Raw genomic sequence first — 144179 nt, forward strand, 5'->3', positions numbered from 1 at the left:
TAAAGAGTTCCAGAAAAGAACTGCCTCTGGAAGAAACATCAGCAAAAAAATTGTATATTAGGAGCTTCACAAAATGGGTTGTGAAACATCAGCAAAAGAACTGCATGTTAGGAGCTTCACAAAATGGGTTTCCATGGCTAAGCAGTTACACACAAGCCTAAGATCGATGCCAACCTCGATGACTCCCTTGCTTGACTTAATTATTAATACATTTGGTTCCCTCTCAGGCTAGAAAATAAACTGGGACAAAAGCGAATTGATGCCCCTTGGTAAAAAGATGGATATGGAGTTCTTTTCTAATGTTCCATTCAAACTTGCACCTGAAAATTTCACATATTTGGGCATTGAGGTAACATAAACAGCAGAAAACCTGATTAAGGTGAATTGGCAGAACAAAATTAAACAGCTGAAGGAGAACATAGAGGCTTGGAAAACTCCCTTTATCAATGGTAGGCAGAATCAATGCCATTATAATGGTCACCCTTCCTCGATTTCTTTATTTGTTTCAATTCGCAGGTGCATTCATCCCCACATAGTTACTTCAAACAATTGAACAGTGTCATTAATTAATTTATATGGAATTATAAAACCGCCAGAATCTCATAGAAGCATTTATGTAAACCAAAATCAGCAGGTGGTTTCGGTCTACCTGATTTTAGACTTTATCATTAGGCAGTCACTTTAAACATCCTCTCTTTTAGGCGAAAACATCCATTAGACAAAGAACGTGAAATTCCCTCTTGGCTGTCCATTGAACATTCTATGTGTCAAAATACCTCTCTATTAACTTTACTTACAGTCCGATTCAAATGCAGAAATCTTTATACAGCATCAATTTCATGATCCATAACACCCTGAAAATTTGGAGACAAATTAAAACACACTTAAAAGCGCCCAATATGTACATAGATAATCTATATGTATGTCAATATGTAACAACCATGTCTTTCCAGCAGCGCTGAAGGGTGCTGTCTTCTTGCAATGGAAAAACAGAGGTCTAAATACTATTGGAGATCTTTACATTGACAACTGTTTTGCTTCTTTCCAACAACTGCAAACTACATACAAATTTCCCTCTTCACATATTTTTTGCGTATTTACAAATTCGGCATTTCACAAGAACACATTTAGCTGAATTTGAAATCAAACTGCATCATTCACCTTTGGAGAAGATTCTTTCTACCTGTCCTAATACAAAAGGAACAGTTTCTGCTTTTTATAACATCTTATGTGATCACATTATCATCCAGTCCAATTCTTTCAAACAAGCATGGATGAAAGAACTTGGTATAGAGATTACCCATGAACAATGGGAAGATGCTCTAAGGAATATCAACAAATGTTCAATAAATACAAGACACACATTGATACAGTTTAAAATAGTTCATAGAGTTCACTATTCAACGGTCAAATTACATAAGATTCTTCCTGAGATTTCCCCCATATGTGGCAAATGTAATACTGAAGAAGGAACATTGCTTCATCAATTTTGGACATGCTCTAGACTTCACAAGTTTTGGAAGTCTGTTTTTGACTTCTTTTCTGTAGCATTCGTTAGAAGCTGTGTGCCAGATCCCTTAGTTGCAATATTGAATAAGAGACTCAAATTTATGTCTGAATAAATTTCAGAAACAAGTAATTTCTCTTGGTGTGCTTTTGGCAAATAGATTAATATTACAACAGTGGAAATCGGAAGCTGCACCATCATTTGAAGCATGGATCAGAGATTTTGCTAATGTGCTCCACTTGGAGCAGCTACAATACAGTCTAACCGATAGGCCAGAGGTATTTGCTAGAATATGGCAACCAATATTGGACCATATAGAGGAAAGATAACTGTGATGTCCCCACCCACCATGCAGCTTTTCTTTCTGTTTTGTGTAACTCTACCCAAACAATGCGATTTTAAGTGTTATATTTACTGCCATCGTATGTAAAGAATGTTGCTGTGCAGGAGTCAGTTTTTAGTTGAAGGCTTTTACTATGTCCACATAACCGGCTGTTACAGTATCTTATTAATGTACTTAATTTGTTGCCTGTTCCTTTTTTTCTCTTTGTCTCTTTTCTTTATTATTTATTCATTTATTTTCTTTTATTTCTATTTTTTTAATTTTCCCACCTTTGATATTTGTCTGTTTTTCTTTTTATATGCATCATAACCTGAGCTTACATACAACATATAAAACCAAATAAAATATTTCAGAAAAAAAAGCGCAATGCCAAGCATTATGTGGGGGAGTGGTCTAAAGCGCACTGCTGTGTTTAAAATATTCATTCAGCAAATTTCATCCATTCTATCAATTTAAGTTTTTGGTTATAACCGCAGCTCATTTAAAATGTTCAGATGTCAGAGCGGGATTAATTCTGTAGCCTCCTGCTACTGCTTGGATCCACAAGAGGCATGGCCATGCAGAGTGGCGAGCATGGAGTACCATGGGTTCCGCTGTGGCAAGACAGATTTTAATTTATACATAGTTGTTATAGTGCACTTCAAAGATGTATGTATGTGTTATATGCGTGCTACTGTGCTGGCCTATGAGACCGTTGGAGCCAGTGTTGGTCCCTACCATCAGGGTGAAATTCATGGCTGTTGATTACTTACTTGCTATCTCTAACGTTTCTGTGTTGTTGAGCATCAGGTCTTGTATGTTTTCTGTTGGTTTAGTAGTATTTTTTTTCTGCATGTGTTTTCTGTCTGCCAATGCTGTGTTAGAGTCAATAGCTCTACCCGTGAAAATATGCTACAGTGTGCAGGGTATACATATAGTATACATATGTATACATGTACAACCTCAATTCTAATGAAGGTGGGACGTTGTATAAAACATAAATAGAAACAGAATATGATGATTTGCAAATCCTTTTCAACCTATATTCAATTGAATACACTACAAAGACAAGATATTTAATGTTCAAACGGATATACTTTATTGTTTTTTGCATTTTGAATTTTATGCCTGCAACATGTTTCAAAGAAGTTGGGACAGGGGCATGTTTAACACTGTGTTACATCACCTTTCCTTTTAACAACACTCAATAAGCATTTGGGAACTGAGGACACTAATTGTTGAAGCTTTCTAAGTGGAATTCTTTCCCATTCTTGCTTGACTTGCTTGACAAACTTCAGTTGCTCAACAGTCCGGGGTCTCCATTGTCGTATTTTGCGCTTCATGATGTGCCACACATTTTCAATGGGAGACAGGTCTGGACGGCAGGCCAGTCTAGTACCCGCACTCTTTACTCCGAAGCCATGCTGTTGTAAAACGTGCAGAATGTGGCTTGGCATTATCTTGCTGAAATAAGCAGAGACATCCCTGAAAAAGATGTTGCTTGGATGGCAGCATATGTTGCTCCAAAACCTGTATGTACCTTTCAGCATTAATGGTGCCTTCACAGATGTGCAAGTTACCCATACCATGGGCACTAACACACCCCCATACCATCAGAGATGCTGGCTTTTAAACTTTGCGCTGATGACAATCTGGACAGTCCTTTTCCTCTTTGGCCCAGAGGACACGACATCCATGATTTCCAAAAACAATTTGAAATGTGGACTCGTCAAACTACAGGACACTTTTCCACTTTGCATCAGTCCATCTCAGATGAGCTCAGGCCCAGAGAAGCCGGCAGCATTTCTGGGTGTTGTTGCACTTAGATGGAGTGACGAACTGTGTTCACTGACAATGGTTTTCTGTAGTGTTCCTGAACCCATGTGGTAATATCCATTAGAGAATGATGTCGGTTTTTAATGCAGTGTCGCCTGAGGGATCGAAGGTCACGGGCATTCAACATTGGTTTTCTGCCTTGCCGCTTACTTGCAGAGATTTCTCCAGATTCTCTGAATATTTTGATGATATTATGGACTGGAGATGATGAAATTCCTAAATTCCTTGCAATTGCACATTGAGAAACGTTGTCCTTAAACTGTTGGACTATTTGCTCACACAGTTGTTCACAAAGTCGTGAACCTTGCACCGTCCTTGCTTGTGAACGACTGAGCCTTTCAGGGAGGCTCCCTTTATACCCAATCATGACACTCACCTGTTTCCAATTAACCTGTTCACCTGTAGAATGTTCCAAACCAGTGTTTTTTGAGCATTCCTCAACTTTCCCAGTCTTTTGTTGCCCCTGTCCCAACTTCTTTGGAATGTGTTGCAGGCATCAAATTCAAAATGAGTGAATATTTGCAAAAAACAATAAATCTGAACATAAAATATCTTGTCGTTGTAGTGTATTCAATTGAATATAGGTTGAAAAGGATTTGCAAATCATCATATTCTATTTTTATTTATGTTTTACACAATGTCCCAACTTGGGGTTGTAGTATACAGATAGAATATATGAACCTTTCTTCTAGGTTGAAAAGATTAAGATTTATAATTGATGCATTGCTAAATACTAAAGTGTATACACTGCAAATGCTTTTAAAGATAGCTGTATCACATTTTAGCCTGACTTAGGAGCTTGCTAACTAAGCATGTACCTTGCTAAGCTGATTCTATGCTAACCTGTAGAGTTGTTTTGGAAAGTAAGCAGAAGCAAAAAATAAAAATGTACAAAATGCCCATAGGAAGTTTTATGTTAATTACTTTTTCAATAAACCTAAAAGTGACTATTCCCGATGGCTAGACTCCCAAATCATAGCTTTCATATTGATATGATCTGCTTACATTGACATTGTTTGCACGAGCTTGTATTTGTAAAACAAATGTTTATAGTTTCCCCTTTCTTGCACCAGAGGTGTTTGTAAAATATAAATGTAGAGCTTTATAGTTCCCTTTGAAATGTGTATTGCCTAAAAACATTATATTAAACTTAACTGAAGACCGTTTCATCATACATGGTGTATCATAGCTTTTGCATGCTGGTGGGGCCCCTGCCCTTCAAACACCCCAAGTCTGCCACTACAGTAATTGAAGAGCAAAAAAACATTAAATGACAGATGACACAAAAATTAACATTTTGTCTTGCTGCTGTGATGAATTGTGCATGGTCATGACATCAATTTTTATTTTTTTTTAAAAGGTCCATTTTGATCTAATTTTGGCATGATTGTCCTCTCACCCTTTTCTGGCAGGCCTTGCTGTGTGTTTGTGTGTGTGTGTGTGTGTGTTTGCATGTGTTATCAGATTCAGGGATTCTGATAACTGTCCCCTTTGGATAAAGAATCCAGCATTGGGTGAAGTGGAAGAACTGCAACTATAAAGAACCCTGATAATTCACCCATCATTTTACCTCTATCCTCATTTCTCCTCAACACCTTTTGCTCTTTTTCTTTTTTTCACAGTGATCTTTCTTATCCTGATCTTTTTTATCCATCCCTTGTCCACCTATCATTCTGTCTTTCTTTCTTCCTCCCACACCTCCTCTTCATGCTACAGCTTTGCTGGCGTGGAGTTAAAGGAGCCAGCGTTGAGTCATCACAGTCATCAATTACCCTGCGTTTGTGTTCATCATTCAGTTTCCCCCTGCTCAGTCGGCCATGCGGTCAGCCCTCTCAGCCAAACATAGCCTCCCACCAGAGAAGCACCCCAGTCTTTAAACGGTTATCAAAGGAAGAGGGTAAATGTGAGGTCTCCTCTTTGAGTTATATTTAATGATTGCCCTAAATTTTGGTGACTATTTGATTAAAAAAAAAAAGTGGATTGTGTGGATGTTGAAAAGATGGATAAGTACCATGTCATTCCTGTATGTCCACACACTGGGCATATAATGGGCAAAGAGTTTCTTTATATGCCTTTTATAGGTATAGAATGGCAGGATCAGTGTAGCAATAAAGGTCCTTGAATGATGTTTTAACCTATTGACTCACTTGAGTGTGTTTAAATCCAGCTTTCATTAAAGCAGCTACAGAGTCTTTTGTGCATGATAAAGTACTATTCATAAGAAGCTGCTGAATGTGGGCTTTTTGTCAGTAGATCAAACCAATAACTTTTATGTTCTCCACTTGAACTAAGATTACCTCACAGTTTCAGTCCAGATCAATCTACAACAAAAACTATGCACATTTATTTGTGTTTTTGCAGGCATTTTCTATGTTGAAAACAGCAAAAAAAATTTAATGCAACATGCTGCAACTTGTTCATGTGAGCTTTACTTCTTAGATCAATATACATTTATATTATATACATATATATAATATATAGATTTATATACACAGTCTATAAGTCATACATACAGAATGTAATTGGTAGTGCATGTGTTTGTCAATACTCTTCAGTGTAACCTGGTGGAAAATTAATGTAACAATTCATGCTGAGGGTTATAATTCCCAAATTCTTTGGCATCAGTAACTCTGACACTTGTTCTTATGTGAGGTTCTTAGCTGTAATGTGTCTCTGAATTGATTTTTCCTTTTTCGGGGGGGGGGGGGTAGAATCCTCTGAGAGTCCACATAGAGTAGAGAGTTGATAGAACTACACATGGATGTCCATACGGAGCCGTTTTACAAGCATTTGGCAGTCTGCCTTTGTGTGCTGCAGCGTGGGTGGGTGAGGGTGTGTGGGCGCGTGTGTGTGTGAGGCATGAAGGGATTAAGCAGCCACAGTGGGAGGATGGAGAGCTCAGCTGTGCAGCGCTGTGTTGTAGTAATAGACAAAGCAAAATTACGCTCTCACATGGAATCCCCAGTGTTCAGTCCCAAGCAAAGACAAAACAATGTTGGGGATTTAAGACTTAACACAATATTTTTGCATATTTTGTGTAATCACACATTTGTACAGGTTGCTCCTTTTCCTCTGGGACATATTCATTCTCCTTTTTCCAATAGGAAGATAGCTGCAAAGACCCTCAAAAGCACAGGAACATGCTCGGGGAGATATGGCTTTGGAATGGTTAATTTCCACCCTCCCTTCCTCTCACTCTGGGATTTGACGTCACACTGCTACTGCAGCCAATCATCTTGTCTGTCCTGCCCCCTCACTGGTCTTCTTCTCCACCTCCTGCCATTAGCACATTATATACCCACACACAGACCAGTTGGATAGAGTTCAGTGTGCTGCTGCTGATGATTCACAATGCAGAGCACCGTATCACAGGACAGCAGAAATAGACGGGGGCTGTGAGTGGATTTCTCTCTTTTGTGATCTTGCACTTCTCGCTTTTCCCTCTCAGTCTATTTAGGTCTGGGCTTTGTCTATTTGTTGTCAAACCAGCGCTGGCTTCCAAGAGCAGCAGAGGCAGTCCCACTGCAGAGGGGTTTTAGCCCCACGGCTTTCCAACTTTTAAGATGGGCTGCACCACGGGGCATCTGGTTTGCCAGCCGCAGCCCCCTGGCACTCTCAGCCAGGAAGGCCAATCTCAGGAGGGTGCAGCCAAAGTCCCAGAGGTTCTGTCTTCTCTAGAAAGACTCTCGCAGGCTACAGGGGGCATGGAGAAATCCTGGTACCGCTGCATCTTCCCTTTCGGCATTATCTCGCTGGTGATTGGGGTGGCTGGCACCAGTGTAACCTACACCTACAACGACCTTCCTCAGACTAAAGTGGTGTCTGTGGTTCTGCTGATTGTTGGACTGGTTCTGGTGCTGATGGCCACTGCCTGCTGGACAGCCCACAAGAAGAAACGCAGGAAAAAGAAGGAAGGAGGTCCCTTTACTGGCGAGCAGTGTCCCCTTTGAGCAGAGATCTAAACGAGGAAGACACTCTGGATTCGGAGTACAGGGGAGGCTCTTAGCCCTGAAAAAGCCATCTCATCCTCTTTAAACATTTTTTTGGTCCACTTTTCCACTCAGGTAGCAAGAATGCTTAAAGAGTGCAGATGGACGCTGTGTTCAGAACATCACTCCAGGGAGCAGTGGAGCCCACCGGACAGGATTGAGGGTTTGCTGGAGTCACACGCACAATTTACTGCTACTCAGCAGGTGTCTAGTATCAAAACAACTCAGAAGAGGACACAAACAATTGTGCGCACACACATACAGGACACTTAACACTCGTGGTCTGAAACACCAAGCCATTGCTGGAGCCACTGCTGCCGTCAACACCGCCGTCAGTCCCTGGCATTCCTGCCGTCAGGCCATGTGGCTGCTCCTCACTAGTACCAAAGAAGTGGGCCAGAGAGGGCAACTGGACACCGTGTCGAAAGAGGAGTGCAACCCCGTCACCATTGCACGTCATTCTCCCATCCTGTGACACCGTAGCAATGTGTGAGCTTTTTTACACAACAGGAGAGTGGAACCTGAGCTGAGGGTCCACTAGTCCTTACTGGCAGCTGTGGATGAGGAGGGAGAGAGGGCATAAGCTGGAGAGGTCGGAAATGTGTGTGAGTGTATCTTTGTGTCAGAAGTAGACAAGTGTGAGGCCAGGAAGATGGAAGAGAGCGAGCATGACACCTGCTGTCTGTGCTCATCCTCTGTCAGAGTTTGCAGATGTCAGACTGGTGGATTTTCAGCAGACTCTTGTTTTGTCTACCAAAACTCATTCTGTTTGCATTCACTTTTCTTTGGTTGTTAACTCTCAGGATCTGCAAGAACAGCAGACAGAGCTGCTTTGTTGGGAAAACTACCAAGGAGGACTATTATGAGGACATAGCTCTAGTGACAAACCCATGGGCCAAAGCTCTGTTGTTTAGTGTTTGAAAAAGTAAGTTTTGTCTCCAGAGACAAGACTTCATTTCCTCCCTCACAGAGAAATGCGATTACTGGAGGAAATATGAGAAAAAAAACACCCAAAGGGGGACGCCAGATGTCAGAACTTTCATCAGAGTTTCCTCCCATTCAGTGCCTTGAGCAAATGGGACTCAAGTATGTACAGTATTTTCTCACCCCGATTTCTCTGTCTTCTCTCTCTACAGACCCGTTGGCCAGTGTCAGCTTTTCCATTCAAGCTAAGCCCCATAACTTTGTCATTACAGACCTGAGGGGGGAAGTGTTCCATGCTGCCCCCCTCCTATACCCCTATCTTCCACTCTCCCAACTCATAAACCCCTTCAGCACTACGATTGCCCCAGCCTGGCCCCCACAACGGCTGCATTTCACATCCATTTTCGTGACGGAAATACCTATCATTATACAGTCTCTGGATTCTCTCCATTTGAAGAGAGAATTACCTCAGACCACTCAGTTGTTGATTGATAAAAGGATCAGAGTAATGGAGCAGACAGGTTTGTCACAGCATTGGCTTTTCCTAGCCATCAATACAGTATTTTCTGTAGTCTCTGCCTTTGAATCAGAGAATTGGTTTGTGAACTCTTGTGAATCTTGTTCATGTGTTTTGGACATTGGAAAAGTATGTGTCAAAGCCTCTTACTTTACAGATGAAAATATCTGGCAGGGAGGTGGTTTGTTTGCCCATATGGTTGGTCGGAAAAGAGTTCCCTTGAGACCAGTAGTAATGTGAGACCAGTAGTAAGAAGAATCTTGTCTGCTATTTGTAGAATGATGGTCCAGATAGAGGTTAATGCTTTAATTCTGGAGTGAAACATTATTGATCAGGCTGAAATTGATTCCATGAAACAGTGCATCTGGTGCTTAAAACCTTCTTGTGCAGCAAAAGAAACAACATTAAGTAGACAAAAAGGATGATAAGAATAGCATTGGTATGAGAAACATAACCTTGATAGGTGATACTTGAAAAGACAGTGTATTTTTGTTGAGCTGTTTTTGGTTATTGTTATGTTTTTATTTTTTTAGGAGTGTTTCATGCTGACAAGTGCCTCACTCGACTCTGTAGAATGTGTCTAAAGTCCTTATAGAGAAGTATGTTGGTGGCCATCTTGGCAATGTCACTGGATAGTTATTTCCAGTCATGCAACACCAGACCCCATGTCTCTGATAAACATCTTATTAAAAAAAAAAAAAAAGACAAAAAAAACGCTGTTCGTAGCTTTGGGCTCTAATAATTCAATTGGGTTGTTCTAGCTACTGCACTTGTACAGATCCCAATAATGAGGGGGGCCTTCCCCGCTAACAGTTTTACCAGCAAGTCTTTTTTTGATGGGCAGGATTTTACCTGTAAACAGATGCCATGGTGAGTGTTATGAGCTTTCCCATTCACATTTTAAACAGCATCCTGTCTCCTCCTTCATAATGTCTCTGATATGTCATATGTTTAAGCCATTATAAAGTAGATTTGTAGACTCCCACTACAACTGATTGTATCTTTAGTCACATGTCACTATTTTGGTCTCAAATGTAGCGCCTTTGTTGGACGTAAATTCTGTCATGCATTTAACGCTGCCTTCACATTGTATTATATCTGAATGTCTGTCTTCACCAAAACAACTCTTCTTTTTATTCAGGAGTGTTGTATATGCACAGAATGTCTCTTATGCTACAAATATTAATAGGAAGCAAATTATCATATCTTTGTCTCTATATCATAATTTGTCTCTATATCAGTGCATTTCTTTATTGCCAAAGAGGAGATTCCCAATAATTATTTGAATTTGCGTAATGCATGCTGGGTATTGCAATGTGAGAACATTTATGGATGAAAGATAACAAAACAGATACAAAATAGTGAAATCTGTCAAAGTGATGAGGCTGAGGGCTGTAATGCTACACTACAAAATACTACTTAACTTCACAGATAACATATTAAACGCTACTTTTAGGCCAGAATACTGCTTCAAATTAAGTGCAGAGAGGAATTGTTTTGATAGAAAAGACTACAGAGACCAGGAGTGGTAGACAATAGGGGTAACTCAAACTGGGAGCTCATTCAAGGAAATTATGTTGGCCAGCCAGGCGAGGGGTTGAAATTAGATATTAAGGAATGAGTCATCATCAGTTATATTTATTAAGCTTGAAGAATTATCCAAGAGCAAGGCATGATAGCCTAATCGTCAGTGAGGGATGGTATGTTTTTATAAATTGTTGATATTCACTAAAGGATCTTTTATCTGTGATACAGGAGACAACAAAGAGTACGCTCACTGACACAGGTGATGCTTTTTTTCAGTATGTTCAGATAGAGCTGATTCTGAGAGACCTCTATTGTTTCCATAGGGTTGTATATTCAGCAATGGCAGGGTGCGGTAAAAGGCCGTTATTCCACAGGTTCTCCAAGGTCTTCATCACTTGGCCTGGAGGCCAGGCATGGAGAGATATAAAAAGGTAGAGTGTAAAGGATAGCTGAAGGGAGCTGGCAATTTCATTGAGGAAAAAACAGAGTGGAAGGAACCTGCTGCTTGCTTGGAGTACAGAATCATTTGCAATCAGGAACCTATCTTTCTCTCTCTCTCTCTCTCTCTCTCTCTCTCTCTCTCTCTCTCTCTCATCAACTACAAACACCAAATTTATAGGTTCATTCATTCAGCTACAGCCTTGCAAATGTATTTTGTTCTGTAGTCTATGAAACTGGATTGTCCATGACATATTTGTTTTGAATTCTTGTTTTAGTTCAATATTGACAGTGACTTTTATAACTGTTGTGTAAGATATGTTTATTCTGCTGGTCTAAAAAGGTAAAAGGGAAAATCTACCTCTTTCTCTGGGGGTATACTTTAATCTGATTCACTGCAGAATATTGCCACTAGCTGGAGGCAGTTATATGCCTGTCTGTGATTTGTATTGTGTTCAGCATGTAAATACCAATTACATATATTTATATATTTATACTCATATTTAAGCACATTTTGAAATTGTATTAAAGAAATGTCAAGTGAGATGGTTTGTGTCATTTTTATAGGATGTAATAAAAACAACACATGATGGTTGATCACTTGATATTAAATCCTATAAAAACCGTGTAGCTCCACTGTTTCACATGAAAAAGTCAGTGCTCTGCTGGTTTTCAAAGATCTATACAGATAAAGGCCAGGTATTCAAAAGGGATGACTTGGTTTCTTTGAAGATCACTTTGGTTTGCTATAACAAAAACAATCACTTGGATTCATTATCCAATTTTCTAAAATGCCATCATTTTTTGTGCTCTGGTGTAGAAACTTATTTAAAAAAGAATACAAAAAAGAAAATTCACTTCCTAATTGTAACACTGTAACATGGCCCTATATCTTGGTCCCATCTTGGGACACCCCTATAGTTGAGTTCTTTTTATGTATTACTTTCCAGTCTGAAGTTATTTTTTCATTCCTATCGATTTAGAAAAGTTATAACAACACTACAAGTTTACTAACTGAGACTCAGAATAATCCCAGAAATTATTTAAATCCCAGAAATTAATTAAATTAACCAAGTAAAAGTACTTAAATATGTCTCTTTCCATTGTATGTGTTAGCATTTAATATTTTCTTTAGTATTTCTTTAGTATTGAGTTTCATGTCCCAGATGACAGCAAAGTCTTCTAAACTTGGGGCTAACAATAATTTGTAAAACTGCACACTTGCTGAATTTTTCTTTAGAAGTGTGGCAGGTTTTGTACACATTCTGCATCTTTTCACCACTTCAGCACTTTTTTCACAACTGATTTTGTAGCTTTCAATGTATTCGTGATATTTCTCACAGATGTTGTTTTACTGAGAGACATTATTTTTAAGAGATTCATTTAATTCAGTATTGAAGATTGCTAAAGCAATGTCTTTTGGGATGTTAAAGAAATTTGAAATCAGCTGTATTGGATAGTGGTCTTCCAACAGCTGTGTTGGAGATCACTGGTTTGAACTTGATATGTGTATTTGGACTACTGTCCATTCATGATTCGTTTTAAGCAAAATGAGGAGTTTGGTGAAAGTTCTCTCGTTCATTAGTATTGATTTGGACCTGAAGTACTGACTGATAGTTGTACTATAACTTTATATATACAACCCCAATTCCAATGAAGTTGGGACGTTGTGTAAAACATGAATAAAAACAGAATACAGTGATTTGCAAATCTTTTTCAACCTATATTCAATTGAATACACTACAAAGACAAGATATTTAATGTTCAAATGGATAAACTTTATTGTTTTTTGCAAATATTCACTCATTTTAAATTTGATGCCTGCAACATGTTCCAAAGAAGTTGGGACAGGGGCATGTTTACCACTGTGTTACATCACCTTTCCTTTTAACAGCACTCAATAAGTTTTTGGGAACTGAGGACACTAATTGTTGAAGCTTTGTAGGTGGAATTCTTTCCCATTATTGCTTGATGTACAACTTCAGTTGCTCAACAGTCCAGGGTCTCCATTGTCGTATTTTGCGCTTCATAATGCGCCACACATTTTCAGTGGGAGACAAGTCTGGACTGCAGGCAGGCCAGTCTAGTACCCGCGCTCTTACTACATAGCCATGCTGTTGTAACGTGCGGAATGTGGCTTGGCATTGTCTTGCTGAAATAAGCAGGGACGTCCCTGAAAAATACGTTGCTTGGATGGCAGCATATGTTGCTCCAAAACCTGTATGTACCTTTCAGCAGTAATGGTGCCTTCACAGATGTGCAAGTTACCCATGCCATGGGCACTAACACAACCCCATACCATCAGAGATGCTGGCTTTTGAACTTTGCGCTTATAACAATCTGGACAGTCCTTTTCCTCTTTGGCCCGGAGGACACGACGTCCATGATTTACAAAAAGAATTTGAAATGTGGACTCGTCAGACCACAGGACACTTTTCCATTTTGCATCAGTCCATCTCAGATGAGCTCGGGCCCAGAGAAGCCGATGGCATTTGTGGGTGTTGTTCATATATGGCTTTCGCTTTGCATGGCAGAGTTTTAACTTGCACTTGTAGATGGAGCGACAAACTGTGTTCACTGACAATGGTTTTCTGAAGTGTTCCTGAGCCCATGTGGTAATATCCGTTACAGAAAGATGTCGGTTTTTAATGCAGTGCCGCCTGAGGGATCGAAGGTCATGGGCATTCAATGTTGGTTTTCTGCCTTGCCGCTTGCTTGCAGAGATTTCTCCAGATTCTCTGAATCTTTTGATGATATCATGGACTGTAGATGATGAAATCCCTAGATTCCTTGTAATTGCACATTGAGAAATGTTGTTCTTAAACTGTTGGACTATTTGCTCACGCATTGTTCACAAAGTGGTGAACCTCACCCCATCCTTGCTTGTGAACGACTGAGCCTTCTTTGGAATGTGTTGAAGGCATCAAATTCAAAATGAGTGAACATTTGCAAAAAACAATAAAGTTTATCCGTTTGAACATTAAATATCTTGTCTTTGTAGTGTATTCAATTGAATATAGGTTGAAAAGTATTTGCAAATCATCGTATTCTGTTTTTATTTATGTTTTACACAACATCCCAACTTCATTGGAAATGGGATTGTAGCATAGTTGTACTATGTGCTTATGTATATGGTAATGCGCAGTTTCCATAATACATTAACAAATTATTTCAAATCATGATGATGATGATCATGACAATGATGGTCCAAAATGGTGAGGTCCAAAATTACTTTTGAGTATATACACAATTAGCAATTCATAGACAGTATTAAACTCTATTTTCCAGGAATTTTTTGGAGTCAGCATTATGGCAAAAAGATCATTCTGACTGGTCACTGGTACCTTTGTTCAATGTTAAATATATCCTGCAATAAAAATTGACCTTGTTAGCTCATGTCACCTGATCATATTAAACGCGATTCAGTGTAAATATAAATTAAGTGCAATAACATTTGCCTGCCGCTGAACAGTCTTTAATTACTCCTCATGTACTGGCATGTGGGGAAAATCATATTTTACCTCCCCCTTCCATATCTCCCATCTGTCATTGAGCAAAATGCTCAGCTATCTCAGAGACCCTCCCTGACATTGTGCTTCATTCATGAACATGTGACAGTAAGAAAAGTTTTGATTAATGATTCACATTTACTTTAAAGAAGAATTCCATTAACTTTTCAAAATTTCTGCTGGGTAAGAGATAAATAAAGTCATTGTGAGTGGTATGATCTGAAAGGCTTCACTGTAGAAAAACATTAGAATTGTTCACAGTGGTGGAGATAGGAACTAGACATCCAAAGCTTTTAATGTCTCTAAAAACTTCAACTAAAAGCTACAACACAGAAAAGTATTAGAAAGAAGCAATAGTATTATTCAGATTTATGACTATTTTATCTAGTGTTGTGGCAAAGACCAAGATGTTTGAATTTTGCAAACAATGAACATCAATGAGGAAATAATACCCAGGTAAGCCATCATGGAAAGGATCAATTAGATCCTCAACAGGCAGCCAGCAGATTGTATTCAAACATGTAAAGAAAGGACTATTTTATTCTGATTAAAAGCTTTATTGATTTTCAATAATGATAGAAAATGTTTTGTATCTGATTACCTCAGATGGATGTACGACACCTAACTGGTCTCGAGTCTACATTACCTCAAAACTGAGACAAGACTAGAACACTTATTTTATCATTATCAATATTACATATAAAACTTTTAAGACACATGTGGGTTCACTGATTGTTTCAGGAGAAAAAAGAACCTTTGTATCCCTTTTTTAGATTGTGAGTCATTTAGTTACTATTGCCACATTTTGTTGTTTTTCACCATGTTATCCAAACATCTTCATAGTAATCATTACATCTGAGGCACAGTTTTAAGACCCCTGGCTCCTATCATCACCATTGAAAAGAATGATAAGTTTGCCTTATTTTCCACGCATGTGCTAAGCCTTGCCCAGTTAGCCTGTCAATGGAGATTGCACATTGAATACACTGTGATCTACGGTAAGGCATAATGAGCCCATTGTGTTTCTTATAACCTGTCTGTCCTTTCGCCTTCCCCATTTCGATGTCTCATAATGATGTCAGGACCTGGCAACTGCTCATCTATAAACTCCACAGAGGTATGGAGAGAGAACAAGCTGAGAACTGGCAGAGCGTCTAACACCACTCCCACTCAGGATCTATTGGCTTTATTACTAGCTAGCGAGTGTGCTTATCTGGAAGCAGTTTATTAACTTTTCACAATGGATGCATCTTAGTATCAAAATTAAACTGAAAATGTAATATGCAAAATGGCAATATAATTCTAAATTGGAATTTCCACTCACTTGTTTGGGCTTAAAATGAAAGGTCGAATTAATTCTATTTATCTTTACTATTCTATTTATTTTCAACCATCCAGAGCAATGGACAGTGTAGAAAAGAGGTGAAGAAGAGGGTGCAGGCAGGATGGAGTGGGTGGAGACGGGTGTCAGGGCTGATGTGTGACAGAAGGAGAGCAGCAAGAGTGAAAGGGAAGGTTTACAAGACAGTAGTGCGTCCTGCTATGATGTATGGTTTGGAGACTGTGGCTCTGTCGAAAAGACAGGAGGCTGAGCTGGAGGTGGCGGAGATGAAGATGCTGAGATTTTCGTTGGGAGTGACAAGGATGAACAAGATTGGAAATGAACAAATTAAAGGGACAGGGAAGGTTGAAGGAGCAGTTTGGAGATAAAGCCAGAGAGGCCAGGTTGAGATGGTTTGGACATGTGTTGAGGAGGAATAGTGGATATATTGGTCAAAGAATGTTGGAGATGGAGCTGCCGGGTAGAAGGAGAAGAGGTAGACCTCAGAGGTTTATGGATGTAGTGAAGGTGGACATGGAGATGGTTGGTGTAAAAGTAGAGGAGGCAGTGGATAGGGCAAGATGGAGGCAGATGACCCGCTGTGGTGACCCCTAAAGGGAGCAGCCGAAAGAAGAAGAAGAATTCTATTTATTTTTACTATTATTGACCTTTCATTTACACAAAGATTTCAAAAACAGAGAATGCAAATACAAATAAGTTAAATTACAAAATGTTCATTCAAACTTAGGATTTGATTGCCATTTTGCTTTTTTTTTCAGTTTAATTTTGATACTAAATTGCTTCCATACTTCACCCTCATTCTGCTCTTGTAATGGATTGGAACAGTGCCTCCATTAGACAGCAACAGGTGACTGCATAGAAGAAGCACTGTGCCAAAGCATCAAGGAGACAGAACTTTCCCTGCACTCGTGTTTCCTTACAAAAGAAAGTGAAATGACAAATGAACCCCAGTTGCTGCGTAGCGTGTGAGCATTTGAACAGGAAGCACGCTGATTCAGGAAAAAGGGGAAAGGCCGAGCATGGGGCAGAGGAGGAGGCGACGGCTTTGTGATGGTCAGCACAGATTACAGGAATTCTGGCCCACCGACCTTTTCCTCCCTCTCCACCCAGTCTTGGCTCTGCTAGCACGACATCTCTTTCCTGCCTTCACACTCACATGTTCACTGGGGCAGTGAGTTCTCCCTTCACCATAGCTGATGATTACATTGTAAAGGGAGAACTACATTGCATGGCAATATAACCAAATAGAAATTGCATACCGTGTCAACATCTTACTCAAAATATGTAGCTGTATGGAGGCAAAGACACACACAAACACACACACACAGACACAGACACACACACATTTTCTAAGCCGCTTCTCCCTCAGCGTCACGGGGGGAGGCAAAGATATACAAGTCGAAATCAAAATTATAAAACAAATATTTTAATAATATTTGTTTAATAATATTAAAAAATATTTTTTGCATTTTCATTTTACAATGATGTAAAATCTTACAATCTAAAATGATTACAATGATAATGACAGATGGATTTTATATTTGTAGTGATTACAGGACCTAAATGAGGCCACACTTTATACAGATAGTCTCCTATATATACTGTGCTTCACAGTTTTAGGATTAGGCTAAAGATGGAGTGAATGCTAGGTTTAGTGTTAGGTAAAATGAGTAGGGATGCACTGTGATATCAGAAGCATATCGGTATCAGCAGATTGCTTGAAAATAAATTGACACTCAATAAAAAAAAATTGGAACTCCAAAAGAGCAGAACCTTTAGGCGATGCTGGACTACTGTACTTAAATCACCTCAGTGCATCTGTAATCTACAAAGATAAATGTTATATTTGTGTGTAATGACAATTCAGGTGGATTTAATCCAGCTTTCTTAATTTTATGAATGTTTATGTATCTGTATCAGCATCGGCAGATGTACATAATATAATATTGGATATTGACTTCAGCACACAAATCCCATATTAGTTTATCTCTAAGGTGAATTTAATTGAAATTTAGATGTGTGCAAGATGAAGGTATGGTTCGCATCTGCAGACAATCCACACTATGCATATGTATATATCTTTTGTAAATGTGAGTAAAAGTACAATCAATTTCAGTAATACTCAAGCAAAGTACAGATGTTCCAAAATAATACTTAGGTATAGTAACAAAGCTGTTGGTTTAGTAATGTAGCCTACATTTAAAGTAAATGGGGTACAATGAACTTTACTGATCAAACAGTCAAAACTGTACTGCAAATATATACCTTATTATCAGAAATAGTACTGAATATCAGCAAAATGGCCCAAATCGTACTTTTCCCTTCTATTGTTACAGTTATGATGTTTGTATGTTTTTTATGTACCAAAATCAGACATGCTTCATTTATAAATGACCATTTTCCAACCTTACTTTGTCCCAAAGAATTCATTTTTTTTGTTACTGTATCTTTAAGAAATATGTTCTCTGCTCTGATTGGATCACTGAAAAAGCATATATAATGCCAGCATGAACAGGCAGAGCTAGATTGATGTAGGCTGAATAGGTGGATGTTTATAAATGCAATGGTTTTTCATGATATTACAAAAGCAATGAATGCAAAACAGGCTCTTTTTGCAGCTTAGCCTTCATATTTGGATTGTATGAACCAGGGAGTGAATGGTACATCATGAAACTTTAGCAGTGCTTACAACACTTTCATTCCAAAAAACAATGAGGAAAAAATAACACCTGTTTTTCATTGATATGGGCTTTTAAATTAATTCTGCCAGATTAATAAAAAAATGTTGATAATTAATGATGTATTGAAATTAATAATTAAAGATTAAGCAGCACACACTCAGGGCTGACAACATCTAAGACTGTCTTCTGGTCTATGTGTATCCATCACACAAATTCTTCACTCACCTCTCCCTAAACTAGCATTTGACGGCCAACCTGCTGCTTGATCTAATCTTTTGAAATAAATAAAATTATGAAGTCATAGAAGTGTGCATGTGTAGAGCCTGCATGTGTGTTATTACCTTTTCTCAACACCGCCTGTTTTGGGGTAAAATGAGAGAGAGATAATGAGCCTCTCTGAGAGCAATCAGAGTGTAAATGGGCAAACAAGAAACAGCAATGGTAAATTGTCTGTTAAGAGTGCAGAGTGAACCCTGCCAGATGTTCTCAGGCACTTATCCGGTAATTGAGCGGTGCAAGTTTCCTGGAAAACTGCATGCTTTGATTTCCCCCCATCATCAAAATCAGGTCACACAGGGAAATGTTAAAGAACAAATTGTTAAAGCCTCACTCCACCATGAGGCAAATGCTTTTACTGCCAATACTTTGAAACAGTCAACGTGCAAACAAATGGGCTTATTACTTATTTTTTTGAGCCACTGGTTATTGGTTCATGTCCCATCCTGTATTGATGCATTTGAAGGTCGCCATGAAGGCCATGCTTCTTTTGTTGTCCTTAGCTTTTTAGCCAACTTAAGACTGCATTTAATGGTCCCACACTGTAGATTTTGGAAATGAGGTGGCCCAGAGCTACTGTTTAAAGGGAACATACAATGGACATTCAAAATGTCCTTGCTTTTTTGAAACGAAATGGTTTGATGCAGTCTATAAACAAAAGTTTCAAAATGTACCATTCATTTTATACCATTCAAAGTCTATTAAGTCAATGTTTTTGTGATGTCACAAAATCCAAAACATACATATATCTGCCTACTCAGCCTAGAGCAGATTAGCCCACTAATTCAGGCTGTAAGTAATAAAGTATGCTTCACAGGTCATAGGCCAGCCAATCAGAAGTGCTGCATAAATGCACACAAACTTGTGGACATTAGTGGAAAAAAATGTACTAATTTGGAAAAAAAATACAATAATTAAAAAATAAAACAAGATGGCATCAGCTCTAAGAAGGGCTAGTCTTGGTGCTAATTTTTTTAACATGAACAAATTCCCTCATCTGTAAGAATCAGCTTACAGACTATTTAGAATTTAGAATTCTAAATAGTCTGGAAGCTGAAAACAAATCAAGTATTCAGATTTTAGATATTTACAAGGATTATGTTATGATCTATTTCTGAAGTTTTAATTGAGATAGTAATATGTTCCCATACACATATTTCACAATTAAAACTTAAAAAAAAACATACATTTTAAAAGGATGAAATATTTCGATTTATTAAGAGTTTTAAAAAGAGTTAAATAAAAAAAAGTGCATTACAACAATGCTGTTCCATGTTTTCATCTCCTTAATAGAAAGAGTTTTAGTCCATGTGGAAGAGCTTTATTTTAGCCTTAACCCTGCATTTTAGAGTAAGAAGTGAGAATAAGTAAACTTTTTGGTGTTTTAATGAAAAGATGATTGTTTTTACGTGTGTGAAGCTACTTAAAGCTGTGTTTGCTAGTCATGTACTGTCTAGCATTTTTGACTTGTGCATTTGAGCTACGCATCCCTTCATTTTTCCATGTTGTTACATGGTTGACATCGTAACAACAGAAGAACTTTTCTGGATTCTGTATAGAACCATGTACAACACATTCTTCATCAATCTTCATTCTTCATCAAGAACCAATTAACAATGCAAAGAATACTTTCACCATGCAGAAGGTTTTTTTGGTGTTCCTAAATTTTCATTTGTGCTTTTATCCATTTTTTAATATATAGTGTCAGAAATCATGAAAGCAAGTCTATTTGAGATTACTACACATTTTGATGTAGTTTGAAGGAAGTATGTGAGGATTTAGTGACTGCACAGTGCTAATTGGTGGCTATAAGCTTCCATTAATTGTTAGCAACATTAGCCTTGTGGCTCCAGTGCAAAATTAGAAAGATAACTTCATGCACAACAGTCTTGGGTGGCTGATAACAATCGGGGAAAGAGGATTGCTTTTACTGTAATTAGCACATATGAATTACTCTGAGAGAAATAAATCAATGTGAATACATTTGCATGCCAGCAAGCCATGGGCACTTGGGGTCTTGCAGTTCAAAAATGGCAACAAAACTGTTGGAATTTCTCCATGATGATGGCCTCTAACACTGCCTCCTGAATCCTAATTTGAGCATGATCCACACACAAGCACACATTTCAAGTAAATATGGATCGTTTGGCCTGGACACGTCAATACCTGCATTGTGCATCATTTGACTAAAAGGGAGCACTTCCAATTAAGTGTTTGGTTCTACTGGGCAATAATTCACAGAATCAGTCTCACAATCACTCTCACAAGCCCAGGTCTAAAAGAAAATGGCTTAAAACCACAAAACCGTCAGTCAGATTCCAATGTTCAAAATTTGTTGTCAGAATTCAATTATTGTAAGAACGTTTCTATGTAGCATGATGTCACCTTTGTGAACCAAGTTTTGACAGTTTTAATACTGTAGGCTGTAACATTTTCCAGTAAATCAGCTATGTATTACTGATCATTTTAGTTCCCCCTCTTATTTGAAAAATAAATGTCACTTTCCATGAATATAGTTCATTTTAGTCCTCAAAACTCTTTTGTGTATAAATTAATGTAATCAAGGTAATGAAATGTTATTTTCATACCTCAGGCTCTTAAATCACATATTATATGAGCTTTTTTTTTAGATTTTTTTTTCTGTACAGCATTTTGTGCAAGTCTGTTATCAGTTTTTAGCAGGATGTATAAATGGCATTTAAAAGCCTGTGTAGAATAGAATTTATCGTTTTGTACCAAGAAATGCATATATTTATGAAATGCCTGTTGAACTTTTCCAATGAATAGCACGCATCAGATGAGTTACAATACAAGGTGGGCCAACAAGGTGGGTGTGTAAAGTCAAGGGTTGGCAAACTGTAACACATATGAAAACCAAACACCCTATTGCTCTATATGCCTTCCAGAGACTTAACAATGTGACTCATAAGTGCAGTCTGTAGTTGTTCAACAAAATCAGTGTCCATTATATTTTGTTTGCAGTGTGTTTGTGGGTTAAGTCCCATCAAACATTTGCTACAAAACATTTCTTTTTTTTAATATATGTATAAAATTAGCTAATTAGCTACGTACTGATGAAGACTGTAGTTTTCAGCCACAGTTGTAAAATGCTTAAAACTGTCAGCAGTGTTTGATTCACTTCCTAAAATGTCAAGCGCTGTGACTAAGACCAAGACTTCCTGTGGTATGCTTTAATGCTGAGTGGAAGGATTGCAGTTAACACAGATAAAGGGTATAAATGTGTACACTGGTGATGACCATGTCAGGTTCTGCACACATTTTAGGTTACAGGCTACTTATTTTTGAAGACTGAAAAGGTTGGTCCACTAGTTATCATTACATACGTTTTGTAATGAGCAACCATGCATTTATTAATACTGAAATAAACAGAAAAACATGAATTTCAAGGAATCAATACACTTAAATAATATTTAGCTGCCCGCAATTAATAAATGAAGGGTTTTGTTCCTAAATGCATTATACACCACTTTATAAATATTATTCTTTTCCTTTAATGATATAAGTCAGTGGGAGTGGGCTTTCTTTATACATTTTTCTTAGAGAAATTAAAATGTTTTCCATTATATGCCATATTGTATTTAAAAATGCGTTATATATACAAAACTGTTACAAACAGAAGGACAGAGCTTCAGGATGAAACTCTTCAAATACACTTTTCATAACAAATAATGCCACCAAATGTATTGACCAATGGCGTCAAGCATGGAAACGCGCAATTCGAAATAGCATCATTCCTTCCAATCAGAAGCGTTAGTTTAATTATTCAGAAAATAAACCAATCGTGTGGACGGGCAAATGAACAAAAACTTGTGTCAATGGGCGTGTCCATTTTCCAGCCAATGAGCTGTTGAAGTTGATGTTTAAACTGATGCGCGCGGGCGGTCCTAAGCGTTTAGGGGAGGAGCTACAACTCGAAATGCTTCAAGTTAATCAACAGTCCTACACTACCAGATCACCCGTGCTACTGAACGTCGACATTATTGTAGTATAATCTTAAAGTTTTGACCAGATTTTTGCAGCATATATTAGTTTTGCCGACTAGTACCGGGCTGAAATGAAAGCGGGCGGTAAGTAGTTAACGTTATTTTTTTTACCTGGCTTCAGTCGGCTAGCTGGCGTTAGCTAACTTAGCTAGCTAGCTAACTAGGTAGTTAAGTTTAGGGTATCATTATCAGTAAATTAGAACTTTCACTATTCGCAGCAGAAATGCTAATGTCCGCAGAAGTTTCCCGTTTATGTATGTCAGAGTATCATTACAGAATTATTAAAGCCATTTAACCTAGTAGCACAGAAAATCGCCCCTAGCAAGGTGACTGTTAGCCAGTTTAAGGCTATGAATGTAACTATAGCTAGTTGTGTTGCTGCCTATATTTATTATTTGTACATACTGTTTGTACGTAGTTTTAGTTGTGTATGAATGTTTTCACACAACGTAACGTTTACAGTGAAAAATCTGACTAGTGTTAATTAAACCATCGCCTTTAGTGAGGTAGTTAAGCTAACTGGGTTACGCTAGCGAATGTTGGTTAACCTACATTTGAGCCAGTCGCCTATGTATGCAGTTAGCCAGCAGCGAGGAGGGAAAATAAGGCGCTGACTTTAGTAATGATAAATTACTAGCTAAGACTATAGGTGTATTAAAGGAAGTTAATCAGATATTGTTTCTCTCTGGAAACGATATATACTGACCGTTACAAATGTATATTTAATTCCAGAATCATACATAAATGCCCTTCTCGCTGTTGGAAAAATTAATAACGTTAACTTAGTTGTACATTAGTTAGAAGTCATTAATTCTGGTCCCGGAGGGCTGGAGCCCAACAAAGTTTGCTGATTTCACTGCTTTAACAGACAATTAAACTGGGTTGTTACCTGAGGGAATCAGTTTGTTTGAACATGAAAATTACTAGCAAATCGTGTGGGCTCTCGGCTCGACCTGAAAATGACCCCTCTTTTAAATATTTATAACTGCAGATTCTTGAGTAATGCAACTTGGGGTGGGAACAGTTGGGTTATATTAAGTTGGTGTACTTTATTGCAAAAGAGATACCCGTTACATACAGTAGTTTGTCTTTTTACACGATTTTTAATTTATATGAAGTAGTGTCTAGTAATGTACAAACTTTTGCTTCTTTTGTCTCTCTGTTTGTAGTGCTACATTGTCGGTGCCCTAAATGTTTTTCTTTACCTGCGCGGAAACGGGTCCGAAAGCAGGTTCCCTCACTGACGCTCCTGTCTCTTCCTGAGGAAGTGCTCCTGTGTGTTCTGCAGTGCCTCTCTGCTGAAGATCTGCTGACTGTTCGAGCTGTGAGTGGAGTCGCAATGTTCGCTAATACTTGGCACATTTAGTGGGCCTTTGTGTTAAAGACCATTCTGACAAAAATTTAATATCATGGAGTAGACTTATTTGCTTGTGTGTTGGGCATGTTTGTAACAGCAGCAGTGGTGGACAGTAAACGTTAACGTAATTCGTTACTGCACTTAAGTAGTTTTTGTGTGTGTGTATCTTTACTGAAGTATTTCCATTTTGGGTTACTTTTTACTTTTGCTCCACTACAAGTCAAATAACCTACTTTTTACTCCACTTCATTATGTGTAATCTGTTGTTCCTTTTGGCTTATGTGTGCATAAAACAAAAGAAACGCAGAGCAAGCACATCAATCAGGGTACAGCGCGCACTTTGTTTTGACCTGTTGGAGTTGGCTACCCAGTGCAAGCATGCAATTCAACATTTGTGCAACAGTAACATTTTGGGAGCACCTATTCCTACATAAATGATGGAAGAAACTCCTGACTCTAACCTAACTTTGTCTAAACAGACCACAGTATAGAAATATGTATGCTCATGCAGTTATGACTGGCATGTTTCTTTTTTTTTTTTGGATTTATGCACCCTTTCATTTTATAATAAATTCATTTTGGCTAGTTTGTTTGTGAGACCTACAGATGCGATATAGTAAAGGGAAACTCATTTGTGCACCTGTGTTTGAGGTATGTTTTTGTAAATTTTAAACTTGTAACTAAGTTGCAAATAAATCTTAAACCAAAACTTTGCTTGTTCACAAAAGGTTATTTCAGAACCACTTGGTTCTACCTAATGGAATGGTTTGCCGATAGTGTTTTGTGCTTTTGATGATTTTAATAGACATCAGCATCAGACTTATTAATAACATTCTAGTAAAATATTGGTGTTACAAGAGTATTGGCGGAGAAGCGGCTTAGAAGATGGATGGATGGAAGAGTATTTTCACTTAAAATTAGTTTATAAAGCAAGAATCTTGTTACAAAAACGAAAATGGGACATTTGATTTAAAAAAAAAAAAACTTTTACTCAAGTGGAGGTCAAGAGGGATGACTTATACTTTTACTGGAGTAATATTTTACCTTGGGTGTATGTACTTTAACTCAAGTACATGGTTTGTGTACTTTTGTCCACCACTGAACAGCAGTTTTCAGTACAGTAGACATATTTACTTTTACATTTGCTTTGGGTTACTTTGTTGTTCCAGGTGCACTCTCAACTCCGTGATCTCATCGACAGCAACTCGTGCGTCTGGGCACGGGTAAGCTTCAAGGACCGCTGGCCAGCTCCGGATACTGTCTGGCTTTTTGAAAGGTCTGCTGTTCACTACATACTGCAACAGCCTATTAGTTAATCTGGAACTATAACTTGAAATTTCTGCACTCGCTTTTAGCTTTTAATGAATCTTTTTTTTTTTTTTTATCACCAGAGCTGCAGAAAAAGGAAATTTTGAGGCAGCGGTGAAGCTAGGAATTGCATATTTGTACAACGAAGGACGTAAGTATGTTATTCATCAATATGTTTTATAAATGACACTGTTTTGATCAGTAATTAGTTGCCCATGTCATTGTCATTGTGTTTACATGCAAGGATTTTTGCCAATCCGAATGAGTGCATTCCAATTACAGATTCAGACGGAAATGTACACTCTATTCAACAATCTGATGGAAAATCTTTGTTTACATGCGGACTACAAGTAATCTGATGCAAAATGACGCATATGCGTGGAGAACCACAGAGAGTAAACGTTACCATGACAGCAAACATTACATGAGGTCCAGTCTGAGTGAGATGAGTTTCCAGTTGGCGCGCATTAGTTTTTAATTACGTTAAAATGATGTCAGACTCAGAAAAATGTACTTCACGTGTACTTATTAAGGAAACGGCAAGAGGATGACCTCATGTTCTGAGATACATAAGCATTACCCACCTTATCCACTCGGATAGAAATTGTATTCCGAATGGCCTCAAGCGAACTAGACTATTCCGATTTAAGTTTTTATATGGACGTATTCTATTCCAGTTGACGTATCCTGTTAGTCATATTATTAATGGATTACCAGGCTGCATGCAAAACCAGCCATTAGGGGTGTACTTCTGGTGCCGGTGCCAAGACCGGATAAATGGTGAGGGTTGCGTCAGGAAGGGCATCCGGCGTAAAGTTTGTGCCAAAACTATCATGCGGATCACAAATATGATTGCCATACCATATCGGTCAAGGCCTGGGTTAACAACGACGGCCTCCGGTGCTGTTGACCAGCAGGGTGCCGGTGGAAATTGGACTACTGTAGGTCGAAGACCATCAAAGAGGAGAGGAGGAAGGTGGGTTAGAAGGCAGCGAGAGAAAAGGAAAGACAGGAGTGTGGAGGTTAGAGTAGGGACTCTGAACATGGGGACAATGACAGGTAAAGGCAGAGAGCTTGCAGACATGATGGAGAGAAGGAAGGTAGATATTCTGTGTGTCCAGGAGACCAGATGGAAAGGAAGCAAGGCCAGGAACATTGGCGGTGGATTCAAACTGTTCTATCATGGTGTAGAGAGGAAGAGAAAGGGAGTAGGGATAATCCTAAAGGAACAGCTTGGGAAAAGTGTCCTGGATGTAAAGAGAGTGTGAGACAGGATCATAGGCCTGAAGTTGGAGGTTGATGGTGTCATTTTGAATGTGGTCTGTTCATATGCACCACAGGTTGGTTCCCAGAAAGGGGAATTTTGGAGTAAGATGGATGAAGTGGTAGATTGTGTCCCTAGAGAGGAGAGATTAGAGATTAGGTGCAGACTTCAATGTACATGTTGGTGAAGGGAACAGAGGGGATGAAGAGGTGCTGGGTATGTATGGTGTGAAACACAGAAATGAGGAAGTTCAGATGGTTGTAGATTTTGCAAAGAGAATGGAAATGGCTGTGGTGAACACGTATTTTCAGAAGAGGGAAGAACACAGGGTGACATACAAGAGTGGAGGGAGGTGCACACAGGTGGATTATATCCTTAGCAGGAGATGCCACCTAAAGGACATTGGAGATTGTAAAGTGGTGCCAGGGGAAAGTGTAGCAAGGCAGCATAGGGTGGTTGTCTGTAGAATGAGATTAGAAACAAAGAAGAGGAAGAGAGTGAAGACAGAACCAGAGATTAGATGGCGGAAGCTGAAGGAGGAGGATGGTTGCAGGCAGTTCAGGGCAAAATTGCAACAGTGAGCAGCAGCTTGGTTTCATGCCCAGAAAGAGTACCACAGATGCAATTTTTGCGTTGAGAGTGTTGGTAGAGAAGTACAGAGAAGGTCAGAAGGAGCTACATTGTGTCTTCGTGGATCTAGAGAAGGCATATGATAGGGTGCCAAGACAGGAATTGTGGTGCTGTATGAGGAAGTCAGGTGTCGCTGAAAAGTATGTTAGGGTGGTACAGGACATGTATGAGGATAGTGAGACAGTGGTGAGGTGTGCAGTTGGAGTGACAAATGGTTTCAAGGTGAAGGTAGGGTTACATCAGGGATCAGCTTTGAGCCCCTTCTTGTTTGCAATGGTGATGGACAGGTTGACAGATGAGGTCAGGCAGGAGGCTCCATGGACCATGATGTTTGCAGATGACATTGTAATCTGTGGTGAGAGTAGAGAGCAGGTGGCAGAGAATCTGGAGAGGTGGAGGTTTGCACTGGAGAGGAGAGGAATGAAGGTCAGTAGAGACAAGATGGAATACACGTGTGTGTGAATGAGAGGGAGGCATGTGGAAAGGTGAAGATGTAAGGAGTAGAGGTCATAAAGGTGGATGACTTCCATCCATAGCAATGGACAGTGCAAAAAAGAGGTGAGAAAGAGGGGGCAATGAAGGTGGAGCAGTTTGGAGATAAAGCCAGAGAGGCCAGGTTGAGATGGTTTGGACATGTGTTAAGGAGGAATAGTGGAGAAAAAAGAAAGAAAGAAAGAAAAAAAAAAAAAATTATAGATAGATAGATAGATAGATAGATAGATAGATAGATAGATAGATAGATAGATAGATAGATAGATAGATAGAGAGAGAGAGAGAGAGAGAGAGAGAGAGAGAGAGAGAGAGAGAGACTCAGTCAGTCAGTCAGTCAGTCAGTCAGTCAGTCAGTCAGTCAGTCAGTCAGTCAGTCAGTCAGTCAGTCAGTCAGTCAGCGGTGACCCCTAAAGGGAGCAGCCAAAAGAAGAAGGCTGCCTGTAAACGAGGCTATTGACTATTTCACTTGCTCACTCTGTAATGAATAAAAGTGGTTGTGGCCAGTTATCATGTAAATAAAGTTATGAAAGCATAATTTCATTCATTGTTGGCCAACAGTTAAAGCTATTGGGTGAGATGTTCTTTTGAAGTTGATCACGCAGTGTTTGTCATTGTTTCACTCCAGCATCTCTTAGTGATGAAGGTCGGGCTGACTTGTGTGGCAGGATGGCCGCTCGATTCTTCAGCCTGGCAGAGAGCCTGCGCTCCCCCATGGCTGACCCCTTCATCTGGGTCTTTATCAGGCCCCCTTGGTCTCTTTCTGGAAGCTGCTGCAAGGCAGTTGTATATGACCATCTCAAAGCAGAGAGTGACACCAACTTGGTAAGGAACACAGTACCAAAAAAAACATTGACACTCTCCTAACCTATGTATTTGTTTTCTAAGCTTGTTTTTTCAGATTTAGTCATTTTGGGTAGTAATACAAATTAAAGGCCCTGCACAGTTATTTTTTTTATCACAGTTATTTCAAATGCCTCCATGTCAATTGTAACCCCCTGGAGGGTGGGCACAGGCTGAATGTAACTCCATTTAAGGTGGAACAGGGATATTGGAACAATAGGCTGGCACGTTTGTAGCTGATTTAAGCTTTGTGTTAATATTATGGTTGAAATCCATAGATAGGCAAAATAGATTTCTGTTTATTAGTCAGCCGGTTGAAGATTTTGCATTTTTAGGGGTCATTTTGTGCACACTGCAGTGCCCAATAAGTGTTGGACAGAAGTAGAAGAATGAATGATGACATACTTCCATATGGCAACCATATTTCCATAATCTAATCTTTCAGAAAGGAGGGCAAATACTGTGCTGGGCCTTTAAGAGTAGGCAGAAACTAGTGCATCCAGGTCAATTTTCCTGGAATTTCTGTTAAAGTTTAATCTTTAGATCCTGTACAAATAACACAGCAACTGTTTCTTCACCTCTGAATTTTGTTCTGAGATTTTGACTGCTTTTTTGTCTGTGTTTTATTTTTATAGGAGAGAAAAGGAACGTTACTGCATTGCTTGTTTAGAGTTCTTCAGTTGTTTGATGTGAGTAGTGTGATTACTAAAGTGTAGTAGCATCCAGCCAAGTGGGAAGCTGTTATTTGAGACTGTTGAACAGCAAGTTTGCATGGTGTCTCAAATAGCCAGTGTTGAAAAAGCAGTGGCAAAGAAGACCATGTCACAGAAAAAGTGTAGTGTGAAGGCACTTTTTTTCCAAAAAAGAATTGGCTTAAAATCAAATGGGCAGTTTGAGGATCAGCTGGTGGAAGAGACACAACACTACAAACATTTAAGTATCCAATCTTTAAAATGGAACAAAAACTTAAGTGAGTATTCATAGATGGGCAGAGGAGACAATTTTTTGTTTATTTTCTGTACATTTTTATGTATGGTTATGTGCAAGTATGATGGCAGGCACCCTGTATTTTTGCAGATATACATACACAGAAATATAAATGTCCTTATTTGTTCAGTATCATATGAGCCATGAAAACACCAATGTATTTATTTAGAGGCTGTGCCATTCATTTGATGTTGCGGATTTGTGTGTGTCTTTATGTATCAGGATGAGGAGAAGCACATGGAGGCACTTGCTGTATTGGAGGAGTCGTCAAATTGTGGCAGTGTGCAGAGCTCATACCTGCTGTGGGAGCAGAATCGCAGTGCTGCGGTAAGAGGCTCCTGTGAGCTTGCAGTAGTAACTTTGTTACTCTCCCCAGTTCAGTAAAGCTGTTGAAAGGTCCCCACTGACTTGCTGGTGTGCACCTCTTGCAGATGTGTGACCCCGGGAGGTATCTTCAGTGTGTGCGAACTCTTAGGGACTATGCAGCCAAGGGCTGTTGGGAAGCGCAGGTGTGTGTTCTGTTCTGTGTTTTGGGGTGTTTTTTTTTTTTTTTTTGTTTTGTTTTGTTTTTTTTTGTTTGTTTGTTTTTTTTTTTTTTTTGGGGTGGGTGGGTGTTGGGTTTTTGTAGTATGAGTCAATCCTTTATATTTCTCTTGAGCTCAAGGTCAGTTTTGCTTCCATTAATGACTATTTCAGGGCTGCTGCTCTTGGTGTCCTGGTTTCAGCTTGTTTCAAAACCTTTATACAGTGGTGATATTTAAAGACACCCAGTAACATTTTAAATGTCAGAATTCTTAAGTTCTCCACAATGTGTGAAATGACTAGGTAAATATCACCAACCTCTGGTCTTTATTTTTTACTTTATTTTCATGAAATATTGTCATTCTTAAGTGTCATCCATCTTTTTTTTTTTTTCTTTTTTTTTTTTTTTTCTTTTTTTTTTTTTTCTTTCATCTGTTGCTTTCCAAAATATTGTGCTCCTTTAATTGGGAGGGAAATTAATATATTTTTTTGTGCTCAGTTTCAATACATTTCAGGAAGATTCGCATATTTATGTCTAGCACTTCACTTAAGACGTGCAATAATGTGAGGGTTTGACTTTTTGATTGGTCTTTCAGCTGTCTTTAGCAAAGTCCTGTGCCAGTGGCAATCCCCTGGGTTTGGAGCCCCAAGCCTGCGTTGACTTGGTTGCACAGCTCTTTCTCTCTTGTCCATCCCCAGCTCGACAAGCTGAAGATCTACGCAGACAGGGCATCAATGACACGATGAGGTATTCTCAAAAACTTTATAATTCAGGTTACTCCTTTCAGGTTTACATGCACTAAATAGGAGATATGACTCAGTTTAGAGTGTGTTCATTTATTCATTCATGTATTTCCCCCCCCCCCCCCCCCCCCCCCCCCCCCCCCCCTTCTGATAAGGTATATACTGGTCGACTGGTTGGTGGAAGTGACTACCATGAAGGATTTCTCCAGCCTGGCACTGCATGTGACAGTGGGTTGCGTGGACCGTTATCTGTCCCGTCGTTCTGTGGCAAAGGCTAGGCTGCAGCTTTTGGGTATTGCCTGTATGGTTATCTGCACAAGGTGAGGCTGTTGGCTCACAACCTGGCTTGATTTTTAACAGAAAAGTAGGTGGTAGTGGTAGTGGTGGTGGTAGTAGTAGTGGTATTTTTTTATTTATATATTTATTGAGGAGTAAACTTGGTTACAACCTGATCAGAGGGGATTTATCTTGGTCTTGAAGAATTTCCTGTCTGCCTATTCAGTCACAGCCTTTCAGGCATTGTAGGGCTTTCATTCATGATTGGTTGAACATGAAGTTGTCTCAATATTCTCACTCTCAGCCCCAGCTGTAGTCACTACACCATTGGTAATTAAAGAACTGTACAAGTGTGCCCACTGTCCTCCGTAATGGAAGTGAGCTCATGGTTGATCTGGGGTAATTTAAGATTTACAGAGAGCAAAACATTTAGTTTCTAATTTCTTTTTTGGCTTTCTTCTCATTAGGCTCTTCATATGTTTGTTTAATTATAATCCTATTCATATCCTTTTATTCCTCTCAGGTATATCAGTAAAGATATTCTGACTATCCGAGAGGCTGTTTGGCTCACTGATAACACATATCAGTATGAGGACTTGGTCAGGATGATGGGGGAGGTCATCTCTGTGTTGGAAGGGAAAATCAGAGTGAGTAGTGTAAAAATGTATTAGAGGTGTGTATTAATTCACTGAACTGCTGTTATTACTTAGCTCCATGTCTGTCTAACAGAAGCACAAGTGAACAAACCTTTCCTGTCAGATTTCTTTTGAGGCAACCTTTCAAACAGATGGACTTCTCATATTGACAGCAGGTCTTAGTTGGCTACCTCACACAACAGATCTAGAATGCAACAACTGTGCATGCTGACATGCTTCTCTATTAATTGCCAACTAGTGTATATCCTGTATTAAATAAATAAATAACTGAACACAAAAGAAAGTATTTCTGTGTTGTTAAGATGGATTAGACTTGGATTATGCATGTAGTCATGGCAGCTTAGCTAGTGTAGTGAAGCAAGATAGAGCTGCTATATATATATATATATATATATATATATATATATATATATATATATATATATATATATATATATATATATATATATATATATATATATATATATATATATAGCAGTATATATAAGTATGAACTTTAGCAGAAATAAAATGAGTAAATAATGATGCCAGATGATTGGGTGATTCCAAAAATGCACCAATTTATTGGCAAGTCAGTAGATAAGCATGTATGTTGTTTACCCCTCAGATTCCCACTCTGCTAGACTATGGTGAAGTGCTACAGTCCTTGCTGCCCATGGAGCGACGAAGTACCCATCTCTTCAGCTACATCTGTGAGCTCTCTCTGCTTTGCTCTCCCCTTGCTGTGCCTAGTCCTGCTCGCCTTGCCTGCGCCACCCTGCTGCTCACCCGAGCGTTACACAATTATGGTAAGATCCACTCCCCCCAGAAAATAATTCTTGATTTATTATTTCATGTTCCTGAATTATGGCATCTAATTAGTGCTGTTGGGCCTCATTCTGATAGGTTCCCATTAGGTTTTGTTCACTGTCTCATTGTAGCGTTTGCAGTGTTAATATTTTTGAGCTAGCTTTTCTTTGATGTTTTCATTGTCTTCCTGTAGCTCCTGTTTGGCCAAACCAGCTGGTTGAGAACACTGGCTTTTCTAAGGAGGAGCTAGTGCCCTGTGCTTTGCTGCTCTATATCAAGTGGTGGGTACCGTGTGATACATTTATTAAATAAATTGTGTGCACTTTTGCAGGATAGAGAAAATAGGTTACTTTACAATTAATTTTTTCTTTTGCTTTTTATTTATTTATTTGTTTGTTTGTTTCTTAGAACAACAGCATTGCCAGTTTGGCACAAGTTTACCAGTTGTGTCAAGTGCACGGAGTAAAAAAAAAAATTGACACACAATTTCTTAAAGTTTTTTCCAAACAATGAAAATATTTACAGATCAGATAATAGCATAGCTCACTTTGGGACATCTTACCAGATATACTGTATATCTAACATTTAGTTGACATCAACATGAAATTGATTAATTCTTATGTCTTTTTTTTTGGTACAGTGTGCTAAGGCAGATTGCTGGTTTAAACAGGACAGTATAACTTAATTGTGGTTTAGTGGTTTAATTGTTGTTCTCTAAATGGCTAGCTCATTGATGGGACTGTCAAGTTTGAAAATTCTGAAGTATCATGTAGGGTGATTGAACTGATAGGGTGATTGAATTGATTTTGTAGCAGTATTTCTGTTCAATGTGTCTTTTTTTTTTTTTTTTTTTGTCCAATATTAATTTCTCAAATATATAAGCTTTTTCAACTTGATATTCAGCAAATATCAGCATAAAAGCATGCAAAATAGAGTACGATCACAACATAAGACATGAATGAACATACATGTAAATAAACGTGTATGTGTGTATCGTCTTCGTCGTCTTCTTCTTCGTTTTCTTCTACGTCGTCGTCTTCTCCTCCTTCTCCAGGGGTCGCCACAGCGGATCATCTGCCTCCATCTTGCCCTATCCATTGCCTCCTCTACTTTCACACCAACCATCTCCATGTCCACCTTCACTACATCCATAAACCTTCTCTGAGGTCTACCTCTTCTCCTTCTACCCGGCAGCTCCATCTCTAACATTCTTTGACCAATATATCCACTATTCCTCCTCAACACATGTCCAAACCAGGACGCACTACTGTCTTGTAAACCTTCCCTTTCACTCTTGCTGCTATCCTTCTGTTACACATCAGCCCTGACACCGTCTCCACCCACTCCATCCTGCCTGCACCCTCTTCCTCACCTCTTTTTTTTTTTTTTTTTTAATTTTAAATACAATAAAATGTGTGTGTATATGTATAAATACAAGATCTAAACCAAAACGTGGAGCCAGATTACTTTTTACCAGTGACGGTGGGCTTTTTAGTTTAAAGAATAATTATTATAAATAATTATAAAAATATAATTGGAAATGTATAGTCACTAATGTGTTGATTAGTCAGTTGCTGCAAAAATTTCATGCGCTGTCCTAACCAGACCAAAGTTTTGTAATTTAGTGGATTGATATGAAGTCAAAATCAAGCCACTGACTACCGGTCTTGCCACAGACCTTTAAGTGTCTCAAATTTGCTTTTGTGATTGAGTTTTTGCCTTTTTTCTCTTTTAAATTCTTTACCAGCTTTAGTCAAGATGCACCCAAAGACTACAGACATGTCTCCTTAATTGGTGTTAAGCAAAGGTTCGAAAGTGATTCATACCAACAGATTAGCAAAGAGCTGGTGAGTATTGCTTTTTCCACATTTTAGTGCCTGATTTTGTATATTACATTGCATATTGTTGCTGTGCAAAAAAAAGTTAAATGTAACGTGGCTTTTTTTTTTTTTTCTTTTTCTTTTTCTATTATGATTGTTACTTGAATAATTACGTTTTACGGTTTGTCTAATGTAGTATGCAGCTATGACAGTGCAAGCCTAAAGTGGATAAATAACCTGAGCATCTATCTTGCTTCTAAGCGTTTTACTGAAACATGTCTACAGTTACATAGAATCATATGCAGAGTCAAAGCTGCCCCCCCCCCCCCCACCTTTCTTGAGCATGAAAATACAGGCAAACAATCATTCTGTGAACAAATGTGCGTTGCTCATGCAGCCCTCTAAACATGTTAGAGAGGGGGTTGGATCTCTGCGTGCCAGGTGACTTTGCAGCCTTTCTTATTAGCGGTCACCATTGAACAGCCACGTTGCACTTTTATTAGTAGACACCATTGAGCAGCCACATCGTGGCCATTTTTATTAGTGGTTGCCACAAACCACTGTAGTCATGTCATCAGAACAGTTCTCTGTTCTTCATCTGATGCTCACTGAAACACGATAGATCTCTCCTTTTAAGCTTGATTTGAAGTGTTCTACAAATGTACCTACACTCAGGCTAGTCCAGTACAAACTCCGCTTAATATTACTGCTGACCCCCTGATAAACTGATTTAGGCTCTCAGAATATCCTAATTATTCTGTTAATGGGAGTAACATTTTACTGAGGGCATTTTCTCAGGACATTCAGAAGCGTCATTTTCAAAAGGCTGAGACTGAGAATGATGTGAGGTTTAAGGCATGGAAAAAATAGAATACCTGTAAAATATCAAAAAGAAATGTTGACCTTGTAGTACTTGCATTATAGTACTTGGTTTAAATATTAAATGAAATGATAAATGTTAAATACATACAAATGTGTTGAGTAATTGGCAAGTGAATACATCCAAAGATATAACAAGGGGGGAAAAGTCATAACATAAACATGATATAATTCAGGTGTCCTTTATTTCACACTAACAAACATAATTTAATACAGTTGTTAAATACTTTGTAAACATTACTTATGTCTTAATGTTCATGTTTATTACTGGTAATGTAGTAAATCATTTTCACCAAAGCATTGCTAAAACAATTACAGCAAAAGAAGAAAGTAGGGAAGAAAGAGAGCACAAGCACGAAGAAGATAATGTTCATTACACAAACATTTAATCTTGTAATTTCTACAATAAAACTGAACTGCTTTCCCTGTTATTTCCATACATGTTTTAAGTTGGTCCTTTTGTTTATTATTTAAATAAAAAATACCTATTGTTTTGCAAGACAGAATGCAGAATGTGACAATGTGTTTTGCATTGTACTTTGCATTACTAAGACACTCACACAATGTATGCCAAATAAACAAGATACCAAATTGCCAAACTATATTCTCAGTGTATCAATATCTACAACACTTGCTTTCGTCCAGTTAAAGGTCCATTTAAGCAATTTAAGATGCTGGAGCACAAATTAATTTCAAAAGGCGGCAGCTAATGAAAGTGGCTGCAATGTAGCTGCTCAATGGTGGCCGCGAATAAAAGTGGCCATGATATGGCTGCTCAGTGGCAGCTGCTAATAAAATTGGCTGCGAGGTAGCTGCTCAATGGCGACTGCGAATAAAAGTGGCTGCTCAGTGGAGGCTGCTAATAAGTGGCTGCAATGTGGCCTTGATGTGGCTGCTCAATGGCGGTCGATGATTGATTTAAAAAAAAAAAAAAATCCCATTTCTTCTTTTTACCTCTTGTTTTTGAGGGTCACACTAACCCTAAACTGAGTTTCATGGAGTAGTGATTGAAATCTTGACCTACGAAATGGGACAACCCTCAAATTAAAAAAATAAAAATCATAATAATAAATTGCCTCATTAACGGGCTACTAGCAGTGCTCTGTGGATGACCCAGCGCATTGTCAGTGATTGCAAAGAAGGGAAAAGTTCAGCAACCTCGCTGCTGGGCTTTAGTTACATTTATGGCATCATGCTTTTAAAGAGGGGATATAGGACAATTCTTTATTATCGCCCACCGCAAATTCTTTGGTGATACGAAGTTGCAGTCAGCTATTTACCAGCTTTTTATTCAAATTTTCCTGTTCCACCTTAAATGGTGCAGCAGCTACATTCTGGCACTTCAGGCGTCAACAGTGCTGAACTATTTAAGGTGGGACGGGAAAGCTACCAAAATGAGCTTGGGGTGAAACTGTATCGGGCCAAAAGCAGCCACTTCCACATGTCACCGGCCACGCAGAGATCCAACTCCTACTGTCTTGAGCTGTAACATCTGTTTTGAAATGCACATTCTCTTGAATTGTTAGAGTTGGAATACAGAAGCAATAACCATTATTCAGTGACCCTGTTTATTTTCCAAATAACATTTAGAATTTTAAAGACTGCATCGTCGTCTTAACGTCAAGGTCACCATTCCGCACACTCGACGAACATAGGAGAGCAGTCTCTGTTTTCTGCAAACATTGGCCACCACTCGCTAACAGTTTCAGGAGGTAGTTCTACACAAAGAAATATGTAGGGCAACTGGACAAAAGTTTACTGTTGAAATTACATTTCAAAATCAAATTTAGGCAAGTTCTCCTGTCGTTCACCAAACCCAGACTCGTCCATCAGACTGCCAGATAGAGAAGCATGATTCATCACTCCACAGTATGTTCCCACTGCTCCAGAGTCCAGTGGCGGCATGCTTTACACTGCTCCATCCGATGCTTGGCATTGTGCATTTTGATCTTAGTCATGGCCTTAGAAAACCCATTTCATAAAGCTTCTAACGTGCAGTTATTTTGATGTTGCTTCCAGAGGCCCCTGAGTTCGTGTGGCTAAGCTGTTACTGATATTTGGTGGTTTCATTACACAAGAATAGCTCACAGTTGACTGGGGCAGATCTAGCAGGGTAGAAATTTCACAAACTGACTTGTAGCAGAGGTAGCATTCCTTGTTTAGTCACTTAGCTCTTCATTATGACCTATTCTACTGCCCATGTTTGTCAAGGTTGCAAGGCTGTGAAACACCTGAACTCAATTAGGCATGGTGTAATGTCAAATAATATGTCATATAATATGCTGCCGTCAGAACAGAATCTTGTGTCTCTAAAATGAACTTTATAGGAGAAGAACAAAATGCACTCTACTTTAAATGTAATTGTATGGAACCAATACATTTCAGGCAATTTCTTATGTTCCGTTCATCAGGCAGCAGGAATGTTTTTGGTTGCTGGACTTTTCTCAGTCCAGCAGTATCACAGGTGTTTAAAAACTCCAGCAGCAGTGTTGTCGTCTGCTCCACTCATACCAGTGCAACACGAACGCATGTCCACTACTGATGTGGTGATTCACAGTCTGTAATTGTAGAACTACAAAGTGCACCAAAGTATATAGTAAGTAGCATTGATAAATTGGACAATGAGCCTAGAAACAAGGAGGTGCTCATAATATTATGCCTGATTTGGTGTATTTATTATTAGGGTTGAAGCACACAGTGCGTAGAACCCTATTGTTTTTGCTCAGATTCTTCTTCGTCTTCTTCTTCGTCTTCTTAAACCGAGATGTGCACAGACAAAATTCTTTTTGTGGCTCATTCCTTGGGTCAAGACAAACAACTTTGCTGCTGACACCATTTAGCTCCGCCCACTTCAAATTTTAGCTAATTTGCATAATATTCAAAACCTACTTTTGAGAACTAGTCCTACAATTTTCACTCAATCCTCAATTTTCTCGTATCAGAAAACTCGGAAGAGTCTGTTTATCAGGATTTATCAAAAAAAAAATTACAAGCTTACCATTGACCAATCGTCATGAAACATTTAGACACCAATCGTGTCTAAATGTATCCACTTCCTAACAAACAGTCTAGTTTGAAAGGATTTGACCACAGGGGGGCGCTATACATAAAAATAAACATATTATTACATGTCATTACTACAGTATTACAATTCTGATGAAATTTCCATATGAATCCATTGTAGTACATCATACCAAACAATTTTGCCAATATATGTTCATTAAAAAAACTTCACCGTTTTTTAGTAATAGTTAACTGTTCGAAAACCATACTTTTCAAACTAGTCTCTGGATTTTCACCCAAACTTATCAAATTGGCCTAGCATAACTCTCAGGCAACTCTAGGTAAATAACTATCAAAAAAAATTTGACTTTTCGACTCAGGGTTATGTGGATCAGTCAACTAATTACTGCGGTCATGGCATTTCTAACTTGATTTTCTGTAACTCAAAGACCATTGGCCAGATCACCTCCAAACTTTAAGCATCATTGCAAAATGAGACTTTAAGGGTGTATGCAACGTTTTGTCCAGATTGGCCCTTAGGGGGCACTTCAGCACTCAAAAACACTTCAAAATCAATTAAATTGCTATTACAATGTTATTACAAGGTTGATCAACAAACAATTGGTGCCATATGACTCAGTTCACTCACCTGAACAACTTTCTAATTGCATGGCATGTCAAAAATTTTACTGCTTGTCTGGTATTTTGCCTTATTTGTTCAAAGATTTCACTATACAAAGGCCTATTATACAAAGGTCAAAAGGTCATTCTGACCAAAACTTGGTGAACGTCTATGGTTTTAGTCCTTGATCAATACTGATATCATATTGAGGCCTTTTGACTGATTCTGACCCAGTTTCACTGAGCTGCTCTACACCTAAAGGGACCGTTATGACTGCATTAGGCCTCTCTATGGCCTACATCAAGTCAATGGCTTAAATACTGAACCAGTCCACTGTGCAAGTGGTACCATGTGAGAAATGCTGCCAATGGTCATGTAGTTCTGACATCTATGTTCTACAAACCAGTGTAGCTCAGTACATATGAATGGAAACTTATAATGTGGGTAAAGACCTCTGCTTGTTGTTTATGCAAACTGAAGGCCTTTTGATGAATTGACATCACTTCGGTTCTATTCGCTCAGCCTCTGAACAAGATTCAAACAGCTTGAGGCCTTTTTAGGCCTGATGGGCTAAACTGCTGAAGGGCTGGTACTGCTTCTACATTCTTGAACCCGCTCATCGCCGCTTGCGGCTATTATTATTATTATTATTATTATTATTATTATTATTATTATTATTATTATTATTATTATTATTATTATTATTATTATTATTATTATTATCAGTTCTTTCCAGATTGTCCAGGGTCCTTGGTCCTCTTGTACGTGCTTCTGTTGAGCTCACCCCAAAGGTGTTCTGTGAGGTTTAGATCAGTGGACTGAGATAGCTATGGCAGAAGCTTGATTTTTATTTTTGTATTTAATTTTGTTCAGTAAACCATTTTTTGTGTTGGGCTTTGTGGTCATCATGATCTGGACATTTTTCATCAAAATGTCCAGATCATGACTACCATGATGCTCTGTATCCTAACAGGGTTCACAGGGCTTTCCATCCTTCTTTTTACATCAAATCCACCGTTGACCACAGAACATGGTTCCAGTCAAAGAACCACTGGCTTTGTAGAGACTTGGTGACCCCAAAATGCCACTTTATTCCTCTTCCTTTCCAGCAGTGATCCTTGGAATTTGTTTTTTTTTTTGCCCATCATACCATCTTCCTCACTTTGTGGGGGGTCAAAATAACCTTGTTCAGGCAAGTTGGTTACTGTTTATTGCCCTAACTGTAGTTCATTTTCAGTCGAGAAATGCAGAAGTAAGAATGACTGACTGACTGACTGACTGACCTGACCTGACCTGACCTGACCTGACCTGACCTGACTGACTGACTGTTTAAAATGCCATACTGTGTACTGTACACTGCATTCATCAGTAGTACTCTGCAAATTCAGTTGTCAGTTCTTGGCCTTAAAGCCCAAGCACAGTTGGGTTATGCAGCAGGACAACTGTGAATGACTAAAAAGAAACAAAATTAATGTTTTGGAGTGGCAGAGACAAAGTCCTGATTTGAATCCCGTTGAGTTGCTGTGGCAGGACCTTAAATGGGCAGTTCATGCTTGAAAGTGTAGCTGAATTAAAAACCATTCTCCAGTGTAGCTGAATTAAAACAGTTCTCCAAAAAGAAAAGACCAGAATTCCTTCATAACTTGGAAGTCTTTTCCATCTATCACAAAGGTTTGATTGCCGTTGTTACTGCCAAGGGTGGCACAACCAGGTATTAAGTTTAGGGGGCTTCTACTTTTTCACATGGATAGTACAGGTTTTGAATGTTTATCTTCAAAAATGAAATGATCATTTAAAAGCTGCATTTTGTGTGTGCCAGTAACTATGGCACATGTGGTTTTACTTTTTTTTTTTTTTTTTTTTTTTTTTTTTTTTTGTTTTTGTTTTTTTTTTTTTATCACAGAGTTATGGTTGGCTTTTTATCATTTCAGTGCAAGATTTAGCTAATTCACCAAAGTTTCTTGAATATTTTAACCTGCCTTGTGGTAATTTTGGAAACATTCAAGGCAAGTCTAACATGTTTAAGACCTATATAGGATAAATCCTATCTTTTTATCAAGAGTATGAATCAGGGATGGGTCATGGATGATTAATTGCATGGCAAAAGTGTCGAGTATCTTGCTAGAAGGGTAAGAAAAAAAACTACAGGATCTGCATTATACTTGGATTTTGCATTTGATCAATTCCAAGTCTTTGCAAGAAACAGGGAAAAAAAACAGAACATGAACACCAGCATTTGGTTTTATGTTGAGCTGAATTTCATATTTTGTCAAATAGCAATTGGATTTTAGTTTAACTGGACATAGTTGACCACCATGCATCTTTTCAATAAACAATCCAGTTATAAGTTGCATGAAATTTGGTATAGATCTGGTCATAAAATGCTGTCAAGATTTTACTGTGAACGTGCTGTGTAAAAGTGTGTTTTTGTTGTTTATACCCATTGGTGGTGTTTGTATTTCTCAGGTAATGGGGTTTAAAGAACTGTGCCAAGTCCTGGAGGTTCCAGATGTGGAACCCAAATTTGACCCTCCTAGTGCCAGTGGCCATTCAGCGGACATGCATACCTTCCTGTCTTCTCCATCTAGCAACAGTAAGAGGTGCGACTGTAAAGACTGGTGTCTTTTTTTTTTTTACATTTTCAAATTCCATCTACTTGTTTGATTGTACATGAAAGAGACTAACATACTAAAATATCTATCCCTGCCCTGTAGGAGGCGAGAGGATAGCATGCAGACCCACCGAGGCAGCTTTGTGGCCACACCCACAGCTGAACTGTTCACTCAGGAGGAGACTCTTCTGGGCGATATCCTTGACTGGAGCCTAGACGCTTCTTGCTCAGGCTATGAGGGTGATGAAGAAAGTGAAGGAGAGAGAGCCACTGAAAGTAAGTGAATTAAAGGGTTCCCAAACAAGCATTATATTGATTCTTTGATTAAAGTAACATTTTTAAATAAATGTTAGTCTTCTGTCAAACTCATGAGGCTTTTCAGTTAATCCTTAACTTCTTCAGTTCCATTTCTCTGATTGTGTTCATTGGAATGCTCTTGGAGCTGTTTTGAGAAGGACAGTGATGAGTAATGAAGGAATGTGTTTGTCTATTTTTATAGCCTCAGCCCTCACCTTCCAGCTGCAGCTCTCCATGGAGTCTTCTGACCGACTGGTGCACTGTCGTGCTCTCTCCAGCGATGAGGATGGCATGAGTGAAACTGAAGCCACTACGAAGGAGACCTTTGGAGGCAGCAGCCACAGCAGACCATGGTTTTGCCAGCCTTCTTCAACTTCTTCCTCAAAAGGCCCACTCTGCATTGACCTTCACAGTTCGGGCTACTCTTCCGTCCAAAGCAGCAGCCCTTCAACCGCCACTGCTCCCACACTGGTGACCTGTTCTCTTTCCCCCCTGAGCCCGGTCTCAGCCTCAGCATCCGCCTCTCCCGGCTTCCGCCTCCTTGTGCCCATGCAGAGGCCCTGTGATTCAGCCCATAGACAAGTGAAAAGGAAGAACACAGCTGCTCATAGTGGTGGAGAAATAGACATGGAAATTGAAAAGGAGGAAGAAAAGATTACTGTCGCCAATGCATCGTTCATCAGTTAATGGCTTTAGTAACCATGATTATGTGGATTGTTAAGGGTGCCTTTTAACAGTTTGCTTGTCAGGTGTAAGGTCTGTGATAAACAGTCAAAAAGGTTTACATCAGTGTTTCAGTTCCTGTTCATATTATCCACTGTGAGCTTTCAAGGACCATATATTCCCATAATAGACATTGCTAATAATGAATAAAAGCAAAGAAAGACCTTTAGCATTATGCAAATGTGCTAACTGGCCCTAGCTTTTATTCCTTTTTAGCATGAAGTGTTCCTTCAAGAAAAGGAAAGAAGAGGAAGAAAAAAGCTAACTGCAATACTTGAATCCATCCCTTCCTGTGTGTAACCTTCTAGTCTTGTTGAACTGCTTGTATTCTGTGGCTTTGAGCATGGCTGCACCACAAAGTTGTTGGACAAGCAATTCCTTTATCAAACCACTGGAACTCTACCGAAAATGTCTTCTCCAGTACCTCTCTGTCTGTATGAGACCTTTTGCAAGTCTGCATACAATTACAACTACCTGTCTCGCATCCCACCCACCATAGGAACTCGAACCGTCTCAGAAGGTTTTTTTAATGTATACATTCATATGTATTTTTACTAGACTGAAATCTTTTTAAAATAAGCAATATCTAGGCATTTAGAAAGCTTCTTTAAATTGCATGAAATTGTTCCATGCTGGGTATACACTGCCAAAACTTAACTGGTCCACTTAACTCTTTTTCAGGGCACTGATGTATTTGCTTCTTTGGACAGCTAGATGTAGGCGACATGTATTGAAGAGTAAATTATACCCAATGTTTTTGTATGTCTGTTTTATATACCATTTGTTTTGTATGCTCCCTAGTGCTTTCTGAGTCTCTGATGCCAAAGGTACTTTTTCTTTTTCTTTTTTTTTTTTTTTTATAAACATTTCTGGCATGCTCTTACTATTCTCAAGTGCAGTTGACTGAAATTTTTACTGTTGAGTAACTTGGCAATATTTGTACTGTACCATTTCAGACAATACCAAACTGATTGTGATACCATTGTTTGATGTGTGACAAGCAATATTTCACCTGTGAATTTTTTTTTTGAACATGGAATAACATGGAAACCAACTATGTTGCAACAAGATCAGTTTAATGTGATGCTGAAGGTGCCGTTTCTTCATAGCTTCAAATGGAAAAGCACTTTCACCTAGCATTGGGTGAGTGTTCCTAATGTGGTGCTAATGTCTTTCATGACATTTGCTTGAACAATCAAAAGTATGTTTGAGTGTTTGTTCAGTGCTCTGCAGGTAGAAACGTACCTGAGGTCAACACAAAGCATTAAATTATTACTTGATGGATTTTGTCAGTACTGTAACTTCATAAAGGGGTGTAAATACTTGTTTTTATGTACTTGCGTAAAAGGATGGGGGGGGGGGGGGGGGATGTGAAAAGTTACTACTTGAAACAAATAGTTTGCTGAATTTTTAAAAGGAAAAATAAAATACTGCATTAGTAAGTATGATGAAGGTTGTGATTGGTTGTTTTGTAGAACATTTGAAAACTTGAATTATACTTGTTTTTCCTAGGGTTTTTCTTTTAATTGTGAAACTGCTTTTTCGGGGGTGTGTATGATGTGTGTGTATATATTATGATTATATATGTAAAAAGTTAACATTTTCACTTTTTTTCTATGAGCATAGTGGAAACTTTTTTTTTTTTTTTTTTTTTTTTTTTTTAATTAAAATTGTATCGGATTGTATTGAATACATTTTTGAGTAATTTGCCCCCCTCCCCCGATTCTGGTAGGCAGCTTTTACACGATTCTCGTTATTACCACTACACATTTACAAGTGCCATTTTCTCCGGGCTGTTCCGCCGTGGCGAGCTGAATAAACAAGCTGCCGTACTTTTTTTGATGATCTTAGGCCGGTAAGTTTAAAACGTTCGTGGTCATGTGACAGTATGACTGGCCGTCACGTGATTGGGTTTGTTGACGAGTGTGCTAGCACAATGGCTGGATTGCATGGCCGTTTGGTGCAATGTCATCCGTCCCTTACATGATGTTTTCTGATACAGCTTAACGTTAGCATCCCTCTTCATGCGCGCTCACAATCGCGAATGCCCCTCTGGCTGATTAAGCTGAGGTAGTTAACGTTTATTCAATGTATTGACCTAAAGGGAAGGATTTTTACTTCGCCGACTGAGAGGACAGCTCATGAAGTTCATCCGCCGGACTTTCCCTGTTTTCAGGTAACAGTTTACGTTGTGCTGCTTAAGTTTCTTGCCCTTCGGTTAAGAACAAATACGATGCAGTTCAGACGTGTCACTGCCACGCAGCGACATTTTTCTCTCCTGTCCGTTTTAAGAAACAGACAGACAGACAGGCGGTTCATCCAATCGTGGACCGTGGATTCCTCCTATTAAATTAGTCATCGAATACGGGGGATCTAAGTACCTAAAAACCTAAACGAAGGTGATTTTTAATGAAAATTTTAAGTATAAATAGAATACAGTCGTTTTCAGTTCGCTCAGTGTCTCTTTTTGACGCGTCTCATGACACTTAAACAAAAGCCTTTATCATCGCATCTGCTTTTCCGGCTGTTCCGGTTGAGCTGTTGTTTCTTTGGGATTTCTAAAAGGAGATGAAATAACAATCGACACATTTCCAAGCGCAGTGTTTCTGAAGGGCTCTTAGATGGCTTTTGTTACAGAGTGCACACAAAGCTTTGCTGTCGGGGATGGATCTCAAGCTTTATTCGCCCGTTGTATTCACCATACCATTTTACCACGGTCCTGCTTCCTGGCTGAACATGGGACATACATTTATGATGTAATGCCAGCCCATCGGGTTTCTATTGAGCTTTCGACTGACGTGTGAATGTATGCTTTAGAAATCCAGAACGATTGTATTTATCTCAGATCGACCAAAAAGTGTTTTTCGACCTCATCTAAGCACTGTCTAGCATGTATTTTCACATTGATAAGTAAATTGGATTTGCATGACCTTTAGCCTGAGTGTTTTTTAGCCCAAGTGTTTGACTTATTTTTTTGTGTGAGCACACAGTGTTTATCACCAAACAAACTGGGTTTTAGGAGTTTAGGTTACTTAAATGACAGTGCTTTCATCTGTCCTGAACTTTTAATAATAATGTTTGTCTGAATACACTGACCACATTCAGACGTTCCTCTTTTTCCAAGGGTGCTGAAGACAAGTGTTAACACAGCCTGAAAAAGTTGATGTTCCTGTGATTGCTGAAATGTGGTAATAATGATACTAGACCTGAAAACAGGCACTTGTTTAATCACGCAGATTTAGATGATGTATATTTCCCAGTATAAAATAAAAAAACTCTAAAGATTTTAAAGAGCATCTTAATCTGTGCCATTTTTAGACAATGCCCTGTAGATCTGTGGTGTTGTTGTGATCTCTGTCATTTGAAATAAAATTAGCCCACCCAAGTACTGATTGTTTCCAAAACACATTATCCTCCAGTCTTTCCAAAACATCCTGTATTTGGTTAGTGTTTGAAACTTGCACGGTTATAGCTACACTGACTGCACAGAATTGAGAATGCAAAAAATAGCTACAGTCATACTTTGACTATAGCCTACTGTCAGGCTAGGTGTCAAACTTAAATGCTGTCTTACCCTGCTGTTTCTTTGACTTTTCTTAAGGTTCCTCTCAAAGTTTTTTCATGTTGCTCATAGGGAATGTTTTCTTGCCACTGTCACCCTTGGCTTGCTCACTTGCTCACTGGCTTTGACCCAGATAAAGCTGTGTGACGATGCCTGTTGTGAAAAGTGCTATCTCTCTCTCTCTCTCTCTCTCTCTCTCTCTGTATATATATATATATATATATATATATATATATATATATATATATATATATATATATAAAAACACACACCTATATCAACTTCAACTGAAAAAAGTGCATTTCTCTTTTTCTTTTTAGGTTGTGAAGCTCTGGTACCTAACATGGCTGTACTGAGACAGTTTGGATTGCTTCTCTGGAAGAACTACCTTCAGCAAGTAAGTGTTTCAATTCTCAAAGTTATATATGATTTTGGTTTGTTTACTGAGTGACAAGCTGTTAAAGTTGCACATTTCATTCATGTGTATAAACTGTGGTGTTGGGGTAGTTTCTCAAAAAAAGTAATACATTATAAATGATGAATTACCAATAAGTACTTATCTCAACCAGTAATGGGATTACTACTTGCTCCTACTTAATTGTAATTGTAATTTGATTCACCAAGTCAAAAGACAACTTGGAAAAAAGTGTAATAATGCTGAAAATTGTATCTTATTTTCTGGGAGGATGAGAGAAGGAGGATACACCTTTTTCTTCATTCAAATAGAAATGGCTACCCGCTGTGTTGATAACATGTTGATGTTAGACACACATTCCTCTACAAACCAATCTGTGTCAAGTACAGGGAGACACAGTGCACGTAGGTGATGATGTCAGGACGTATGTTTGTCATGCAAAGTTCTTTAGTGCACTCACTAATTTATTAATTAACTCAATAATATGAAACTAAAACTAACTGGATCAAATGTATAAAATGTAAGAAGAACATCAACCTTGGTCTGAACTTGCAGGTGAGAAAGTATCCTAAAATTCATATGCTTCTGTACCAACTATACAATGGAAGACTCTAAAAAAAAAAAATCTAGTCATATTCAGTCATTTCTTTAAAAAAGAAATCACCAATCACAGTAAACATCAGTTAAAGGACATGTCACTATCTCTGACTTTGAACAAGTTGCAGCCAGTTATGCTTGACAAAATTATAAACAGCTAGTGCTTAAACTGTGAAACTACTCAGTAGAAACCGTTCAGAAACAGCTGCCTCAAAATAAAATCTTTAAGAATAAAACCTAAAACCTACATAGCTGTTCCTGAATGAAAATCAGGTCTGGGGTTAAAGGGGGAATCACTAGCCACATTTATATGCAGCCTAATAATCCAATAATAATCAGACTAATAGCTTAATTGGAATACACTACATGTATGTACTGTGTACACCTTAGTCAGAATAGACTAGTCTGACTGAGGCCATTTGGAATGCAATTTCTATCCAATTGTTTGAGATGGGTAATATTGTAAAGCTGTTAAATAGAATAATAATAGCCATAAACGCCTGTATCCAATTACATTCCCAGTCAGAACGTATAAGAACGTTCTGCGCATGTGAAATTAAAAACACAAGCACATCCACAGAATACTCTTCTCACTGTGACTATAATCACGTGATGCTTCTTGTCATGGTAACATTTACAGTAAGTGGTACACGCATGTGTGTCATTTTGGACCTCATTACTTGTAGTTTACTTGTAGTTTGATGTGAAATTGTAGAAACATTTACACAGTCAGATTTCTTTACAGTGGTAGTGATATAAACTTGGGGTTACAGTACCTATATATAAACATTTTATTTCCTGTCCAAAATGACCAGTGAACATTTTTACATATCTCCTGAGTTTCTATATGTGAAGTTTTCTTTAGGAACTAATTTTCCTAACAACACCCTACTTATTCCTCTCATATTTATAACTATTGTATTTAATAACATTCTGTGATGTAATGTGTAGAAGCACTAAACAATTGAAATGTCAGATTCCTATCATCAACACCTCTGTGAACCAATCTGACTGTAATTTTGTCTTGAATGGAGCACTTCACATCAAACAATCTAATGACTTTCATCACCTCTTAACAATTCAGTTATGCTGATGTTTTCAAAAATTGGAGAACCCCTTCAACATTGGTCACTTTAGCTCTTTATTTAGGTAGACTGAGTGATACATTTATGTCTGTTTTGAAAACGCTTGAGTGGATACCAGAGGAATACAAAAAAGAATGATCCAGTCCTATCACAAATCTAGCCTAAAATAGCACACACTTACCTTGTGTGATATGAAATTGTTAGTTGCATATATTTCTGATCATAGAAATTGCAGGACTATGTTGTCTAAGGTTGACCAGTAATGGATCCTGAAAGATAATGGTTATGCCACACAATCTGATCCGAAGACAAACATTTCCTCTAGGTTATTGTTTGCGAAGGCAATGTATAGAGCAAACATTTAATCAATGCTGTGCTGAAAGTTATGTTTTGAAGCAAGTTTGTTTAATCCACTAAAGGCGTTAGGTGTTTCAGAAAGTTGGCTAATGCATTATCTGCTTGGCTGGTTGGGAGCAAAGTCTTGATTTTCTCTCCTTTGAAGTACAAAGGCTTCCTATCAGCACTGGCCAAAGTATATATGTGTTGCATATTATGTAATGATGTGATGTGGCTGTGTATTTCTGATACAAAACTGAAACTATGCAAGGGTAAATGTTTAAAAAAAGAGTTCTAAAGATGCATTTTTATTGTTCTTTTTAGCCAGTTTGCAGAAGTTGGGTCATATCTATGTGGCTTATGCAGTAAAGATAAATGTGGTGGGGTAAAACGTGACAGGTCGCAGAGCCTATGAAAGCACTTTTTTCTGTATATTTATTGTGACATTTTCCTCATTTATGTATGAATTTTAAAGTCCCAGTCAATGTAGGAATGAGTCACAGAATTACTCTATACATCCCACCCTCCTTCACTGCAGAGCTATCTCCCCCTCTGCCCAGCTCCTGTAGCCAAGTGGGGATGTGCATTTAGAGTATCATATCATATGCTTGTACTGTGGTTTTGCTTGTTTGTGCATTATAATGACAACATATAAGCTCTCTGGACTGAAATTGCTCAATCAAATGGTGTTTGAAGTACTGCGAAAGATCTAGCTATTCCCCTTGGATAGGGCATGTTGTTTGTCCTCTACCCTCCCGGTGCTGTAGTGGTTGCTAGGAGATGTGGCCCAGCAGAGCCTAGTCAGGAAACCCAGCACTTGTCATGGCTTCCTTATGATCAGGAACATAAGCGTGTATTTGACCGAGCATTAGCAGGGTTTTTATTGGGGTGAAGAGTTCATAGGAAAAACAGGGCAAATAGACAGCGTAATTACCTGTTTACAGTAGAAGAGTGCAAAAAACTTTTAAGACAAAATAGTTATGCTGACTATAGCACACGCTTATTATTATTATTTGTTTTTACAATAAAATCTGCTGAATCTAACCTTATCCTGGCTGTATCCTATTTCAGGTTTGGACATGCTTTTTCATGTTGCCAGACTCTCAGGAATTGGTATATTTTTCCCAATTTTCTTCACTGTAAATATGTTGTAACGCTTGTTGAACAGGAAGTATTTCTCTGCTTTTTCTTACCAGTCATCATAGCTGGCAGTAAAGTTTCAAATGATACTCAGCCTAATGCCTTTTGTCTGTGATTGGCATTGGACAGATATTTACATTTGGCTAATATTTCAAACCAATATTTGGTAGCATTTTTATTATACTCTGGAAGATCAGGGTGTTTAGGTGATGCAGGGCTACTGTGCAAAAATCTCTGCATGTTATTCATTTTACTTCATTTGTAACCCTATAAAAATAAATGTTATATTTCTCTGTAAGGCAAATCCATATAGCTCTAGACTCAGTTTTGACACATGATCTATATTTATGTATTGATGTGTATATATAATCAAAAAATATTTTATGTCTGTGTCAGCCCATAATCCATGTATTGGTATATTCCTAAAACAAATTGTTTTCAGCTTTTAGTGTAGTTAATGGTACCAGTGGCATAGTGGTGTCTGGATAGGTGTCAATATTAACTTAAAACATTATACATATATGAGCCATACAGTGCTATAAAATAGTATTTAGTTATTTTAGTGTGCATAATGAGTGAAAAATGAAAACCCTCTAAAAGAATTAAAGGACGAAAATAATGTAATGAATCTCAAAACTGGTTGATTCATTACGCTAGAATGTCTGTTTGAGTTACTGTTGTACGTTCACCACTACACTAGTGGATGGTACAGTGAAAGTATCAAATCATGGATATATTTAATTTAAATAAAAAAGTAAGCATCAGTACTGGCGACCTGTCCAGGGTGTATCCTGCCTTGCACCCAATGACCGCTGGGATAGGCTCCAGCACCCCCCGTCCCCGTGACCCTAAGGGAGAAGCGGCTTAGAAAATGGATGGATGGATGGAAGCATCAGTCAGTAATACAGTGCATATGCATATGTATGTTTGTATACAATTAAGCATGAGATATACAACAGGTACACATGAAATTATGTTTTCACTGATGTAAGTTAAATGTTTAATGGGTTGTGTAACCCCAATGACAGGTGAGATAATTGCACAGGAGGTCATCAGTGAAGGTGTTGTCACGTGAAGGTGACGATTAAGTGAGCAAGAACATCTGCTTTGACAAATTCATTTCACATTGATTCCACCATCCTCGTACCTTTTACTGGTATCTCTTCCTTGTGTCATAGCTCCAATCTCCAAGGGATAAAGGGAAAGACAACGGAGTTGCACAATTGTAAAAATGGAATGCACCCCATCCCTACTTACCTCTTATTCATTTGCCATCTCTCTTCCCAACTAACACTTTGTTTTCCCTCTTTCCCCTACAGAAGCGTCAGATCTTGGTCACACTGGTGGAGATCGCCCTGCCTCTCCTTTTCTCTGCTATCCTAATCGTCCTGCGTCAGAAAGTGTCCTCCACCAACTACCCCAACGCCACACACTATGGGAGTTTCTCGCTGGAAAGGCCACCCTTTAAGCTTCCTTTTGGCTTGCAGCTGGCCTATGTTCCGGCCAACTCCAGTGTGGTGCGACAGGTGGCCGAGGATGTGCAGCTCAGTCTGAGCAGAGGTTTCATTAGTGCTGGTAAGGGTACTTGGACGAACCCAGACTAAAATGCAACAAAAATACAGACTTTATTTTGCATAGTGTGGTAATTTACATACATATCTACAAACTTCCTTTTTCAGGAAGAGGAAAAACAAAAAATTTCCATTGGTTTGACTTATTTAATTTTTTATTGATAAAGGGACACCATGCCTCAAGGGATTTTCACAAGCATATCCTGTAGTTGTGTAGCAAGTTGGCTGACTTCTGAAGAAACTGACAGCTCTACAAGCTTTGTGGGGAATTTTAGCTGGCTACGACGTTTTACCACAAAAGCTCTTGGCACATACCCATCAGGACCCAGCTGTACTGATCTTAGGAAATCACAGAGTGGTTTCAGTCGTGTTTAATCTGTTCTAAAATACCTTCAATTCATTAAAATCTTTACTATTAGCTGTTGTGTTGCATTCATTTTGTTAAATCATGGAAAACAATGAACATATACAGTAGATGTGCCGAAAGGCAATAATAAACTCCAGACACTACACTGTGGACCATTGCTGCACTTTAGTCAAATAAAGCCCTGTTCGAGCTGAATTAGTTTTACTAGAGGAAGGCTGGTAATTTAATTTGTCTGTGATTTGCCTGGCCAATTCGAACAGGATAAAAGGATCTGTACAATTTCCCCAAATAGCCTGGCTCAAAACATCATAGTGTGGATATTTATATCAACATTATATGATAGATACTGCACTCAAATAACCACACATTGTGTGACTAAATGGTAAATAGACTAATATTCGGGTAGTAAAGTAGGTTCATTCAACTTACCAAATGCTGTCCACCAAGACAGAAAACGCACTGCCTTATAAGAAGTACTTTAATGTTCATAGTTCTTTTCTTTGTAATTCGGCCATCACCAAAAATTTTGAGGACATCAGTAGTCTTGTCATGAACTTGAGCATTAATGAACTGGGTCAAATCGAGTTCCGTTTTAGCTGTTAGCCTTGTCTTTAGGTAGAAAAGAAGAAAATAAATGGAGTCATCGTTTCTATAAAGGTGAAGAAGCTTCTTATTCGTCAGCTTCTTGTTCAATTTTTTATTTTTTTTTCTAAAATTGGTACCAATAACTTTTGCATAATTTAAGGAGGAACAGGAAAATTTGAACAAGAAGCTGACAAATAAGAAGGTAACATCAGCCTTATACATTTTTGTTTTAGAGATGAAGAGCAGTCATGGTTTCACCAGCCCCCACTTTGATCATGTGTTATCATGCAAGATCTGGTATAAAAAGACAGGAATTCTCATGTATGTTCTCAATGTATGTTCAAAAGACTACATGTGTTTAAACATATGTTTAAAAAAATTTTGTGATAATATAAACCTGATAAACTGTTGGGTAATTATTGTGATTTTTTTTTTTTTTTTTTTTTGTGTGTGTATCGGCAGCTGCCTACTATGCAGTGATGTGTCTGTGTTACTTGTAATTTGAACCTATTTAAAAGTGAACCTATTATACCTAACCTTTTAAGACGGACCTTTTTGCTTAGAGACAAAAAAGAGGTCTCAGAATGATGCCTTGTGTAATTTCCATGATTAATTACATTTTTAGGTTTGAAAATATTAATAAATGTTTTCAGGTTTACATATGCATTTTTGTAAACTGTAAAAGGCCTGGAAGTCGAAATGGAACATGGATGTGTGGTGAGTCATGCAGCATGGGTTCCTAAGGCCTGCACTGTTGTGTGATTAGTGTTAGGTGTGTCTGACTGTGTATCCTGCATGAAAAGTGCAGAGAAGGACATGAGAGCTGGCCATAGATTGCTGCAGTACTAATAGCTCTGTTGTGTGGAGATAGCTTTTCAGAGTGCATGACCTGTGGATGGTGCCTTTTGATTTTGCTCATGGGAAAGAGGAGTTGCTCAGCTGACCGAAGTATAGCTGACTCCATTATCTTGTACTGAAAGAGGAAGGACACGCAACAATGCTGATTTCCTTGAAATTGCAATACAGTCCAACCCGATCAAAGAGAGGCTTGTAGGTCACTTGACTGTGTATCGAGCTGATTTTGGTAAAAACAAGCACTGCATCATCGTTCATTGGTTTATTCCTTTGTCAACTATGGGTGGTTGTAGCTTTTGTTTGCTTAGGTGTGTCTTCGTAGAAAATTCATGGCAAAATTTTCTACTCAGTTTCAACTCTGCACACTTAACATGTGCAGTGGCTATTGAGTTGTCACTCTCAAAAAAAGTTGCTTCCAGCTGTTACTTGCATTACTTGTTGATACTGATCAAACAAGGAAAACAAGGAGGGTCATGCCTCCAAGTGGCAGTTGGAGAAACGAGGAGAGGAGGCCCATGTTTCTCCAGAAAGCAAATTGGGCAGTGAAACCTGTCTGTCCTCTGTTTTTCTCTCTTTATAAGGGGACATCCGAAACTGAACATGATATGCTTGGTTTATTTATGTGATTTAAGAGAAGTAAACCTCTCTTTGAGCTTGGGCCATGAGTCATGACCTGGCTGGATGCCCAGTGCTGCCTTATCTAATATTGCCTTTCCCCTGTTGTTCAAGAAATACTAACAGTCATCATAAGATTAATAAAGAACTTCAGATGATCTGGTAAATACTTAAATGAAACTAATAATTGAATAGCAATTCTTTTGCCGCTTATTACTAATGTCAAATGAGTGTGGGGCATAAAATAATACCAGGCAAGTTTTAAGATTACATGTGGTCTTACCACAAAATGGAAATTGGAGATGCAAATGCTTCTTCTTTTAATTTTAATAGACTTAGAGTTAGAAGAAATCAAGTCTCACAACTTTGAAAAAAAAGGTTTTTTTGTTTTCGTTTTTTTTTTTTTTTTGGACTGGTCTGAGGAATTTTCTTTACTTTTTTACAAACCTTGAGAGTTACAGGGTTTACAGTTTCAATTACCGTTAAGTTAATTAGATAGACTTGTTATGATAACTCATTGATTGTGACTTCACATTTTTCATGGGGAGTGCTTTTGTTCAGGTTTAATCAGGGTTTTGTTGTGAATTCATATCATCTAAATATCTTTTGTTTTGATGCAGAAAGAGCTGTAGTTAATTAGACATTTAGTCTCACTATCTTACAAGGTGGCAAGTTAGAGCTGATGTATTAGTAATGTCTTCTTCCTAGAATTTTGATTAGTTCATTTCTGCCTTTCTTTTTAAATGTTTAACAAAAACATTGCAGAATCTAAGAGTCAATAAAGTAGGTTTTGAATGTTTATTTTAATAGTAAAAATGATTCTCCCAGGCTAAGTCATTTTCTTCTTTTGATTTGACCAGTGCATGGTTTTGAGACTGAGCAGCAACTTGAGGACTTTGTGAAGACAGACCCTGAATCACTCATCTTCGCGGCGGTGGTCTTTCAGCATTCCTTCACACATGATGATGAGCCTCTCCCATTGCAGGTGAGACCTCACTAAACACTGTTTAAATGCTTTTGAATATGCAGTTTAATCATAAAACATCTTTTAGTGTCAGACTGAACTAAAAGCATTCAGGTTTTACTCTATGTGGGTGGAACCACTGTGCTTGTTTAACTTGTTTTGTGGAATTCCTTTGTGTCCTAACGACATTTTCTTGCTCAGCCAGTGCAGCCTCTGCTTTTTCATTTCATCCACTGTTCACAATAAAGCCCTAGTATTAACTATGATTATGCTTGTTGAAACTAGGCAGGAGGTCTGTGCTTAAAAGGGACTTCCACAGATTTTTCCAAATTTATGCATAGGAATTCAGAGTGGTTTGATGTGAATTAATGCATTGCAGAGAAGCATACCAAATCAGATTTCTTTGCAGTTGTTGTAAAGGGAATTATTTACTGTCCAAAACTACCTGTGAGTTTTTATATGTAATCTTATACAAAATTATATTCAATTCAACAAATTAAGTTCTCTTTGGGTACTATTTTGACCTGCATGTACCTCCATGAATGACTTTTAAAAATTAAGTTTTACACCAAAACTTTATCTCAAAACTTGTAAAATAGTGTCTCAGGTATTAGGCAACATCTTTGTAATCACTTCATTTAATAACTTTCTTCATTTAAAAACCTTGATGTTAGCGTCAGTGTCTCATTGGTATTCAAATCAAGCTTACTTAATCAAGCTTCCATCAATCTGGGGTTACTGATTTGCTTCACAGTCCCACTGTTCATTGTCTCTCTCCATGCCTCACACCTGCAGGTCAACTATCACCTGCGTTTTACATATAGCCCCCGAAATGCGCCGGCCCGGGAGAAGTCAGAGCTGAATCCCAATAATGACTTGGACTGGCACACACTCAGCCTTTTCCCACTCTTCCAGCTGCCTGGACCTCGGGAGCAGCATGATTCCCGTGGAGGAACCCCAGGTGAGTCAACATTTGTAAACTATCCCTTCTTAAGGAATTCTATGACATTCTCTTGATTAGAGATGTAAAGCATGGTCATTTTATTATGCATCAGAAAATGAGTTCCTGTGCTACTACTTTGCAAAGGGGGTGCAATGAGATATAAGGGAGCCTTGTCAGTGTGAGCACTTCAGCCATTTGAGCCAATTTACAATTTAGATTTATTAAAATGGTAAATAAAATAGTTGTGTAGAGATTTCTAATTTAAGCTTCTGAAGTTTTGAAGCTCTTTATTTTTCATGGATGTCAAGAGTTAATGTATACTTATTGACATAGGTTTAATTTGGCCACTGTAAATGTAAACTGAATGAGTTCACAGGTAACAAAAAGGCATCATAGCCTCTTCTGCTGTTGTTATTACTCATCTGTTCATAATAAAGTTAAACTTTTTTATTAAATCTAACTCTTTTTGTACACAGAAGGAAACCTAGTGCTTAACAAAAGAATCAAAAGAAATGTCACAAAGACAAAAACATTAACATTCAGCTGAAGTCCTGGAACAGTCAAACCTAATTCAAAACAATGATGTCATAAGGAACAACAATCATTATACATTTGTAAATTAAACAAATAGCTGGTCATAGTTTTCTTTTACACCATGGAAATTATGATGTCTGCCTCTTATGTAAACTGCCAGAATTCAAACAACATCTAGCATCTTTGAACATTGCAATCAAGATCTATGTGGTCCTAAATTATGCTTGCATATGAAACTGCAAATGTTCTTGATAATCATTGCAACAAAAGAGTAGAGGGCTTAAATGGTAGTGTCATTTCAGTGTTACTTTTGGACTGGGTCCAAAATGTTCTCTGTTCTCTGTTTTCTGTGGAAAGGTTACTACCGAGAGGGCTTTCTGATGATCCAGCATGCTGTGGATCAGGCTATCATGAAGGCCTACAACAGGACAGCAGCAGCTGCCCTCCTCACCCAGACAAGAGTACTTCTGTCACGCTTCCCTTACCCAGTCTTTATATATGATGTCTTCATCCTAGCCATCCAAAACCAACTTCCCCTACTGCTGGTGCTGAGCTTCACTTACACTGCGCTCAACATTGTCCGTGCTGTTGTGCAGGAAAAGGAGCGGAAACTAAAGGTTTGTGTTTGTGTTTTGTGCGAGCCAGTGGTGTGTGGTGCTTCAGGTGGAAAAGATGCTTCACAATTCTACTGATGTTTCAGATGCATGAGAAGTAGGAATCCACTGATTATCACCTTTTTTCCAATGATTGGAGTTGGCATATCAAAACATTTTTTGTTATTTATGTGCATATCTTGCACAGCCACGTTCAACACAACACACTTTTGTAGTTGCACAACTCCTGAATTGCTTGAAATCTGGAGGATGCATCAAGTACAACCAACCAACACTTCTGTAGTCTGTCTCTGTGTCTGGCCTGCAGTGCTAAGAATTGAGTAAAACAAATCTAACGTGCATTTTGCTGTTTGTGAGAGACCTGAATTCGCTTCTACAGCACTTTGACAAAAGGCACTAAACAAACGTGACTCATGCATTCAGCTTGAGCCGTGCCCAAAATATAACATTTGTTGGGTGAGAGTGAGGTTTCTGTGAATGGGATCAGACACAGTGTGTGGACCTAAACTTCTTCTTTAGTAAAACGTGTTCAGAATATATGTGCTTATAGTGGAGCTCCAGTGGGTTGTCAATTTCCACCTCTCTGCTTAAGCTAAACAGACTCTTTCCCTCTAATCATGTAACATGTTTTCAAGAGCCAATCAGAATACATCTGATTCATTCAACATGTCAATCTACTGCTTGCTATCATTTTTGTGACAATTTTACTGCAAGATTGCTTAGATACTTACTGAAATATATTTACAGCTCTGTGTATACTTTATACAGTTTTTAAGCCTATATCTAGGCTTTCTTACTTGCACCCATATACTGAGAATGCAAGCTCCACCCTAATGTGTGCCTTTTATCACTAATTATTGACTCATACTACGTGTTTGTTTTATATCAAAATTATGTAAATGTATTTGTGCAGATATTCTCAAGTTTTGAGACCCTTTTTTGAGCCCCATTTTTCTTACAAATGTCCCTGACTAAATTTGAGTAATTGTTATGTGTTTAAAGATTACTTCCGTAATACCCATTCTGTCCAAAGCTCAAAGTATTTTTTTGATGTTCTAATGTTCATTTAATGTAAATTGTCAATGAAACTTGCACATTTTCACACTACAAGCATCAAATTTATGGTAAATGAATATCAGCCCCTTATATCCCCCCATTATAAGAATATCTTAGATGACTAATAATTGGTGTCAGTATGGGTCCTGAAAAACATATAGGTTGACCAGTAATTATAAATGTTATGAGTGCCTCCTGTTATTCAATTCAAATCAATTCAAGTTTATTTGTATAGCACCTTTTACAACAATGTTGTCACAAAGCAGCTTTATAGAAGTTTGAAAACATACAGTTATAACATATCCCCCAGTGAGCAAGCCAGAGGTGACGGTGGCAAGGAAAAACTCCCTCAGTCTGGAGGAAGAAACCTTGGGAGGAACCAAGACCAAGAAGGGGAGACCCATCCTCCTCTGGTCAAACAGTATTTACAATTTAATAAGCTAAATACTAAATAAAAGCTAAGAGGATCTCTGTTTGAAGACTGGAAGGTAAAGCTTTAGAAACTGCACTGGTAGAGGCATTTTCTGACTGAGTCTTTATGAAAAGTGGGAGTGAGCTGACACAGTCCCATCCTATCTCAATGCTGGTACATCTGGATGGCACAGTGATGTAATTGAGGGTATTGCACTTGGCACAAATGAACAGGAGAGCGGGTTGGTGATGGTGAGGAGGAGGCCCTGATGGTCAGTCTTCAGCAGGATGGGAGGGCAGTCATTATTACAGGAAGAGTAAAGAGACTAAATTAGTTTTGCTCAGGAGTATGATTGTAATAAATATGATTTTCTCCAGAGTGTGGCTGGTGACTCCGGCAGATCTAACTATAACAGCATAAACTAAAAGGAGAGAACCAGAAGGTAACATAGATATGAGAGTACCCTGAGACACTGGGATCCCCCCACTCCACCATCAACAAACCTGTGTGATCGTGTGAAGTGGTGGGTCAACAGCACCAACATCTCTATGCCCATGAACCCCTGGATCTCCTGCCTTTATCTAAAAAGGAAGGCTAATTATCAAAATCTAAATTAAACAAATATGTTTTCAGTCTAGACTTAAAGGCTGAGACTGTGTCAGAGTCCTGAACATTAACTGGGAGATTATTCCACAATTTGGGGGCTTTGTAACAAAAAGCTCTTCCACTCATTGAAGTCTTCTGAATTTTAGGAACCAGTAGAAAACCAGCATCCTGGGGTCTGAGTAAGTGAGGCGGTTCATAATGGGAAATAAGATCTTGCAGGTACTCTGGTGAGAGACCATGCAGGGTTTTATATGTCAATAAGAGAATGTTATAGTCAATATGGAATTTGATAGGAAGCCAGTGTAATGCTGATAAAACTGGGCTGATGTGATCAAATTTTCTGGTTTAAGTTAGTACTCTAGCTGCAGTATTCTGATTATATATTATATATATAACTAATTGAAGTTTATTTAGCTTCCTGTTGGAGCACCCTGACAGTAATGCATTACAGCAGTCTAGCCTTGAAGTTATAAAGGCATGTACCAATTTTTCTGCGTCATGTAGGGATAACGCATTTCTTAACTTTGAAATGTTTCAGAGGTGAAGAAACGCTGTCCTTGTAATATTACCTATGTGTTGATTAAATGTTAGATCTGAATCAATCATCACACCAAGATTTTTAGCTACTGAACCAGGTATTACAGAGAAGTCAGCAAGATTTAACATTAAATCTGAGCATTTATTCTGAGCAGCCTTTGGACCAAGAAGGAGAACTTCTGTTTTATCTGGGTTTAAAAGAAGGAAATTCTGCAGCATCCAGTTTCTTATATCTTTTACACAATCTTCTATTTTATTTAATCTGGATTTATCATCTGGTTTGGCTGATATGTACAGCTGTGTATCATCAGCATACCAGTGGCAACTAATTCCATGTCTATTTATAACTAAGCCTAATGGTAAAATGTATAATGTGAATAACAGAGGACCTAAAACAGAACCTTGTGAAATTCCATATTTCACTTTTGTATAATTAGATGATACATTATTTAATTAGTTTGAACTGAAACCGGTCAATGAGGTAGGATGTGAACCAGGATAACGCTATTCCTCTAATTCCAACCATGTTTTGCAGTCTGTCTAAGAGAATAGAATGATCTCTAGTGTCCAAAGCTGCACTTAGATCGAGTAGTAGCAGAGATACGTGGCCTTGATCACAGGCAAGAAGAAGATCATGTGTTATCTTAACTAGAGCCATCTCTGTGCTATGGTGGGGCCTAAAACCAGATTAGAATTTTTCATATATGTTGTTCTTATATAGGAACAGAGTTGCTGGGCTACAGCTTTTTCTAAAATCTTAGAAATAAATGATAAGTTGGAAATAGGTCAGTAGCTTGACAATTCGCTGGGGTCAAGATTTGGCTTCTTTATCAAAGGTTTAATCACTGCTAGTTTGAATGATTTGGGTACATGACCTAGGCTAAAAGAATTAATTATTGTTAAAATGGATTTAATTATAGCTGGTAGTACTTTAAATAAGTTTGTTGGAATCATGTCAGTTGTGCATGTTGCAGAATTTGTGGAAGATATTACTTTTTCTAGTTCTGACTGCTGAAGTGGACAAAATGTTTCCAGTCTCTCTTCTATAAACACATTTTGTGTTGTTTCAGCCAAACCAGTTGATGGGTAGGTTACTGGTATCGGTTGAACTTTTTATATTCTAATCTAATATTCTCCATTTTGTTATTTAAAAAGTCCATGAAATCATTGCTGCTATAGTTGGCGGGTATTTGAGGTTCAGATCCTGCCTGGTTTTTGGTAAGTTTTGCGATTGCACTAAATAAGACTCTAGGATTGTTTTTGTTGATTTCGATAAGTGAGGACAGGTATGCTGAGCGTGTTTTGATAAGTGCCTTTCTGTACCTGCTAAGGCTGTCCTTCCAAGCAGAGTGAAATACCTCCAGCTTGGTTAGTCGCCATTTGCGTTCTAATTTCCGTACTGCCCGTGTTAAGGTGCGTATTTCATTATTGTACCATGGAGCGAGCTTTTTCTGTTGCATCATTTTATTAATGGGTGAGTTGACATTTTTCTTTTGTTTATTTCAGGAATACATGCGAATGATGGGTCTCAGTAATTGGCTGCACTGGAGTGCCTGGTTCCTCATGTTTTATCTTTTCCTCTCCATCTCCATCTTCTTTGTCACCTTGCTCTTGTGTGTTAGGGTGAGTAGCCAGAGTTTTCTTCACACCTAAAGCAATGGTCCAGTCAATAATGCTAATGTTGTTAACAGCAAATGAATGTGATTAGTCTGCAATTAGAAATATTCTAATAACCCCAGGCTAATTTGTATAACTTTAAGCTTGTATTCATTAATTGCAGCATTAGCCCTTGTGGTTAAACTATTCCTTTAAGAGTAAGTCTTCTGGTGTCATGTGCTTACAGTGGCAAAATTTAGTCCTCTCCTATTTGCACACGTGTAGTAAGCAGGGGAAGAACAACTTCATATGGCCTTTCACATCTTTACAATTTAACCTTAAATCTGGCCCTGACAAATGCATTTTTCCATGGTTAAACCATTATGTATAATCAGTAGATTTGCTTCACCCATCAGACATTGCAGCTGGGTATCTGACAAACTATATTAAATCAGCTTTGACTTATGCTGTTACAAGCAAATACTGAGCGCTACATGCAAGAAAACCAGACACAGGATGACTGTTGCATGTTGAGGTGCATGGCCATAATTTACTAGATAAAATATGACTAACTTGGCTATAATTTTACAGTAGACCAATAGATACTTAAATCTGCCTATGTGGATTCATGACACTGTGGTAGGTGCAGCATGTCAGTATTAAGAACGCAGAATTAAATAAATATTAAACATTTGATGTGTTTATACTTCTACAGCATTCTATATTTTTGTTAGTAGTTCTTCATATAGCCTTTGGTGTATGCTAACAGAAGAATTGCTAATAAACATTAACTAAGATATGCTTAAATCAGCGTATATATTAAGTATTAATACATTTGTACTGGAGGGGTGTAGGACACTTTAGGTCATATGTTGCTTAACAGTTGTTAGGTTATGTGTTACAATGTTATGTGGTTAAATTATATACTTGGAGAAAATATGAAACACTTTTCCCTTGTAATTTTTTTTATACCTGCTTACCTTGGAGAGCTACCTAGTAGCACCAAAGGTATTTGAGTTTGAGACCCCTGCTACAGGGTGTCCTATTTTTCGTTTTGGCATTTAGAGGGGTGCTCACAAGGGCCCTCTACGTGTGCTTAGTGTTCCCTTTGTTGAGGATGAATGAAACTCATCAGCGGCCTCTTCTACCAGTATTCCTTGACATAAAGGCTAGGAGCTGAATGACCTACATAGCAGAGAAGAGGAAATTCAGGTCTGAGCTAAAATACTATTGTTTATTAATGCAGTTTGTCAAGCTTTATGCATGTATTCAATGCTGAGCGACTGAACATAAGCAAATAATACCACCCAACCAAACAAATACTGCAGACTGAGTATAGCCAATTTAAGCTCTTGCCCTGTATGTCTATGTGTTGTTGATATTACCAAATGTGGTCTTTGAGTCAGGACTTATGGCATGGGTCCTTAGTGTTTTCCTAAATGTAACATAGTTAGTCCATCTCATGGGTGAAATATCAAATTCTTGGAGAAATATTGGAGACATTAAAAAAAACACAAAAAAATAGCAAACCAGAAGTATCAAGACCCTCTAAAACAAGAGTTGTTGTTCTAAAACAACTTTTCATGATTTGTGATTTTGTTATGGGTTTTACAGGTGAGTCCAAATGGAGCAGTGCTGACCTACAGTGACCCCACTCTAGTATTTGTCTTCCTGCTTGTCTTTGCCATAGCTACCATCAGCTTCAGCTTTATGATCAGCTCCTTCTTTTCCCGAGGTATTTCTCTCATCTCCTTCTAGTTAAACAACTGGTTGCCCTTTTCAGTAAGGTATGTGTATGAACCATGTCCCGTATTCTGAGTAGTTAAAATGTAAGGACAAAGTATGGTCAAGTTTATTGCCAGATGCCTTGGGAAACCTTTGTTTCACTAATACAGTTTTACTTCACTGTTTCTCAGTTTCCAGTCAATCAGGCATGCTTAGATATCCTTAACCTCAAATGCATTTTATTTGTTTTTAGATGTAATGAGAACATGAGTGAGTAAGACCAATATTATTTCAGAGATCTCCAGTTAACTGAATTAGCAAGCCATGAGCATTGATTGGGAAGAACTTAAAGGCTGTGCAGCCAAGCAAGCTTACAGTCAGCTCGAACAAAGACATATAATTAAGTAAAAATATGTAGACAGTAGGAAACAAACAGGAAGAGAGATGGGCAGGTTTGATTGAAAGCGTGCAGGAACCTAGGCTTCAGTGTAGTGAGCAGTGCAATTGAAGATACTGAAAGAGAATCAATTGTGCATTATTTTGCCTCTTCTGACAAAGAGGAGGTGTTTCAATGTTTGGTTATGGTAATGACTGGTCTTCCCATAAGAGCACAGGTAGGTCAGAGACATTAGTTAATTTATAACTGTAAAAACATTTGATGCCACCTTTTATGATTGTGCGCATGAGTATTTTGCTCTCACACACAAAAACACATGCAGACAGTTTGAATTCTCTTTGAGACACGTTCAGTATGGCAAGTAAGATGTTGCTGATGATTATATGTTTTGTATTGTTCTTGTAGTTGGTGTTCTGTGTGAGTGTGTACATCATGAGTTGGTGAAATTTTATTATGGATGTTGCAAGAGAACGGTTAGAGAACCTGACCCTGAATTTCTTACTATGGAAATAAAAGGGCAAAAAAAATTGGTGACATTGTTCTCTGCAACTTTTTTGCATCAAGCTTTCACCCTCTGTAATAGTCTTTCATTCCTGCCCATTCACAGAGACAAAGCGAACTAGATTAAAATGGCCACTATGTGCTTGTGAGAGTGGTTCACCATTTCACAGAAAAGTAAGCAGAGTCCTTGTTATACAAAGCACAAAAAAGGCCTCTTGGCTGTGTCTTGTTTGCCACTTGCGCTTGCTTAAAGGACTTTTAGAATTGAGTAGAGAACCATTTGTCACTGTGTTTGCACACTGTGAAATTAGACCTCTGCATTTGACCCATCCATGCAGTGAAACACCCATATACATGCACACTACTGAACACACACACTAGGGAGCAGTGAGCAGCCCTATCCATGGCACCCAGGGAGCAATTAGGGTTTAGGTTAGGTGCCTTGCTCAAGGGCACTTCAGTCATGGACTGTCTGCTGAGGGGATCGAACCAACAACCTTCCAGTCACAGGGCTGGTTCCCTAACCTCCAGCCCACGACTGCCCCTATATTTAGACCTGTCCTTCAGCTTCAGCCAAAGCAAATGATGGTAGATTAAGTTCTTTATGTGGAGACCATTGGGTGAGGCCATTGTGGGTTTGACCACAACAATAGAATCTTTAGGCTGTCGTTGGAACAGATGTTTTACTTTACACCAATAGTGTTGATGGCTCTCTTTGTCCTCTCCCCTCCCCCCTACTGCTGCCTCCAACAGGTGAGCTAACATGTCTCTTAGGCAATGAATAATTCATAGCGGTTTTATCAGGTTACTAGTGACTTCCTGAATATTTGGTGTGTGATAAAAGGTGCTCTGACAAGGGCAGGACAAAAATGGTCAGTGGTGCGCTGTGATCAGATGCATATGCTGGTGAAAAAAAGAGTAGGAGGCAGGATTCGCCCACAGTTAAGTGGATGTGTCTGCTTTTCAGGCTTTTAAACTCCAAGCAAACAGCATTTTTTAAAATATAGGCAAGATTTTTCTTAAAAATGCTAGCCGTGCTAGAGACTAATAAAAGCTTGTAGGTAATAATACCCTTTGAATTTGAATTGAATATGCACCAATATGGGAATCCTGCCCTGATGTCTGTATAATGCAGAAATCAGGACTAAATCTTTTTTGGATAAGCATTATAGACAAATATAACATTCATTTGTATGGAATTGCAAATGCAGTAAAATAAATGAAATGTAGATATTTTATCACAGTAGCCTACGCATTCTGCTCTTCTAGAGTACAATGAATTCATCATCACAAGTTTAAAACATTGGTCAAATCTAAACATGAGTTGTTAATAAAAAAAACAAATATCTATAGATACCAATGTAGTTTTAATATAATCATTTTCAAATTTATATTCATCATTATCTGAGTTAGTGGAAGCATGCATGATGACTTTTTGTAAACAGAATCAAAAAGAGGTCAGTTCTCATCTGCATGCACTTTTATTTTAAGTTCACTCTAGCCTCATTTGAGGAGCCCTCCCTTCTCACTTTCTTCTGAAAGGACCCCCCCCATCAAAGGGGCCTACAAATGGCACTAAATCAATATCTAGCTGCTCTCTCTGTGCTCCCTGATCCAGCTTAGAATGGCATATTTATAAGTGTCAGAAGGTTTTCAGAATATTTTTGTTCTTTCCCTTGCATGTTGATCTAAAAATAACTCGCCATGTAATTTTCATTTGTATTATTTACTTATTACAAAGCTTCACTCTTTTAAACTTTTTCTTGTCTCTTCACTGTTTTTTGTGCCTATGTTTGCTGTGTTTACAGCAGCGAAGGCTTCCACACAGTTCTTGCAGGATGTGGTGGTTTATAATAGAGAGTTTGAAGTGACTTGTTCACACCACATGCACCTGTTATCTCACACATTACACAGCCTCTCACCATGCTCACCTCTCATTTGGTGTGTGCACAAGTAGACATATTCGTCCATTTGTTTGATAATAAAATGGACCCCTGAATCAGTAGGCTTAGTTGGTATTACTTGATTATCAAACACTTACATACTTTTATTATTTTTATTGTAGAGTCGCAGGGGTCAGTGGTGTTTCTAATTTCTCTCTCTCTCTGTGTTAGCTAATGTTGCAGCAGCTGCAGGTGGTTTCATCTACTTTTTTAGTTACCTGCCGTACCTTTTCTTGTGGCCCCGCTATGACCTGCTGCCCCATGCCCAGAAAGTGTCTGCTTGTCTCATCTCCAACGTGGCTATGGCTATGGGAGCGCAACTCATTGGCATGTTTGAAGGCAAAGGTCAGTCCTTGCACCTCTCCTTTCCTTTGGAACCCATTTTATGCTGATCTACAAGTACAGCATTTCCAATAAAGGAATGGTTCACCTATACACAGTTTTCATCTTTTTCTCAGTGTACTTAACATCCAAAGAATTAGGTTTGTAGTGTAGGGACTAGGTCAATATAATAGAAATCTGTGTCACAAAAATGTTGATCCTCATAGCTTTAGAGCAGTGCTAAAGAGGCACACTTGAGACACTTTAAAAAATGGCTGCTAGACAACATTTGAGGGGGGGTGCTGCCTCTTGTGTTCCTATACTGTTCTTTCCTGTCAGGCACAGGGATCCAGTGGAGTAATTTGTTTGAACCAGTGACGGTGGACGATGACTTCTCACTGGCCCAGGTTTTTGGGCTGCTCCTGCTAGACACTCTTCTGTATAGCATGGTGGCCTGGTATGTGGAGGCTGTTTTCCCTGGTGAATATGGAGTGCCGCTGCCATGGTACTTTTTCGTGCTGGTAGGTAGCTTGCATATTTCAGATCAAATGCAAGCATTGAACTGCACATGCAAAAAGGTGCCTCATAGTAAATATTATAGCACACAGTTTTTATGTAATAGCAACACAGTCTAATTTAAATGTGTCATACTAATGCCAAAGGATATCAGAAGAAAATGCTGCATTGGAATACTGCAGGGAAAAAAAGAATGAATCTGCTCTAATCCTATCCTATCTATCCTGAAATAAAACACACTAACATTATGTGATTGTTAACTGTGTATATCTTCCAACGGGGGTGTTTAAAAGAGTGAATAGTTTCAGCATAACAGACTGTTTTTAAATACTCATTTAAAGGAACTGACTCAATTTAAAATAGCCCAGTAGGTATTGACAGATTCTCAAGGTTTCAATACCGGTATTGGAAAAGAAAAAGTGATATTATGCCATCTGTAGTAATTGTCTTTCTTCCCCAAACTTGATTAATCCTGCTCTGCTGCATAGCTGAGACCTGGATGACTGGAAATGCATGTCTCAGCAGGAAAACTGTGCTTATCTTTCTTGAGTCTGGATACATGATGACAGGAAGTCTAGATATAATATTTTCCCTTTACTGGTAGGCTCTAGCACTGGGTGGAGTGGAGGGACACAATAACCCTACAATTTTGTGCAGGGCTATTGTAAGGGGTATTCAGTGTGTCAGAACAAGACTGCTTTGAGAAGGCCTTATCAGATATGACACATCCAAGATGGAGAAGCTGCAATGGTGTATGGTTCAAGAGGACAATAGGCCTTGTCACACCTTCTGATGTCTGTTTTATGAGTCCTCCTTTTTTCTAAATCCAGAATCTTGGCATGACCTCAGAATGCTTTGGAGAAATTGCATGGAGCATGTGGAAGATTGTAGTGGCTTTTTGACTAGGTGTATATGCTGATTTGTACTGGATTCAAGTGTACTTATATGGACAGTGGGCAGAAAACGAGTGAAAGGGTTTTATTTGGTTGGAACGTTACAGGTATTCAGGCCACTGCTTACTCTTCCTTCTTGTTTTGCCATACACACAGACACATGCAAGCTTTTTTAAGTGGAATTAACTATGGGGTATTTATGCAGTGTAGATTGCAATGTCTGAACTAGCATCAGCCTCAGTTGACTTGTAAATGCACTGATTAGTATATAAAGCAAATTCCTGATCCCAGAACAGCACTGTTAGACTGGTCACTATTACACCAGAAACCCCCTGATCCGTGTCATGTTAAGATTATATTTAAATAGCCTTTGTAGTGGCCATTACTAAAAAAGACTACAAAGTAGTCTTACAGAGCACTGGGGTCCAAGCCCCAAATGAACAAGCCAAGTGAAACAGTAGCAAGGAAAATCTAAGAACTTGCAAAAATCTTGAGAGAAAGCAACTTAAAAGTGGAACCCATTCTAATGTTGTCAAAACTGAATAGCAAAACAACAGTTTAAGAAAAGCAAAATGCTTGAAAAATTTTCAATTAATATACAATGTTGAATATATTTTTAAAAATCATTAAAATTATTAAAAGAAATAATTAAAAGAAACCAGCCCGCCCTTGAATCAAGTTAAAGTTTACAACCCCAATTCCAATGAAGTTGAGACGTTGTGTAAAACATGAATAAAAACAGAATATGATGATTTGCAAATCCTTTTCAACCTATGTTCAATTGAATACACTACAAAGACAAGATATTTAATGTTCAAACTGATAAACTTTATTGTTTTTTGCAAATATTCACTCATTTTGAATTTGATGCCTGCAACATGTTCCAAAGAAGTTGGGACAGGGGCACAAAAGACTGGGAAAGTCGAGGAATGCTCAAAAAAATACCTGTTTGGAACATTCCACAGCTGAAGAGGTTAATTGGACAGGTTATACACTTAAACAACACAATATAACTCCAAGTAAATCAAACTTCTGTGAAATCAAACTGTCCACTTAGGAAGCAACACTGATTGACAATCAATTTCACATGCTGTTGTGCAAATGGAATAGACAACAGGTGGAAATTATTGGCAATTGGCAACACACACTCAATAAAGGAGAGGTTCTGCAGGTGGGGACCACAGACCACTTCTCAGTACCTATGCTTTCTGGCTGATGTTTTGGTCACTTTTGAATGTTGGTGGTGCTTTCACATTTGTGGTAGCATGAGACGGACTCTACAACCCACACAAGTGGCTCAGGTAGTGCAGCTCATCCAGGATGGCACATCAATGTGAGCTGTGGCAAGAAGGTTTGCTGTGTCTGTCAGCGTAGTGTCCAGAGCCTAGAGGCGCTACCTGGAGACAGGCCAGTACACCAGGAGAAGTGGAGGAGGCCGTAGGAGGGCAACAACCCAGCAGCAGGACCGCTAGCTCTGCCTTTGTGCAAGGAGGAACAGGAGGAGCACTGCCAGAGCCCTGCAAAATGACTCCATGAGGATGGTGTGATTGCCCGAAGTCCACAGACGGGGGTTGTGCTCACAGCCCAACACTGTGCAGGACGCTTGGCATTTGCCAGAGAACACCAGGATTAGCCACTGGTGCCCTGTGCTCTTCACAGATGAAAGCAGGTTCACACTGAGCACATGTGACAGACGTGACAGTGTCTGGAGACGCTGTGGAGAGTGATCTGCTGCCTGCAACATCCTTCAGCATGACCGGTTTGGCAGTGAGTCAGTAATGGTGTGGGGTGGCATTTCTTTGGAGGGCCGCACAGCCCTCCATGTGCTCGCCAGAGGTAGCCTCCCTGCCATTAGGTACCGAGATGAGATCCTCAGACCCCTTGTGAGACCATATGCTGGTGTGGTTGGCCCTGGGTTCCTCCTAATGCAGGACAATGCTAGACCTCATGTGGCTGGAGTGTGTCAGCAGTTCCTGCAAGATGAAGGCATTGAAGCTATGGACTGGCCCGCCCGTTCCCCAGACCTGAATCCGTTTGAGCACATCTGGGACATCATGTCTGGCTCCATCCACCAACGCCACATTGCACCACAGACTGTCCAGGAGTTGGCGGATGCTTTAGTCCAGGTCTGGGAGGAGATCCCTCAGGAGACCATCCACCACCTCATCAGGAGCATGCCCAGGCATTGTAGGGAGGTCATACAGGCACATGGAGGCCACACACAATACTGAGCCGCATTTTGACTTGTTTTAAGGACATCACATCAAAGTTGGATCAGCCTGTAGTGTGTTTTTCCACTTTAATTTTGTGTGTGACTCCAAATCCAGGCATCCATTGGTTAATAAATTTGATAAACATTGATGATTTTTGTGTGATTTTGTTGTCAGCACATTCAACTTTGTACAGAACAAAGTATTCAATGAGAATATTCATTCATTCAGATCTAGGATGTGTTATTTGAGTGTTCCCTTTATTTTTTTGAGCAGTGTACATCGCTTGTAGACCTACATATTTCTTCTGAGTTTTAGATGTAATGTTAAATAAAATAGTAAAATAGTAGTAAATTCCCATTTAAAACATGCTCATATCATAAGTTGGACAATTATACCACATTATACACGATTGACTATATCCCTGCTCTTTTGTTCTCTTTGCACTCTTACCTTTCCATTGATGATTTTTGTGTGATTTTGTTGTCAGCGCATTCAACTTTGTACAGAACAAAGTATTCAATGAGAATATTTCATTCATTCAGATCTAGGATGTGTTATTTGAGTGTTCCCTTTATTTTTTTGAGCAGTGTATAATACAGATTAATTTACCTGCATCAGCAAATAGTCCAACAGTTTAAGAGCAACGTTTCTCAACGTGCAATTGCAAGGAATTTAGGGATTTCATCATCTACAGTCCATAATATCATCAAAAGATTCAGAGAATCTGGAGAAATCTCTGCATTCAAACATTGAATGCCCGTTACCATCGATCCCTCAGGCTGCACTGCATTAAAAACTGACATCATTCTGTAACGGATACTACCACATGGGCTCAGGAACACTTCAGGAAACCATTGTCAGTGAACAAAGTTCGTCGCTCCCACAAGTGCAAGTTAAAACTTTGCCATGCAAAGCGAAAGCCATATATCAACAACACCCAGAAATGCCGCCGGCTTCTCTGGGCCTGAGCTCATCTGAGATGGACTGACGCAAAGTGGAAAAGTGTCCTGTGGTCTGACGAGTCCACATTTCAGATTGTTTTTGGAAATCATGGACGTCGTGTGCTCCAGGCCAAAGAGGAAAAGGACTGTCTGGATTGTTATCAGTGCAAAGTTCAAAAGCCAGCATTTCTGATGGTATGGGGTTGTGTTAGTGCCCATGGCATGGGTAACTTGCACATCTGTGAAGGCACCATAAATGCTGAAAGGTACATACAGGTTTTGGAGCAACATATGCTGCCACCCAAGCAATGTCTTTTTCAGGGATGTCCCTGCTTATTTCAGCAAGACGATGCCAAGCCACATTCTGCACGTTACAACGGCGTGGCTTCATAGTACAAGAGTGCGGGTACTAGACTGGCCTGCCTGCAGTCCAGACCTGTCTCCCATTGAAAATGTGTGGCGCATTATGAAGCGCAAAATACGACAATGGAGACTGTTGAGCAACTGAAGTTGTACAACGAGCTAGAATGGGAAAGAATTCCACCTACAAAGCTTCAACAATTAGTGTCCTCAGTACCCAAATGCTTATTGAGTGTTGTTAAAAGGAAAGGTGATGTAACACAGTGGTAAACATCTCCTTGTCTCAACATCTTTGGAACGTGTTGCAGACATCAAATTCAAAATGAGTGAATATTTGTAAAAAAGGTGTGAGCAAGACGCTGCTTCTTCAAGCTTGCTTCTCCCACATGCTGTTATATCAATAAGTGGATTGCTGAACCTAGTCATGAGAATTCATTGTATTTTTTTATTTAATATTTTTTTTTTTTATAGTAAATTGAAAATTTTATTTTGGCCAAAAAAATACACATTCCACATGCCTTTCACAGCCCTCCTACTGGTTCAGCAGCCCTAGAGTTGCCCTGGTGAAAGAAAAGGAGGAAGAAGAGGATGCTGAGAAAGCGCTTAAAGGTGAATTCTTCGAAGAGGAGCCAGCTGGACTGGTCTCAGGAGTCAAGATCAAACACTTGGCCAAGGTATCGTAGGACACAACTGTGTGCCATGTCCATCTTTTAGTTTCATTTAGAGAGCAGACGACTATGCATTCATTGTATAAGATCAGCCTGACCAGTGCATGAGCTACACTATATTGTCAAAAGTATTCACTCGTCTGCCTTCACACACATATGAACATGGGTGACATCCCATTCTTAATCCATAGGGTTTAATATGATTTTGGTACACCCTTTGCAGCAACTCTTCTGGGAACTATTTCCACAAGGTTTAGGAATATGTTTATGGGAATGTTTAACCATTCTTCCAGAAGTGCATTTGTGAGGTCTGACACTGATGTTGGACAAGAAGGCCTGGCTTGCAGTCTCCACTCAAATTCATCCAGAGAAGCATGATTGGTCACTCCAGAGAACACGTCTCCACTGCTCTAGAGTAGTATCAGCATCCGCTGACCCCACGCTGTCATGTAACTTTGCCTACCACTTTGTGGCTGAGTTGCAGTTGTTCCCAATTGCTTCCACTTTGTTATAATACCACTGAGAGTTGACTGTGGAATATTTAATAGCGAGTAAATTTCACGACTGGACAGGTGGCATCCAATAACAGGACCACACTGGAATTCACTGAGCTCCTGAGAGCGACCCATTCTTTCACTAATGTTTGTAGAAGCAGTCTGCAGGCCTAGGTGCTTGATTTTATACATCTGTGGCTATGGAAGTGATTTTGACACACTAATTCAATGATTTGGATGGGTGAGTGAATACTTTTGGCAATATAGTGAATTTCAGTAAGCTTCGTTTTTAATCTTTTCTCGCTCTCTTGCTATTTGCATCAGTCTAATTGAGGCAAAGTAACTAGATTTGTGTTCATTTTCCTCTGCAGGTTTTCAAAGTGGGCAATAAGACCAAAGAGGCAGTAAAAGATCTCACTGTGAACATGTTTGAAGGTCAGATTACTGTGCTGCTGGGACACAATGGAGCTGGAAAGACCACTACACTGTCCATGCTGACTGGTGAGATGTTCAAATTTATGAACTCCAATAAGTACTGACAGGCAAAACTAAAAGACAAAATTATGTCTCAAAGGATGACCTGCTGATTAAAGTAAACATTTTGAATGAATGCTGTGGTATTGTCACTGTCCCACAGCAACAGTCTGATATCCCTCTGCTTTCTCCCCTGCCTCTTTTACCATCCTTGTTTCTTTTCTTTCCTCCCAGGCTTGTTTCCTCCTAGCAGTGGACGAGCATATATTAATGGCTACGATATCTGCCAAGATATGGCGCTGATTCGCCGCAGCCTGGGTCTGTGCCCTCAGCATGATGTGCTTTTCGACAACCTCACTGTCCGAGAACACCTTCTGTTCTACACTCAGGTAGTTCCCATCCTATTGCTATCTTCTTGAAAATCTGTAGGCATCAGGATATGATCAGCCTGTCACTGTGCCTTTGGGCATGGCTTAACATCTACTGCTCCAGGTGACACTGCTCTGCTGGTGGTGCTACTCTCAAACAGGGCATTGTTAGACAGCAAAGTAACAAATGTCTGTTGCAGAATGGCTCAATAAAGTAAAACCTATTCTAACATCATATTACCATATTAGCAACTGTAACAGAGTTTTTGTAGTACATTCAATACTGCTGGCCTAATTAAATAGAACTTGAATGCTGCAATCAGAATCTAAATCAGAATAACTTTTGTCACCTCATGTATGTAATACACAGGTTCTTTGGCAGGTCAGCACAAGAACATATATGTAAACAAGCAAAAGTGTTAACATAGTTCTGAAAGTACAGGCATACAAAAAAAGTCCACGTACAGCACAGTGTTATGGTGATATAGTACAGGTGACACATGGTTCTGTTTTTTCTGGAGCAGTACCATTTCTGAAACATAGTTCCCTTGTTTTGTGGGATCCATGTTGATTTTTTTTGTTTGCTTCCTAACCTTGGTGTCGTGTAGCCCTTAGAGTGAAAAAACTAATAATAAAGCTAAATATAACCGCAAGCGGCGATGAGCGGGTTCAAGCACACACCAGCAGCTCAGGCCCTTCTGCAGGTTTAGTCTTTAGTCATTTAGCCTAAAAAGGCCTCAAGCTGTTTGGATCTTATTCGAAGGCAGAGTGAATAGAACTGAAAGGAACTCATATCATCAAAAGGCCTTCAGTTGCCATAAACCACGAGCTGAAGTCTTTATCCACATTATAAGTTTCCATTCATATGTACTGAGCTACATTGGTTTATAGAACATCCAAGAGGTTTATAACATAGTCAGCACTGCATGACTAATGGCAGCATTTCTCACATAGTACCACTTGCGCAGTGGACTGGTTCTGTACTTAACCCATTGATTTGATGTAGGCCATAGTGAGGCCTAATGAAGTCATAAGGGGCCCTTTAGGTGTAGAGCAGCTCAGTGAAACTGGGTCAGAATTAGTCAAAAGGCCTCAATATGATAGTCTAAAACCATAGACGTTCACCAGGTTTTGCTGAGAATTACCTTTTGACCTTTGTCTAATAAGCCTTTGTACAGTGAAATCCTTGAACAAATAAGGCAAAATACCAGACAAGCAATACAATTTTTGACATGACATGCAATTAGAAAGTTGTTCAGGTGAGTGAACTGAGTTGTATGGCACCAATTGTTTATTGATCAACCTTGTAATAACATTGTAATAACAATTTAATTGATTTTTTTAAGTGTTTTTGAGTGCTAAAGTGCCCCTAAAGGCCAATCTAGACCAGAAGTGGTACACTCCCTTAGACTCTCAGTATGTACACATCCTTCTAGTTTGGAGATGATCTGCCCAATCACTGTCGAGTTATAGCAAATCAAGTTAGCAGTGCCATGACCGCAGTAATTAATTGATTTATCCACACAACACTGTGTAAAAAACTCAACACGTTTTTGATCATTTTTTACCTGGAGAGGCCCCAGAATTATTCTCGAACAAATTCAAAAAGATTGGGTCAAAATCCAGAGACTAATTCGAAAAGTATGGTTTTCAAACCGTTAATGATTACTAAAAAATGGTGAAGTGTTTTAATGTGGATTCATATGGAATTTCCATCAACCTTGTAATAATATAGTAATGACATGTAATAATAGGTTTATTTTTATGAATAGCGCCCTCCAGTGGTCAAATCTTTTGAAACTTGACTGGTTGTTAGGAAGTGGATACATGTAGACACCTTTCAAGTTTCATGATGATTGGTCAGTGTTAAGCCTGTCAAAACCCTGCCACAAATTTTAATGTATCAAATTGTCCTTAAAATATCACTTATAGTATGGGGAATAGATGCTGAATGCAAAGTTTCAGCTTGATCGCATGTACGGATGCAGAGAAACAGCTATGTAGCATTAACCCCCGCCCCCTAATTACATATGCGCATAAAAATCGAATGGCCATCTCAGAATCTTTTGCCGAATGTGTATATCAAGTTATTTGTGTATATGTGTATATCTAATTTTTTGGCTGAACGATTCATGAGTTACAAATTTTTTTATTAATTCTGAATTAATTAGAATTTTTCCATAAGGGTTCATTTGCATATGGCAGCCATGTTGTTCGGGAAAACTCAAAATGTTTTCAATAATTATTGAGGTTCAGGCTCCTCTGAATTTTTTGAGACCAAATACATGAGGAGCGGGCAAAAATTGGAGGACTAGTTCACAAAAGTAGGTTTCACATATTTTGCAGTATTGGGCAGAGCTAAACAGTCCAAATATGAAAGTGGTTTGTTTGGACACAATGAACCTAGAAAAAAATGTATGGGAAAAATCTGGTTTAGGTGTTATTGGCCCAAACGCGTTGACCTGTGCTATAGCGTCCCCTTGTGGCCGACTGGGCTGATTTCTTGCGTCTGAGTAGTGGGAGGGACTACTACCTATTGACCAAGTTTCAAGTCTGTAGGACTTATGGTTTGGGCTGTGCGTTCCGTTTCAGGGCAGAAAAAGAATAATAAGTAAAACCTGCACAAAAGCAATAGGGTTCTTGCACTACGTGCTTGGACCCTAATAATTAATATTTATTTATTTTACATTATATATAAACGCTTAATGTTCACTCTCTTTCCTTGTCTGTTTTTTTTTTGTCTTCCTTCTATTGCCTCTCCAGCTGAAGGGCTTCCCCCGTGAGAACATTCCAGATGAGGTGGATCGCATGATCCGCATCCTGAATCTGGAGAACAAAAGGCATGCTCGGTCAAAGACACTTTCTGGTGGAATGAAGCGAAAGCTGTCTATTGGAATTGCTCTCATTGGAGACTCAAAGGTCAGCCATTGACGATAGTATAACAGATCCCCAATATGATAATCATTATCATGGTGTCAACCACCTTGCAAGTTGTGACTTCTGGATGGATATGTATTTTTTTAGTTCATTTATTTATGAATCTCTTTAACATAACATCATCTAAAATAATTAACATGTGTATGATGGCTAAGCTTTGGTCTTTGGGGGTTTTGGTGGATGGTCTCAGTGCACCCACAGTGAATAATCAGAGATGACGCAATGTATGGAAAAGGTTAGGACATTTTGGAAAGAATGTCTGAATTTGACTCATTTTATTCATAAAAACCTTTTTACCTTGTTAACCTTCTTTGGTCATGTTTAGCAAATTTTCTTGTTTCATACCAATTACATTGAGGGAAAACAGGTATTCAGACACTTCGTTTTTTGTTTTTTACTTGCACTTGCTTCCAGTGTGTGTATGTATGTGTGTGTGTGTGTATATATATATATATATATATATATATATATACACTGCTCAAAAAAATAAATGGAACACTTAAACAACACAATATAACTCCAAGTAAATCAAACTTCTGTGAAATCAAACTGTTCACTTAGGAAGCAACACTGATTGACAATCAATTTCACATGCTGTTGTGCAAATGGAATAGACGACAGGTGGAAATGATTGGCAATTAGTAAGACACACCCAATAAAGGAGTGGTTCTGCAGGTGGGGACCACAGACCACTTCTCAGTACCTATGCTTTCTGGCTGATGTTCTGGTCATTTTTGAATGTTCGTGGTGCTTTCACACTCGTGGTAGCATGAGACGGACTCTACAACCCACACAAGTGGCTCAGGTAGTGCAGCTCATCCAGGTTGGCACATCAATGCGAGCTGTGGCAAGAAGGTTTGCTGTGTCTGTCAGCGTAGTGTCCAGAGGCTGGAGGCGCTACCAGGACACAGGCCAGTAGACCAGATGTGGAGGAGGCCGTAGGAGGGCAACAACCCAGCAGCAGGACCACTACCTCTACCTTTGTGCAAGGAGGAACAGGAGGAGCGCTGCCAGAGCCCTGCAAAATGACCTCCAGCAGGCCACAAATGCGCATGTGTCTGCACAAATGGTTAGAAACCGACTCCATGAGGATGGTATGAGGGCCCGACGTCCACAGATGGGGGTTGTGCTCACTGCCCAACACCGTGCAGGACGCTTGGCATTTGCCAGAGAACACCAGGATTGGCAAATTCGCCACTGGTGCCCTGTGCTCTTCACAGATGAAAGCAGGTTCACACTGAGCACATGTGACAGACGTGACAGAGTCTGGAGAGCGATCTGCTGCCTGCAACATCCTTCAGCATGACTGGTTTGGCAGTGGGTCAGTAATGGTGTGGGGTGGCATTTCTTTGGAGGGCCGCACAGCCCTCCATGTGCTCGCCAGATGTAGTCTGACTGCCATTAGGTACCGAGATGAAATCCTCAGACCCCTTGTGAGACCATATGCTGGTGTGGTTGGCCCTGGGTTCCTCCTAATGCAGGACAATGTGTGTGTCAGCAGTTCCTGCAAGATGAAGGCATTGAAGCTTTGGACTGGCCTGCCCGTTCCCCAGACCTGAATCCGATCGAGCACGTCTGGGACATCATGTCTCGCTCCATCCACCAACGCCACATTGCACCACAGACTGTCCAGGAGTTGGTGGATGCTTTAGTCCAGGTCTGGGAGGAGATCCCTCAGGAGACCATCTGCCACCTCATCAGGAGCATGCCCAGGCGTTGTATGGAGGCCATACAGGCACGTGGAGGCCACACACAATACTGAGCCTCATTTTGACTTGTTTTAAGGACATTACATCAAAGTTGGATCAGCCTGTAGTGTGTTTTTCCACTTTAATTTTGTGTGTGACTCCAATTCCAGGCCTCCATTGGTTAATAAATTTGATTTCCATTGATGATTTTTGTGCGATTTTGTTGTCAGCACATTCAACTTTGTACAGAACAAAATATTCAATGAGAATATTTCATTCATTCAGATCTAGGATGTGTTATTTGAGTGTTCCCTTTATTTTTTTGAGCAGTGTATATTGGGCTGGTCCCAAATAACCAACTATTCAGGTATAGGTTTGGGTTGGTGTAACATTTTTTTATGATACATTAATTTTGGGATTTGGTTATTCATTTTCTTGGTTATTTGTTTGTTTTTTTCTGGCTAAATGTAGGACGTCAATAAAGTCAACCTGCAGCACTCTACTGTACTCTGGAAAACCCACCACTCTACCCATGTTCAACATAAAAGTCCTTGTACAACTTAATAAAGCCCAGTATAAACATTTCTCCACTTTTAAAAATCTGAATTTGTTATAATGCAGTATGATGGCACTACAAAACATTTTGTCAGCATTGTAGCTACTGCTACACCACTACAGGGCTATTGGGTCTGGTAGATGGAGCGACGCCACACTGTAAGAGCCACAGTGCTCTCTGAGGAAAGCATCTTTTCTAGAGAATTTTTTGAATGACTTTCTCAGCCCTCAGCCAACCCCACGCATGAGGCAAAGCTTACTTGCATACTTGTTTCCTCTCCCTGTAATAGATAACATTTTTGCTCTTCCAAAATCTTTATACTTAAAGTATAATGTCTATTGCCCACCTTGAACCTAGAATACTACTAGGTTTAACCCACCCCTTCTTCCAAACCCCACCTATCATTGAGTGAAACGTTCGGCCGGCTCAGATACTCTCTAACCCCGTTTACTCCTGCTTGTTTTATGCATCTTGAGTATCAGGATTATATAAACACATTTTTTGGACTTACCAATATTTAACTGTCATCAACATTAAATACATGAAACTCAGAGGAAACATGTAGATTCGAATGGTAAACAAAGTGTCTATACTTGCGATGGAAACATTGTGACCCCTGGTTCTTATCACCAAAATCTAAATCTAAATCACTAAAGTTTCTCTAGAATAGAATATTTGACATTAGAACATGCTGAATGACATTGTTTGCATCACAATAATTACATTACTCTAAGCTTTTTTTTATTGGTGAAATTGTCCTCTAAGGGAAAGTTGGCCATCTTTGAAATGTATTTGAACTTGTTTTTAGTTCCAACCATCTTGATTTGCTTAATTATTCATTCATGCAAAGAAAGTACAGCTTTTTTTTGTAGGTAGGTGGACTTCTGGGAAGTTTTAGGAATGCAAGATTGGGGCAACTGGGGTGGACAAAATTATATAAAATGGCTTATACACGTTCATTCTGCTTACAGAATGAAACATACGTAATCAAAGTAATAAAATCTTTAGGAATTATTCAGCCTGGCCTGAAGCAGATACTATTTTTTCATCTGTGCATGGGTATATTTTTTTTTTTTCTTTTTTTTAAAATTTTGTAGATTGTAATGTTGGATGAGCCCACCTCAGGTATGGACCCATCAGCGAGACGAGCCACGTGGGACCTACTGCAGGGTGAGAAGCGGGGCCGCACTATTCTGCTTACCACTCATTTCATGGATGAGGCCGACCTGCTGGGTGACCGCATTGCTATCATGGCTGGAGGGGAGCTTCAGTGCTGCGGCTCATCGCTCTTCCTCAAAAACAAATATGGTAGGTGAAACTGTCTGTGTGGAAAAACATTTTGAGAATAAAAGTGCATTTAATGGATAGAATGTTAGTCACTGATTTGTTTACTTGTCTGCATCAGGTGCTGGCTACCACATGGTGATAGTAAAAGATGCATTGTGTAATGTATCAGAGATCACTCGTCTGGTCCAAATGTATGTCCCCAATGCCACACTGGAGAGTAGTGCTGGAGCTGAACTCTCCTATATCCTGCCTAAAGAGAGCACCAGCCGGTAAGACAAAACCCCAGGTGTGAGAAAAGCAAACAGTTTCAGCTATTACAGTGTACATATCGATTTTAGTGGTTAAATCTGTTGAAGAGCTTTTGAAGAGACGGTATGAACAAACAGGATTTTTAAATATTTCAAATCCTGGGTTGGGTACATTTTAGTACTGGGTCCTTGATAGGTTAAAACAGGGATACAGGAAAGCTCCTGAGAAAACTGCCACTGCTAGAATTTGACAGTCAGATCCCTTTTCAATGATGTAGTAAACTATTACAGTTAAAGATGTAATGTTTAAAATCTTTTTTTTATTTTCTACATATTTTCTGCACACACAAACAATTTTCTGTTATACTGCTGGAATCTATTATACCATGTGTTCAAGAAGGAATGTATCATTGGAATTAAAACAGCCTTTCAAACAAACTTCATCTTGGATCCACTGTACTTTACTGTGGGGGGTTGCTTTTTTCTGCCCTACCTTCTGCACTACCTTTGTACACATTTATGGCATTTGGCTGACGCTCTTATCCAGAGCGAATTACAATTTGATCATTTTACATAGGTAGGCCAAGGCGGTGTTAGGAGTCTTGCCCAAGGACTCTTATTGGTATAGTGTAGGGTGTTTGCCCAGGTGGGGATTGAACCCCAGTCTACAGTGTAGAAGGCAGAGGTGTTAACCACTACACTATCCCAACCACGTCTGATCTGTCTGATCAGATTCCAGGTTATTATTTGTCAAGTCTTTCAGGTGGTCTGTTGGCATAGAGGTGATGAATAATTTTTTCATAGTTTTAGAAACTTGGTGAACCAGGTATATAGCTAGCACCTGTAGTTATAGGACCTGGATGAGGCATGTACCCCCCCCTCAGCTTAAATGGGCATCATCATTATGTATTGTATTGTTTTTATTGTATTGTCACATAATAGCATGTTAGCTGTGTAGTATGTTGACTTAGGGGTCACAGAGCTTGTGGCTAAAGCATTAGGTATTTTTTCAATAATTGTATTTTATAATGTTAAATGCTCTAATAAACTGAAATAGGAACTATAACATTAATGTATTACCCAACCTAAGACTCATTTGTGCTATATTGAAAAATATCAGATCAAGACAACAGTGTCATATTCTATTGAATACTGAAAAATATTGATTAGTAAATAATTCATCACGCTGCAAAAAAACCCCGAAACAAATCAGTCTGCACATCCAGTCAGACACATAATTTACTCATAATTTACTTCATTTATCATTTATCATATTGTCATCATTGTCATCATTGCATTTAATGCTTATATCATACAGCCCTGTATCTTAGTGAAATTGGAAGTCATAGATGAGCGATTAAAGATTATGGGCTGAGTGGAGGTAAAGAATGATTGGGAATGTGAATTGGATTTTCTTTTGTAAGTATCTCTAGGGTTTTTATATATTTAATGTGATAATCAGTAACTGAAACACAAAATTATATTGTAGTGGAGATGGTATGGTCGATGGCCACTTCTGATAAATACTTTTTGTGTTAGTTGTGCAGTAAAGCTGACAATTTCTGTAAATGCTGTTGTAGATATATTGCACAACTTCTAGCAGGCTGACCACAGTTTGTTTTAGTAGTACTTAAAAGTGTTTAACATAAAACTACAATTGCTATTTGATTTTTGTTTTCCGTACATATACACTCATCTAATTGCAGGAATCTAAGTCTGTAAAACTCAGATGTTTCTTACAGAGTACCCCCTTTGTCCTTCTTCTGAGGCCTCAAATTAGCACGTATATCAACACTACTGCTTCTAACAAATAGCTTTAATAACAGCAAGTCAGCTAAAGCTATGAAGACAGACATCATTTATCTGTCAGGAGGCCAGACAAACATTAAGTAAGGATTAACCGCACTGTCTCAAAGTGCTTCTCCTCATAGTTAACTTTGATTTTTGAAAACTGTCTTGGGGCTAGAGGGTGTAAATGTGCCCATTGATTTGTCTATTACAAAGGGCCTTAAAGCAATGCATGTCTTATCCTCAGACACACACCACTCCTCACTATCTCTGTTTCTCTCCCACACCAAAATCAATACACCCCTTTTCCAAAATCATTCCTTCCCTCACAACAGCCAGTATTTAAATTGAGCTATAGCTGCATTTTTTGCATATTTTGATGGTATGCTTAGGTGATACAGGACTGTGCAAACGTCAGAGGCCACCTTTTATTCATTTAATTAAGTAGAAAACACAATTTCACAATTACACAGACGTCTTAACAATTAAATATAATTTCAGTGTGTCCACCCTTTGTATTTATTACAGCTTTCATTATTTTTGAGAGCCTTGCTTTCAGTTTTTTAAAGAAATCTGCAGGGATCATTTTTTAGTCTTAAATTTCAGTTTCAAATGTTAGATGTATTTTCTCTCTCTCATACAATCCTCTCTGCCAATCAATGTCACATATGATTTGTATGATGTTTCATAGTTTTATTCTTAGTTGTTTTCTTAGTCCTTTAATAGGACAGTTTATAACATTTTATAAAATATTGCCTCCAGAATTAAGATTTATATTTTGCTTACAGGTGGATTTAGCAGTTTCATCTAATGTTCTGTTGAACTTTTGCAGGTTTGAGCTCCTTTTCGCTGAACTGGAGATGAACAGAGAGGAGTTGGGCATTGCTAGTTATGGAGCTTCTGTTACCACCATGGAGGAAGTTTTTCTCAGGTACATGGATAAGCACAAATAAGTAATATTCTCCATAAATAGGGAAAAATTCAAATGCTGAGTTGAATGTTGTTTCTTGCTGTGTATTGTCTCTATAGTTGAATGGCATAGTACTACAGTAAATGTACCGTCTGCACTCAATCAATATCAGCAGGGTTTGACTGTGTATGTAAAAATCTGAGTCTCAGCCCAGTTCACTGTACACTGTTAGAAATAAAAGTACTTTGCAGGTACGTTTTCCATTGATCAAGGTACAAACAATGTAAATGAACCCTCAAAGGTACAACAATGGTTTAAAGGTCCAACTGTGAACCTTATGTAAGTTTCTCCCAGTGGAAAAGTACATTTACACACCTTTTCATAATCTAATGTTTTAAACCAGAACAAAAAGTACCTTTGAAGGTGCCACTCCAGTGACAAGAGGGGGGGTACTGCCCCAGTGACAGTTTCATACCTTTTTTTCTAAGAGTGTAGAAATGTTTTAAGATCTCTACCCCAAGATTTTTAAAACCTTTTTATATGATATGAGCATCTAGGCATTAACAAATCTTGCAGGAATTCAGCATTAATCATTGATGTGTCTTTTAAAAAAAAAAAAACTCTCAACACTCATTTTCAGAATCTTACAAAGCTTTGATTCCAGTCAATATACTATGTCAAACTGTATCCAACAGGGCCAAAAAAGACCAAATCTTTTATCTTTGGCACTGTCCTTCCATCCATCCATCCATCCATCCAGGATCCTGCTTGTGGCAGGTTATAATGACATCAGAGAGCTCTAGGTCTACTTTTTTAAATCTCTGCTTTTACCACATCCATCTGTGCAGCCTTTCATATAATCTTTTTCCTGAACAGTCCCTTTAGCATGTATTGGTTTACACAATATGCTTTATCCTGGGTTTTAAAGAGAATGGAGCAGGGCTAAGTTTTCATAGTGGGTTTCCAGCATTACTGAAGAGAATAAGGGCTATGACTTTTATATGACATTAGTAGGGAAAATTATTGTGTGAATCCTTACATACAGCTTTTGTGTGCATGCGTGTATTTGTTTGTTCAGGGTGGGGAAGCTGGTGGACTCCAGTCTGGACATTCAGGCCATCCAACTTCCAGCCCTTCAATACCAGCATGAGCGTAGATCACATGACTGGACAGTCGATGATACTAGCAGCACTAGCGGCCTGACTGATGTGACGGACTTCACCGACAGTGGCACACTAATCTCAGAGGACTGCTCCAATATCAAACTCAACACAGGGGTTAGTCTACCTAGCAGATAGATTATGTTTGCAAGGTCATTAAGATACGTAAAATACAAGAAACTGAACACAAATGGTGCAGTGGTCCAATGAATGTCTCTTAAACAAAATTAAATTTATAATTATTTCAATAATACAATGAATGCTCTCTCTCTCTCTCTCTCTCTCTCTCTCTCTCTCTCTCTCTCTCTCTCTCTCTCATGTCTCTCTCTCTCTCTCTCTCTCTCTCTCTCTATTTAATCTAATTTTTCACTATGCTCTGTCTCTCTAGGCTAAGCTATATATGCAGCAGTTCTATGCCATGTTCCTGAAGAGAGCGTTGTACAGCTGGCGGAACTGGAAGGTGATGGTTGCACAGTTTTTAGTGCCACTCATCTTCACTGTGGTGGCCCTTGTGGTGGCTCGTACCTTGCCTGGACATCACAACACACCCCAGCTCCGCTTGGCTCTCAGCCGCTATGGACCTACCACAGTGCCTGTGGCCCTGGATGCCAGCGCAGGGCCGCTAGCTGCGGCCCTTGCTGAGTCCTACACCGCACAGCTCCCTGTGCAAAGTGCCACACCCACAACAAATCTAACAGGTAAGAGGATGATCTAACTGATCAGATGATATGGTATTACCTGCAGCTGTACCTATGATTTGAAGTATTACAAAAACTATTGAAGCAGAAGCTGATATTCAAAGATCGGTCAAATTAGAGCTATTCAACTGTAATTCTTTCTTTCTCTCTCTCACTCACTCACTCAAATAACGTTTTAATCTATAGCTGCTTTCATAATAGCTCCAGAGTTTTAAGAATGAGTGAACTTCCCATTGACATCAACAAATGTACTTGTGTTTGCCAGATTTCTCAGAATATGTGCTGTACAATGCCATGAGGGAGGGAGGAGCCTTCAATGAGCACTGCGTAGTTGGTGCAGCTTTCAGAGGTCGAACCAGTAGGTTTGCAGAAATAACAGGCTACTTCAACAACCAGGGCTACCACACCCCAGCCACAGCCCTCATGCTGGTGGACAATGCACTCTACAGACTGTTGGCTGGACCTAATGCATCCATTCAGACAGGAAACAAACCCCTGCCCCGCAACATGTCTGAGGCAGCCCAAAGCCAGTTGTCAGAGTGAGTCTCTGCTGCAGAAAAGGAGATGAGTGGGGAACAGTGCTAGAATTTAAGATTTCTACTTTTAAATGAAAGCAAGTAGTCATCATTTAGGTTTATGCAGACATTAGGTGAAGTCTTAGGATCCATTCAGTTTAACATTTGATTTTGCCTGTAATATTGCACTTTCTAACTGTGTAGAAGTTTGTTTAAAAACCTGTGTAGAAGTTTGTTTAAAAACCTGTGCTAGAACTGAGTTAGTTTTTATTTGAAATAGTTGATATAAATCTTGTGAACAAAGTGCATGTGGTAACCTTTGCTTTTAGTAACCCAGGTTCAGAAGTGTGTGAGTTAATAATCCTTTCTTCGTTCAATGCAAACCAGTTCTTCCACTTCCACCCAGTTGACCCTGCTGTTTTTTTTCCTTTTGTGTTATTTTACTCCTTCATTCCTATGCTCTTCCCAGGGGCCAGACTGGCTTTGCTATAGCCATAAACTTGATGTATGGTATGGCATCTCTGGCCAGTACCTTTGCTCTGCTCCTGGTGAGTGAGCGTTCCGTGAAGTCCAAGCATGTGCAGCAAGTTAGCGGTGTCTACCTCTCCAACTTCTGGTTTTCTGCCCTGCTCTGGGATCTGGTCAACTTCCTGCTGCCTTGTTTTCTCATGCTGGTCAGTGCAACTTGATCTTTTATTTATATATATGTTATAAGCTTTAGCTTTTATCTAACACTGAATAAAGCTTTGACTATTTCTTGCACTCACTATTTTGTTTATGGTGTCTCTGTCTCACTCAGGTTGTGTTCCGGGTGTTTGCTGTGAAGGCCTTTGTAGAAGAGAATCATTTGGTAGATGTGTTGCTTTTGCTCTTGCTGTATGGTTGGGCCGTGATCCCCCTCATGTACCTACTCAGCTTTCTGTTTTCAAGTGCTGCCACCGCCTACACGCGCCTCACTATCTTCAATATCATCAGTGGCACAGCCTCCTTTCTTGCTGTCACCATCATGACCATACCTGGTAAGAAGCCAGATGCCAATCTGCACACCCAGAGAGGACCTTGGGAACTGATTAAAGAATAGTTTTACCCCAACTGATAATGTTGCCAGTACACCATACGAGGCAGATGGGGTCAGTAAACATTTTGCAGATGTGATCAAGCTAATTAGTCCCCACTGGCTTTCATGTGATGCTATTTACATTAGCAATATACACTCACCAGCCACTTTATTAGATACACCTGTTCATTTGCTTATTAACACAAATAGCTAATCAGCCAAACACTTGGCCGCAACTCAGTGCATTTAGACATGTAGAGGTGGTCAAGACAACTTGCTGAAGTGCAAACCGAGTTGGTACCAGACGGGCTGGTCTGAGTATTTCAGAAACTGCTGATCTACTGGGATTTTCACGCACAACCATTCCTAGGGTTTACAGAGAATGGTCTGAAAAAAAGAAAATATCCAGTGAGCGGCTGTTGTGTGGACAAAAATGCCTTGTTGATGTGAGAGGTCAGAGGAGAATGGGCAGACTAGTTCAAGATGATAGAAAGGCAGCAGTAACTCAAATAACCAACCAAAATCTCTGAGGAATGTTTCCAACACCTTGTTAAAAGTATACCGCAAAGAATTAAGGCAGTTCTGAGGGCAAAAGGAGGTCCAACCTTTTGCTAGCAAGGTGTATCTAATAAAGTGGCCGGTGAGTGTATATGTGAGAGATTCTTAGTTCAGATTTTTGTTATGGCATATGCTGACTTGCATAACCCATTGATCTTTTTTCAACTCATCTGCTTTCTCTTGCTGTTTTTAGAGCTGCAACTACAGGAGCTCTCACACCTGCTGGATAAAGTTTTTCTGCTCTTCCCCAACTACTGCCTTGGCATGTCCTTCAGTCAGTTCTACCAGAATTATGAGACCATAACCTTCTGCACCTCCAGCCCCCTCACTAAAGAAATCTGCCACTTTTTCAGTTAGTATTACTCTGTACAACTCCAGAGCATTGGTTCTCAACTCTGATACTGGAGTACCCTCATTTTCCACAACCACCAGATCCTACTAGTTCTTCTTGAGTTCAAGTGGGTGTAATGAGATAATGGAACATACCACTGGTGAAGAAACACTAGAGGAGACCATGTTGCTTTAGAAACCTTTAATGTTCCTTTTCTAGACAGAGATTGTTATACATCCATGGTTAGCTGTATTAGAAGTTTTGCACTGCTAAACTGCTAAGTCAGACTTGAGTAGAATACTGTGTAGATTCTTAATGAAAACCATTTTGAGTCCAGAGCTAAGCACAGTGGAACAAAGGGTGACATTACTGAATATCTATAGCCTTCAAATTAGCACTAAGCAAGAAATGTATTGTGGCTTTCTATAGACATCACTTACCAGCTGAACTACTTCTCCATGGATGAACCTGGTGTGGGACGCTTTCTGGTGGCCATGTCCTTGCAGGGTGTGGTCTTCTTTGCCCTCCTCTTTGCCATTGAGCTGCAATGGGTCCGGACATTACTTCGTCTCTGCAGGAGACGCAGGAAGGTAAGAGTGCAAAGAGAACAAAAGAGCAGGGATATAGTCAGTCGTGTATAATGTGGTATAATTGTCCGACTTATGATATGAGCATGTTTTAAATGGGAATTTACTACTATTTTACTATTTTATTTAACATTACATCTAAAACTCAGGAGAAATATGTAGGTCTACAAGCGATGTACACTGCTCAAAAAAATAAAGGGAACACTCAAATAACACATCCTAGATCTGAATGAATGAAATATTCTCATTGAATACTTTGTTCTGTACAAAGTTGAATGTGCTGACAACAAAATCACACAAAAATCATCAATGTTTATCAAATTTATTAACCAATGGATGCCTGGATTTGGAGTCACACACAAAATTAAAGTGGAAAAACACACTACAGGCTGATCCAACTTTGATGTAATGTCCTTAAAACAAGTCAAAATGAGGCTCAGTATTGTGTGTGGTCTCCATGTGCCTGTATGACCTCCCTACAACGCCTGGGCATGCTCCTGATGAGGTGGCAGATGGTCTCCTGAGGGCTCTCCTCCCAGACCTGGACTAAAGCATCCACCAACTCCTGGACAGTCTGTGGTGCAACGTGGCGTTGGTGGATGGAGCGAGACATGATGTCCCAGATGTGCTCAATCGGATTCAGGTCTGGGGAACGGGCGGGCCAGTCCATAGCTTCAATGCCTTCATCTTGCAGGAACTGCTGACACACTCCAGCCACATGAGGTATATCATTGTCCTACATTAGGAGGAACCCAGGGCCAACCGCACCAGCATATGGTCTCAGAAAGGGTCCGAGGATCTCATCTAGGTACCTAATGGCAGTCAGGCTACCTCTGGTGAGCACATGGAGGGCTGTGTGGACCTCCAAAGAAATGCCACCCCACACCATTACTGACCCACTGCCAAACCAGTCATGCTAAAGGGTGTTGCAGGCAGCAGATCGCTCTCCAAGGCGTCTCCAGACTCTGTCATGCCTGTCCTCATCCTCATGGAGTCGGTTTCTAACCATTTGTGCAGACACATGCGCATTTGTGGCCTGCTGGAGGTCATTTTGCAGGGCTCTGGCAGTGCTCCTCCTGTACCTCCTTGCACAAAGGCGGAGGTAGGGGTCCTGCTGCTGGGTTGTTGCCCTCCTAAGGCCTCCTCCACGTCTCCTGCTGTACTGGCCTGTCTCCTGGTAGCGCCTCCAGCCTCTGGACACTACGCTGACAGACACAGCAAACCTTCTTGCCACAGCTCGCATTGATGTGCCATCCTGGATGAGCTGCCCTACCTGAGCCACTTGTGTGGGTTGTAGAGTCCGTCTCATGCTACCACGAGTGTGAAAGCACCACCAACATTCAAAAGTGACCAAAACATCAGCCAGAAAGCATAGGTATTGAGAAGAGGTCTGTGGTCCCCACCTGCAGAACCACTCCTTTATTGAGTGTGTCTTACTAATTGCCAATAATTTCCACCTGTTGTCTATTCCATTTGCACAACAGCATGTGAAATTGATTGTCAATCAGTGTTGCTTCCTAAGTGGACAGTTTGATTTCACAGAAGTTTGATTTGTTGTTTAAGTGTTTCCTTTATTTTTTTGAGCAGTGTATATATTTGCATTGTAGACATTGTCACACCTAGTTCCTGTGACCACCACTGTTACCAAAACACTCTGACTGATTTAATCTATGGAATTCCCATTTAAGCAAAATTTGGAACTGAATATATAGAATAAAAAGCTAAAGTTCTTTGTATGCATGTGTCAGGACCTGCTGGCAGGGGAGGACGCTCTTCAGCCTGAAGACAGGGATGTGGCTGAAGAGAGAAAACGAGTTTTGGAGTGCCAGCCTGTTGTGGAGTCCATGGTGGGGAGCCCCCTCATTCTTCAGGAGCTTACCAAGGTAGTGCAATGTTCTTTTGCGTTTGTTTTGACCATAGTCTGCAGAAATCCATATAGTAGGCAGATGTCTTCAGTCTGTAACTGTCCTCACTAATTCAGTATAATTACTTTATACTATATATTTTGAGTTAGACCAAATCTTTATTTTAGTACGTTTCTAGTTAAAATCCTGTCACAACTTCAGTGGTTGCTGACTGACGTTACTTCGAAGAGTGATTGGCGCCAGAGACCCACCATCAGGTCTGATATGATCGGCTTACAATTTATGAGATCTCATATGATTGGTTGAGCTGGTGTTTCACTTTTCCCCAAGTGTAAACATAAGAGGATTTCCATCTCCTGTTGTTGTTAGAAAATCTCTGTTAGCACTGCTGATAGCTGTGGATCAGAACAACAGTAGTGCCTCCCATAGGTTGTGCACTGCTATAACAGTATATTGGGAATTTGGGGACAGTTGAATAATGAAGAATAAATGCAATATACTGTTGATAATTTAAACTAATTATGTACATTATTTTGGGAGGGATAAATAATATTTAGGTGGGGCAAAAGCCCTCCTAAAACTGGCCTAAAACTGGTCTAACGATGCCCCTGGTTTGCATATTTCAGTCTACAAATGAGGATGGCTAAAATGCTAATACAGAATGACATAGGAATAAGAATAATTAGAAAGAACTTGGTTGCATGACACTCACTGCCCCTTACTATATAATATAATCTTCCTGTTTTTGGGTGAAATTCTTTAACACCCCACAAATGTGAATTTGATTTATCTGCTTTTCTCTGCATCTCTCCAACTACTAAATCTGTGTGTATGCATTTTAAAAGAAAGGTGTATTGCATTGTGAATAGGTTTACCCAGGGAGTCAGCCTCTGCGGGCAGTAGATCGTTTGTCTCTGGCTGTGAGGAAGGGTGAATGTTTTGGCCTGCTTGGATTTAATGGAGCTGGGAAGACAACCACTTTTAAAATGCTGACTGGCGATGACACTGTGACTATGGGGGATGCCTTCATTGATGGCTACAGCATCCTCCGGGATGTGAAGAAGGTCAGATTTTGTAGAAATAGTGTGTTGCTTATGGCTTCATTCCTGTTTTAAGCTTTCTGTAAAAAAAATAATAAAATGACAATTACAGTGACAAGCTGTGCACTTTTTTGCATCACCACTGTACTCACTGTAAAATATACTTTCTGAATCATTTGGCAACTTAAGAAGAAGACAGATTGTTAATTATTCTTTATTCTCTATGTGTAAATTTCTTAGGAACGTCCTCCATTTTCCTCCATTAGTGTTCCTTTCCTTCAGCAGTGTTCTTAATTTTCTCAAACTTTCAGCTGTGCATTTTCCACAATAACAGTGTCTTAATTTTACCTGCAAGTACAGCATCATTACCGTTACAAATCTGAACTCAGAACTGCTCTTATACTTGTCAGGTGCCTGCATTTGTTTCCTAACGCATAACAGAACCATGAAAGTAGCCACAGTTTTCTTAGCTTGTGTGTTCACACAATATTTCATGGGAATTTATTAACAGTACACACAAATAATTTTAGAAACAATAGAGTAGTGCTTTAGGTCCTAATTTATCTGTTACTTTGCACTGGGTTTTATGGGAAAGACAGTCATTCTAGATTGCTAATAGCTAGGGTTTTTTTGTTCATTTTTTCAAATGGTGGTCGTCTGACTCCAGTGACACCTGTTAGGAATTGTGTGCCTATTCCATTTTAACTATTCAATGGTCTGAAACATTACTAGCTCCACCTACATTTTATAGCTTGATACCACAGCAAGAAAGGTAATTCAATTCGATGCAGGTACTCTGGCACTTCAGTGACAACAAAATGCATGATTAATTATTTGTGACTGTACTGTACAATACTGTTTAATTTCATATCAAACCACTCTAAATGATTTTATTTACTTAACTGTTTGATAGTGTACCATTTAACACCATTAAGTCTCTTTCATTATTTGCCTTTTAGCCCTGTTTAACATTATGCAGGACAAACACTGCAAAACACTGATGAATTATGTTAGCATCGTAACCCAGTCACTTACGTTTGTTCTGCAGGTGCAGCAACGGATTGGGTATTGCCCACAGTTTGATGCGGTTTTGGATCACATGACTGGGCGAGAGACTCTGAGCATGTATGCCAGACTCCGGGGAATCCCGGAGAAGTATGTGTCAGCCTGCGTGGAGAATGTACTTCGCTCACTGCTTTTGGAGCCCCATGCGGACAAATTGGTTCGCAGTTACAGGTATGGCTACAAAGAACTTGGGAGAAAAATTAGATGACTGCAAAAGATGCTGAGATGTGATCTCTGTGTATCGGCTGTACAAGTGTGCAAGTGTGATGTAGAATAGCTGAGAATGAGTGTAAATTTAAAAGACAGAGATTATGTGGGACTATTTAGTAAATAAACATGGATTAGCAACCACAGACTTTCTATAAACCATTGGTTAACAATGACCATTAGAGCTAGGTCTTTAGTTCAGGACATAAATGTCAGAATGAGAAAAATGTTAAAATGTTGAATGATAATGTTAAAATCTGCTATGACATTCTAGGTAGTGCTAAGAACAGTGATTCACATGTACAGTTTTTCACCATTCTAGATTAAACACAGAGATTTGAAAAAATAAGACATTGTAGAAGACATTAACATATGTTTACCATGTAGCAATTATACAGTGACTTCATCAGTAAAGAGCCCTTGTTTCTGACTGAAACGCATTGGTCAGACCACTACATACACTTGCTGTCAGTGACATATCTAGGACTTCCGGAAGGCCTAGAGTGATATTTTTTTCCTCGCAAAATTGGTCCAAACCTTTGGTAATTAAAACGTGATTGGCTGTTTCCACTGTGAGTTATTTTCATTTTTTATTTTACTAAAATATTAGGCCCTAATATTTTTTTCTCTATTTGAATGTCTACTCTCCCACAGTGGGGGTAACAAAAGGAAGCTGAGTGCAGGTGTGGCACTGATTGGTGGGCCGCCTGTCATCTTCCTGGATGAGCCATCCACTGGTATGGACCCTGTTGCCAGGCGCCTGCTGTGGGATGCCGTCACACGCACGAGGGAGTCTGGCAAAGCTATTATTATCACATCACACAGGTTTGTCACTCTCTTAGAGATGAAAGTATTTAGAACTTTTTTGTCCTCAGGATATCCAAAGATAAGTACCAGCCAATGGAGAATAAACTTTGCTTGATTTGTTTTGCATATTTGCAAACTCAGCTTTTAAACTTAGGGTTTATCCATTATTAGTAGTGTTTGCACATTTCTTGAAGTATTCCTGTAAAGTGATATATTAAGGTGTATTTCAGTACAATAAAATAAAAATAGAGAATGTTTAGTGTAGCCTGCTGGCTTCTGACTGTCTGTTTGCCTGTCTGTAGTATGGAGGAGTGTGAGGCCTTATGCACTAGACTTGCTGTGATGGTAAACGGGCAGTTCAAGTGTCTGGGAAGCCCACAGCACCTGAAGAGCAAATTTGGCAGCGGCTATACTCTGTTGGCCAAAGTCCATACAGGACCAGATTTAGAGGAGATGGACCTACAGCTTTTTAAAGATTTCATTGAGAGCACCTTCCCTGGTTTGTATCTGAAGGCATACATCTGTCTACATAGTGCCTACACTGATCTGGACATAATATATCTTGCGCCTGTTAATTACCGTCTGTATTGTCTTTTCATCTTTGTAGGAAGTTTACTGAAAGATGAACACCAGGGGATGGTTCACTACCACTTGACGGACAAAACACTGACCTGGGCTCAGGTATATATCCCTGTAACTCTAGCATCACACTAAGCTTGGGAGCATGTTGATAGTAATTGCTTTTTTTTTTTTTTTAAAAAAGGGACAAAGGTTGCCATACCTAAGAGAGCAAAGACCAGCCCAGTTTTTCTCATTTAGTAGTAATCCTGCTGGTTACAGATGGCACTACACTTACAGTTATATGCAAAAGTTTCGGCAGCCCTTTTAAAGTTCTATGCTTTTTATTTTCCAAGTGAAAATAAGTGCACATTCTTTACAGAGGACACAGTTCGGCACATTTGAATGCTCAATTACTGTTTAGAATGGAATTTAACATATTTGAAAAAAAAAAAAGAAATAGAAATTGTGGCCAATGTAAAAGCTATTCATAATTTTTTTGATATGTTAAACTCAGCAAATTAATAGAAATTTTACATTTGTACATCTGTCAGTCATGGTCATAATATGTCATGTCTTTGCCCTGCAAGGTGTTTGGAACCCTAGAGGCAGCTAAAGAGAAGTACAGTATCGAGGACTATTGTGTGAGTCAGATCTCGCTGGAGCAGGTGTTCCTCAGCTTTGCCCAGTTCCAGCACTGCTCTGAAGCCGGGAAAAAATAAGAGTGGTTAGGAAGGAGATGCAAACTCCCCTAGACTTCCTTGTCTACACCTTTCTGAGGTACAGCCTGGGCTGAGAGATTTACTTTCACATGCTCAGATCTCAGACAGTCATCTCCTCTCCCCTATACGCAAACATGCAGGTATCAACCAGTGCAGTGGAGGTCTGGGCTAAGCATGTGTAATGCTTGTGTAAATTCTCTGTGTGTCTCGGTCATTGCGAGGAGTGTGTTGGGGTAGAAAGGTATGTTACATGAAGTACAACAATAAGTCCTTGATGTGTAACACTTTTTGTGTCTTTTGAGTTTGAGGTTTAAAGACTGTACTTTGCATCAGTGGTTGTGTTCAGAAGGTCCCTTGCTTTCTGCATAATGGTCGACTACAATGGACTGAGTTGCTTGTGAGTGTGCACTTGTATGAAGCAGCCTGATTTTTTTTTTTTTTTGGTTGTCTTCTCCTTGTCTCTTGCTGTGGTCTTAAATTTGAAGATATGTGTGCTGAGCCTCTCCTGAAAAAAATTATATGAACTAAAAAAATCTCAAACTACTCATGTACAAAAAAGATAATAAATACATAAAGTTAAAAAAAAGTAAAAAAAAAAAAAATCAACTCTCCTTTAGCTTTATCATGTCATCATTCATTCATTGCTTATCCCCCAAGATCACAGGGGCATGCTGCAGCCTGTCTTAGCACTCATTGGGTGGAAGGCAAGCAACACCCTGGACAGGTCACCAGTCCATCACAGGGTAAACACACACTTACACCTTGAGGCAATTTAGTATTTACAATTGGCCTGATTTCATATCTTTGGACCATGGGAGCAAACCCACACTGAAAAACGGAAAACATGGAGACTCTGAATAGTTCCCCCAACCATGGAATCAAACCCACGCTCTTATTGCTGTGAGGCTTATTGCTGTGCTACCCACTGTGGCACCATGTAGCACATTTGTAGCAATGCAGAAATTTGCAATTATAAAAAAGGGAATTAGGGAATTATTATTTTATCAGGACATTCTCTTTAAAATATGCATGTGTGTATGAATGTTTTTCCCCAGCACAGCACATTGCACAGACAATATCATTAGTCACTCCCAAGAAGCTTTTAATTTGAAAAATTAAAGTTAGTTTTCTGTTTTAAGAGTGAATACTTTTTCTCTACACTATCCTTGATGTCAAATTCTGGCAAGGTAGTGAATGTTGCTTTGTGCCTTTTTTAGTTGAACTGACACTGTCTTGAAGAGAGTTTCCTTAAAGTATTATAGCACAAAAATTAGATGCAGTGCAGTTGACCTCTCTTTGAACACTCTAATAAGGAAAGTCTTAACACTATGATGCCTTTTGGAAACTGGTACCCAAATGGTGTACACTCTTCCAGTTGTTCACATTTGCAAATGTATGCTTTTGAATGCATGTACCCAGCTTAGTGTCAGAATGTCATTTTCATATGTACTACCAGTCTAAAAAAAGTACTCCCATATGTATTCCATATTCATATGTACTACCAACTAAAAAAAGTTTAGACACACCTGATTGAGTGTATGTTTTCCATAATCCTGAATACATTTTGATCTACAGGCATAATCTTAAACTCTTGAAAAGTTGTAAACCTTTCACTGGTAGTTTGTGTATGCTGGTGCACAAACTACTTGGCCCATCACAACCTATAAGGGCCTTGTTTACAATTTTTACGCAGTCAAGCTTGGAAAATGACATCAGCCTCTTGGAAAAAGAGAGTCCTTAAGTTCTGTGATTGTAGATTTTAAAGCTTTTGGGCAAAGCTACTACTGCAAAGTGGTCCTTCATAATATGCTGTCTCAGATTTTAATAAACCAGTTCTGAGGCATTGGTTAGTGAATCATAGAACAAATTGGTGTTGACTAGTCTGAAAACTCATCTGATAACATCTCGGTTTTGTGCTATTTATCATTGGGGTATTGGCCACACATCACAGTTTCATTTTAAACCAGACACAATATTATAGGGAAGGTTTTGACTGGGTTTAGGGTGACCCTTAACATTTTGCTTCACACTGTATATTGGTTAATTGAAGTGTTGGGCATCCTCTTGTCGTTTTTTTTAGGGCTAATGATTATGGGTTAGATTAATGTTTTTTATTGTTAATTTATTGTTTTCTTCTTCATTTGTATGTTGGCACTAGCTTTCATATTTGAGCTGCTTATAAAAACTGAAATGTTGCATTTTTGGGTAAGAGCAAAAGAACTTGACAGTTTTTATGATCATTACAATGTTTAAACTTCTTGGTGAAATTGTAAAATATGAGTGGGGAGAATTGTAATTTTATGTACTTAACCTTGTGCATATTGTTATTTCTTTTCTTTCTGTTTTTTTTTTTTTAAATAAATACGGTCTATGTAAATGAGTGGAGTGAAGTAGTCTTATTTTAGTAGGGAGGGCATTCTTATCCCATACTATTTATGCATCCCATAACTAGGATTTGGCAGCCATACATGTATAACAAATAACAAAAAGGAGGGGGGGATTATTGTGGGGAAAATTCATTTTTGTGAACACTTTGTGTTCCTACAGCTTGTAAAAAGGTGTTGATCCATGTACTTTGTACAGAATTGTATTTTGTATTTTGTACTGAAAAAGGTTGTTGTCTTAGCAGGAAACAAAACTTGTAAACTTGTAAAGTTTGCAGAAACGTTTGGGGAATTTCAAAGAAAACCCTATCCTATTGCTATCAAGTTGACATCATACAATTAGCTTTCCCATGCCTACTTGTTGATCATTCCCCACCAGATTAGAAAACAGACTGTTTTCTAATGGGGAACACTGGAAAGAAATGCAAGATTGCCCACACCAAATTTAAGACTTCGGAATGGGCGGGAGAGGGAGTGAGGAGAAAATTATTGAGGAAATCCAGTACCTCAAAGAAGTTAATGTTAGCTTTGGGGGTCAGTGCACTACTATGTCCCTCATGATCTTCCCTTTGGTGTAAACAAGCCCAGTCATCACCTTGTCTTCTTGAGAACACATGGGATTTTTCTCTCCAGGGAAACCATTTGACAGGACACAGTTAAGCTAGTAGTTGACTTTCTTTTTTATGTTCTACCATTCAAAAGTTTGGAGTCACTATTTTTTAATTAAAATTTGTTGTAGATACATGCTACTGGTCTACATATTTATAGATTCTTCTCATTTGTACAAACTTTTAAAAAATAAAGAAGAAACTTTAGATGAAAATAATGAACACAACTGTAGAGCATTCCATAAGAACAGAGCTGGTTAATATTTCTTTTTACTGTATATAACCTTTAACCAACCAAGTCACCAAGAACATATTCTTATTCATAGATGGCCGATGCTACTTATTCTTATTCATAGATGGCCGAAAACACAAAAGAGGAATATGATAAAAATGAAAAGTTGTACTACATGAAGTTACAATAAACATAATTATTAGTGGAATTAGTGTAAATAGATAAGTACATTTTATTTATCGTTGAATAACTTGGGGACCAGTACACTACTTCTCCACTCATCAGGCATCCTCTCACTCTCCAGGATTTTGTTCCCCTCCAAAAAACTTGAAATATTAAATAAAACATCTCAAAAATACCTTCTGGTATCTAGTTTATACTATTTGAATCAACCCATATACACTTCTTCTTCTTTCGGCTGCTCCCTTTAGGGGTCGCCACAGCAGATCATCTGCATCCATCTTTCCTCTGAGGTCTACCTCTTACCCTTCTACCCGGCAGCTCCATCTCCAACATTCTTTGCCCAATATATCCACTATTCCTCCTCAACACATGTCCAACCAATCTCAACCTGGCCTCTCTGGCTTCATCTCCAAAGTACTCCACCTTCACTGTCCCTCTGATCTGCTCATTTCTAATCTTGTCCATCCTTGTCACTCCCAACGAAAATCTCAGCATCTTCATCTCCGCCACCTCCAGCTCAGCCTCCTGTCTTTTAGACAGAGCCACAGTCTCCAAACCATACATCATAGCAGGACGCACTGTCTTGTAAACCTTCCCTTTCACTCTTGCTGCTATCCTTCTGTCACACATCAGCCCTGACATCCGTCTCCACCCATTCCATCCTGCCTGCACCCTCTTCCTCACCTCTTTTTTGCACTGTCCATTGCTCTGGATGGTTGACCCAAGATATTTGAAGTCATCCACCTTTATGACCTCTACTCCACCCTAACATACTTTTCAGCTACACCTGACTTCCTCATACAGTACCACAATTCCTGTCTTGGCACCCTATCATTTGCATTCTCTAGATCCACAAAGACACAATGTAGCTCCTTCTGACCTTCTCTGTACTTCTCTCAACGCAAAAATTGCATCTGTGGTACTCTTTCTGGGCATGAAACCAAACTGCTGCTCACTGATCTGAACCTCTTGCCTTAGCCTTGCTTCAACAACTCTTTCCCATACCTTCATGGTGTGGCTCATCAACTTTATACCTCTGTAGTTACTGCAGCTCTGCACATCACCCTTGTTCTTAAAAATGAGGACCAGTATACTACTTCTTCACTCATCAGGCATCCTCTCACTCTCCAGGATTTTGTTAAACAACCTGGTTAAAAAGTCCACTGCCTTCTCTCCTAAACATCTCCATACCTCCACAGGTATGTCATCAGGACCAACTGCCTTTCCATTCTTCATCCTTTTTAAAGCTGCCCCCACTTCCACCTTATTAATTCTCTGCACTTCCTGATCCACTATCTCTCCCCCCGTTGTCCTTCTCTCTCTCTCGTTTTCCTCATTCATTATTTCTTCAAAGTACTCCTTCCATCTACTCAACACTCTCTGTTCACTCACTAGTACATTTCCCTCTCTATCCTTTATCAGCCTAACCTGCTGTACATCCTTTCAAGCTCTATCTCTCTGTTTAGCCAAACGATACAGGTCCTTTACTCCTTCTTTACTGTCCAGCCTCTCATACAGCTCATCATAGGCCTGAGCCTTTGCCTTTGCCACCATACTTTTCGCTATGCAACTAGCCTCACTGTACTCCTGCCTACTTCCTTCATCTCCCTGGTTATCCCACTTTTTCTTAGCTGCCTTCTTCTTCTGAATACTCTCCTTGACTTCGTAATTCCACCACCAACTTTCTTTGTCTTCTTTCCTCTGACCAGACGAAACACCCAACACATTCTTGCCAGTTTCTCTCACCACCTTAGCTGTAGTTTCCCAGTCCTCAGGTAGCTCCTCACTGCCCCCAAGGGCCTGTTGCAATTTTTTTCCTGAACTGCCTGCAACCATCCTCCTTCAGCTTCCATCATCTGATCATGGGCTCTGTCTTCACTCTCTTCCTCTTCTTTGTTTCTAATCTCATTCTACAGACAGCCACCCTGTGCTGCCTTGCTACACTTTCCCCTGGTACCACTTTACAATCTCCAATCTCCTTTAGGTGGCATCTTCTACTAAGGATATTCCATTCTATTCCATTTCTCTTCCTCTCTACACCATGATAGAACAGTTTGAATCCACCTCCAATGTTCCTGGCCTTGCTTCCTTTCCATCTGGTCTCCTGGACTCACAGAATATCTACCTTCCTTCTCTCCATCATGTCTGCAAGCTCTTTGCCTTTACCAGTCATTGTCCCTATGTTCAGAGACCCTACTCTAATCTCCACACTCCTGCCTTTCCTTCTCTCTCGCTGCCTTCTAACCTGCCTTCCTCCTGTCCTCTTTGATGGTCTTCGACCTACAGTAGTCCAATTTCCACCGGCACCCTGCTGGTCAACAGCATCGGAGGCAGTTGTTGTTAACCCGGGCATTGACCGATCCGGTATGGCAATCATATTTGTGATCCGCATGATAGTTTTGGCACAAGTTTTACGCCGGATGCCCTTCCTGATGCAACCCTTACGATTTATCAGGGCTTGGGACCGGCACCAGAAGTACACAAAGTACACCCCTAATGGCTGGTTTATTCTTTTAATTTATTACTTTTTTATAATACACAATCATGGTCATGGGCGGCACGGTGGCGTGGTGGGTAGCGCTGTCGCCTCACAGCAAGGAGGGCCTGGGTTCGATTCCCCGGCCGGGCGACCAGGGTCCTTTCTGTGTGGAGTTTGCATGTTCTCTGCGTGGGTTTCCTCTGGGTTCTCCGGTTTCCTCCCACAGTCCAAAGACATGCAGTCAGGCCAATTGGACGTGCTAAATTGCCCCTATGTGTGAGTGACTGTCTGTCTGCCCTGCAATGGACTGGCGACGTGTCCAGGGTGTATCCTGCCTTCCGCCCGAAGACTGCTGGGATGGGCAGCACCTCCCCGCGACCCTGACGGAGAAGCGGCTTACAAAATGGATGGATGGATGGACAATCATGGTCATTATGAATCAAACGTACACTAGTGTTGGACAAGCAGGCCTGGCTTGCAATCTCTGTTCTAGTTCATCCCAAAGGTGTTTGATGGGGTTGAGGTCAGGGCTGTGTGTGAGCCAGTCAAGTTCTTCCACCCCAAACTTACCAAACCATGCCTTTATGGACCTCGAATTGTGCGCAGTCATGCTTGAACAGAAAGGAGCCTTCCCCAACTGTTCCCACTAAGTTAGAAGCATATAATTGTCCAAAATGTTGTGGTATGTTAAAACATTATGATCTCCCTTCACTAGAACTAATTAAGGGGCCTAGACAAACCCCTGAAAAACAATCACATAGCATTATCCCTCTTCCACCAAACTTTTCACTTGGCACAGTGCAGTCAGGCAGGTAACACTCTCCTGGACAAACCCAGGCTCATCCATCAGACTGCCAGATAGAGAAGCGTGATTCATCACACCACAGAATACGTTTCCACTTCTCTGGAGTCCAGTGGTGACAGGCTCTTTTGGTCACTTTTGAATGTTGGTGGTGCTTTCACACTCGTGGTAGCATGAGACGGACTCTACAACCCATACAAGTGGCTCAGGTAGTGCAGCTCATCCAGGATGGCACATCAATGCGAGCTGTGGCAAGAAGGTTTGCTGTGTCTGTCAGTGTAGTGTCCAGAGGCTGGAGGCGCTACCAGGAGACAGTAGGAGGCCGTAGGAGGGCAACAACCCAGCAGCAGGACCGCTACCTCCGCCTTTGTGCAAGGAGGTACAGGAGGAGCACTGCCTGAACCCTGCAAAATGACCTCCAGCAGGCCACAAAAGTGCATGTGTCTGCACAAATGGTTAGAAACCGACTCCATGAGGATGGTATGAGGGCCCGATGTCCACAGATGGGGGTTATGATCACAGCCCAACACTGTGCAGGACTCTTGGCATTTGCCAGAGAACACCAGGATTGGCAAATTCGCCACTGGTGCCCTGTGCTCTTCACAGATGAAAGCAGGATCACACTGAGCACATGTGACAGACGTGACAGAGTCTGGAGAGCGATCTGCTGCCTGCAACATCCTTCAGCATGACCGGTTTGGCAGTGGGTCAGTAATGGTGTGGGGTGGCATTTCTTTGGAGGGCCCTCCATGTGCTCGCCAGGGGTAGTCTGACTGCCATTAGGTACCGAGATGAGATCCTCAGACCCCTTGTGAGACCATATGCTGGTGGAGTTGGCCCTGGGTTCCTCCTAATGCAAGACAATGCTAGACCTCATGTGGCTGGAGTGTGTCAGCAGTTCCTGCAAGATGAAGGCATTGAAGCTATGGACTGGCCCGCCCGTTCCCCAGACCTGAATCCGATTGAGCACATCTGGGACATCATGTCTCGCTCCATCCACCAACGCCACATTGCACCACAGACTGTCCAGGATTTGGCGGATGCTTTAGTCCAGGTCTGGGAGGAGATCCTTCAGGAGACCGTCCGCCACCGCATCAGGAGCATGCCCAGGCATTGTAGGGAGGTCATACAGGCACATGGAGGCCACACACAATACTGAGCCTCATTTTGACTTGTTTTAAGGACATCACATCAAAGTTGGATCAGCCTGTAGTGTGTTTTTCCACTTTAATTTTGAGTGTGACTCCAAATACAGGCCTCCATTGGTTAATAAATTTGATTTCCATTGATGATTTTTGTGTGATTTTGTTGTCAGCACATTCAACTTTGTACAGAACAAAGTATTCAATGAGAATATTTCATTCACTCAGATCTAGGATGTGTTATTTGAGTGTTCCCTTTATTTTTTTGAGCAGTGTATATAGGTGCACATTTTAGTTCTATAATTACAGACTGGAATCCATCTGTTTCTCTTCATACTTTGTTAGCTCCCTTTTACCCTGTTCTTCAGTGGTCAGGGCCCCCACGGACCCTCAGAGAGCAGGTACTATTTGGATCATTCTCAGCAACAGCAGTAACAGTGACATGGCTGTGGTGGTGTGTTGGTGTGTGTTGTGCTGGTATGAGTGAATCTGACACAGCAGAACTGCTGGAGTTTTTAAACACTGTGTCCACTCACTGTCCACTCTGAGAGACTCCTACGTTGTCATTCCACCTTGTAGTCAGCGACGAGAGCTCATTTACTGCTGCACAATTTGTTTGTTGGTCATCCTCTAGTCACAAGAACCAGACAGTTTGACCATATTAGCCCAGTTTTAACAACCCTACACTGGTTGCCAGTTAAATTTCACATTGATCATAAAATTCTATTACTGACCTATAAAGCTCTACATGGACTCGCCCCTCAGTACCTGAGTGAACTTCTCTCCTACTATGGACCATCATGCCTACTTTGATCACAAGGTGCTGCCCACTACTAGTACCTAGAATTATTAAAGCTACATCAGCAGGGAGAGCCTTCTCATACAAAGCCCCCCAGCTTTGGATTAATCTTCCAGTTAATGTTTGGGACTCAGACACAGCCTCAGTTTTTAAGTCTAGGCTAAATATTTACATGCATAGTCAAGCCTTTGGTAATTAGTTTTCCTTGTCAGATCTAGAGCTGCCAGATTCTCTGATGCTCTGTTTACACTGTAATCTGTGATCAGTCACTCATTACAGATCTAACTCTGTGTTTTTCTTTCCTTTCTTTGCCGAGATGAACAGCTGCTCATCCTGTGCGTCTGATGCTGCTGCCTCTTCTGCCTTGATCAGGTGCCCACTGTTTACCAGCCTTCTAGACCAGCTTGACCACAAACTTCTTGCTGTACAATGCTGTGCTATCCACACCCTCAGATGCTGCTGCTGCTGCATAATCATTAACTAATCAAATTAACTACTGTCCTACCTGTTTTTCCCACTTTATACTATAATACTTTACAATAACAATTTTTGCTATCTGGTGTCAACCAAAGGAGGATGGATTCCCCTTCTGAGTCTTGGTTCCTCTCAAGGTTTCTTCCTCTTGCTCTTAGGGAGTTTTTCCTTGCTATTGTCACCACTGGCTTGCTCATTCTGGCTTGGACCCAGATTTTCTTTCTGTAATGCTGATTGTTCTGTAAAACTGCTTTGTGACAACATCTGTTGTAAAAAGTGCTATATAAATACACTTTGCTTGCTTACTTGCTAGTCCTTCATCAGTGGTCACCAGACGCTGCCCACAGGATGCCGTTGGCTGGATATTTTTGGCTGGTGGACTATTCTCAGTCCAGCAGATGAGGCTGAAGTTTACCTTACCATTCCGAACATGAAGATTACTATAAAGGAATAAAATATTTAATTCTGTAATTATATGAGTTTCCAAGATTTTTTTACTGCAAGTTTATAAAATGAGACTGAAGAAAAAAAATAACTGTTTATGAATTAGATTTAAAGCTAATCCAAATCTAAATTTAATGTGATTAAATAGATTTTTTTTTCAACTGCAGATGTACCCAGGTGGATAATGAAGGCATTATTCACTTCGAGCCAGGAAAATTACATATCCCAGACAGACATCCAGTCTCCCCCTGTAAGGAAAAGCCTGGTCCAAGCTGATTTGATACATTAAAATGATTGGCAACATGGTACATAGAGCAGTAATGCACACAATGCATTAAATAGGAAGCTAAAATTCCAGGTGGACACCAAAGGCATTATTCACTTCGAGCCAGGATAATTACATATCTTCCATAGAGATTCATTCTCCCCCTATAAGAAAAACCTGGTTTTAGATAGGCCCAAGCTGATTTAATACCTTCGAAATGACTGGTAACATATTTAGCAGTAATGTACACAATGAAATGAATAGGAAACTGAAAATCCAGGTAGATATTGAAGGCCTTATTTACTTCGGGCCAGGATAATTACATATCTCTGACAAATATCCAGTCTTTTACTGTAAGGAAAACCTGGTTTTAGCCTGGCCCAAGCTGATTTAATACATTGAAAATAACTGGCAACATGGCACATAGAACAGTAATGCTGCCAAAGAAATGAATAGGAAGATGAAAATCCAGGTAGATATTGAAGGCCTTATTGAAATTGGGCCAGGACAATTATATATATTAGATAGGGATCCACTTTCCCACTGTAAGGAAAACTTGGATTTAATACATTTTTTACAGTGTTTTGCTGCTGTATCATCGTACAAACACACTATATACTTCAAAGTGTTTTAATTTGTGTAGAGTCAACAGTCAAGTGGCTTTTATTGTCATTCCATCTATGTACAAGTACACAGTGGAGTGAAATTATGTTCCACCAGGAACACAGTGCAACAAGGAACGAAAAGTACAATGTGCGAACATGCAGACATAGTGTGCAAACAAAAAATTAAACTAAAACAATAAAAACAATAAATTAAACACTGTAAACAGCACTGACATAGCACACATTTCTGGACATGAGGTAGTGGAATATGGTGCAGACATAAAGTCACGCAGTCAGATGACATACATAAACACAACAGTTACTGAGGTAGAAAAACCTGAGTAAATCAGTGGAAACACAGTGATCCAGCAGTGCAAGTAAAGCATCAAAAGAGTTTTTGGGGGTGGGGGTTCTTGTGAGTTTAAAAACCTGATCGCTTGAGGAGCAAAGCTGTTGCAGAGTCTGGCAGTGATGGCACGGATGCTGCCAGATGGCAGCAGTGAGAATAGTCCATGTGAGGGATGGATGGGGTCGTCCACAATGCTAGTGGTCTTCTGGATACGTGTGGAGTAGCTGTCCTCACTATAGGACAGCTAAGAAGATCATTGGGGTCTCTTTCCCCTCCATCATGGACATCTATATCACATGTATACACCCACACAACGCAATGTTGGATATAATTTTATGAAACTTAAGGTTAAGGGATGACTAGTATGACATAAAGGACCTAAACCACCGCATATTCAAATAAAATAAACCATGTTGTGTGTCCTTCACGAGACCTGTAGAAATCTTTTTCCACCAAAGAGGCTGTGTTTGCTTCACCTATGGTTTTGAATGTGACATTTGGGTGCCAGGTGTCCACAAACTTGTGTCATTTCTGCCTTTGTTAACCTAGCTAGCTCCACCGAGCCTGGAGTTTGGATATGTATCCTGCAAATGTTATTGCACCTAGCGTTAGCATAGCAAACATTAGCGTTACGACGAGCTAGAAGATTACAAACATGAGTGAATTTGAACTGTTTGTCCATTTAATACTTATTTCACGCTCTGTTCGATGAACCCAGCCTGTAATGGGGTGTTTGAACATAGACTCTGATACTGTTAGCACTCTTAACATGTTAGCTAGCTAGCTTGCCTTCGCTATAGCTAATCAGCTATAACTGTTCAGCCCTGCAGTGAAAGAGAGGCGTATGTTTGCCAGCAGAGTGTCATGGTTTATCATTATAATCAGAAAATAAAACTGTTTCAGTATATATAACGTTGCATGCACACACAAATGTTGCTCAGGCCCCCACCCCCACAGCATAGTTAACAAGGTGGGGTTTACCTTCAGTCAAATTGCATGTGTGTTGAACACATCGTCTTCAAGTGGATTCAGATATGATATTTGTATATAACTTTAAGGCTATTTGTTTCCTAAAGCTACCTTTTATTTATGTATTTTATTGATCAAATTAGTAAACATTTTTTAGTTTCTAAGAAGATCATGATTTTGATGTTCATATGTTTCTTTTGTCTGTTGCTTGTGTGCTTCTCAATTTTAATGTATGACTGTAAAAGCTGTGGCACTGTAGTATCTAAGTGAACTAGAACATGGTCATTTTGGACATAGTCATTATTCAATGTATTTACCCAGATTGCCCCTGTGGTTTCAAAACATATAAATTCACTTTCAATGCTCATGTCTAAGAATCAAGTCAAGTCAAAGTTTGTTTGTATAGCCCATTTAACAACAGGTGTTGTCACAAAGCAGCTTTGCCTGCACCTGCCGAGTTCTATGCTGTTCTCATAGGACTTTTAAGGGGCCGACCGGTCAGCTGAGAGGGAGGTTCCTGTGAAGTGCCATTTGTGCTCATTCTCGTTCTACTCGCGGAAAAAGCAGAACGACGGCAGAAGTCGCTCCCACTCCAGCCTCTGCTACACCGGCCAAAGCTCCCAAGAAGAAATGCACCGCACAGCCCAAGAAAGCCAGTCCGAGGATTTACCAGTTGTAGTTACAGTGCATAATTATAGGTGCAGGGCTAGACCTCAGGCTAATTGTGTTATTAGAGCTAGGCACATAGGCACATGAAGTTAGAGAAAGCAGATGTGGTATTAAGGTTAGATGAAGCCTGGGGTTATTTCCCACATGGATTTTCAGAATTCCCCACAGCTTATGATTATTGTTTATTAAAACAAATTAATATTTTAAAATCTGTGCATTCAAGTATCAGTAATTTAACCTAACTTTTACTCAAATGTTTTTAATTAGTTGTAGAAAGAACTGTTTAGTGATCTGGAACTGAGCCAAAGGCCTTGCTCTGAGTGTAGCATTTACTTAAACTTAGTTTGTTCTATGTACCACATTATTTGTAAGTCGCTTTGGATAAAAGCGTCTGCTAAATGTAAATGTAATGTAATGTAATGTAATGTAAAAACAATATTATAAGCCTGAGCTCGGATTCTAAGCCTTCTTTAAGCACATATGGCCTAGCCCTAATTTGCTTTATCCTAACTTCTCTGTAACAATAGTGGGAAATAACCCCAAGCGCTTTAGATCTCAGTTCACTCACTAAGCCTACTTTGGAGCTAAAAGGATATTTTTGTTTACATTAGCTTCATCATAAGCATAAGACTTACAATACACATAGGGAAAGTAACAGGACCTTAGGTTTATGCTTTGGTTTATACCTGTTCATAAACCAAAGGCTTTGCTCTGAAACCACTATTACTTTCTTTATCACGATAAAGGCAAAAGACTTAGCTAGATGCCTTATGTATGCTTATATTATATTAGTGCGTATTCTAATTATGACAGGTGGACAATAATGAGAACAGTCAGCTAAGAGTAAGGTGGGGAGAGAAGCCTAAAGCTCTTCTCAAACAACAATATTGAGGTCACAAAACACTGTATATAGAATTCTCTATAGAACTGCAGGCAAACTTCTTTGTAAAGCATCTATGAGAACAGGAACTGAAATTTTACAAATTTATTTGTACAGATGCTGCCACCATCATAACATAATGGAAATAACATGTCTGTCTGTCTGTCTGTCTTATCTTGTGAAATATAATTAATAGCTACATGTTAGTTAAACTGCTTAAAACTATTACCTATCTATTCCACATAAACCTTAACAGTGTTGCACATTTTGAAATGTTTTATACACACATGCACAAAATAGCAATTTTTACTTTTCTGCATCATTAGAACACAGTGTTTAAAGATAAATGGAACAATAGCAATGCTCGACAATTACTTGTAATAAAATATCTTCACATTGACTTTTCATGTATATTTTCTGTCTTTTTGGCAGGTTCTTATCAGAGGAAACCCCTAATTAACAACTGTTATTACATGTTAAATCTGATGTGCTCATACCTGTGAACGCTCCCTTCAAGCATCAACACATCCAGATCCTGCACAGACTAATTCCAGCACACCTCTAAGAAGAGCTGCAGAAAAGTGTTGCTTCAAGTATAATCCTCATGTAAGAAATTTTTAAACAAATCACCTACTTTCATAGTGCTGCAGTGCTGCTGTGGTGGAGGTGTCTTCTTACCTGGCAACAGCCTCAAGTTCCTCCAGAGGGAACATACCATTCACCACTGGAGAGGACAAAGAGCATGTTTCACACATGAATATGCAAAACAGATCAGAAAGGGGCGGGGCCAAATATCAAACACCCTACCAAAAAATAAACACAAAACATTCTGTTTGTTTGGTCTGCAGCAACTACCTCATTTTAAAAAGATAGTTCTTCAAGGGTCTTTACGCTTTAAGAAAAAGGTTCTATGCAGGTACATTTATATAGGTACAAACAATGTACATTTTTCAACTGTGCACCTTAAATACATTTCCAGGTGAAAAGTACATATTTGTAACTTTTCATAACCTAATGTTTTAAAACAGAACAATACAATAAAAAGTGGGGTGTGTGTAGTCAGTACAGCTTTATCAGTACAGAAAATATCATTTCAGTGGATTATGGTACAGTTAGGTTCTCTGACTAAAGGTACCCTTGAGGGTACCACCCCAGTGATAGTTTACAACCTTTTTTCTGAGAGTGTACTATAGAAAATGGTTCCATATAGTACCATAAATATTCAATGAACCCTGTGCATGATTAAATTAATCTTTGCTTGGTGAAATGGTTCTTCAGACTGATGGAGAATGTGCTCTAGTAGGTTCTATATGACAGGTTCTTTTTGACAAGGGTTCTATGTAGCACCAAAAAGAGTTCTTCTATTGTTATGATGTCAAGCTTGTAACAATAGCAAGAACCCTTTTTGGTGCTAAACAGAACCACTTTCAAAACGACCTACAGCACATTCTCCATAAATCTGAAGTACCATTTCACTCAAGAGCGATTTAAGCATGAAATGTTTTTTTGGCTTTACTAAACCAAAATACAGCCATGTTTTTAAATGTTTTGGGTAAGTGAAAAACTGTGTACATTTGGTTGATCAGTGAAATTTTCCTTTAACAGTCATTAATCAGACCTCATTACAGAAACAGATTGACCACAGTAGTAAAATATAAAAGATAAACCAGCCATTAGGGGTGTACTTTGTGTACTTCTGGTGCCGGTCCCAAGCCCGGATAAATGGTGAGGGTTGCATCAGGAAGGGCATCCAGCGTAAATCCTGTGCCAAAACTATCATGCGGATCACAAATATGATTGCCATACCGGATCGGTCAAGGCCCGGGTTAACAACAACCTCCCTGTTGACAAGCAGGGTGCCGGTGGAAATTGCACTACTGTAGGTCGAAGACCATCAAAGAGGAGAGGAGGAAGGCAGGTTAGAAGGCAGCGAGAGAGAAGGAAAGGCAGGAGTGTGGAGGTTAGAGTAGGGACTCTGAACATAGGGACAATGACTGGTAAAGGCAGAGAGCTTGCAGACATGATGGAGAGAAGGAAGGTAGATATTCTGTGAGTCCAGGAGACCAGATGGAAAGGAAGCAAGGTCAGGAACATTGGAGGTGGATTCAAACTGTTCTACCATGGTGAAGAGAGGAAGAGAAATGGAGTAGGGTTAATCTTAAAGGAACAGCTTGGGAAAAGTGTCCTGGATGTAAAGAGAGTGTCAGACAGGATCATGAGCCTGAAGTTGGAGGTTGATGGTGTAATTTTGAATGTGGTCAGTTCATATGCACCACAGGTTGGTTGTCAGTTAGAGGAGAAAGAGGAATTTTGGAGTAAGATGGATGAAGTGGTAGATGGTGTCCCTAGAGAGGAGAGATTGGTGATTGGTGCAGACTTCAATGGACATGTTGGTGAAGGGAACAGAGGGGATGAAGAGGTGCTGGGTATGTATGATGTGAAAGACAGAAATGCGGAAGGTCAGATGGTTGTAGATTTTGCAAAGAGAATGGAAATGGCTGTGGTGAACATGCATTTTCAGAAGAGGGAAGAACACAGGGTGGCATACAAGAGTGGAAGGAGGTGCACACAGGTGGATTATATCCTTAGCAGGAAATGCCATCTAAAGGAGATTGGAGATTGTAAAGTGGTACCAGAGGAAAGTGTAGCAAGGCAGCATAGGGTGGTTGTCTGTACAATGAGATTAGAAACAAAGAGGAAGAGAGTGAAGACAGAGACAAAGATCAGATGATGGAAGCTGAAGGAGGATGGTTGCAGGCAGTTCAGGAAAAAATAGCAACAGGCCCTTCGGGGCAGTGTGGAGCTACCTGAGGACTGGGAAACTACAGCTAAGGTGGTGAGAGAAACTGGCAAGAATGTGTTGGGTGTTTCGTCTGGTCAGAGGAAAGAAGACAAAGAAAGTTGGTGGTGGAATGAGGAAGTCCAGGAGAGTATTCAGAAGAAGAAGGCAGCTAAGAAAAAGTGGGATAACCAGGGAGATGAAGGAAGTAGGCAGGAGTACAGTGAGGCTAGTCGCATAGCAAAGAGAATGGTGGCAAAGGCAAAGGCTCAGACCTATGATGAGCTGTATGAGAGGCTGGACAGTAAAGAAGGAGTAAAGGACCTGTATCGTTTGGTTAAACAGAGAGATAGAGCTTGAAAGGATGTACAGCAGGTTAGGCTGATAAAGGATAGAGAGGGAAATGTACTAGTGAGTGAACAGAGAGTGATGAGTAGATGGAAGGAGTACTTTGAAGAACTAATGAATGAGGAAAACGAGAGAGAGAGGAGGACAACAAGGGGAGAGATAGTGGATCAGGAAGTGCAGAGAATTAGTAAGGTGGAAGTGAGGGCAGCTTTAAAAAGGATGAAGAATGGAAAAGCAGTTGGTCCTGATGACATACCTGTGGAGGTATGGAGATGTTTAGGAGAGAAGGCAATGGACTTTTTAACCAGGTTGTTTAACAAAATCCTGGAGAGTGAGAGGATGCCTGATGAGTGGAGAAGCAGTGTATTGGTCCCCATTTTTAAGAACAAGAGTGATGTGCAGAGCTGCAGTAACTACAGAGGTATAAAGGTAATGAGCCAGACCATGAAGGTATGGGAAAGAGTTGTTGAAGCAAGGCTAAGGTGAGAGGTTCAGATCAGTGAGCAGCAGTTTGGTTTCATGCCCAGAAAGAGTACCACAGATGCAATTTTTGCGTTGAGAGTGTTGTTAGAGAAGTACAGAGATGGTCAGAAGGAGCTCCATTGTGTCTTTGTGGATCTAGAGAAGGCATATGATAGGGTGCCAAGACAGGAATTGTGGTACTGTATGAGGAAGTCAGGTGTAGCTGAAAAGTATGTTAGGGTGGTGCAGGACATGTATGAGGATAGTGAGACAGTGGTGAGGTGTGCAGTTGGAGTGACAAATGGTTTCAAGGTGAAGGTAGGGTTACATCAGGGATCAGCTTTGAGCCCCTTCTTGTTTGCAATGTTGATGGACAGGTTGACAGATGAGGTCAGGCAGGAGGCTCCATGGACCATGATGTTTGCAGATGACATTATAATCTGTGGTGAGAGTAGAGAGCAGGTGGAAGAGAATCTGGAGAGGTGAAGGTTTGCACTGGAGAGGAGAGGAATGAAGGTCAGTAGAGATATGACGGAATACATGTGTGTGAATGAGAGGGAGGCAGGTGGAAAGGTGAAGATGCAAGGAACAGAGCTCGTAAAGGTGGATGACTTCAAATATCTTGGGTCAACCATCCAGAGCAATGGACAGTGCAAAAAAGAGGTGAGGAAGAGGGTGCAGGCAGGATGGAGTGGGTGGAGACGGATGTCAGGGCTGATGTGTGACGGAACCATAGCAGCAAGAGTGAAAGGGAAGTCGTGCTATGATGTATGGTTTGGAGCCTGTGGCTCTGTCTAAAAGACTTGAATAATTGATATGTTGTTTTTTCACTATTTTCAATTAAATGTAGAATTTAAATGTATTGTACATAATTGCATTGTATTTAATTTACACGTTACACAGCATCCTAACTTTTTTGGAAATAGGGTTGTATCATTAGGGGCTGACAGGTTTTAATTGGTTTCTGTTTCTTTCCTCTGAAAAATATTATTTATATCTGTTCTTGTCTATTTTGATAAAAGTTCCATTTGAATTTGTTGGAATGGATCTCATAGGCAAGCTTGTGAAGACAGACCAGAACAACCAGTACATATGTGTCATATGTGTAATTGACTATTGTACTACATGGGCCCAGGCATATGCACAGAAATCTAAATCTGCGGCAGAGATCACACAGAGCATTTTAAAGTTTGTGTACCAGTTTGAAGTGCCAACGCATATTCTGACTGACCAAGGAAAAGAATTTGTCAATGCTGCGAGTGTTTTCATTCCCATATGACATTTATGCACATTTAATGTCAAATATACCTGCAATACTTTGTGAAACGGTAATAACTACTTTTAAAAGTGTGGCAGAAACCAGTCCTGCGTGTTCGTTGATGCAAAACAAATGATCACGAGTAGATAAGCTCTGACCCCTTCTCATCTGACTCCCTTTTTAATAGTCGCATGACAGCTCCTCCCTTACCCAAGATAGCAGTAGATTCCATCAAGCCTCCAATGTGTGCGTTAGCCCAGCTCACCAATCTATACCATAAAAGTTTGAGTATGTGCTCAGGCGTGAGTGCGTCTGCAAGGTCAGCTTAAGGTATACCCTGTGTTTATCAACTCTCCCCATTTTCCAGACAATGGCTCTGCTTATCTGACAAGATGATACACATGTGTGGTGTGCTAATCCCAGTGTCTATTACTATTAGCTTCGAGGTATTTCCTGTTATCTGAGGTCCTTGTGCATTCCTCCCTTAGTCAGCACACAGCCTTATGTGCTCTTATCTATGTACTCTTAGCTCTTATCTATTCCAGCCTTATAGTTGAACAATATGACCATTAAGCTTATGACAATATGACAATGCTAAACATAAGCTTTGTTTAATAAATCTTAAAAGAGTAATATGAACCATAATAAGGCTAATAAGTCAGCAATTCCCCCTTTTGACCTTTAACCCGAAAGGTCAACATTCAGACATAATATCTAAGCAGAAATTGTACCCAGATTCAGTTCCACGTTATCCTCCAGATCACTATCCTGGTCATCAGAGCGGCCATCGCTATCCAGGAGAGGAAGCATAAAGGCCCCCTTAGGCTCCTGTTTATGGAACACTGAGGTGATAAACCTCTCAGCTAATGTCCTAATACAAGGAACGCAACAACAGCCGCATGTAATAATGATGGCAAGAAATACTGCGGCTGAAGTGCACAACGAAATAAACTCGGCCTTCCATTTACCAAACACCTTATCTAACCACCCCGTGATGATGTTGTCCAACCTCGAGTTGTCATGCATTCCTATGGAGAGAGCCTTGAGGCCCTCTAGGGCTTTAGTGACTGATCCATCCGGGGCGTTGTTGGGGATGAATGTACAACACATATCACCAAACATGTGACAGACACCCCCTTTTTCCACCAAAAGCATGTCTAGGGCCATTCTATTTTGTATAGTCATCAAAGATGTGGCTGAGGCCCTCAACGGGTACCTTGGTTAAATTGGCAAGGCGCATGACTTGGTAATCAACGTAATTGATGCGGTCTACATTTTTGTTGGGGGTGACAGAGAAGAGGGCAGAGATAATAGGAATATTTTCGAATCCTGCGGCTATTTGATCAACTAACTTATACTCGTCGGGGACCCCTTTGGGACCCCTATAGCGTCTATGTAAGTGGGTGAATTTTTGGTGAGGTTGAAGTGATCCTCCGTGGTTTCATGTTTTCGCCTATGTATGTAACCACACTAGTGTGGTTAGCCTGTCTCTGGCCTCATACATTTAAAACCTGTCATATCTGTGTCTGGAAATAAAGGAGCTGGGGCTAAGGAGAGTGGGGCATGAGCATGTGCACAAGCCACACAGTCCTCCATCCCAGATTCCCCAGCCAAACCCACACTTAGTCGTAACCTGCAGATCCCAGCAAAGATCAAAGATAAACATCGTAACCTCTATATGTTGAGTTCTGACCTGCGCAGTTAATGACAAATCAAATGTCCATGCTGTGGAGCTGCCTAGGGTGTAGTCTAATTCTATTCCCCCATATCTACTAATACAATGGTCTTTGTTCATATACACCTCATATTCCCCCCTTCGTGGCTATACAGGGCCTCGAAAAACAAAAGATGAACATGAGTGCGACTACACATATAACACATTACATTTTCTTAACAACTGCACATTGTCTGGAGTGTGAGAGCGAAAAAACTGTCAGGCAGCCAACTTTCCTGAAATATCCATCAAACAATTTGGACAGGAAAAATTCTCTCACGGTTCTCCTGCCACCTCCTTTATGGAACTCCAGTCCAATGTTAAAAGAAAAAATTCAATATGTATGAAGTTGACTTAAGCAAATACATATGGAACCCAAAAAACAAATTAAAAATAATGTGCGTTAGCGGGCTAGTCGACCTATCGCACTCGATAACAAACCTAAAAACCCATTTCCCTAACTCGTGAAAAGAAAAGAAAACACATCTGAGGTCCCAACGTACTCAAGCAAAGACATATAAACACATCAATGTATCAGACTGAAACTCTTCCACATGTCGACTCCCCAAGTGGTATTGATGGTGCTGGGTGTAGACCTTCTTGTTCAGAGTCTCTCAGTCCATTTTTATCGTCCATACGTGAAGGTGTGCACCCCTTCATCGCATCCCGATTTCCAAACACTCAACCTCCCCCCTTTCTTTCTAAAAGGGAAAGAAAACAACAGCGAGTATCTCTGGCAAAAACAACAGACACATCAGATGCGAATCACTATTCCATTATAGAATGCGAGTTCCCCTAAAAATGAATATAAAATGGTTAAATATTCAAAAAGAATATTCCTCCACCAGTTCACCTTCTTCCACCTCATCCTCGTCTTCGTCATTAATGTTAATGGGAGTGCTGCTACCCAATTTAAACCTGTCTGCTGACAGATTTTGGCAATGCAATTTTTCAAACTAGCATTCATTTTTTTCACAAATCCCTTTACTTTATGGATGGTAAACTGCTCCAAGACGTTGTCTAATCCCCAATTTTTCTTACTGTCTTATCCACAAACTCTTTCCCATTATCTGAAGTGATCCAATCTGGAGGTCCCCATCTACCTATGACTTCTTTACACAAAAATTTAGGTACCGATAAAGCGTCTTTACGCTTAATCGGACTTGCCTCAGGCCGATGCGAAAATCTACTACCACTAATAAATATCTTTTCCTTTCAACTGGTTTTATCATGTCAACAAAAATCCACAACAACTCATGCATAGGACCCCTTGGAGTCGGAATGTGACCAGGAGGAACAATCATACCCTTTCGAACATTATTTCTCCAACAGATTGTGCACCTGCCTATGACATAATCAATCTGCTCAAGTAAGTATGGTGCCCAAAACCCATACGCCTTTGTGATTTTTCTTCTAACTTCCCCTCTTGCAACATGAGCTAACCCATGTGCTTCATCATAGCATGCAACAGCTGGAGGTATCAATGATAGCTGAGATGGTTAGAGCTGAACCTGACTCAGCTATTGTTGTGATGATAACTGATTTAGCAGAGACTGACTCTATTTATTATCAGGATACGCATTTGTTGGAAATGTATCACTCAATGCTCTCTACATTCGACCTCAAACTGCAGAAAACAGCTCTGGATCATTCACAGCAGTCCCCATATATCAATTTAGTCCAGCTTTCTGTAGAATCTCGTCCATAGCTGGAACCCCTAGGAGATTAGCTAAAGTCTCCTGATACCTCCTATGGCAGGCTGTGTTCCCACCATAATCTCTTCTGCACAACATCAACCGGAGTAATTACATTTGAGACCTTAGTTTGCTTTTTTGTCTTTTTAACAGTTCCCTTATTAACCCTTATTGTTAATTAAAACTAAATACTAAATCCAACAATTATTTGAATTACTCCTATTAAACCACTATTTTACTACGTCAACAAAATGAAGTGGACTTCAAGGACATTAAGAGCTTTGTTGACAAGATAACAATGTATCAACACTAAAAACTCTACAGTTCACAATAAAAATTTCAACCCTAAAATTAATATTTTGGTGATGAATAAATCAATCAGTCAGTTGCCAAGTTCTAGTAAAAATCACTGTGAACACACACTGAAGACTTATAGACAGTGCTAGCTAGAATTAAATGCACTTACATCTAAATACTAATTTCTAAGTTTGTGAAACAGTTTGTGGATAAAACAATAGCCTCTTAGTCACCCACAGATGTCTTCAATGGAGCTCAAGTTACGTAATGCACTGGTTCTCCGCCCATCTGGCTCTCTCCTGCTCATTCAAACAAAAGTGAATATGACACAACAAAGAGTTAATCCCAAACCATTCTTTTAACAATGCACAAATTTATACACTTATCTGTCAGCACACTGGTTATTTACTTCCCCAACTATTCTGTCCTTTCTTGGGAGCTCATCTCATTTATATATATATATTTTTTATCGACGTCTCTGAAAAGAGGTTCATAGATTTTACTTAAGTCTTAGATGTCCACGATATAATCAAAAGTCCTCTTTTGTCTCCCAAAGAAGACTCATTGTTGTTTATAACCATATAAAGGTAAAACAAAACATAGGACTCCTTATCCATACGACTTTTCCTCCTCACATTAATAATATTCAATTTTTTATTAAACAGTACTTAAAACTTCAGTATAACATGTTTCCCTTAAACTAGCAAAGTCCTTTGTGGGGCTCATACTCACTTTAACTAGTGATTTTAAGTTGAATTGTCCTCCATATAAGAGACTCATAAATTAATTTGTTTATTTATTTTATTTTTTCAGCAAAGTCCCCTACAAAGGCTCCTTAAGTTTTAACTATATAAAGCAAATATCATTCCTTATCAATCCTCAACTCTCATAAAGCTACTCTATAGACACACAGCAGGTCAGAGAACATAAGCGCTTCACCCACAGAAAGAGAAGAGGGAGGGGTGGCGCTCAGACACACACACAGACCCAAATCTGCGCACCCACATGTCTTACTCAGAAATAGAGGGACTGACATACAGATGAAGTCCAGCTTTATGTACACACACACAATGAGCTGAGACACACACAACGCACAGAGAGGGAGAGAGAGAGAGAGACCAACCCCCCTTTCTCTTCTTTTATTTTTCCCTCTAAGAACGAAAACTTTACAACACACACAGAACCATCTCTAAATCTTTTTCTACCGTATTCCACCATGTTGATCAAAAAAACTGTTACTCACCAAGACGTTTTCTAAGTTTTACTTGCTCAACTCACAATGCTCAGTTATCACCGTTAGGTTTGCCACATGTGAGGAACTTCAAACTTATCACAAATGGGCGCTTTAGAGGACCACAGTAAATTTAGAACATTACAAACATCATCCTCTGTTGTGTCATGACAAAGTGGCGGGATACTTTAAATGGCCAATACTGGAAGCCAGCCAGCCTCAAGCAGTGATTCAATAATACATATTTGTATATAAATATATTTATATTACAGAGTTGAAGCCGTTCTGTAAGGAAGTATGGGCTAAAATTGGTGGTGTGCAGGACTGATCAACAATTACTGGAAATATTTAGTTGCAGTTATTGCTGCACAGGGAGGTCACACCAGATACTGAAAGGTTCACATACTTTTGCCTCTCACAAATATGTAATATTGGATAATTTTCCTCAATAAACAAATGACCAAGCATAATATGTTTGCGTCATTTGTTTAACTCGATCCTCTTTATCTACTTTTAGGACTGTGTGTGAAATGTGTGAAAATCTGATGATGTTTTAGGTCATATTTACACAGAAATATGGAAAATTCTAAAGCATTCACAAACTTTCAAGCACCACTGTATATGAAAATTTACTTAAGTTGTTTTGCAGAGCCTTTATGAGGAATAAAGGCTGCAAAGTTTAAAGATGGACATGTGCCATTATTCCCCACCCACTGCAAAGAGATGTCACATCATGTGGTGTCTTTGTTTGCAAGGTATGCTTTCGTTAGGTACTGTAACAATTATTATGTATTATGTGGTGATATAAATGTATAAAGCCCCTTGACTTCTTTTTTCTCAGTTTGCCGAAAAATCTTGCAAGACCAGCCTATCATCTATGGGCAGTCATGGGCTGGAGGTTAGGGAACCAGCCTTGTGTTTGGAAGGTCGCCAGTACAATCCCCAGAGCCGACAGCACATGACTGAGGTGTCCTTGTGGTGTTTCACTTCACAGATGGTTTAAATGTGGAGGTGAAATTGTGGGACTAATAAGGGTTTCTTAATCTTCAATCTGGATGTGATTATTTAAGTACTGAAAAGAAGCACAAGTGTTTTGTTCTGTATATATGGACTACTGCAACAGATGTTAGATGTAAATGGTTGTAGATGTGAGTGGTTCACCCATATATAAAGTTTCCTCAAAGGGAACAATTACAATAACTGTTCATGACATTACTTTACATTTTCTCTGTATTCTTGTTCTAATGTTTAAAAAAATATAGTGTGTATAACAGATTTACATGTAAATATAATCTGTTCACTTTTGTAGAATATTTAACTAATCTCTGTCACTTCTGTGGTGAAGAGATCAACCCAGGTGATCCAGTGTTCCCACCTGAATGGGTAATGCGGAATTATCAGTTTAAAAGCATTTTAACAGGGATGTCCAATTTTATCCAAATAAGGCTGGCTACAGGTTTTCATTCAGAATAAGCAGGAGCACACCTCATTCTATTTGTTGTATCACTTGGTTTCAGTCCTAATCAGGTGTGCTCCTGCTTAATTGAAATCAGTCCATCATGGATAAAATCAGACACCCTGCTTTAGTTTTTAAACCAATAATTAATACCTAGGTTTAATTTCGCTCTTTGATTGCCGTATGGCATTAAGTGATAATTTGAAATTGTAATTATTTGATTATTCAGATTGCCTGCGATGGATGTGGCAGATGGTTCCACCAGTCATGTGTTGAGAACCCACAAGCAGAAGACTTTTATTGCTCAGCATGTGCAGCAAAGTAGACATAAGGCTAAATGAGATAGTATTTTATTTTTGAATATAGTACTTTGCATTGCACTTTAATTTAACTACAATTTATTTGTCTATACTACTATTTAAGTTGACTGTCTATAGTATTTAAAGTGTGTAAATTTGAATTTACATCATTTGTTTTGGCTTATTACATGTATTTGCATGATCGTATTATATGCGTAATTACTATTGAATTGCAAATTAAAATCTCTTGTTCTGATATCCTAAACTTTTTTTTTTTACCTGTAGCTTGCCTGGTATGATAGTGATGCACTGTTGACATTGATAACACCTCAGTTAATATATAAGGGTAAAAAAGAACTTTTGATATTTGAGAAAAATCACACAAGTCAGGTAACAATTGCCAAATGCTACAGGAAATTACTTTTTAGAGGTACTGGGTAAATGCATTATTGCATTTACCCATTGTATAAAAAATGTAAAAAAAAAACTCTCTGACTAAAATTGTCTTCCTCAGAAATAGATTTTCAGCAGCATTACTGCAATTTAAATCCTCTCCAGCTGGAATATACAAGGGGAAACCACTTTTCTCAGACTGTGGTTACAGATGTTCCCCCAGTATTCTCAGGTCTACAGGTGGTATAATATCAATAAAAGCTACTGAGTGAAATAATCATGTACAGATAAAGATTATTAGTATAATTGTTGCACAACCCCAATTATTTCTAAGTTATTGTTGCACAACCCCAATTCTTTCTAAGTCAGTCCCCAAGCAATTTGAGTTGCTGGTGATAAAGCTCAAACTCTCAACATGTTTCTTTCTTACTGTCGCTGTCTGCTACAGAACACCCTCTGCTCCAGCCTCTTCACTAACAGCCCTTAGTGAACTCCTAGCACCCTTTATCACCTCTGAATTTGTTCTTCTGGGTGATTTAAATTGGGATATGATCAATCCCCCTGAAATAGTTCAGCAGCAATTTGATGCTTTAAATCTCTCCCAAATTATATCTGAGCCTACTAGACCAAACCTTAAATCTCATTCTTCCTCTACACTTATAGATCTCATTCTCACTAATACCCCTTCTAACTATCAAGCTGGAGTTTTCGGCCAAATAAGTGATCATTGTGCTATTGCTTGTATACGATCGGGCTGTTCTGTCAAACGTTCACTGGTGATTGTGACAAAGCGCTCATTGAGGAAACTGGATATGCATTCCTTTCTTCTAGATGTTGCGGCAGTGCCTTGGGAAACAATCAATTCTATGCATTCCTTAGATGATGCCTGGTCTTTTTTAAGAGTACATTTAGTCTGCTCATAGATAAACACACTCCTATGAAAAGATTTAGGACTAAAAATCGTTATAGTCCCTGGTTTACCAATGACCTGGCAAAGTTAATCCATAAAAAGAACATCCTTTGGCAAAAAAAAGCCCGTTCCTCTCAATCTCCTGCTGATTGGCTTGCCTTCAGGCAATGTCGGAATAAAGCAACACAAGCAATCAGGAATGCAAAAATTTCCCATTTTAAGGAGAAATTTTCTACTTGTGGCTCTGACGCAAGGAAGTTCTGGAAAACAGTAAAGTCTATGGAAAACAAACTTGTTTCCCCCCACTTGCCAATGTCCATGGTATTCAATAATGTTGTTGTTAGTGATAAGCCTCGTATGGCTTCACTTCTTAACCATTATTTTATTAATTCAACCAAACCTTTTACTCTCCCCGACCCAGTCGCTGCTTTGTCAGTTGCTCAGCCTTCCTGCTCCAGCAATGCTGGTTTCTCTTTCAAACCCATTTCTATATTAGAGGTGCGGGATGAACTCACTAAATTAAACCCAAATAAATCGGCTGGCTTTGACGGACTCGATCCCATGTTCTTAAAAGCATCTGCTCACATCATTGCTGCTCCCATTACACAAATATTTAACTTGTCTCTACAGCTCTCTGTTTTTCCCTCTGACTGGAAATCAGCCATGATTTTTCCCCTTTTTAAAGGTGGCTCTGTTTCAGACCCCGACTGTTATCGACCTATTTCTATTTTACCATGCTTAGCGAAAATCTTGGAGAGGTTGGTTTATATGTTGATTATATTCAGTTGATCATAGGATCCTTCTACATCAACTTTCCAGCATTGGTCTGTCTACTACTTGCTGTGATTGGTTTGCCAGCTATTTATCTGAATGTGTCCAGCAGCTGAAAACAGAAAACATAGTGTCAGAACCATTAACCATCTCCAAAGGTGTGCCTCAGGGCTCCATCTTGGGACCAACTTTGTTTTTCATCTACATTAATGATGTAGCCAAAGTTGCTGGTAACTCTAAAATCCACCTATACGCTGATACCTATCCACCATACTTTATTCAGTTGGCCCATCACTTCATTCTGCAGCATCTACACTTCAATTGAGTCTCACCTCAGTAGAGCAGTCCTTTCACAACCTTCATCTTCGCCTTAATACTAATAAGACCAAATGCATTATCTTTAGTCGAAAAAAAGATACTGCTAACCCCCCCAAGATCAGCTGTGCTAATGGCATGACTTTGGAATTTGTTCAATCTTACAAATATTTAGGCATCTCTGTCTTTCTCCACACATATCAATAACCTTCAGAAGAAAGTCAAAGCTAGACTAGCTTTTCTTTTTCGTAATAAAGCCTCTTTTACTTATGCAGCCAAGCTTACTCTTGTTAAAATGACAATACTTCCAATTTTGGATTATGGTGACATCATTTATAAAATGGCATCATGCACTGCTCTTCGAAAACTAGACACACTTTATCATTCTGCCATCCGCTTTACCACTAATGCACCTTTCAATACTCATCTATAAACTGGTGGGCTTGCCCTCACTTCATACTTGGCGGCTCCATCATTGGTTTCACTTCATCTATAAGACGATCTTGGCCATAACACCACCATATCTGTTGTCTCTTCTTCACGTAACCAATAATAAATATCGCACAAGGTCAAGTGAATACATCAAGCTCACCATTCCCAAAACCTGCAGTACCTTTGGCTGCAATTCTTTTCATTTTTCAGCAGCAAATGATTGGAATACTTTACAAACCACCCTTAAACTTGCAATTTTAACACCTCTTACCACTTTCAAGCATACAATTAAACATACAATAGTAGACTGTTGCTCTTGTTAATAATCATGGATAAAAATAATGCACATACTCATACATACTCATTTTTCTCTATCCTTACTCCTGCTTTTTTCATATTTTTTGGTTTGTTTTATGTAAATCTGAATTTTTTTGTTTGTTTTGTTATGTTTTACTTTTGGTATGTATACTTGCTTTTGTATGTATCTGTTTTTATGTGCCGTGGACCTATTCTTATTGGGGCCTTTCGGCCAGGTCATGTTTGTAAATGAGAACTGGTTCTCAAACATTTTACCTGGTAAAATAAAGGTTAAAAAAAAAATTACAATGAAGTTGGGACGTTGTGTAAAACAAACAGAATACAATGATTTGCAAATCCTTTTCAACCTATATTCAACTGAATACACTACAATGACAAGATATTAAATGTTCAAATGGATAAACTTTGTTTTTTGTAAATATTCACTCATTTTGAATTTGATGCCTGCAACATGTTCCAAAGAAGTGTGTTACATCACCTTTCCTTTTAACAACACTCAATAAGCGTTTGGGAACTGAGGACACTAATTGTTGAAGCTTTCTAGGTGGAATTCTTTCCCATTCTTGCTTGATGTACAACTTCAGTTGTTTAACAGTTCGGGGTCTCCATTCTCATATTTTGCGCTTCATAATGCACCACACATTTTCAATGGGAGACAGGTCTGGACTGCAGGCAGGCCAGTCTAGTACCTAGTACAGTCTAGCACTCTTTTACTATGAAGCCACGCTGTTGTAACACGTGTAGAATGTGGCTTGGCATTGTCTTGCTGAAATAAGCAGGGATGTCCCTGAAAAAGACGTTGCTTGGATGGCAGCATATGTTGCTACAAAACCTGTATGTACCTTTCAGCATTAATGGTGTCTTCACAGATGAACAAGTTACCCATGCCCTGGGCACTAACACACCCCCATATCATCAGAGATGCTGGCTTTAGAACTGATAACAATCCGGACAGTCCTTTTCCTCTTTGCTCCGGAGGACACAACGTCCATGATTTCCAAAAACAATTTGAAATGTGGACTCGTCAGACCACAGGACACTTTTCCACTTTGCGTCAGTCCATCTCAGATGAGCTCGGGCCCAGAGAAGCCGGCAGCGTTTCTGGGTGTTGTTGACATATGGCTTTCACTTTGCATGGCAGAGTTTAAACTTGCACTTGTAGATGGAGCGACGAACTGTATTCACTGACAATGGTTTTATGAAGTGTTCCTTAGCCCATGTGGTAATATCCATTACAGAATGATGTCAGTTTTTCATGCAGTACCACCTGAGGAATCGAAGGTCACGGGTATTCAATGTTGGTTTTCTGCCTTGCCATTTACTTGCAGAGATTTCTCCAGATTCTTTGAATCTTTTGATATTATGGACTGTACATGATGAAATCCCTAAATTCAATTGCACGTTGAGAAACATTCTTAAACTGTTGGACTATTTGCTCATGCATTTGTTCACAAAGTGGTGAACCTCACCCCATCCTTGCTTGTGAACCACTGAGCCTTTCAGGGACGCTCCCTTTATACCCAGTCATGACACTCACCTGTTTCCAATTAAACTGTTCACCTATGGAATGTTCCAAACAGGTTTTTTTAGCATTCTTCAACTTTCCCAGTCTTTTGTTGCCCCTGTCCCAACTTCTTTGGAACATGCTGCTGGCATTAAATTCAAATTGAGTGAATATTTGCAAAAAACAATAAAATATATCAATTTGAACATTAAATATCTTACCTTCATAGTGTATTCAACTGAATATAGGTTGAAAAGGATTTGCAAATCATTGTATTCTGTTTTTATTTATGTTTTACACAACGTCCCAACTTCATTGGAATTGGGGTTGCAATATAAATCCACTCCAGCTGGAATGTACACTGCTCAAAAAAATAAAGGGAACACTCAAATAACACATCCTAGATCTGAATGAATGAAATATTCTCATTGAATACTTTGTTCTGTACAAAGTTGAATGTGCCGACAACAAAATCACCCAAAAGTCAATGGAAATCAAATTAACCAATGGAGGCCTGGATTTGGAGTCACACACAAAATTAAAGTGGAAAAACACACTACAGGCTGATCCAACTTTGATGCAATGTCCTTAAAACAAGTCAAAATGAGGCTCAGTATTGTGTGTGGCCTCCATGTGCCTGTATGACCTCCCTACAACGCCTGGGCATGCTCCTGATGAGGTGGCGGATGGTCTCCTGAGGGATCTCCTCCCAGACCTGGACTAAAGCATCTGCCAACTCCTGGACAGTCTGTGGTGCAACGTGGCGTTGGTGGATGGAGCGAGACATGATGTCCCAGATGTGCTCAATCGGATTCAGGTCTGGGGAACGGGCGGGCCAGTCCATAGCTTCAATGCCTTCATCTTGCAGGAACTGCTGACACACTCCAGCCACATGAGGTCTAGCATTGTCCTGCATTAGGAGGAACCCAGGGCCAACCGCACCAGCATATGGTCTAACAAGGGGTCTGAGGATCTCATCTCATCACCTAATGGCAGTCAGGCTACCTCTGGCGAGCACATGGAGGGCGGCTCTCCAAAGAAATGCCACCCCACACCATTACTGACCCACTGCCAAACCAGTCATGCTGAAGGATGTTGCAGGCGGCAGATCGCTCTCCATGGCGTCTCCAGACTCTGTCACGTCTGTCACATGTGCTCAGTGTTTTCCTGCTTTCATCTGTGAAGAGCACAGGGCACCAGTGGCGACTTTGCCAATTCTGGTGTTCTCTGGCAAATGCCAAGCGTCCTGCACGGTGTTGGGCTGTGTGCACAACCCCCATCTGTGGACGTCGGGCCCTCATACCATCCTCATGGAGTCGGTTTCTAACCATTTGTGCAGACACATGCAAATTTGTGGCCTGCTGGAGGTCATTTTGCAGGGCTCTGGCAGTGTTCCTCCTGTTCCTCCTTGCACAAAGGCGGAGGTAGCGGTCCTGCTGCTGGGTTGTTGCCCTCCTACGGCCTCCTCCATGTCTCCTGGTGTACTGGCCTGTCTCCTGGTAGCACCTCCAGCCTCTGGACACTACGCTGACAGACACACCAATCCTTCTTGCCACAGCTCGCACTGATGTGCCATCTTGGATGAGCTGCACTACCTGAGCCACTTGTGTGGGTTGTAGAGTCTGTCTCATGCTATCACAAGTGTGAAAGCACCACCAACATTCAAAAGTGACCAAAACATCAGCCAGAAAGCATAGGTACTGAGAAGTGGTCTGTGGTCCTCACCTGCAGAACCACTCCTTCATTGAGTGTGTCTTGCTAATTGCCAATAATTTCCACCTTTTGTCTATTCCATTTGCACAACAGCATGTGAAATTGATTGTCAATCAGTGTTGCTTCCTAAGTGGACAGTTTGAATTCATAGAAGTTTGATTTTCTTGGAGTTATATTGTGTTGTTTAAGTGTTCCCTTTTTTTGAGCAGTTTAAAAGGGGAAACCATTTTTCCTCAGACTCTGGTTAAAATGTTCCCCCTGTATTCTCAGTGTAAAGGTGGTACATTATGAATAAAATCTACTGTAAAGACAAATCACATCAGTACCATAGCAGTAAGACTTCAGCCTCAAAGACTACAGGGAATCTAACTTTCTAGGTGCACTGAGATGAGTAGTCTAACAATAATAAAACAGACTAGTTACTGTGCTGTGTAATGCAGTTTATTTATTTCATCAACAAATGTTTCAAATCTACTCACACAACTTAGCTAGACTGATGAGGATATGGGACATAAATACACCTTAAAAATCCCTTAAGTCTGAACAACAGAACGTGTCTGCATGTACGGTGATTAAATCAGAAACGGCGCATTAAATCTTATGTTACTGGGAGTAGCTGAAAACGGAGCCAAAGCTAGCACTAGCAAGAAAACCCACGTAGTGTTTAAGCATTAAAACATCTGCTAACAACACATTTTATATTTTAAAATGTTTAATTACAAGTCCATTTACCAACAACGTGATAATCAATTTACCGCGAGAAACAGGGCGAAATCACGGTACAAACACAAACGAATTAAGCCGATATAAGCCCCACAGAGCAGCGGCAACTGAACACGTCGTGATTTCGACATGCGCAATGAGGGAAGAGCACCGGTTCGTTCACATTCACGGATTTGAGTCACTTAGCTAAACGAGTCTGAACCGTCATGTCAGAGAGATTGGATTTGAGCAACGAGGCTTTTAATGTGACCGTAACGTCTCATTAAACGTAACTTTTTTTGTTACAGTTTGTAAACAACAGTTTGTTTACTGCTCGTGCACGTAATTAATTCACGTGACGTTACTTAGGAAGTGCGCATACGAACGAGTAAGTAACAGATATGAGTCACATCCACCAATGTGAACCGTCATTTTAGAAAGATTGGATCTGAGCAAAAAGTCAAATTTGAGCGATGAGACTTGTAGTGTGACCGTATCCTAAACCAGACTTTTTTGCGTTTTACCTTTTTACTTCTGGTCTATAATCAGCTCGTTAACAGCCCTTTGGTCAGTTAAACTGTGTGTGTTACAGCAGGAAAAGCACAACATGTGCAGGGCAGTGGGTCTTCAGGACGAGGGTTGGGAAACTGCCCTAAACACAGTTAGTCAGTTGTGGTCTTTTGCGTCTTTATTGCATGTTGTCCACATACGTGGACAGTGTAACATTTTTATTTTCACAGTGATATTTATAAATAAAAATCCATTTATTACTCAGAACAGTATTTAAAACATCTTTAAAATAGTACTTTGTGCATAAAAATAGTAATGAATTCCGTTAGGAAACTGATCTCAGATCTTTCTGTGTTCAGATCTTACTCTCTGCTTTCTGAGCTGTTTGAAAAGGGACATGCGCTCGTTTCATCTGCAGCGTTTCTGTCCCTCGGCATGGAGACTCACAAATACGTTTACATGTTGTTGGTGATCTGCCTTACTTTAATATATTTTATCTGAGTTAAAATGCAGCGTGTGATGCCTGTAGGTGACCATGCTCCGTCCCCCAGGTAAGCGCGAGCTTCTGTTTACTTTCACTGACTGATCTGACAAGCGTTGTGGCTAAAATTCCTGCTAGCCACCTTTTCCCGTAAAAAACAGCATTGTATGCGATTGTTTTGTGTATCAGTCGTGCCTTTAATCTATACCGGTTACTTTAACTTTAATTTAGCGGGCTTTTTAAAAAATACAGCGCTTTATGCCCTTAACGCTCTTTAGAGTTTGTTTCCCCCGTTGTTTTCTTCTGGTTTTTAGCCTCAGCAATGGCTGAAAGGTGTGCACTACCACTGCAGTAAAGCATGGAGTTATACAGTACATTAAATACATTAAGGATTTATGAACGTATGCATATTTACAAGTTATGTAACTGCAAGAACCTTTTAATTCAGGTCGTGTGCCATGATCATTACCATCATTGTTTGTGAAGATATGACATACATAGATTTCATGAGGTATTGTCCTTTGCTCGGTTGTGTCTTATCAACTGTGATAGAATAAAAACTATGTGTACGTTTCTTCGTTTAGGACACACTTTGAACGTCGATGCAGCTGGAAGGCAGTGGACTAAAAGAGAGAAACTGGTACATTTTTGGAAAGTAGGCTAATTCTGCTACATGTCGTTTTCTGTTTAACATAGAAGTGGTTGGTGTCTGTGATCATGGTAGACCATCTTTGTTCTTTCTTCTCTTACAGCCTATGCCTTCCTGCTCCTTCAGACACATTGTATCTTTGCCTCAGGAAGGCAGAATAGAAACCTGAGTAAGCGTTTCAACTTCTCTGTGCCTTTGCCGCAGTGGTCAGGGAGTTTTAACCTGTCTGAGTGGCAGAGGCTTCAGCACGCTCCTTTACCGTGTGGTTGGCGAGATCTGTCTCATAATGGTAAAGAACACTTTTTTGAAAATATTTCAAAAAATCTCATACAAGTTTATTCATCTTCACATACTCCCCTCATATCTGGTATAAACCAGTGGTGAGGAACACACTGTCACTGCTTCATGATTCTACTAGCAGCCATCTGTTTGAGCAAGAGTATTCAGGTTAGTATGTGCATTGTGCTGTGGTGGGCAATGGAGGAATCCTCAAAGGTTCAGGACAAGGGAAGGCCATTGACAGCCATGATTATGTCTTCAGGTATGTGCACTCTGTCCTTATCTTTGGGGTGCAATTGTTTTCCATTTTAAGTTAATAGGCCCACTCAGGATTCAAGGTATGCAAAACTATGTCTACAACACAAATATAGCCATTGCATTTGCTACCCAAAATAACCAGTGAATGTGTGACTTCACCAGTTTTTAGATGTACTGTTGATGATGGTAAATTGTGGTAAATCTGAAACAATGTTTTCCTCAGAGACTATTTTGCCTTGAAGCTCCCTGCATGTTCCTTTCCTCCCTGCATGGATTTACAACATGGCCAAAATGTTATATTAAGGCTAGTGTCTCAGGCAAAATATTCCTAAGCATTTCCGGCAGTAAATTTGTTTCTAACTAGCATTAAGCATTGCAGTCTGAGGTGTCACAAAATTCCATTCCAGTTTTGTTTCCGATGTTTAATTGATTAAATATCAGTATAGTTTTTGATCCTTTCTAATCTTCCAGAATTGGAGCAGTTGAGCCTTTAGATCTATGGATCACAATGCATTTTACATGCTTTAATGGGTGTTGATGTTCTTTGATCATGCTTAAATAGTGACATGACAACTTACAGCTTACTATTCTTTAGTAGACACACTAAAGAAACTTCACCTCTGCAGTCTTATTTTGACAAGTCATATGTTTTTGTCTTGGTTTCAGCCACTGTACTAGATAGACAACCATTTGGTTGTCTAAATAGAGTGGACTCTTTTATGAAATTATCGGTAGGAGGTAATTGAATTTATTATTGATGTCTTCTGGTGTAATTAATGTACATATCAAATTCTCTTTAAAGACCACAACATGGCTGTAATCGAGATTGAAGGTGCTGAATTTCTGTTAGACAAGTAACTGCTTGCAATTTTTCAGGATAACCAAGCACTTTGAAGAGGATGTGGGCACTAAAATATGGGTTTACCACAAATACTCTGAAGAATTCCCTCAAGGCATACTGGAGAGATGGCTTCACCAGGGTGCCACAAGATCCTGTAAGTGAAGATGCTGTTTCTGAGGTTAGAGGTTTGAATTGCCTATTAAAGAAAGCTAATGTTTTATTCACATCCTTATGTTTTCACCACAGGTCATTTGCTATATCTTTAACCCCGCTAGCATCCGAGATTATGTGATGCTGGCTGCTGCCGCCCAGGGAGTTGCTGTGCCCTCGGGGTATGACAAAGGAGACTTGTAAGTATTTTTAGATGATACACTATAATGCACCAGTGCTTACTGTAGCAGCACACTGAAACATTGTTTTTGCAGTTCTCAAAGTAACCACACTGTGGTGCTGCTTCACTGTGTTCTCTGTCATCCATGCTTCATCTAAGGCCAAAGAAAAAAACATTACAATTTCCCGTTGCCCTTTGGTTTTGAGATGTTTGTCCAAGCATTCTGCGTTTTCAGATTGAGTCACTCTGAGTCATCGAAGTGTCTCTGCTGGCTTTGGGTATTTTTGTATTATTCTTCACTGGTACATTCATGCTTTTCTGGTTATTCATTATTTGTTTTTTCTTTCTTCATTTTGTGGCACAGGCCTTCCAAATATTTTGGATACAAGTGGCCAGTCCAGCAATTTAGAATGATTCATCCATCCTTCACTGAGTACGTAACTAAGAAGTGAGAGCATCTTTATATTTCTGTAGCACAGTGGGTAGTGTTGTGTGGTGTGTTTTTTTTTTTGTTTTTTTTTTACTTTGGAAGATTCTAGATGGTGATTCTAGGTTCTAATTGGCAGGTTTCTGAACTCTCCACTGTTAAATGAGGCACAGAGACGTCTACATGCCCAGTACTGGGGCGCTCATGCTCATGGCTGCCCTTCACGCCTGCGACCAGGTCAGAGTTTGTTCAATCCCTATGAATTTGAAGACAGATTCTTATGGTTCAGGTTATGGGAACTGCAGTTTATTAGCAGCTCTCTTTATGGGAGATCTAACCTCCCATATACTGCTTAATAATTGCTGCAGTTTTTGTCTTTGCAAAGTAATACCAATATCACAAAAGACCATAATATGCAGGAGAACCTTAATTAATGACAAAAAGCCTATCCTTGCAGTGATTAGGTGGAACCAAGTCATTCAAAGTGGATAAATATGAAATGCTGCATTGTGGAGAACATAACTGAATTTGATTTCTTTACAGTGGTGGTGTCACAATGTCTACAATGCAAATATAGCTATTTTCTATACTATTTAAAGATACTTAAGAATGTAACTCTGGCAGATGATATGATATCGTGAATGACCGCCAGAGGGTGGCTTACCCTATGAATACTTCCCTATTGTGTAGTGCTGATTGAGACTTAAGCCAATAAAGTCATTTGTGACATAGTGTGCGCTCTAAAGAGCATTGTCACGCCTCATCCTGGGTAACTACTTGGGGTAACCACACAGCATCTGACCGTCAAATGGCTTAAAAGTTCAAAGAACAACAATTACTTTTGTTACAAGTGTTTGTATTGCATATTTCATGGGCGATACAGCAAAAATATAATATGTTTTCACAATACACAATATGGATCATGGTATTTTAAAACAGAGAATGAGTACAATTATATTCAACATTCTACATACTGTACTGCACTAAGACCAGATAAAAATGACTAAATATGCTCTTTTAGAAATTGATTTTCATTCATAGTCAGTGTTCTTTAAAATTGTTTTCATTATATGCCCAGAAAAGTGTATTGTGTATCACCATAATAGAATTTCTCATGATGTTAAAATATCGTCATATCGCCTGCCTCTAATTTCATACCTCCTGACTGAAGTTTATTTATGTTTCAAATTTTACAACAGCCTTTGTCATAAAGCAGATTTACAGAAAAATCCCTGTCTAAGCCTCCATGAGCAAGCCAAAGGTGACAGTGGCAAGAACAATTCTCCCTAAGACAAAGAGGCCTTGACCCAGAACCAAGACTCAAAAGCAGGATCCATCCTCCTGTTGTCCACACCAGATAGCAAACAATAACAGTGGAGAATGAGATTTCATCATTAGTATAACGTACAGAAAGAGTGGAAAAGCAGGAGTAGCAATGTCCGTGATTTAAAAAGTGCAGCAGTATCATCAGGAGGGTCAGGACAGTGTTGCTCCGCAGGAAGCTTTGTGATGCTCAGACTGATCCAGAAGGCTGGTGAGCCTAACTAAAGGCAGAGATAGGTGACAGAGACACGAGGGCACCCTGCACTCTGTCAGCGCCCACTGCCAGCAGATTTGAGTGAAAGCACGAGAGTAGCAGGACCACAGCACCATCACCCCCAGTCACTGCAGTACTCAATGCCCATGTGTCCCCAGATCTGTACCTTTTATGTAATGGGAAAATCTAATTACCAAAGGCTTGATCAAACAACTAGGTTTTTAGCAAGACTGAGGCTGAGTCTCAAACACTGAAAAGACTACTCCCTGATATAACTTTATTAATACTAGGTACTAATAGTAAGCCAGCACCTTGTGATCTAAGTAGGCGTGATGGTTCACTCATGTACTAAGGGGAGAGGCCATTTAGAGGTTTGTATGTCAGTAAAAGAATTTTGTACTTCATGAAGAATTTAACTGGTAATAAAACTGGCATAAAACTGGGCTGATATGGTCAAATATTCTTGTTCTTGTGAGGCTAGAAGCATTCTGGACTAACTAAAGCTTGTTGAGGTTGTTGTTGGAACATCTAGACAGCAGGGCAGTGCAGTAATCCAGCCTTGAGCTAATACATGCATGAACTACTTTTTCTGCATCCTGTAGATATAATGCATTTCTTAATTTGGCAATATTGCAGAAATGCAGAAAAGCTATTCTTGTAGTATGTACATTGAAGGACAGATCAGGATCTATCGTAACACTGAGGGTTTTTTATTTTTGAAGATATACCAGATGCAACTGTTTGTTTCTAGCAGCTCTTGGACCAAGAATAAGATTGTCTGTCTTTTTTTTTTTTTTTTTTTTTTTTTTTTTTTTCCTGAATTGAGAAGGATGAAGTTACTCGACATCCAGTCTTGTATGTCTTTTACACAGTCCTCAGTCTTATGTTGAAGTTTATTATCTGGCTTGGTCAATTATATACAATTGTGTACGTGTCATCAGCATGTTTACTGATGATGGTAGCTAGTAGTAGCTTATATAATGAGAATTGTATAGGTCCTAAAACAGAGCCTTGTGAAACTCCATGCTGTACTTTTGTATGAACAAATGGTTCATCATTTACATTCACAAACTGATAGTGATCAGTCAGGTAAGATCTGAACCAGGAAAGAGCTATTTCTGTTACTCCTACAAGATTTTCTAGCCTATCTAGTACTATAGAATGGCCTATTATATCAAATGTTAAATCAAGATCAAGGAGGACTAGCAAAGATATATTTTCTTGGTGAGAGGATACAGAGATCATTTCTAATTTTCACTAGTGCTGTCTCTGTACTGTGATTGGATTGATCTAAATCCAGACTGGATTTTTTTTTCACGTACCTGACTCTTATGCAAATAAGAGCTTGGTAGTTGTGCCACAGCTTTTTCCTAAATCTTTGATATAAAATTAAATATATGTCTATAGTTTGCTAAATCGCAGGGATCAAGGGGAATTGGTTCATAGCCAAGGCAAGAGAGGAGATTATTATTGAAAGAAGACGTTTGATTATTTCTTTCTATTTCTATAATTGAGTAAACTTGTAGGAAATAGATCTTGTATGCAAGTACATATTAGCTCATAGAAGCTGATAGATCTGGGAGGTTTCTGATAAAGCTATTAGCTGTGTATATGATGCTATAGTCCGCTTAACACAATAGTGTGGCAGTAAACATATGTCTTAAGGGAATTTCATGTGAGATTAGGTAAGGATCTGAGACTGCTGTGCTCTGGGGGATAATGGCAAAATAATCTATGATTACATCGAAGGTCAGAATTAAGTCTAGAGTGTGGTTGCAGGAGTGAGTGGGACCCTTTATATTTTGAATGAACCCACAACTCAATGCTTACTTAGTGGATCCTGTGGTTTGTCAAAGTGAATATTAAAATCTCAGACAATCATTACTTTATTCCAGAGCTTTATTAAACTTGATGGAAAATGAGCAAATTCCTGTAAGAATTCAGAATGTGGTACTGGTGGCCTTTAGATTGTAATTGGTGAAACAAATTTTTTGTTTGTTCCTCGATCACTTATATTGAGAAAAAGAATTTCAAAAGAAGCAAATATGTACCCTGCTTTATGATTCACACCAAAAGCTTTTGTATAAAAGGTTGCTAAACCTTCACCCTGGCCCCTTAAACGAGGGCAATGGGAGTTGAGCGCTCCCATCAGATGAACTGCCCTTAGTAATGCTGACCTGAGGAATGCTCACTTCAGTATGTAACGTATCATTTATGGATATCACTTTCAAAAGATCTGCTGTTTGTATCATCTTGAATTTGACCTTATTAAGGTAACAGTTTTAGCTCCTGTAGGTTGCAAACTAGACAGGCATGAGAAAATAAACTGAGCAAAGCCCTTGGAACGGAATAGGAATAGAGCCAGGGTCTGTGTGGGGGGGTATGTGGTCCCCTTTGCATGGGGGGAGTCGATACCATATTAGGATGGCCATTTCTACCATTACAATGGCCACTGGGGAGGGCAGAAATATGTGGTTTGAGGAGCACCCACTTCTTAGTAACCAAACAGGTAACCTAGCACTAAATGAAGCTCTTGTAATGTAGTTCTGCAGACATTTAGAGTTTGTGAAAGCCATATCTGGCATTGTGGGCCTACAGTGAGTGCCATTTAGATGTATCAGTTCCTGTGTAACAAATCCCAGCACATGAAATACTGCATGAATAGCATTTCTTACAATTGGCCCTGCCTCCATCTGTTCCAGGCTGGAGCCAGACCAATAAAGCTTCCATATGAGCCACTGTACTAGATCATCTACTATTTTATGAAGCTTTAATCTTGAATTTATTTTGGATTTCATTTTGGGTGATGTGCTGTATCCTAGTGCATTGCTGCACTTTTTACTCCACTCTTGGTAGCTGGTCTTCCTGATGAGGGGAGCATAGCAACATTACTAACAATTGCAGCAGCAACCTGGTGTTAAGGGACATGGCAGAACTGTGTACACATGAATGGACTGTGCCTTGAGAAGGTGCTCTAAAAATCTATATATAAATAAATTATATATAAATAAAGGGGCGAGAATAGGTTCACATAAAGTGAACTCACCTCTTTTGCAGTGCTAGCCAGATAAACAGGCTAATGGCAGCTCCACCATGCAAAAATTGAAAAAGTCAGAGAACTTGCCAGTAATGAGGTACAGGAAAGAGCATTTCACAATGCCCGAAATATGCATGTTTGATACGCAGTTGAGTTTGATGTGAGGAAGAACCAACCAACCATGATGATGATGATGATGATAATGATAATGATAATGATGATAATAATAATAATAATAATAATAATCCTGCCTTTCACCTGAAGACTGCTGGGATAGGCTCCAGCACCCCCCCACAACCCTGACGGAGAAGCGGCTTAGAAAATGGATGGATGGATGGATGGATGGATAATTGTTATTATTGTTATAATTATTAATTGTTATTATTATTATTATAAATGGCATTTGTATAGTGCTTTTCTAGGACCCAAAGAAGCTTACAAATTACAATCAGTGGCACAAAAAACAGACACACATACATTCACCGGCCACTTTATTAGCTAGTAAAAGGTTGGACCCCCTTTTGCTTTCCGAACTGCCTTAATTCTTCGTGGCCTACTTTCAACAAGGTGTTGAAAATATTTCTCAGAGATTTTAGTCGGTTATTTGAGTTACTGCTACCTTTCTATCATCTCGAACGAGTCTGCCCATTCTCCTCAGACCTCTCACATAAACAAGGCATTTTCATCTACACAACTGCCGCTCACTGGATAGTTTCTCTTTTTCGGACCATTCTCTGTAAACCCTAGAGATGGTGGTGCGTGAAAATCCCAGTAGATCAGCGGTTTCTGAAATACCAACAACCATGCCACGTTCAAAGTCACTTAAATCCCCTTTCTTCCCCTTTCTGATGCTCGGTCTACACTTCAGCAAGTTGTCTTGACCACCTCTACATGCCTAAATACATTGAGTTGTGGCCATGTGATTGGCTGATTAGCTATTTGTGTTAACAAGCAATTGAACAGGTGTACCTAATAAAGTAGCCGGTGAGTGTATATAAACAACATACAAAAAATGATACAGCAGAGACAGATACAAAATCACAGCACAGATAATGAACTGACATGAGCTATAATAGTTGAGGATAAAGGAGGATTAAATGCAAGATAGAACAGATGTGTATTATGGTTGGATTTAAATGAGGACAGAGAATTAGACTGCTGAATATAAGAAGGGAGAGAGTTCTCTGGAAAATGCACGATCACCAAAGCTATGGAGTTTAGAGGAGGGAATGGTAAGCAGACCAGCGGTAGAAAAACAAAAAGTGCACGTAGGATTGGAGGACATCAGAGAGATAGGAAGGAGTAAGACTGTTGAGAGCTTTGTAAGTGAGAATAAGGATCTTAAACGGAATACAGTAGTTTATGGCAAGTCCATGGAGGTTTTGGAGAACAGGTGTAATGTGGTGATGTAACTGGGTGTAAGTAAGGAGATGAGCAGCAGAGTTTTGAACTGCCTGAAGTTTATGAAGGAATGAGAAGGCAATACCTGCAAGAGGAGAATTACAATAGTCTAAATCAGGGGTGGCCAACGTGTGGCTCGTAAGCCGCATACGGCTCTTCTATTTACAATTATTTTTTTTAATTATAATATAATATATATTTATATTTATATTTATTTATATATATATATATATATATATTATGTAGCATACGTTGACATTTTCCATGCTGGACAAAGCCAAAGTCTGTTGCCTCGGTGATGCTACACCCACGCCCCTCCCCTGGCAAGGAGAATGTCGCAGCAGAACCACAACCTGAGCCAGGCTACTAGCTATCCAACCGCCGAAACATGGCGGCGTCAGGCAAATGTAAAGCCTAACAAAAATATGAAGATGAACACACAACCTTCTTACCAGAGTGGGAGGATTTGTATTTTTTATTGAGCAAAAAGGGAAGCCGTTCTGTTTAAAATGCCAAACGTCGTTATCCAATTTTAAAGCTTCCAATCTTCAGCGCCACTTTGCCTCACTGAACGCCAACGTGGTGGACATGCTACACCACTTGGACAGACTGAACCTTGATCTACAGGGGAAATTAAAAATGCTACCTGATCTAGTGCAGTCAGTATTTGCATTTGTTAACAAACTCATGCTGCTTAAAACTCATCTTAAAAAGGGAGAACTAACACATTTCCAGTCTGTGTCAAATGTGTGCCAAAAAAGTGCCCAAGCAGCTAAGGTCCTAAAAGGGAGAACGGCACACTATGCAACACTTCTTGAAAGTCTGCAACAGAACTTTGAGGACAGATTCCATGATCTACAGTTGAAAAGGCCACAAATTACATTCCTTGTTAACCCTTTTGCTGCTGATTCAGACTGTTTGAAATTGGTGACAGATGAAGCTACATCTCAAATGGAGATGATGATTGAACCTTTTGAAGATGACAGACTCAGGTCTGTTCTGAGTGAGGGAACCCTGGAATTTTGGAAAATTGTGCCTGTGGAGAAGCATCCCAATGTAAAACAAGCTGCACTGAAGCTCTTGTCAATGTTCGGCTCAACCTATGTTTGTGAATTTGCATTTTCCACCCTGAAACATGTGAAATCAAAGCATCGCTCTGTTCTTACTGATACACATGTGAAAGAACTGCTTCGAGTAGCACCAACTGAATGCAAGCCAGATTTGAAACGGATTGTGGAAAACAAAAAATGCCAGAGGTCCCACTAAACTCATCTACATGACAGGTAGGAAAATGGGTTTAAAAACTATAAATGTTTGTGTAAATATAGCCTGCGGCTCCTAGTAGTAGTAATGAGCATTTTGTTCTGCATCTTGGTGTCTGAAAGGTTGACCACCTCTGATCTAAATGGTTAGAAATGAAAGCATGAATGAGTTTCAGCAGCTGACTGGGAGAGAGAGATGGTCAGATTTTTGCTATATTGTGCAAGGGAAAGAAAGAAGTTAGGTAACTGACAGAGTTGAGTTTAAGTGAAGAGTCAAGGATGACACCCAGATTACGGACCACAGAGGAGGGAAACAAAATCAGATGAAAGAGTGACATTACATATTCCACGCATGTTCTGAGGCAGAGTAGGAGAACCAATCATGAAAATCTCTGGATATGCGATGGCTAGATGAGGCTGGCACGAAGAAACCCACTGTGCAAACATCTATACTCACATTGGAAGTTATTTCAGCTCTTGAGAACAGCACATTCAATTTGAATGCAAGAAGGAAAAAGGGTAAATTATGTGAATGTGCCCTTATAGCACAGGCTATATCACAAAACTTTGTTGGTGTAAGTTTTGAGCCACGCTACGCACTCCATGGGCTAAGCTGGAGCCTATCCCAGCGTTCATTGGGCAGAAGGCAGGATACATCCTGGACAGGTCTCCAGTCCATCGCAAGGCAGACAGACACTCACATCCAGGGGCAATTTAGCATGTCCAATTAGCCTAACTGCATGTCTTTGGACTGTGGGAGGCAACTGGAGGAAACCCACGCAGAGGACCCCGGTGGCCCGGCCGGGGAATTGAACCCAAGCCCTCCTTGCTGTGAGGCGATAGCACTACCCCCACTGCGCCACCATGCCGCCCTAGAACAAATCATTTTACATCAAACCCTGTTGAATAACTTTATCCTAAACAAATATTTAATTATGTAAAAAAAAATTTAATTCCTCTTTAACAGCCTGCTCTGTTAATCCAAGTGTAGATACTTACGGTGTTTTCACACCTAAAAGTCCTGGCCAAGGTATTTGTTACATTGTATACATTTGATCCAGTTAATTTTGGTTTCACATTGCAATTTAGCCACTACACTACATGACACACCTATGTCCTGTTGTCATCACCAAAGTGGGCCATGCCTTCCCATTCTTAGCATAGATAGGGTTGTAGAGAGGCGTGAGTCTGATGTTGATGTGTTGACAGCAGCTTGGCAGGTAGCCTTTTCCATTTGAATGAAGAAAAATGAATATCCCTTCTCTCTCATCCTCTCAGAAAGTAAGATATATAAGTTTTAGCATTTTACTGCTTTTTTCAGATTGATTTTTGACATTTTCATTGGACCAAATTGCAATGAAATATTTAGCCTCCTCCTCATCTCCACATGTGCTACTGCAGCTCACTTTTATTTCTTTTGCAATTTTTTTAGTGGGTGAAGATGGCCTGGTTCAACATTCTGTAATTGGATAGAAAGTACAACTTCTAACTATCTAAAAAGTCCTTTGCAGATGAACAGAACAGATTTTGATCCGGACCAAGACCACTTATTTTGGTTGGACCAAAGTTTGGTCCTTTAGTCTGAGGCACCTTTCACACCTGCTATTTTGGTTTGGACCAAATTGAGAAGTCTAAAGGTCCAGACCAAACAAGGTAGGTGTGAAAGTACCCTCAAGCTATGATTTAGTCCCTGTATGTGTGCAAATAAGTATGACAATTTTTGTGAAGTGTGAGGAGTTACATGGCTTCCCTTTCTTAGAATGAAAAAAGCACAACAGAAAGTATAACAATGAAAAAGTGCTTATTGAACTGAAGAGTACTTTGCATTCTTGAAATGTATGTAGTAAGGGTCATTTCCTAAAAATTATTAAAAAAAGACTGGAGGGCTGCACCTCAGAAGCTCAACTGTGATTGATTTAAGAGCTGTTTATGATCTATAATCTTTGATGTGGAGTATAAGTTGCACAAGGATTAGATTGAACTAATCTTAAAGTTAGATAGCTAAGCAATTCTGCTTTGTGAGGTTGGCGCCTGTACTTAGGAAAGAAACACCATGAATTCATCCCAGAAAACCTTGGGGAAAGGGAATATTGTATTGTTCCAGTATTTTTAAAGTTGGGTAAAACATGTGCCAAAAAGAGTGCAATTTCAAATGACAAGTTTTTACCATAGCACATCACACTGATTTTGTGAACTGCCTGTAAAGAAGTTACAACAGCTAGAAACAACCAAGTAGAGATGTGCTGTGGACAACACAATAACAAATAGTTGACAGTCATGAGTAATATGTTTAGTGTATGAGCTGGTTTTCGTAGCTGAAAAACCTGAACCTTAATTCATAGAAAATAATCTAAATTTCAGTTTAAATTGCAGTTAGTATATTGGTCAGAAAGATCACAATTAGATATTTTGCCCAAATCAATCATCCCTAATAAAACATCAGAATAACAACTTTAGTAAGACATTCTGGCATGTTTGTCTCATCCCAAGACTGTTATTGTTGGACTATAACAAACCTGTGTTACCTGGTGGTATATTTCAGATGCTTATTTACTGAATTCAACAAATGCCCAGTGCTTTCTAATAATATGTGTTTTCAGTCAGTGGGTTTCCTGTTTTCTGACTACAAGGAGATTCTTTGAGCAATTATTGTGTGTGGAAATGGACAGATATATACCGATGCAGCAGTAAGATGAGTATTCCTTTAACATTTAGTCTTGTGCTATAATTGTTGACATTTGAGAGCTTCATACAGCACTTTGTAAAAAAATGTGCACTTACTAGAGCTGTCATTTAATGCATATATTTCTGCATATGGCTTCATCACATGGAACTATGAGGACTTCTCCGAACATTACTACGACGCAGAGAAGAAGCCATTGCTTTTCTATGCCAACCATGACATGCTGATGGAGGGGGAACTATGGGAGTTCTTGAATTCCTCTAGAGTTTTATGGCTGTACCAAAGAAATGGCATGAAGTCCCGTCATTCAGAGACTGGCTAGATTAAACTCTCCTCCCCATTTGTGAAGTTGGTATGTATTATTAGTTTTGCATGTGTATGTAACATTTACATACTTATATTTCTCCTTTGGTTCAAGGAACATGATTTTTCATACTGATTCCATCTTTTCTGTTTTGAAAATATGCTATAAAAGGCAAGGAAAAATGTACCCTTAAATAGATTTGTTCTCTCCGATTTTGTTTAAATTGATTTATTGTGCTATATTTAATTATTCATGTCATCATTTGAATTAAACAAAGTGGGATTTCTCTGTAAATCTGGGTAACACAACCCCAAAGTGAAGCTCGTCCATTAAAAAAAGTCTTGTCTTTCCGTTCAAGTTACCCCCTACGTTGGAAGTAGTGGAGTTTGCACTGCTATGTTCTCAAACCTTTATTCAGATATTGAATTTGTTGAATTTTTTCTGTAGAAAATAAAGTTTCCTTTGACATACAGTACTGTGCAAAAGTCAAAATGACCATTAAGGTGTATTAAATATGTATTAAAAAAACAAATCTAATAAATATAAGATTAAGCACAGGCTTTCAGACTCAGATAGCATTCAGATGTCTTCTCACATTGTTTCATACTGTAGCAGTAGTGGAGTTTGATTTTCATCCTATCTTCCAAGATGAAAGCTTCAAGTCTGGAAGGTTTCTGTGGTCTATGAGGTCTGGCACATTTTTTCTCCATCTTGCAATCATCTTTTGAGCTCCAGTTTTGGAAACTCTTTTTCACTTATTTTCCTTTGACTTTCCCCTTCTGTACTCCTTATGCAAAGGATTGTCTTATATCTCTGTAAGCAATCTGAGGATCTTGACCATCAAAGTATATTTTTTTCAATGGTAGTTTAAAAGAATCAGAAATATAATCATTACAGAAGTTAGTTTAAAATTTGCAAGTGTGTAGATGCTCCAGTGCTTGTCTGTGTGATGGTCAAGGTTGTCTGGCTCAAGGGAAGCTATCAGAGTCAGGCTCTACACATAGACACACACGCTCACACACATACGCACCCATGCACTTTCACACAGACACGCACAACCTCACACACACCTACAGACATACACTCACATAGACGCATACACATACCTACATGAAACTCACGCATAGATTTAGAGGGGCGACTATCACTTCAATTGACATTTCGACGCTTATTGACGATGAGGGTCTGTCTGGTGGGGGTTATTAGTTAGATTAGAGGTTTCTGTGCCTGGAGGCTATCTTTTTATGATATTCAATGCTGTTTCTATCAAGGGAACGGGAAGATGTCACATAAAACTTTAGGCTCCATTAAATCTGCACATCACAACACACACATACGTCCACTAAGTCTGGCATACACACATGCATATATGCACATACAGACACACACCTTTCACCTCAATTGATTACACTTAAAAATCAGGTATTACAATGTTCTCATGTGTATTACAATGTATGTTTTCTAAGTGTGCAGTCGGGTTATTCATCTCTGTAGGCCCTGACAATGAGTGCTTGTCTCTCTGGCTAATGCTGATTGGGTGAAGGAAGTCACTTCAGATACACAGGGTTGTTATAAATTCTTTTGGGTGAAACCTTAAGAGTTAGTTCGGGCAGGAGCACAGAGTTGAGACTTGGAGAGATAAACAGGAACTATCTTGGGAAATGGGAGAAATGGGAGAAAGAGCAAAGCTGAGTTCAGTCAGGATTACTGGGGTGATGGGTGCCCTAAAGGCTCTCAAGCCTTTTTTAAATTTTATTTCACTTTTGTTAAACCTTTCATATTTAGTATGATTTTTCTGTCTTTTTTAACACCACAACGGACATTTTTTCCATTTTCACAATCTTACAGCTCCTAAAAAATTTTTGCTTATTTAGCCTGTGGCAGTTTAGCCCATTTACTTTGAAGTTACATGGAGTTTTTCAACCTGAACTGCTTTTTAAGTGAGGCGTGGAAGAGGGCAGGCAATTGCAGCAGAGGTAATTTACATACATTGCTGTTCGAAGGTCACTGTTCATTTATTTTATTTTTGGAATTTTCAAAATGGGCACTAAATACAATTTATTAATTTTTCAGCATTAAGACATTTAACAGGAAAATGCACAAGGGTCTTGACATCTAAATATAATATCAACCTACCATTCTTTTTGGGAGAACTGCATTCAGTTTTTCAGAAATCTGCAAGGATATTTTTTCCATAACTTTGAAGTTCAAGATCCAAGTAATCCCAAAATATTGATGACTCTCTGGGTTGATATTAACTAGTATTAACCCCCTGTTTTGTGAGTAAGCATCTTCTGCTTTGCTCTTTGTCAATGAGAATGATCTGGGTTGCAGGTGCAGAGTTTTTGTTTTTATGTGTACTCTCATTCAGAAATGTTGTTCAGGAATTGATACCTACATCAGAAAACAATATGTGCAGTGTTCCTGATGATAGTCAGGAAGGAGTTTGATCAGTCTTCCAAGAAGGGAACCTGTGTGCGTGCTTGCTCATGTGCACATATGCTGTGAGTGCAAATTGAAAGTAAAGTGTTGAGCTGGCATGTTTGGCAAAATTGTAGTGTCTTGCCTGAAGTCTTTCTTTTGGGGATCTGTAAAAGCTGGATCAGTTACCTTATCTCCCAATAACACAGACCTCAAACAAGCTTAAATGAATATTACAGTATTTTCCTAATCCCCATAGATGCTAAGCTCACTTACAATAAAAGCCAATGGCCACTTGATAAATTATTGTAAAAAATATTTAACATGACTACATAACATATAAATTCAAAACCCTATTTCCAAAACAGTTGGGATACTGTGCAGAATGTAAATAAATGCAATGATATGCAAATAATGTAAACCATATTTTTAAAGTAAAATTCTACAAAGACAACATATCAAGTGCTAAACATTGAGAAATTTTATTGTTTATTGAAAATTATATGCCCATTTTGAATTTGATGCCAACAACACATTGCAAAAAAGTTGGGACGGGGCCATGTTTACCACTGTGTTTCATCATCTCTTCTTTTAATAACAACCTATAAATGTTTGGGAAATGAGGAGACCAACTGCTGTAGTTTTGAAAGTGAAACATTTTCTCATTCTTATTTGATGTTGGATTTCAGCTGCTCAACAGTTTGGTGCCTCATTTGTCATATTTTTCTTTTCATAACCCTTTAAATGTTTTCAGTGGGTGACAGTCCTAGACTGTAGGAAGGCCAGTTTAGTACTTGGACTTTTTTAATATGGAGCCATGCTGCTGTTATACATGCAGAATGTGGTTTGGTATTGTCTTGCTGAAATAAGCAAGGCCTTCCCTGAAAAAGATGCTGTCGGGATGGCAACATATGTTAACAAAACATGTATATATCATTCAGCATTATTTGGGCCTTTACCGATGTGTATGTCACCCATACCATGTGCTCTAATGGATCCCTTATACCATCATGAATACTGGCTTTTGCACTGTGCATTGATTACAAGCAGAGTGGTCTTCAGCCCATAGGACACAGTGTGCATGATTTCCAAAAGGAATTTCAAATGTTGATTTCTTGGATCACAGGACACTTTTCCACTCCCCCTCATTCACTAAATGAGCATGGGCCTGGAGAAGGTTGCAGTATTTCTGGATCCTGTTTATATGTAGTTTCTTCTTTGCATTTACAGTTTTAACTTACATTTGTGGATGCAGTGGCAAACTGTTTTCACAGACAGTGTTCTTCTTAAATGTTCTTGAGCCCATGCAGCGATTTCCACTGCAGAATCATGTCTGTTTTTTTTATGCAGTGCTGCTTGAGGGCCCAAAGATCATAGCCGGCAAATACTGGTTTTCGGTCTTCTCCCTTGCGTACAGAGATTTCTCCCGATTCTATGAATCTTTTAATGTTGTTATGTACCATATATGATGAAAAGCAGATGTTCTTTGCTATTTTACATTGAGAAATGTTATTATTGAATCGTTGCACTATTTGATCATGCAGTCTTTCACAGAGTGGTGAACTCCTCCTAATTTTTACTTCTGAAAGACCTTTAGGTCTTTCTCTGGGATGCTTTTTTAATACACAATCATGTCGCAGACCTGTTGTCAATCAACCACCAGGTGTTATTATTAGTATTACACAACTTTACCAGCCTTTTCTTGCCCAGTCCCAAATTTTTTGGAATGTGTTGTTGGTATCAAATTAAAAAGGGGCAAATATTTTTCAATAAACAATAACATTTTCTCAGTTTTAACATTTGATATGTTGTCTTTGTACTATTTTCAATGAAATATAGGGTTTAGATGATCTGCACATCATTGCATTTTGTTTATATTTACATTTGTGGAAATGGGGTTGTACAACAGCTCATATGATGAGACAAACCGGAGAGAATGTTTTACCAAAGCAGTAATTATTAAATATTATATTGCATGCAACATGCCAAAGAACACTGTAATGTGGGTTGTGCTTCAGTCCCTCCCAGACTTGATTAATCTCAAGTCAGGTCAAGTCAAGAGGCTTTTATTGTCGTTCTATCTATATACATGCGCACAGCGGAGTGAAATTACATTCCTGCAAGACCATGGTGCAACATTTAACAAAATATTTTTTAACAAAGTGCAAATGTGCAGCCGTAAAACTAGAAACAATACAATAAATATGATAAATAAAATGGACATTAGACACAGCAAACAAGCAGAACAGTGCAACGCCGACACAGCACTCATTTCTGGACATGAGGTAGTGAGGAGAATCTGATGAATGTGAGCACATTAGATCACCTATGAAATGACACCTCTGACTTTTTAAATATTTCTTCAGACTTTACAGGATGTTTATTTTCTCCTGATTAA

The 144179-nt window shown here is 39.4% G+C and overlaps 4 protein-coding genes and 1 long non-coding RNA gene across 5 annotated transcripts; 4 read left to right on the forward strand and 1 right to left on the reverse strand.

Moving 5' to 3' along the window:
- The first annotated feature begins 6976 nt into the window (after positions 1 to 6976).
- LOC108431896 (transmembrane protein 100) lies at positions 6977 to 11604 on the forward strand. The gene has a single exon (XM_037544986.1). It carries the CDS (start codon positions 7229 to 7231, stop codon positions 7613 to 7615), a length of 387 nt encoding a protein of 128 aa, XP_037400883.1. The 5' UTR covers positions 6977 to 7228; the 3' UTR covers positions 7616 to 11604.
- Positions 11605 to 22813: 11209 nt separating this feature from the next.
- ccnf (cyclin F) lies at positions 22814 to 42753 on the forward strand. The gene is made up of 17 exons (XM_017705421.2): positions 22814 to 22956; positions 24042 to 24196; positions 25399 to 25505; positions 25621 to 25688; positions 28549 to 28745; positions 29399 to 29452; positions 29973 to 30077; positions 30182 to 30259; positions 30869 to 31020; positions 31172 to 31336; positions 31816 to 31939; positions 32556 to 32736; positions 32931 to 33018; positions 34485 to 34584; positions 41528 to 41661; positions 41776 to 41948; positions 42172 to 42753. The coding sequence occupies exons 1-17, from the start codon at positions 22944 to 22946 to the stop codon at positions 42654 to 42656; spliced, it is 2379 nt and encodes a 792-aa protein (XP_017560910.1). The 5' UTR covers positions 22814 to 22943; the 3' UTR covers positions 42657 to 42753.
- Positions 41376 to 42317, reverse strand: LOC119265145. The gene is made up of 3 exons (XR_005131429.1): positions 42185 to 42317; positions 41804 to 41904; positions 41376 to 41645 (listed from the first exon to the last, which is right to left on the reverse strand). It is a non-coding gene; the product is annotated as an uncharacterized LOC119265145 (long non-coding RNA).
- Positions 42754 to 44597: 1844 nt separating the features above from the next.
- abca3b (ATP-binding cassette, sub-family A (ABC1), member 3b) lies at positions 44598 to 95857 on the forward strand. Its single transcript, XM_017705420.2, has 31 exons — positions 44598 to 44868; positions 46575 to 46651; positions 51147 to 51402; positions 54681 to 54805; positions 55580 to 55745; positions 56619 to 56878; positions 60993 to 61109; positions 62697 to 62817; positions 65820 to 65993; positions 66309 to 66490; positions 71420 to 71566; positions 72426 to 72555; positions 72763 to 72917; positions 75660 to 75815; positions 79175 to 79385; positions 79483 to 79633; positions 82233 to 82331; positions 83389 to 83587; positions 83859 to 84168; positions 84434 to 84707; positions 85153 to 85357; positions 85483 to 85702; positions 86492 to 86650; positions 87059 to 87219; positions 88965 to 89099; positions 89951 to 90145; positions 91170 to 91357; positions 92048 to 92218; positions 92503 to 92699; positions 92808 to 92881; positions 93349 to 95857. The coding sequence occupies exons 2-31, from the start codon at positions 46598 to 46600 to the stop codon at positions 93478 to 93480; spliced, it is 5124 nt and encodes a 1707-aa protein (XP_017560909.1). The 5' UTR covers positions 44598 to 44868; positions 46575 to 46597; the 3' UTR covers positions 93481 to 95857.
- A 30548-nt stretch (positions 95858 to 126405) lies between these two features.
- Positions 126406 to 139378, forward strand: st6galnac2 (ST6 (alpha-N-acetyl-neuraminyl-2,3-beta-galactosyl-1,3)-N-acetylgalactosaminide alpha-2,6-sialyltransferase 2). Its single transcript, XM_037544919.1, is given in 11 exon segments — positions 126406 to 126421; positions 127104 to 127289; positions 127379 to 127541; positions 127610 to 127621; positions 128414 to 128449; positions 128451 to 128532; positions 128625 to 128728; positions 129074 to 129157; positions 129276 to 129296; positions 129298 to 129373; positions 139160 to 139378. Coding segments are annotated over 11 exon segments (999 nt in total).
- The last annotated feature ends 4801 nt before the right edge of the window (positions 139379 to 144179 follow it).

Source organism: Pygocentrus nattereri, chromosome 14 (genome assembly GCF_015220715.1).
Source record: "Pygocentrus nattereri isolate fPygNat1 chromosome 14, fPygNat1.pri, whole genome shotgun sequence".
Classification (NCBI taxonomy): domain Eukaryota; kingdom Metazoa; phylum Chordata; class Actinopteri; order Characiformes; family Serrasalmidae; genus Pygocentrus; species Pygocentrus nattereri.

What these genes read in the sequence shown, in the direction of transcription:
- abca3b (XM_017705420.2), top strand. Translation starts at nt 46,598, where the DNA reads ATGGCTGTACTGAGACAGTTTGGATTGCTTCTCTGGAAGAACTACCTT. An exon ending in TGGCATGTTTGAAGGCAAAG is followed by an intron (nt 65,994 to 66,308) that starts GTCAGTCCTTGC and finishes CTTTCCTGTCAG; the next exon opens with GCACAGGGATCCAGTGGAGT. An exon ending in ATATCAAACTCAACACAGGG is followed by an intron (nt 83,588 to 83,858) that starts GTTAGTCTACCT and finishes CTGTCTCTCTAG; the next exon opens with GCTAAGCTATATATGCAGCA.
- ccnf (XM_017705421.2), top strand. An exon ending in TTGCTGCTCTATATCAAGTG is followed by an intron (nt 33,019 to 34,484) that starts GTGGGTACCGTG and finishes ATTCTTTACCAG; the next exon opens with CTTTAGTCAAGATGCACCCA. An exon ending in AGGAGAGAGAGCCACTGAAA is followed by an intron (nt 41,949 to 42,171) that starts GTAAGTGAATTA and finishes CTATTTTTATAG; the next exon opens with CCTCAGCCCTCACCTTCCAG.
- LOC108431896 (XM_037544986.1), top strand. Translation starts at nt 7,229, where the DNA reads ATGGGCTGCACCACGGGGCATCTGGTTTGCCAGCCGCAGCCCCCTGGC.